This window comes from Lycorma delicatula, chromosome 4, assembly GCF_047948215.1.
Source record: "Lycorma delicatula isolate Av1 chromosome 4, ASM4794821v1, whole genome shotgun sequence".
NCBI lineage: Eukaryota > Metazoa > Arthropoda > Insecta > Hemiptera > Fulgoridae > Lycorma > Lycorma delicatula.
In genome coordinates this window covers 38,078,553-38,195,545 of record NC_134458.1, presented here as the reverse complement: position 1 = coordinate 38,195,545, position 116,993 = coordinate 38,078,553, and the positions used below count along the sequence as shown (strand labels likewise).

At 30.9% G+C, this 116,993-nt stretch overlaps 2 protein-coding genes across 2 annotated transcripts; both read right to left on the bottom strand.

The window, feature by feature from the left end:
- Positions 1-1,820: 1,820 nt before the first annotated feature.
- LOC142323286 (uncharacterized) lies at positions 1,821-5,768 on the bottom strand. The gene is made up of 5 exons (XM_075362733.1): positions 5,718-5,768; positions 4,989-5,441; positions 4,795-4,899; positions 3,055-3,392; positions 1,821-2,950 (listed from the first exon to the last, which is right to left on the bottom strand). The coding sequence occupies exons 2-4, from the start codon at positions 5,439-5,441 to the stop codon at positions 3,057-3,059; spliced, it is 894 nt and encodes a 297-aa protein (XP_075218848.1). The 5' UTR covers positions 5,718-5,768; the 3' UTR covers positions 1,821-2,950; positions 3,055-3,056.
- A 5,784-nt stretch (positions 5,769-11,552) lies between these two features.
- On the bottom strand, positions 11,553-76,595 carry LOC142322832 (alpha-tocopherol transfer protein-like). The gene is made up of 8 exons (XM_075361905.1): positions 76,454-76,595; positions 55,695-55,842; positions 35,516-35,675; positions 25,756-25,913; positions 20,522-20,616; positions 15,899-16,009; positions 13,019-13,121; positions 11,553-11,845 (listed from the first exon to the last, which is right to left on the bottom strand). Exons 2-8 carry the CDS (start codon positions 55,834-55,836, stop codon positions 11,682-11,684), a joined length of 933 nt encoding a protein of 310 aa, XP_075218020.1. The 5' UTR covers positions 55,837-55,842; positions 76,454-76,595; the 3' UTR covers positions 11,553-11,681.
- Between the last annotated feature and the right edge of the window lie 40,398 nt (positions 76,596-116,993).

Genomic DNA, 116,993 nt, shown 5'->3' with positions numbered 1-116,993 from the left:
ATAAATTATGTTCAGTGAAAAAGATAATTCATTAATCTTATTATTAATTGGGTCATATTTTTGTTAGTGTTCAGATGTTTATTGATTAATTCCTCATGGTGAACACTTTTGAACAAAATATGTATTTAAATGTAAAATTAATTTTAACAGGTTGATGTGTATATTCTTCACTAAGTGAAAATTTATTGTACTCAGCTATGAATAACTTTTGTTATTTTCATTTAAAAAAAAAAATTATATTTATATCTTGTTACACTTGTGTTGTTAAGATCTTTCTATACATACCTACAAGAGTTTGTTAATATATATGTTAATAATTTTAACAGAAGTATTGAAATTCATAAGTTATAATCATGACTGAATATGATTATAAAAAGAATTGTAAAATAAATTATTTTCTTTATAATGTTTATAATAATTTACTTTTGCTTGTATAATTCTGTATTCTCTTTCTTGCAATACCTTCGCTTGTAAGTGATTTGTATGCATCCTTCTGTGTTGAAAATGCTACTGTAGATGTGTTTTCCTATATGGATGAAATCGTCAGAATTTTTTAAATTAAAAATGCCAGCATGAGAGTACATTTTTTTGTCATGTTATTCCCTCAGGTACAAATTTTCTCTTTAAAAAAATAAGTAATAATTTTGTATATCTCCTCTCACATGAATGTTGTTTCATTATTTTGTGATTTTTCTTTAAATCCCTGCACAACTAGCTTTTTTCTTTTCTGCTCACTAAAAAATTTATTCTTAATAGATATATTTTTCAATAGTGATCTTAAAAGCATTTTATGTAAAATGGAATGTACAACATATACATTCGTATGAGTGTGTTTATTAAGATTGTACTGTATCTAAAAGTTATGTTGCATCATGATCCATCTTTTGCAGTTTATATGCCTCATTATATTCATGGCGAGTCTGTCTTTCTAATATTTGGATAAGCATAGTATTTAATACTGTACTTAATTTTATTCACTAGTTGTTAGCGTGTAATTATTCTGTGCACAACATTTTATGATGGAAACATGAAGATATAGATGCCATTTAAATATAGTAATTTTGTTTGAACAGATTGAAAGTCATGCTGTTGATAAACAGTGTTAAGTAAAGCAAATCTGTGCCGAAGGCATAGTATGAAAAATTATTTATTCTTGCAATAAGGCTATAAAATAGCCTTGTTCTGGACCTAGAAAGAAAGACACGAAGAAACCGATACTGTTTAACTTGCAGAACTATCTGTGATGAGAAAAGGATTTATATAAGGCAAGAGAGATCACAAAGGACAGTGGTATTTTATTCAAGGTCAACAATGGATTTACCATATTAAATTATCAATTTACCGTATTATTGACCATCATTACCTGTACTGTTAGCTAAGATCATAGAATGGATTTTAAGAGAATAAATAATTATCAACGTACATCATCTAGAATAACATTTGCAGTGATTTTTAACAAATATGGATGTGAAAGATGATTCTGATGATGATATTCTTTAAATTGATAGTGACTATATCTGAAGGTAAAAGTGACAGAAAACTATTTGTAGTTTGTTTTTCACCTTATTTATTATGTTGAATACTAAATTTATTCGACCTTAAAAGATGTAAATATTTTACATTTTTAACTTGAAATTTTTAATGCAGATTATTCTTTTCCCCAAAAAAAATTTAAAATACAGGTGTGTAAGTTCAGTATAAATAAGGACACTAAAAATGTATTAAGTAATAAAAATTAAAAAACATGGCTGCCAAATAAATAAATAAAATAGAACTAAAAAAAGGAAAACAAGGTGTAGAAATAAAGGAAACATTGTTATTCAGTATTTAATTAAATAAAATAATGGTGACCAATGAACTTTCAGACAGTTTTAATTTGTTAAAATATATTTTTCATGTCTTAGAAAAAATGTATTTAAGGTTGCCTAATGATTAACTTCTCACCAGGTCTTACATCGATAAGAAAATTTTCTCCAACAAAAATATTTAAATGCATTCAGGGGAAGGGGCTCTAAATAGTAATTGTTCTATATTAAAGAGCTCTGAATAGTAATTATCCTATATTAAAGAACCTACAACTGCGATTAAAAATTTTCTTATTGATGTAAGACGTGGTGAAAAATTAATCATTAGACAGCCTTAAATATCTACTATTTCTACAATAAGAAAATTATTAAATGTTATTTTATTTAACGTAAATTTAATTCTTTTTTTTTGTCTTCAGTCACTTGACTGGTTTGATGCAGATCTCCAAGATTCCCTATTAGCGATTTGCTTATATATCAAACGAGACTTAGTTCGCGGTGCCTGAATATAACAAACATCAACTCACCTCTTCGGTCTTTGATGAAGCGTTGACCAGTACGCAGTTTGGAGACGCACGTTTTTGTTCCTCAAATGGAACATCATCATCCGCCCACTCGAATAATTCAACGCCGCACTCTATACATGCCACAGTATCTAACACGCCAGTAAACTAGAACCCCGTCTTTAAATATCATCAATTTTAAATGATTTTATCGGCTAGTACCTGAACGTGTTGCGTAATAATATATCAAATACATCGCTCACTTTAAAGAATTTGTAATACTCATAAGCTTCTTTGGCGGTATTACAATCAGGATTGAGTTCGTAGTGCCGTAAACAACTGTGAAAAAATATAGTTTTTGATTCGAACACAAAACCGCACTCTACACATAAATATTGTTCCGCGGTTTGATAAGTACAACATTTCTTCAAATCAGATTTCGACATGGTTTGGTTCCTTCGACTCAGTACCGCAAACGGAAGAAACATTTCTCAATTTAATTCTTTTGATGCGATTATTAATTTTATAGATTTCTAATTCGTTTTCCAATTCCTCTAACCTTTTTTTAAACGACGCCAATCTCTTACAATATTCATTAACTAAATCATCGTTTTCAGTTTGCGACAACGACGACGATTGCAACTGAAACAAAACAACCACGTTAGTAAATGCGTATGTGCGGTTATTATTTAAAATATAAAATCACATACAGTAATATATATATATATATATATATATATGTTTACCTTTATTGACAAAGTCTGTTTGTTAAAACAACAATCTTTCTACAGAATGGACAACGATTTTCCTCCGCTTTCTTTGGTTCAAAGCCATATAACTTTATTAGACATTTTCTACATGCATTATGACCGCATGGCATAAATACTATGCCAATTTCATCTTCAAAACAAATTTTACATAATATTCTTTCCTTAGCTTCTTGTTCTGTAAGATTTACAAAACTTTCATCATCATCATCAACATCGTCGTTTTCTATTTCATTCTTAAAGAAAAAAATAATCTGTTCATCCCTTTTTATTACAGGATACATATTATATATTCCATTACTTACTCCACAATCATGCTGAAAAGAAACAGAGAAGAACAATGGTATATACACATGTATTTTGTTTTTTTTTAAAACATTTACTAAAAAATAAAATTGTGCTGTCACCGCATAATCACTGCATAATCTGTCACCGTACATTTGGTTGGCGGTTTTATTTTGTTCTTCCACAACTTGCAAATTGGATGACCACAAGTACATGTTATGTACTGTTAATAATCTGTTCATCCCTTTCTATTACAGGATACATATTATATATTCCATTACTTACTCCACAATCACGCTGAAAAGAAACAGAGAAGAACAATGGTATATACACATGTATTTTATGTATTTTGTTTTTTTTTTTTTAAAACATTTACTAAAAAATAAAATTGTGCTGTCACTGCATAACGAACATTTGGTTGGCGGTTTTATTTTGTTCTTGCACGACTTGCAAATTGGATGACCACAAGTACATGTTATAATAATCTGTTCATCCCTTTCTATTACAGGATACATATTATATATTCCATTACTTACTCCACAATCACGCTGAAAAGAAACAGAGAAGAACAATGGTATATACACATGTATTTTATGTATTTTGTTTTTTTTTTTTAAAAACATTTACTAAAAAATAAAATTGTGCTGTCACCGCATAACGAACATTTGGTTGGCGGTTTTATTTTGTTCTTGCACGACTTGCAAATTGGATGACCACAAGTACATGTTATAATAATCTGTTCATCCCTTTCTATTACAGGATACACATTATATATTCCATTACTTACTCCACAATCACGCTGAAAAGAAACAGAGAAGAACAATGGTATATACACATGTATTTTGTTTTTGTTTTTAAAACATTTACTAAAAAATAAAATTGTGCTGTCACCGCATAACGAACATTTGGTTGGCGGTTTTATTTTGTTCTTGCACGACTTGCAAATTGGATGACCACAAGTACATGTTATAATATAATCTGTTCATCCCTTTTTATTACAGGATACATATTATATATTCCATTACTTACTCCACAATCATGCTGAAAAGAAACAGAGAAGAACAATGGTATATAAACATGTATTTTATGTATTTTGTTTTTTTTTTTTAAAAAAACATTACTAAAAAATAAAATTGTGCTGTCACCGCATAACGAACATTTGGTTGGCGGTTTTATTTTGTTCTTGGACGACTTACAAATTGGATGTCCACAAGTACATGTTATAAATTTTGCGCAGTTAATCCTGCAAAATAAACACCTCATCAAATCTATCACTTTTAATACCGGTCTTTGTTTAATATCGCTTTTGTAACCGTTACTTATCAGACGATTTATAAACGATGATTTTTTCATCGTAAAAGGATAATATTCAATAAACGATGTAGCAACATTTCCTTGTACATTTCCAAAAAATATTTTTGTTATTTTTTTTACCTCTACAGGAAAACGGTTCAACTCCATCGATACATTCCTAATATTGCTCACTTTCTTATTTAGCCCATGTGCGACAGACACAAACGTATTATACTCATCACCATTCTGAAAAAAAGAATAGAAAAAAATAAAACTTCATAAACGTTTTTACTTTACTAGTGAAAATAAAAACTGTATTAAAAAAATGTAGTTACCAAATTATCAACGTTGCTCTCAACCCTAAATTCGGTTGTAATAGTGCTCCTTTGTGAGGAAGACTGGGAGGGTGAAATTTCATTAAGTAGAAGCGGTGCAGTTTCCTCTTCTTCTAAAGTTGCAAATGATAGCTCACGTTCAGTTACTTGTGACGCAACATACAACAACCTTTCCCATTCCCCGGCTACCCGGCGGTCTTCTTCAGCGTTAGCATCATTGACGCTACTAACTGATCTGTTAACAGGCTCACTGTATTGTGGCGAGCGTGGTCGGTAAGTATTCGTATTTGTTTGACTTGTTGTTGGTAAAGATGAGTGACTACTCGTTGTTTGACTCGTTGGTAAAGATGAGTGACTATTAGTATCAAGGCTCGGAGCAGGCGTCAGACTGGCAGCCTCGTCGACTGCATCATTTAATTGTTGTTCATCTGAAGAAAATATATCTTGCGACATCTGTTATAAATTAAATTGATCAAAATAGTAATATTGATGCAAATTATTATTATTTAAAATTCTAATTATTAAGAAAGTATTTTTTTTTATGCAAATAATTATTTATAAAATATTATTTAAATCTTAAAATCTAATTATCATCATTATTATTAAGAAAAATTATTAAATCTTTACATTTAAAAATTATAAGATATTATTTTAAACTTAAAATCTCGAAATCTAATTATTATTATTTAAAATTCTAATTATTAAGAAAGTATTTTTTTTTGCTCTCACCTTTATAATTGTTTTAACGTCGTCGTCGTCGTCGTACAGCAGGTTAGTACACTGAGAACACACTATAAATCTATGAAAAAATCTGTCTGCTTTTATATAAAACTGGTGGACTTAAAAACAGATAAACAGGAAAACCGCACACAAAAATAAAATTGTTATTTTATATGCAACAAAAGATAAGAAATATGATTAAAACATATTGTTTTAAAATTAAAAATATTATTATTATTATTATAATTTAATAGTAATATTTTTTTTTTCTCTTGGTAAACAGGAAAACCGCGCTCGGCGCGAAAATACATTTGCTACAAAAGATAAGAGATATTGTTTTAAAATTAAAAATATTATTATTATTATAATTTAATAGTAATATTTTTTCTCTTGGTAAACAGGAAAACTGCGCGAAAAGGGGAATTACAGAAATTATTATTGTTATCAACTGACGCGGAGGACTTTATAACATATATGATTAAACTATTATTATTAATTATAATTTAATAGTAATATTTTTTTCTCTTGGTAAACAGGAAAACCGCGCGCGGCGCGAAAAGATTTGATATTATTGTTATCTTTTTCCTGCTATACAGGAAAAAAAATGACGACAGACTTAAACCCGCACAATTATTATTTTAAAGATAACATATATGATTAAACTATTATTATTATTATTTAATAGTAATATTTTTTCTCTCTTGGTAATCAGGAAAACCGCGCGCGCTAATTACACACACACAAAAGAAAAATTAAAACTATTATTATTATTATGTTGTGGTGTTGCCAAATCTATTGTGTGCACGCGACGTTGCCAAATCAACCTGCACTATTATTATGCGCGTGACTATTATTATTATGATGAGGTGTTGCCAAATCTATTGCGTGCGCGCAAAATTAAAAAAATCCCAAAAAATTACCCCCCAAAAAAATTCTTCGCCAGGTCAAATCCTTCTGTTTAAAACCGTTTTTCGCCATTTCTGACCTTTGAACCTAAATAATCTGTGAACAAATAAAACAAACGCCTAGAAACACCAAGTTTTTGGCGGAGGAAATTTTTTGGGGGGGGCGGAATTTTTAGGATTTGGGGTCAAAAGATAGCGGTGGCCCGGATCGGTTGAGATCCTGAGTGGTTTTGGTCTAGGATGAACAGGAAGTCAGAAAAATGAAAAAAGTGATCCTCCTTATAATTGTCTCTGTGAGAACTTTGGAATATATTTCGTGTTCTTGACATCGTCGATACGCCGGCTCGCCGCATAACCCTTTAGCTCGCGTATCATGCATGTTTCAGTGGCTGGGAATTCAACCTGTGCCCACAAGCCTCCCTCGACCAGCAGGAGACCACCAGCAGCCTGGTTGTTGTGTTCCATGCGAGTTCTGAACTATTTAAGGCGTCTAATCCGAAAGCAGTTTGTTTACTGATTTCTCTTCGTGTAAGGCCAAAAAATAATAGTATATGTTCATCGTTTGTGCAAATGCCGCCAGTTTGGACACACAGCTGAAAGGTGTAAACATCTGTGGTAGTGTGCTTCCACTTTGTGGATGAGAGTCATAAATGAGAGGAGTATGCTAAGACGTCCGAGGCACGACTTGTGTTAACATCAGACTTCTTGGGAAGGACCATAAGCACTCTGTAAATAAATAGTGTGCGCGTTACAATCGGGCATTCATAATGTAATACAATTTAAAATCGTTAGATGGTTAAAGTTCAGTAAATAATTGCGTAGGGGTCTTATATTGCACAGATAGAACTTGGCTAGATCGCTATGCGTAGGGGGTTGGATGTTGTCTTGTTGCAACATCATATGTTGTGTCCGGTGAACTGCCAGGTTTTTCTCTTTGGAAAAGTTTTTATTTTGTTTCTTTTAGCATGTCTGCTGCAATGTGAAGAAACGAAATCATTCTACAGTACGCAAACGATCATCACTTTGTTGTCCGTGCGGATGATCAGAACTTGCAACTGTATTCTTCAAGTTCATATTTTCATTATAGAGATACTGCTGATTTTATTTTGAAGTCTGCTATAAAATCCTACGTTTCTCAGGTGGCAGTCGATTCTTTGTTTGTGCGGATGTGAACCCTAAGTCTCTTTTGTGGGATAGCGGCTTCAATGATGATGGCTGTGAATTAATAGGTTGGTTTTTTTCGCACAACATAAGTTGCAGGTACGTAATGTACTTGGCGAGTTGCTCACCTTAGAAGGTATGGAGACGAGCGTAGTGATTTTTTACTTTGAACAAATACATGGACAACCATGAGTTTGGGAAGATACTGTAAAGTGGTTGTCGCAGGGCTATGTGTTGGTCAGTTATTGTGAGTGGTGGAGTTTGATTCACTTCTGATGACTACGTTGCTCAGCGGGTGTCGCACCATTGCTTATGCTGTCGATGGTTTCCTGCTGGGCAAGGGATGATCATGGAAGCAGCTTGAATTCCAAGACACTCAAGCATGCAGCAAAAATTGGGGTTGGGTTGGTGTGAGTATAACACGCATTGTGGATCCAACCTTTTTTGAAAATATTATAAATAGTTATCATTATTATGCTGTTTTAACAAAATTCATTAGTCAGTTAACAGAAGTTGAAATCAATCATGGTTGAGTTCCAACAAGATGCCACCACTGTGCACACAGCTAAGTCAATGACTTTTTCACAAAATATCTTTGATGAATGAATCATTTTGAGGCATTTGTGGCTTGCACGATTCCTCGATCTGACTCCTCCAGATTACCTTCTATGGTTTCAGTGAAACAAGCAATGTATCACAACAGACCATGAATGATTGAAAAACTAAAAACCGTAATAACGGCATACATATGAGACATTCCAGTACATCAGCTGGTTAAAGTATTTGAAAACAAATTGAATTGTGTGCAGTGTTGTATGAGGTCATTTTACACACCTTTTATAAACGTTTCCAGTTGTTGTAACATCTGTTTTCATAAAATAAAAATACAAAGTAATAATTAAGGAAGTTTTGTCATTACATTTCCATAATTCCATTGCACAGCAACTTTCCGAACACTGTAGTTTACATAATTTTGTAATTCATTTTTTATAATGATTACTAAATTATGAAAGAAATATATTTTTCACTAATATTAACTTATTTAACTGGACTTACTTCAAACTTGTTTGAAAGCACTGTAATTGTCTCGCTGAAAAATTATAAAATTTTCTATTTGTTTGCTTACAGGTCTGGTACAACCGAAACGACTGAGAATTCAGATGACACAAATACTTTGTATCGTTCTACTAAATTTTAAATAATTTTTATGAATAAAATATGCGGCTCAATATTGTGATTTAATATTTATCTATTTATAAGTTAGTTACAAGTTTTTACAATATATTTAGAAATAGAATAAGCAATAAAATTCTTTACATAAATAAATTTTTAAGATTTTTCCTCTTAAGTATGGCAGTAGTTATAATCTGATTAATCAAGTATGAAATAATGACCCTTAATAAAGCGTAGTTGACAAAGGAAATGAAACTATTTTATACCTCAATATAGGATGATTTTTGTGCAGTATCTTCCCTGTAAGATACTCATTCATCTGAAACATACCATACCTAAACTCGTATATTTCTTTATAAGAAATACCACTTAAAAATGTCAGTAATGAATTCCACTTAAAAATTTCAATGAAGAATTCATCTCTCTAAAGAATTTCAATATGGTGCATTCAAAACAGTAGACTATAATTTTTACTCTAGATTCATATTTAGAAAATTACTCAGCACTAAAAATTTTTAAGTACAACAAAATTGATCTACTTTTAAACAACTAATACAGCAATAATAATACTAATACTGTAATATACTATAATAATATAGAGATTATCAATCTTCCTCAAAACCTTCAATGTTAAGTAAAATATTTTTCAAGCTATCTTTAAGGTAATTGATTGATGAAGTTGGTGTATTGTGATGGAGAGATAACTCTTCTCTGTAGGATAGTTAAAATTAAGTTTGTGATTATTAAACTATTTGTTTGGTGTAAAAGTAAACTGAAGTCAGATTTTGGTTTTATCAATTTTAAAATTGTATCATACTTATATAACTTTTTTTTTAATTCTTGATGAGTCGGAGAAATACTATTTATATACTCCTCATAAATGGGGTATACCTTTATATCGTCTCACCAGTTGGTCCGCTCTTAACTGTATTGGGGTAATGCCCACTATGACTTCAGCAGCCTCCCCCCCCCTCCAACACAGTACGGTATGAAAATGCTTCCGAATGCATTCCTGATGTCAAGGAGAATAATTAGCAATATCCTTATTTTAATGTTTTGTTTATGGGTCATGTGTGAAGTGTAGTTATACATCCATTATATTTAGTATATAGGAAAAAAAAGGACACATAATAATGTACAATACTGTATTTAGAGTTGATAAACATATAAATGGGTAGAATATCAACAATGCCGCTCTTGTTTGATGTCCAACTGCATGAACAGATTTTTTCTAACAGGTTTTGTTTGGATTATTTATATAATGTTTTAATAATTATATTTTATCATAATTTAGAAAATTATAAGTAATCTCCTTGAGTAAAACCAGAAACTTTTAAATTATCCTGGTTTACTAACTAAATATAAATACAGGAACTGTCTCACAGCTTCTAATTACAGCCTTATTTTATCTTTTAAAAGAATTTTTTATAAATTATTTTAATTTTTAATAAACTCACTTATAAGATAAAAAATATATTCAGTAGGCCAACATCATTTTTAGAAACGACTATGATCTGATGGTTTTGTTATGCCAAAAATCTCAATAATGTTTGACTGTATGATTTACATTTGCCTTTACATATATTTATGAATAGGCATTTCCTGTGGAGGACAAAATCATGTATTCCTAATGTAATCAAAGCACAACTATTTAAATATGTAAGGGGGGTCATAGAAGTTTTATAACAAGACAATTAATATGATAAATGAGAATATCCAGATAAAAAAAATTGTTTATAAAAAATATACAATAACTATATTTATTAAAAAATAGTAATTAGTAAAACAGTGAAATTAAAAAAATCCCTTTTGGCATGCCAGAAGGTGGAGGTAGATTTCACCAGTGCTAAGTAGGGGATAAAAAGGAGTTCCACCTTAAAGTTAAGAAAAGCTTCAAATTTACTTAATATGACAATGGTTACATATGAAAAAAGTTTCACATGTTTAGCATATGACAAGCCAGCCCCATCTTCTTACAATTCTAGCAACATTTTGGCCATCCCTTGCCGTAAGTGTTTGTCATATCAAAAATTGTTTCAGACAAAAGTCTTAGGTAATGTTTAGAGGACTAATGACCACTTTAAGCTGATTTGATGCTATGCCTAAGGGAGGTATGATTTGTTTTGTCTTCGAAACCCCATTTTTTCCACTCCCTGGGTCAATGGTTGGATATCAAAAACTTTACTTAGATAAGTTTTAGGCCCTTATCCAAAGGATAGTAAAAACTTTAAATGAATTCGATATTTTACTTAATAAGAAAGATATAGCGGTATTTTGTTTTTAAAAGTTATTGGCGCAAAATTATGGCAGTTATCGTGTCCACAAGAAAGTGAAATATATATATAGATATATAAAAACGTTTGAACTGACAGTGGGGTCTGGGGGATGTGAAATGCGAAGATATGTCAAAATTTTCTGGAAGTTGAACATGGTACCTGTTACAATAGGTAGCTTTCTTATGAAATCTGTCTAAAAGGTAAGTGTATACTGAATAAGAAAGATTACAGGATCAGTAAAACAGCTTTGGAAGTAAAATTTAATTTTTTGAATAAATAAGACAAAATAGAATATAGTAAAAAGACTAAGACTATAAAAAAACAATAAATAGAGAAACAACACATAAAATAATTTATTTAAAAAAGTATACTAAATACAAAAAGAATAATGATTCAGCAACCATATCTATAAAAAAAATACATGAAAAACCTACTGTACATTTAATAATAATACTATTTTAATCAATTTCCAACTTTCTGAATGCACCTTCAGTTCCAAAGTCAAAGAATTTATCAGCACTACTTGGACTTGATCTTGGCGGTCTCAAATTATTATCAGTTTTGACATTTTCTTGCATTTTAAACCACCCAGCATAGCTTTCTAATTTTTTACTCCACTGATCTGAAAAATAAAAAAAACAATTACAAAAAAATACAAAAAGGTTGTTAAGAGAAGATCTGCTATAATGAGATGCTTAAAAGAATTTTATAGATGATCTTGAGTAAGAGGTAAGTAACTATATAGTAAATATAGAAAAAACATTGTAAATATTAACTAATTTCTTTTACTCCCGTAAAAAATACTCAACATTTTTCAGTGTTAAAGGCATATAGGTGGTTGATGTTGAACTTAAAAATGTGCCACTCTTAGTTTACAAAATTCTCATGGTAAACTTCAAAGTTTTGCAATTTAAACAACAAAAACAGGGAATCCTACTATTCTAAGAACCATCATCATTATGAATCTTTTAAAATATCTTAAATAAATTTTATCATTTATTTAAAATGACATAAAAACATTATTACTATCGATGAATTTTAGAATAATATTTAAAAAGACCCAGAATTTTCTGCAACTCTGTTTAACATGTATACAAATATGTGGTCAAATAATTTTCATTAATGCCTTCTGAATTTCAATTTATTTTTTAGGTATTTTATACATTTCATACCTTAACCTATATTTACTTTAATATTATTTCATGTTCTGACATGATCTATGTAATGTATTATTATCAGAATACACATTATTTTTTCTGATGTTACATGTTCAGAATGTATTACCATCATAATATATGTAATAACAATCAGAATAAAAGACTGATTATTTTACTGAAAGGTTATTTTACTGCTAGTAGTAAGTATAAAGAATGTATATGAAGGACAGATAAAGTAATAGTGGGCTGGCATTTTGTATAATTTAACAAAATTTGCTCTTGTTCAAAAAGTTAGTGTTTCTTCATTCTAATATTTATTAATTAACAAATGAATAGGTGGATTTTTCTTTTTTTATAAATGTATACACAAAAGTGAATATAGTAAAAGCTTTTAATGAATTAACCTTAGTAGTATTACATACATCATGGATGCTGCCTCATTGACATTAGTAACTCGCACATGCAGCAGGTGCACTTACCAACTTGAAGTACACATTGAACTTATGATGACCTGACCGTTTTCATTACTTGCACACCCTTTAAAAATACTGTTTCCCACACAATTTAAATAATGACATATAACAAATATTAGTTAAAAAATTATCAAAAGATTAATATTTTAATTTATTACTTATTACCTTGAAGTTGATGAATAGATTTTGCATCACCTCCATATTCTTCCGGCAAAATTGACTGTGGCATATAATTATATAATGTTTGGTATGAAGTATGAATGTGGAACTGAAAATTGACAATCATGCATATTACAGTCATAAATCAATATTTGTAAATTAATTGTAAATAGTTTTAATGAATATACTGTATTAAAAAAATTAGCATTTGAAGCTTCAAAATAACTCTTAGTGTACGAGGTGTGGCTATTAAATAACAAGACTAATGCTGCTACAGAAGAACTGCGCATGTGCCAAATTTGTACGACCGACAGCTGTGTAGCATGAAGCCTTCTCTTCCGATTGTTGCCACTCCAGTATCTGTAGACATATTAGTCTGGCTGTGGCCTTCGTTTGGATAACGTCTGTTTTTTCGATGTGCCGAAAAAATAAGTGTTTTATTAGAGCAAAGAATTGTCGTGAAATTTCATATGAAACTTGGAAAAACCGCTACTGAATCTCATCTTTTATTAAAAAAAAGTACATGACAATGAATGCTTATCACGTGTGAGGTTTTTTAATTTATTTAAGCATTTCCAAGATGGCTGAGAAGATGATCAAAATTCAAAGCGATGATTATCGTTTTTTTTTATATTCATGGGATTGTATACCTTCACTGGGTTCCTGAAGGTCAACTATTAATTAATTAACATTACTACCTACAGGTCCTTGCTCAAAAAGTTGAGTTGAGCAAAAAGAACCATTGAGAAAAATAAGAAAAGAACCCAAATTGTGGAAGAACAAGTCATGGGTTCTTTATCAGGACAATGCACTGGCTCACACTGTACGGTCTGTCAAGATGTTTCTAACCAAGTATAACATCCCAGTGTTAGACCACCTACCTTATTCGCCTGACCTGGCACAATGTGACTTTTATGTTCCCCAAGGTCAAATATGCATTAAAAGGAACAAGATTTCAGTTGAAGCTGTGAAAGATAAAGCAGCATGCATCATGAAAGAGCTCACAGAAGACAGAAGACTTCCAGCACCGTTTCAAACAATGGAAAATTCGCATGGAGTGTTGTTGGGATAGAGGAGGGATGTATATTGAAGAAGATAATAAGTAAATATGTATAAATTTAAAATAAAATATTTTACAGCATTAATCTCGTTCTTCAATACCCACACCTTATACAATATAAAAAAAAACAATAATGAAATTTTGTTTTTGTATTCTTTTTATTATTTTCAGTGTGGTTAATAAGAAAAAAATTATGAAATTTTTCCTGAAACTTATAACTTTCTAATTTACGTTTTTGGTAATTCAATTTTATTCAAATTGTTTCACTTTATAGATACTTTGGACCCTCGTAAAGTATGTAGAATAAAATATTTTTTTAACTATTCCTAAAATAAGAATATATATCTAAACAATGAAAATTAAAAATCTCAAATACACCCAAAAAACATAACACAAACAAAAAAAAATGAAAGAATAACCAAGGATGTTCTCTAGTTGATTAATACCCTTACTCTTTCTTATTCTTAATACCCTTCTGTTGTAATTGTTTTATCATTAACAGCATTCAAATCATTTAAAATTTATAATTATAAACTGAATAACAATAAATTTATACAGTAAAACAGTTTAAGATCCTACAAAATCTTATAAATATTTGATTCACACTGCTGATACAGTAAAGAGGGTTCAGGCAGGGTTTAAACCTCTCCCAGAAAAAAACAAAATAAATTGTTAGACAAAACCAAAATATCATAGCATACATTTCCCTTTACAAACAATGAGTTAAAATTTCGTTTTAAATTCAATGAATTAATTTTACGTGAATTTTTTCCACTTTCTTCTGATTTTTAAGTAGTACAATAGACTATTGGCTTTCACTGACAATGAAATCTGACTAGTTTGCAGTTAACCATCCACAGAAAATCGCATCAAGCAGTATCTAACTTGATAATTTATAGAAATTAGATTATCAAATATGATTTTGATCATCATTACCTACAATTAGTTCACAAGTCCATTACAGCCAAAACACTACTGCTTAAAACTATACTGATGTTATAAAACCATCATGTTGCAAGAGATGTATAATGTTGTGCATAAGGAAGTTTACAAATGTTTCTTTACAAAGATGTAACCCTACATGCCAGAAGGTCCTAACAAATATTTTTATATATTATTTGTGTTTCTGGGTGTAAACTCTTGTTTCTTAGAAGAAAAGGTACTACTATTTTTTGCTAGAAACAGTAGTGATAATACGAGCTGATAAATATTATCATAAGAATTGAAAGCATATGATAAGCAATTCAAGTAAGAGCTTGGAATTCTTATACTGAATTAACATAATTTAAAATGTGAAATCAGATTAACAAAACTATATTATTTACATCTTATATGGCTTCTAGGCTTTAGTGCCTGGTTACTTTGGATTCCTTGGAAACTCAAGGGTATGAAATACAGCCATTATTTAATAAACTGGTAAAGAAAAATCATCAATGTTATACAATGTTCAGTATATTTTATAACAAACAGTATCATTACAAAATATTTGATAACAAACAGTATCACTAAAAGTTATTATCACTTATTAGTGGCCAGTGACCACAACATTTGATTATACTAAAAGAAATTCCTGTTTTAGTTAAATATAACTAAACTTTATGCTTGTAGTTATAAACAGTGATGTTAGATATTATATGTGGTGGTTAATTTAATATTTATTTGTTAAATACTTTCTTCGCTGTTCAACTAATTGTCATTAAGTTTTTACTGAGATAGTACACATTGTCCGATGTTGAAAAATAATAATTAAAAATAGAAAAATACCAATAAATTTACAAATGGAAAAATTATATAACAATAAAAAATAAATGTATGGTAATACCTACCCTATTTCGCATTTTTTCCTTCATGAACATTTTGAACATATTAACTATTTTATCAACATACGTTGGGCAATTTATCATGTGAATTTCTTTTAATCGCTGGGGATAACCTTCCTGAAGAAAAAAAGGCACTTGAAAGAATATTATGGTGAAATAAGTATCATAGTTTATACATATATGTACATCAATCAGAAACAACATATTTACAGCTAAAATATTTGTGTGTGTGTGCATGTGCACACACATGCATGCATGCATATACAATACATAACCTTCTTTTTATATTTCAATAATATAACCTTTGTTTGTCAACTGGGTATCATGTAAATTTTTATAGAACTAATCTTAGAAACTAATGAACTAATCTAACTTTTCTGTGATGATATGCTGTATAACACAGCTCATAAAATTAACGAATGTCATCAGTCTTTCAGGTATCTCCTTGATACCCAAAAGGAGAAACTACCACTAATGTGGTTTGTGTAACTTGGTCAACCACAACATAAAAGTGTAAAACAAAGTCATAGAAATTAAAAAAAAAAAAAAACTAGTAAAATTATGGCTACTAACAGTTTTAACACAAACTTCTTAAGGTTTTTTTTTTGTCTTCAGTCATTTGACTGGTTTGATGCAGCTCTCCAAGATTCCCTATCTAGTGCTAGTCGTTTCATTTCAGTATACCCTCTACATCCTACATCCCTAACAATTTGTTTTACATATTCCAAACGTGGCCTGCCTACACAATTTTTCCCTTCTACCTGTCCTTCCAAAATTAAAGCGACTATTCCAGGATGCCTTAGTATGTGGCCTATAAGTCTGTCTCTTCTTTTAACTATATTTTTCCAAATGCTTCTTTCTTCATCTATTTGTCGCAATACCTCTTCATTTGTCACTTATCCACCCATCTGATATTTTCCTGACATTTAAATTAATTTTTGATGTAAACAAATTATATTTCTTACTGAAGGCTTGTTTCGCTTGTGCTATATCGCTCCTGCTTAGTCCATCTTTAGCAATTCTACTTCCCAAATAACAAAATTCTTCTACCTCCATAATCTTTTCTCCTCCTATTTTCACATTCAGTGGTCCATCTTTGTTATTTCTACTGCATTTCATTACTTTTGTTTTGTTCTTGTTTATTTTCATGCGATAGTTCTTGCATAGGACTTCATCTATGCCGTTCATTGTTTCTTCTAAATCCTTTTTACTCTCGGCTAGAATTACTATATCATCAGCAAATCGTAACATCTTTATCTTTTCACCTTGTACTGTTACTCCGAATCTAAATTGTTCTTTAACATCAGTAACTGCTAGTTCCATGTAAAGATTAAAAAGTAACGGAGATAGGGAACATCCTTGTCGGACTCCCTTTCTTATTACGGCTTCTTTCTTATGTTCTTCAATTATTACTGTTGCTGTTTGGTTCCTGTACATGTTAGCAACTGTTCTTCTATCTCTGTATTTGAACCCTAATTTTTTTAAAATGCTGAACATTTTATTCCAGTCTACGTTATCGAATGCCTTTTCTAGGTCTATAAACGCCAAGTATGTCGGTTTGTTTTTCTTTAATTTTCCTTCTACTATTAATCTGAGGCCTAAAATTGCTTCCCTTGTCCCTATACTTTTCCTGAAACCAAATTGGTCTTCTCCTAACACTTCTTCCACTCTCCTCTCAATTCTTCTGTATAGAATTCTAGTTAAGATTTTTGATGCATGACTAGTTAAACTAATTGTTCTGTATTCTTCACATTTATCTGCCCCTGCTTTCTTTGGTATCATGACTATAACACTTTTTTTGAAGTCTGACGGAAATTCCCCTTTTTCATAAATATTACACACCAGTTTGTATAATCTATCAATCGCTTCCTTACCTGCACTGCGCAGTAATTCTACAGGTATTCCGTCTATTCCAGGAGCCTTTCTGTCATTTAAATCTTTTAATGCTCTCTTAAATTCAGATCTCAGTATTGTTTCTCCCATTTCATCCTCCTCACCTTCCTCTTCTTTCTCTATAACATTTTTTTTTTTCTAATTCATTTCCTCCGTATAACTCTTCAATATATTCCACCCATCTATCGACTTTACCTTTCGTATTATATATTGGTGTACCATCTTTGTTTAACACATTATTAGATTTTAATTTATGTACCCCAAAATTTTCCTTAACTTTCCTGTATGCCCCGTCTATTTTACCAATGTTCATTTCTCTTTCCACTTCTGAACACTTTTCTTTAATCCACTCTTCTTTCGCCAGTTTGCACTTCCTGTTTATAGCATTTCTTAATTGCCGATAGTTCCTTTTACTTTCTTCATCACTAGCATTCTTATATTTTCTACGCTCATCCATCAGCCGCAATATATCTTCTGAAACCCAAGGTTTTCTACCAGTTCTCTTTATTCTGCCTAAGTTTGCTTCTGCTGATTTAAGAATTTCGTTTTTAACATTCTCCCATTCTTCTTCTACATTTTCTACCTTATCTCTTTTACTCAGACCTCTTGTGATGTCCTCCTCAAAAATCTTCTTTACCTCCTCTTCCTCAAGCTTCTCTAAATTCTACCGATTCATCTGACACCTTTTCTTCAGGTTTATAAACCCCAATCTACATTTCATTATCACCAAATTATGGTCGCTATCAATGTCTGCTCCAGGGTAAGTTTTGCAGTCAACGAGTTGATTTCTAAATCTTTGCTTAACCATGATATAATCTATCTGATACCTTGCAGTATCGCCTGGCTTTTTCCAAGTGTATATTCTTCTATTATGATTTTTAAATTGGGTGTTGGTAATTACTAAATTATACTTCGTGCAGAACTCTATAAGTCGGTCCCCTCTTTCATTCCTTTTGTCCAGCCCGTATTCACCCACTATATTTCCTTCCTTGCCTTTTCCAATGCTTGCATTCCAATCTCCAACTATTATTAAATTTTCATTTCCTTTTACGTGTTTAATTGCTTCATCAATCTCTTCGTATACACACTCTACCTCATCATCATCATGGGCGTTTGTAGGCATATAGACGTTAACAATCGTTGTCGGTTTAGGTTTTGATTTTATCCTTATTACAATGATTCTATCGCTATGCGTTTTGAAATACTCTACTCTCTTCCCTATCTTCTTGTTCATTATGAAACCTACTCCTGCCTGCCCATTATTTGAAGCTGAGTTAATTATTCTAAAACCACCTGACCAAAAGTCGCCTTCCTCTTCCCACCGAACCTCACTAATTCCTACTACATCCACATTTATCCTATCCATTTCCCTTTTTAAATTTTCTAGCCTACCAACCTTTTTTAAACTTCTAACATTCTACGCTCTGACTCGTAGAATGTTACTTTTCAATTTTCTGGTGACCCCTTCCTTAGTAGTCCCCACCCAGAGATCCGAACGGGGAACTATTTTACCTCCGAAATATTTTACCAAGGAAGGCGCCTCCGTTATTGTTGTGTGAAAATGCAGAGAGCCACATTTTCTTGGAAAAAAAAAACAGCTGTAGTTTTCCATTGCTTTCAGCTGCGCAGTACTCAGAGGACTGAGTGATGTTGATATGGCCGTTTAAGTCATTGTGACTCACGCCCCTAACAACTACTGAAAGAGCTGCTGCCCTCTTTCAGGAATCATTCCTTAGTCTGGCTCTCAACAGATACCTCTCCGATATGGTTGCACCTTAGGTCCAGCTACTCTGTATCCCTGAGCACTCAAGCCCCCTCACCAACGGCAAGGTCTCATGATTCATAGAGGAGGCTCCTTAAAGTATAGATCCTAAAGTATTAACACTAAAACACCACCATGTAACAAAAAAATATATTTTAAAATAATCTAATAATTTTTTTTTTAACATTATTAATCATAATTTCAAATAAAAATGATGATAAATACTGTGAAATTAAAATGGAAAAAAACAATATAAATTCATCTTATAATGTTAATAATATGAAAAAAATTTAAATAAAATGAAAGATAGTTTTAATAAATTTCTCTGGAGTCATCAGTCGGTAAGATGTTTGTCATTAATCTTTATCATGTGCTGATATTTTAACCTCAACATACTGGCTATATTTTACATCCTCAGTCATTTTTTTCATTCATTCGCGTCTACAGTTTTTACTTTCTACTGTGTATTAACAAATTAACCAAACCTTAATGAATGTCTTAATATAAGGCCCATCAACCGACTTCATCTATTTGGAAGATTCTGCTGTAAAGTTTTCTCTCCACTCCTTGTTCTAAGACCTTTTAATTTCAAATTTTATCAACCCACCTAATTTTCAGTTATTTTAAAATGCTTAACTTAATAAAAAAATTTTAATATAGCACTAAAATCAGGGGAGTGAAATTAAAACTTCACAAAACAAAAATATACCGGTTCACAGCAAATCCATAAAAATTAGGTTGTACAGAATCTATAACTAGAATAATTTAGAATTATGTATAATTTTTTTTTTTAATTTTATATACATTATTCTGTTGGTGATGATGACCTTTCATGGTTTTCTTGTAGTTTTCTTTAAATTTACATTAAGTATTTCTAAAGGATACTGTAACTGGTTTCATTCTTTATTAGAGGATATGCCATGGGTAATTCCATGTTAGAAATTAAATTTAAATAAAAATAATTATAAAATTACCTCTGTACAGTGAATAATTTTTTTCAATGATGGATTTGCAAGTTTTGCCACATGTTGTAATGTCAAATTGGCAACATCAAATACGAACACATCTCCTGCAACATAATGTTTAATTTCAATTAGCTTATATTTTTAAATAAAGCAACATAAAATGAATACTAGTACCAGCAGTTTAGTTATAATAGATATGTTTGAAATGTACTACTTAAAATTATTATTTCATTTCTTCCTTCAAGAGAAAATATTTAAACGATTTCAGTTCTCATTAAATTCACCACACCAGTTCATTTCAATTCACTGCAAATATTTCAACCCTTTTTAAGATAAACGTTTGCTGTACATAATACAGAGTTATCATAAAAGAATGGTGCGGTTTTGAACATAGTTTAAATTAAAACAGAATTACTTAAAGTTTATGTTTTTTATTTTTCAAATTTGTCGTCTCAAACTTTTTTTACATAATTAATAAATTTCAATATGTGCGCTCTTAGTCGCTCGACAAAAGTCTAAACGATACTACACTTCTCTTCAAACATTGGTTAACATTTCTTCGTTAATGGTTGTCATTGCTTCATTAATCCTGTTCTTTAAGTGGTTTAGTTCGCGAATTTTTTGTGTAGAAACAACGCTTTTGATGTATCCCCACAAGAAAAAGTCGCAAGGTGTCAGGTCTCGACTCCTTGGAGGCGAAAGTATGGGTCCTTGCCGGCCTATCCATCGATGTCCAAATTTTTCGTTCAAAGCGTCTGTGACCAATGCATTGAAGTGCGGGGGAGCACTTCTTGTTGGAAATGAAGTTGATGAATGTTTTCGAGTTCATCCAGCTGAGGAAAGCAATAATTGGTTAACATGTCAAGATACACAACTCCATTAATTGTTTTTTCAGCGAAGAAGAAAGGCCCTATTACACGATTTTTCATCACACCACACCAAACTTTAACTTTAGGCGAATCGCGTTGTTTCTCAATAATTGCGTGTGGGTTTTAGGGCCCCATATTCGTGAATTGTGTCTGTTAACACATCCATTCACATAGAATGTAGCTTCGTCTGTAAAAATTATTTCATCTAAAAATGATTCGTTTTCACTTATTCACTCCAACATTTCAACAGCGAAATTGTAACGTTTTACACAATCATCGGGTTTCAATTCCTGCAGCATCTGGATTTTATAAGTGTAATTTCAGTTTTTTATGTAAAACTTTGTGAACTGTTGATTTTGGAATACCTAATTCGACGTTCAACAGGAGATGGACTTGCCAGGATTTCTAATTGCCGATTGTATAATTAGTTCAACCGTTTCGTCTGGTACACTTGGTCTGCCGGTTGATTTCTGTTGTTAACCGATCCAGTTTCTTCGAATTGTTTGAACCAACGTGTTATGTTATTTTTGTGTGGTGGATCTCTTCCGAATTCACGTCGGAACGCACGTTGAACTAAAATTACAGATTTTAATTCAGATATCAATAAAGCACACTTTGCTTTGTCTTTATCCGAGAACATAGTAACTCACTAAACTCACCGCAACAACAATACAAGAACTGACCTTGTGGTTACAGCTGCTGATAAACAAACTTTTAGGTTGGAGGCTTTCAGGGAGACCAATATAACATCTAGAAATTTCCCTACAATCTTCCTATGAATTACTGAAACCGCACCGTTCTTTTATGATAACTTTGTATTTTGGAGTGGTATTTTCAGTACTCCACATATTTTTTTTACATATTCTCCTGAATGCAGTTAATGGATAAATAACAAATTTTTTTTATTAAACAGTTTCCGCGATAACAATAACTTGCCAGTTCAACCTAGTTTAATTACTTTAATTTTTAGAAAGATATAAAATAATTATTTAATTTTTCTTTAATATAATACTGAAAAAATAAAACAAGTTTACTAATATGTATGTATGTTAAGTGGCAACTGTGATGGCAGTAAGCAACCTGAAGAATAACAACCACCCATGTCGTGCTTACTAAGAAATATGAAACATAAGATGATTTCCTGTTGTTTTCTTCAACGTGACAAGAATATAAATGCACATTAGCATGCCAAATTGAGTGACATGGAAGGGATTTTCAGCCCTAAAAGTGACATCATTCTGTTCATCCAAGGGAGTGACTGTATCAAGTATAATGAATGAATATCATTACTCTCAGAGAAAGCAATTCTGACTGAATTTTTTTGCACCTCAGATGCTTTGCATGCAACAAAAAAATTAGAAAGACTGGCTGTAAAGTAACAAATTCACATATCACTTTCTGTTTTGAAACCAGAGTATTATATACACTGCTTCAATTCAGTAAGGAGAATCATCACACATACATATGTATACATATATATTTTTAAGTAAATATACAAAAAATCAAGTAAAATAAACTAATAATTCAATACAAACTTTTTTTAATTTTTTATCATGTCTAGCAGAAATCTGTTTTTAATTATTTTTTAAATGTGAAAGTTTAACTCTAGCATCAGTTTAAACAAAGCTATCTTAAAACACATAAAAATCTTATGACCTACTGGTTATATTCCAATTATTTAAATGATTTGCAGTGCTTGATATTTGATGTGTAACCAACAGGTTGAACAATTTTAAAGAATTTTTAATTTATTTTAAAATAAAAACAATAAATTTGTTTAAACTGATGATTATACAGAAATTAATATTTTATATAATTAATGATAAGAAATGGATTTTTACAAGGTTCCAAATAAAAAATCTTCTCAAGAAAAAAAGTCCATATTAATACAAGGAAATAAAATTCACAGTTTGGTCTTCTTGGACTATAACTTGATGACTACTGTCTACTTCATAATGGGTAATGTAATACTCATTGAGCTAATATGTGTGTATTCAGTCAACATTAGTGTGTATGCCATTAACTTTTACAAAGTAAAACTCATGCACAAATATTTATAAATCTGGAATATTAATTAATATGTTAATGATATAATAAATGAGAAAAAGATTGTCCCTTTAATAAATGAAAAAAATTAAATTTTGATTTAAAATTGTTTAATATTTAAGAAATTATTTTAATGTTATTTATTTAGAATAATACTTTGTTAAATTTTAAATGAAACGAATAAAAAATAAATATTGAATTTATGTTGCTTTCGATATAAATAAAATGATTTATTATAACAGATTTTTGTGTATTTTATCTGACCTTCATTCCTTCAAATTCTAATTGTCTGGGTAACAGCACATAATCTTCAGTATCACCCACTGCTTCATCATTAGATTCAGCATTCATCAGTCAGTCAATTTCAATACCCATGGCACATTCTTTACTCCAAAAATCACTTTCAATTTATACAAACAATTCTCTTTTTTTGCAATCAAGTATTTTCAGTTTAGTAAGGAAGGAACAAGATGTGTAATAAAACGTAATTTAGACTTAAAAATGGATTTTTTTTAAAGGAAATATTAATTTTTTTTAGCTGCTTGTGAATTTCCGGCTGTCATAGTTGGAATTTTTTCCACTTCAACACAATGGGCATTAACAAACATTAGTATGCCCACTGGTGGTAAATTTTGCTGTAACCCATTTTTCAAAGTTCTGATGATTTATATTTTCATGATAGTCATCTATTTTTGGTTTGGTGGTCAAGCAAGGCATATGAAACAAAATTATTTTTTCCGCCTGCATGAGTTATTCTCGCCTTTAGAAATTATGGGTTCCCTCACTGCTTCTGTTTTCCAATGACTTTTTGGTTGAATGTGAAGTTAAAATGGTACTTTCAATTTTCTGTTACTGATAATCATTACAAACTTAAATTCTAGATTTTTTAATACAGTCTTGTTATATAACTTGCTTCTTTTTGCCAAACTAGATCAAGTTTAAGTTTATTTCATAATTTTTTTAAAGTTGACTGTGTTTTCTCAAAAGTGAAAATTCTGTATAATTCTACTAAGAACTAATGTTTTTCTCTTTTGCAACTTTTAACTGGAGTACTGAAACTTGACTGCCCTGTTATCTGAAAATTTGTCTTCAGTTTCCTTCTTTATGGATGTTAATGTACTGATGGATACATCGCTATCTTTATTACAATAAAGCTGGACTTGCTGCAAAAAAAATGGAAATTGTCATTTAATTTTTATTTTTATTGCTCATTCCTTCTTTGCCCATCAATTTTAGCTCACTCCTGATAATTTCTTTGCTTTTTCCACCAAGTTTTTATTTTTACTTTACTTTTAATCACACTGCATTCATAGTAGACAAAAAATGAATAGCAAACTTACGATCTGCTATCAATTAACAGAATTGTGGGTCAACTGGTATCTAGTTTGTTGTAAATAGTAAAAAATTAAATTGTTTATTTATTAGTGATTCTATTCATATAGGTGTGTTTTAAAAAGTTGGTAAATGTCTAATGTATAGAACAGTATAAGTGATTAATATAAAAATGGTAAGGCTATGAAAAATATGCAGGTATCATTATAACAATTACTTTGTAAACAATGTTTCTAAAAATCATCATGCAAATTTTAACACAATCTATTTCATGCATACTTATTATTATCATAATAAGTATATATATTATTATTATCACATGCTATTCATCATTTACTTAAAAAATATAAGTAAACAATCATTAATATGAGATCTTGACTTTTTTACTTAAAACTAAACTGGAGAAAGAGATATTACATCATGATAACAAAAACATAATTCTTTTTCTTTTTTCAACTTTATGTTTTCATTTGTTCCCCCCTCCAGTAGTTTGTTTGATTTACAGCTAATGCATATCTTATTTCTATTATCATTTAAAAGTCAGAGAAAATATGATGGTTAGTAAATGTTACTTACATAAATTATGGCAATTATATATCAGGATAAATGAACTGGTTAGCTCATACGCGAATAAATTAATCCTATGATAATCTGGAAATTTCATGGTTATCCGGTGCAACATTATTTTGTAAAATCTATCATTCTGTAAAAATCACTTAATTATGTTCGTTGAAATAAAATGTATTAAATGAAATAAAAACTTTGCTATAATACTGGCTTAACACTGAAAAATACATATTTTTATTTTTTTTTAAATTTGATATGTAATTACTTTGAGGATCTGAAAAAGTAATCTATAATACTAAAAGATGTGGAACAAGGATGTGCTACAAGGTAGTTTATTACCTCTGGTTTTTTAAAAATATAAATGTATAGAAAACTTATTAAATAAGACACTATAACAATACAAACATAATTACTAAAAATAAAATATACCTGAAATAGTAACTTCTTCTAAGAGACGAATATCTCCAATCATGCAAAGATATTTATAAACATCGCAAGGTTCAAAGTCACTGACCGGTGATTCTGAGAATTTATGCACTGTCACACGATAGCCATCAGGAGTCAGTCGAGGCAAAGGAAATGCATTACTGTAAATCATTAAATACAGTTTAATTCATAAAAATGCTAAAAATATTAACTGATAATATGTAAAAACTAATTGTAACACCTTAACAGCAATTAAATAATATAATAATTTATTTAAAGTGAAATGGTGTAAAATATGATTTAAAAAAAAACTGGCTGCAAATATTTATTTTAAAAATATAATTAGAAAATTAAAATAAAGTTAGTATTTCTTAAGTCAGCACAAAAGAATAACCATTTTTTTAAAATTTAATTCATCTGAAGTAGGCTCTATTTATTTTTACACAACTGCCCAAAAAAGAGTGTAATGTTTTTAGGGTGTATGTATGTATGTATGTATGTATGTATGTATGTTTGTTCCACTGCAGTAGCTCAATGGCCGAACCGATTTTGATGTATGACCCTGCGTTGGAATCCTTATGTTACATAGGCTATATAAATATGTATGTTTAATTGTTACTACAAGGCCAAAATAAATACATATATATATATATATATATATATATATATATATATATATATATATATATATATATAATTCTAAATAGATTCTAATAGTATATTCAGTATCAATTTATTTGTATTGAAAATAGATGTGTTTTAAGATCTGCTATAATACTGAATGAATGAATTACGGTAGTAAAATCTATTAATTTATTTTATAATTATTATTACTGTTATTTATTTTTTATAAACATTTAAGAAAAAAATTTTACGATTTTTTGATGAGCAATATGTTCAATCATGTAAGCATGATTTTCTTCTTGCTCTTATTTGTTGGTGTTGCTTCTTCTTACTTATTGTTTATAAACATTTAAGAAAAAAAAATCATATGATTTTTTTGACAGGCAGTATGTTCGATCATGTAAGCATGTTTTTTATTGCTAAATATTTACTAATAATTCCATTATTTTATTTTATTAATAAAACTAATTAAATAAATAATAATAAGTAAACAAAAATACAAATAATATAATCTATGCTTAGAAATTAAATTAAATTAAATAATCTGTAAATTAATTGACATCGGACTGCTTCTAGTGGGAGAGTCGTGGAGGGAGCCGTGTGCAGCTGCCTGGCGCACCACCATTGGTCCTCTCAGCACCAAACTTTATTCCTTAAGATTAACTAATAATCTCTTTCTTTTATTAATAAGATTAATAAATAATAATAAATAAATAAAAATATAAAAAAAACAATTGTTTCATGATAATAAAGTGAAATACATATGTAAGGTATATTGGGAATAAACTGGATTATCAGCTTACATATATTTTATTCTAATCAAAAGAAAACAACTTCAGTTAAACAACAGGTTTAAATATTTTATACCTTTTTTTCAATAAAATTTATAAAGCTTAATGATTATGTGGAATCATCTAGCTGTTAACTTCTTGGACAATGGTGAAGATGTTAGACGGTTAAAGTGACAACATGTGTTAGACATACAAACTGTATAGCGATAATCAGCTTCTATTTTTGAGTTGTGCATAATCAATTTATGTACAACCAATCAAAAGAGACTATAAATGAACTGGTTAGCACACACAATGAATAAATTAGTCCTATGATAATCTGGAAATTTCATGGTTATCTGGTCAACTTTATTTAGTAAAATTTATCATCTTGTAAAAATCACAACTAAAACCCAGTAAATAATAATCATTTTCTGGTTGTTATAGAAAAAGCTGAATACAGTATTTACAACATACTAAAAATAGGATGTTTTTTTAAGATTATTTCATTTTATTTCTATACATTATATTATGGTTGATAAATACTTTATTAAAACTTTATCAGGAACATACTAATTACATAATTACTAGTTTTTTTTTTATAAAGCATAAAACTTACAAATGGTAAATTCATAAAAACAAGTGCTTTTTCATTAAACTTCAATTTTAAATTAAAATGACGTTTTAAACATAATTTAAAAAAATGTTCAGCGTATAAAGGTATATTTAAAATTTTTACCAAATTGTATTGTCAGTAAACAAGTAATTCTGAGTAAAAGAATTAACTATTTTATGTAGATTTCATATATGAAATCATATGTTCTTATGTTATGTTGTATGGGTTTTTGTTTTGAAATCCAATAGATACTGGATTTCAAAATGAATGTCATATTGGTACATACATGCATTCAAACATAGTGAATAAAAAATCTGCTATTCAAAACAACTCAAGAATAGTAGGTTTTACCCCTTCCAACTGATTAGATTTGTGGAATGCTGCTGCAAACTGGAAGAATTTAATGTTTGATATATGTATAAATATATGTTACTACATTTCTTAATAAATAGATAAATATATATTTATTTATAACAGCTAACCAAATTGTTTTTATACAGTTATACAGAAAATTCAGCCAGCTAAAGTACCCATAAACAATTCTCTGTCTAGAAGACTTGAGTTTGTATCAGAAATATAGCTTATAGTCAAAAAATTATTTTGAAAATAACAAAAATGAAACAATCACCAAATTACAAAAGTCAACATTTTTAACTAACAAGCAACTAAAGAAAATATGTTAAGAAATGAATTGAACAGTTACTAACAAATGAATTGGTGATTTGAGAAAAGGCAAGAGTAAAATATATGCACATTTTTCAGAAGAGAAAAAAGTCTTAAAAAATGTTCAGTTGTGCAAATTTATGGTAAATGGATATATATTTGGGTTCATAAGTCTAGGAGTAACTTAGTACGTACACCAAATGGTGAAAAATTAAAATACAGTACCGAAAATCTTATAATTTTCTGATTTTAGAAAAAATGTCTTTCTGACAACAGAAAAATAGATTCCCTTTCTCAAATAGTGATTATTGTGGAGGCATTCACAAAGGAAAATTAATGTAAACCCAATTTTATCAGATGAATATTAATGTATTTTAACCAGTAAGCTTACATAAAATATATTTTACTTTTTTTTAAATTGACATTCATTGCACTTCTCAAACTTCTATATCTTCATCAAATTCAGCTGTTTTCTTTTCACTTTTCTTGTGAGTAGGTCATTGCAAGAGTATTTCATAGAATGGCATGTGTTCAGAAGGAATGTATGGAATTAACTTCCTTTTATCTAAATAATTTTTCTTGCATAATTAACAGTTTTCTGGAATAATAAGTGAGTCCAGGTAGTGGAGTTTTCCAGATACATTTTTGTTAAATTAAATGTATCAATACCATCGATGTAGTTTTGTGTCAGTATTCTTGGAGAGGTAATTGAATAGGAAAACATTAAATAACAACCAGGAGCAAAATAGATTTTATTTTCACTTCCGTAGAAAATTATCTAAGATTTCATTTGAAATACATATTTTTTCCTATAATAGTTTGGCCACTAACCCTTCAAATCTAAAGTATCTTTATTTTCATCTTTTTTAAGAACAAAATTTAATCTGCATTACAAACAATGGATGTTATTTCTCTTGGAAAATATATTCTGTAACATAATTTAAATTTATTTTTGATTACCCCAAAATCCCAGTTCATGGCAGATAAGAACACTCATGAAATGGGAAATAGTGAAATATTTTCTTAAACCTCTCATTTTGTGTCAGATCTAGAAACATTTTTATGGTAGCATGATTATGTTTTTGACTACCACAGCTGGTGCTAAAAACACGAAGTTCAATGATCTGTATGGATGTCTCTGCAGAAATGTAATCATACACAAATGAGCACACTTCATTAGGTAATTTATATGCTATGCCTTCATAGTACAAGTAAAATTTTGACATATTCATTTAAAAATTTTTATACCAAAAATGTTCATACTCAATGGGTGGAAATAGAAAATATTTTGAATTGGGATATTAGGTAAAAATATTACCCGCATGAAATCAAAAGCTACAACTGCTACATGTTTATTTTCTTTATTGCTGAATTGTTACATCTTGTAACTCTTTGTAAAATCTTTTACTTCATGATTTGTGTACAAAAGTTCTACGGCTGCTGCCCATTTGACATTCTTGACCAAGTGTAGGCTTTTGATTTTGACATTAAGTGTCTTTACATACTACACTTATCAATTTGACGTCCCCAAAATGTAATGAATTTTGCTTAAAAATCCTATTGTAAAATTCATACTTAACACCTATATCAGGATACTTAATTTTGAACAACCTGTACATACTCTTCATATTTAATTCTGCATCTAAGTTTTGAGTATTTTTTCCATAATAATGCACTTATGTTTTTGGAAAAGAATTTACCTGATTCCTTATATTTGCATGAACCTCAGCAGCTATAGCATTGCATTTTACGTTATGGCCATGTCTGTCAATAGGTGTTTGGTTTTTTTAATGACAATGATGAAAGACGTCTAATGAGCTTTTGAAAAACACAATATAAACTCAGAAAAGCGTTTTTTACAAATACTTTGCGTTTTTCCATTTCCATTTATAAAATACGGGAAATTTACTGACCTGGAATTTGGATTTTCATTTCATGACAGCCTCTGTTTTATGCGTGAAATTTCTAACAAAACTTGCAAGTAAATTATCCTGTCCATCTTTACTTGGAATAGACAAAAGTATGTTGATATACTCTGCTTTTCCTCTTGCGATAAAGTCTCCACACACTGCTGGAAACATGTACAACATTCTCCTAATTCAAGGCCAGAAATGTGTTTTCCTTGACTATTGTACACAGAGTTTCTTGTAATTATTTTTTCTATTAAATACATAATTTTGTTCATTTTTCTCACCTTTTTTCCTTTTAACAGGACTGTTATTGCTTCCATATCCACAGATTACAAGAAAAAGTTAAATATTCACTTCTTATGTTAATATAATTGAATGTTGCAGAGTTACTAAACTGCACACACAGTAATATAGATGAACTAGTTTGAATAATTAAAATTACTAATTATTAAAATAAAATGTAGTAAAACGCAGCGAAACTTACAATCTCACTTCAGTAAAACATAACCTTTATAACTGTTTATTCTTAGTGCAAAATAGGAGGAAAAGTGATATCCATCAGCTGATACAGTGATAACTTACTTTAGTTTTTTACTTAACTTATTTTAGTTGAGAATAGAAAAAAGGCATGAGTGGTACGACTGATGCCTTTTCACAAACAAAATTGCATTATTGTCATATCTTAGAAACAATCGCATTGGCTCATGTCTCTCTCTCTCTTTTTTTTCCTATTTAGCCTCCGGTAACTACCGTTTAGATAATTCTTCAGAGGATGAATGAGGATGATACGTATGAGTGTAAATGAAGTGTAGTCTTGTACATTCTCAGTTCGACCATTCCCGAGATGTGTGGTTAATTGAAACCCAACCACCAAAGAACACCGGTATCCACGATCTAGTATTCAAATCCGTGTAAAAATAACTGGCTTTACTAGGACTTGAACGCACCCCAGTTCTTAAAGCAATGTTAATTACCAAAGTAAATTGTAAGAAATCCTGCCAAGAATTTCATTCTTAATTGACATCAATACCAAATATACTTAAGCAAATTTGTTGTTCAAAAAAATATAAGACTACATAAATTCTTTATTTTCACGTGTTCATATCTTCTTTTTTTTTCATTACTAGGTACAAACTACAATGAAATGTATGTTTTTTTGAATACACATACTATTACCTAAAAATTAGTAAATGTCCTGTTTTGAGGAAAAAATAAATGGTCACGTTACTCATGCCATTTCTTACACAACATGTACATACTTATATAATGTCGATCAGCAACAGAACCTTATTTTTCGAATGTTACTGACTGATGCCATTTCTCAAATCACCAATTCAAATATGAAAAATTACTAATAGTAAATAATATGAACTAAACAATATTTTGTAAAACCAGTTGAAATTTTAAAAATAATGGACAGAAACTATTGACATTCAACAATAATGTAACCCTGTGAAGATATAAGCACTTTGTTGAACGATGTAGAAGCTTAACTTAAGTGGTTTACCAATTTTATGAATAATACTTAATTTATTATTATTAAAAAAATCTACTTAGTTCTATGAACAGCAAATTTTTATTTTTAGATGAATTTTGTAGATAAAAAAACAGCCAAAAAAGAAATACCAAAATAAATACTTGACCAGTTATTAAAAAAAGGAAACAACAAGAAAAATAATTGAACAGCTTGTGAAGTTTTGTGAAAATGAGGCCCTGTCAAAACATAAATTTGTGAGCAGTTGTTACAACTATCTAGCTTTAAATTTTGCAATAAATTACATAAATATTTAACAATTATAACAAAATAACAATAATAACCAAAACCTAACTAAATATACTGGCAGTTAACAAGTTTTAAATCTTAAATCATCTCAAAAAAAGATAAGATAATAAAGTAACTCTGAAAACAAATCCTTTTAATAAACCTTATTCTTTATAACAAGAAAACATTAAATTTTAAGATTAAAATAGTACTAAAAATTTGAAGTAGAGTAATATACTAAAAAAAAAAAAAATTGAAACAATTTTTACAAAATAATAAAGAATTATTAATTAATAAAAAATGCTTTAATAATTAAGTTTTTTAACAAATGAATATCTGAATTTCCATGTATCCTTGTAATAAAGATTCTGATTTTTCCAGTTTTCTGCATTTGAGAATTTTTTAAATTCAAGTAAGGATAAGTCTTTTATTCAATATGTTTACAAGTAAATTCAGACAGAACCAGATATCTAACCCAAAATGCACACATCTTCAACTCTAACAGTAAGAAATGAATGTTGTATTGTGCTACTTGAGAATATATATTTATTTGAGTACGTTAATTCTGTTCTTACCTTTAAAAATTAGTTTGTGAGGGTAAAATCCTGATCACTATAAATGCAGTCTTCAAACTTGATCAATTTGGGGTAGTGTCAATTTTTGGCCACATAATAATTGGATCTTCCATTTCTGCTATAGTTTATTATCAATTTGTAGCTAAAATTTTAGCAAGATCTAGGTTTTTCATGTCTCTTAATTGAGCAAGTTTATCATAAAGTCTTTCAACGTTTTTCCACTTCATAAATAAATAAATAATTTTTTTTAGTTAATTCATTTGCAAGTAATTTTGGATACCAGTTTGAAGGTACATCTTATTTGGTGTTTTACAGTGTATATAAAAATTAGTGATAAGCTAGTTTTGAGGCGCGTAGAAACCTGCAGCAGAAATCTATCGCAGATGATCCCTAAGAACCAATAAAGTTGTACTTGTCTTAAATATCTTCTGCCATCTGACCGTTCAACAAAATTAGATAGTCATAAAAAAAAAGGAAAAAATGTTTTCACGTTAGTATTTAACTTTAGAATTTCTATTGAGTATTTCGGAGTGATAAATATTAAAATTAATATCCTCTAGGGTAACCTGTTTATCACTGACTCTTCCATTAAAATCATCCAATATCAAGAAATTTGGCAAATCACACTTTTAATACTAGATCTTACAATATTTTTAAATTTTGACCCCAGTAGTTACAGATATATATACTGGAGAGAATCCAAATTCAATTCTTTGATATCGTTATCGGTAATTCTAAAAAATCTAAATATTCTATCATATTTTTTCTTTTTTGATTCCATAAGTACTGCCCCTCCACTTACCCGTCCGAACAAAAAGGACTTGGAGCAAGATACAAAATTATTTAATTCCAGTTTTGAAATGTATTTTTTAATTAAAACACCTTCTTCACCGTTTCTTCTATGAAAATTTCAAACAATAAAAACCTTTCGTCTTAAACTGAGCAGTATATAAACACTACAGTTTAAAATATAATCACTAAAAATAAAAGAAAATATTCACTAAAATTAAAAGAGATTGTAATAATGCATCTTTTGTTTTATCATCAATTCTTTTACTTTTCCGAACATCTTTTTCTTTCTCTGATTGAATTTTCTGTGCAAGTTCATCGAAGAGATTATCACGGAAATTATAGTAATGGCAGAATATTCCATCTAATTACGACTCCGTTTTTTCTGAGATTTACAATATGGCTTGATTTCTGTAAATAAATTATTTTTTCAAACAAGGCTTTTCAGTTGACGTTCGTTCGTTTGTGATAATCTGTGTAGACTTTTACTGCCCTTAACTTTTACATAATTTCTCAAAATTCTCTTTAAATTAGATACAAGAAAAAAATTAAGACAGGTCGAATCTCATTCAATTCATCAAATTATTTTTTAATAAAACTAATTTCAATAATATTTAAGACGACTCCCATAACCTTAAAAAATAAATAATTATTTTCTTTAACTTCCCACTACCTTCGTTCCCATTCGCAGTAACAACATAACATACTAAATAGTCCTCCCTCTTCATTGAATCAATTTTATTTTGTTTTGATAAACTGAAAGTTTTTCATTTTTCCTACCCTTTTTTCATTTATCCTTTTGTTTTCTTCCTAGAGTAAAGACGAAATATAATGCAGCGATGTCCTGCTTAATTATTTGTAGCGTATTCGCATTGATTTCCTCTTTTAATTTTTTCAATAATATTGATAACTGTTTGAGAATCATCGACTTTTTGCACACGATAATGAAAGTTTAATCGGGATTTAAAGTAAATTAGATAATTTAGTGACAAAAATAGTTGTTAAATATTAGCATGATTAGAGAGTGAAATCTCGAAAATAATAAATAGATTATATATTTTATAATGTTATAAATACGTTAAATAATTAGTTTATCACGAAAAAGCAGTTGCGTGGTTGAAGTAAAATCCACAAACGCTAAAAGTAAAAATTCCAATTTCTTGGACACCAAGGTAATAGGTACAACCACACTATTATGCCCACACACACACACACACACACACACACACACACACACACACACACACACACACACACACACACACACACACACACACACATACACACACACACACACACACACACACACACACACACACACACACACACACACACACACACACACACACACACACACACACACACACACACACACACACACACACACACACACACACACACACACACACACACACACACACACACACACAATCAATTTCAGTATTAAACCTCTCTAAAAAGTGAAAATATGCAATTCTCAATATTGATTTTTGCTTTCGCTTTTAAAAAGCGAAAACTTTCGGGAATAAAAACTTCTTAAAAAAAAAAAAAAACAGCAACTGATAGTGTAAAGTTAAAAAACTACTTTATTGAGTGGACGACAGATGTTAACTGAGGAGCCAATTATTCAAAGTTCTGTAAAAATATTGTGAAATATAATTTGTTCTGGAAGTCTAAATTAGTTTAAAATTTAGGCCATCAGAATTACACCATTACTAGTCATCTGTGTTAGCAACCAGTTTCACTTCATTATAATAAAACATAACATAACATCATATCTTATCTACTTTATCAAAATAAAAATCTTTTGAATTTGACCGCTTTTTAAAAGGTTATATGAGAGAAAGTAGTAAAAAACAAACAAAAATCGTTTAACTTAAAAAAGAAAAATTTGAATTTATTTTAGTTGAATAATATTAATTGAAAAAGGGGGGAAATTGACTCTTTGTATATAAAATTTTTTATCATCCATTTCATTATTATAAAATATATTTTGCTGTGATCAGCACGTATGTTGTGATAAAAAAAATAAAAAATAAAAAGCGTGTACGTACAAAGCTTTCATGGTAGTCCGTATCTCATCACTAAAGGGATTTCGTTGACTGAAGAATTCTGGCAGTGTTGCTCTAAGAGTAAAATATGTGTCCAACTTTCTCTTGGTTCTTTCTAAGTCGTGCTTACAACCTCGTAAGAACGAACGTACAGTTCTTTCATCTAAGGAAAATAAACATAATTTCATGAATCCATTTTGTACTTAAGACATTAAATATCTTAAAATAAATAACAACAACAATAATAATAATAAAAATAATAATAATAATAATAATAATAATAATAATAATAATAATAATAATAATAATAATAATAATAATAATAATAATAATAATAATAATAATAATAATAATAATAATAATAATAATAATAATGCCCTGAGGTAGGTAATCCCCACGTCCGGGGCGGCAACAGCTGTACTTATGTACAACACATATAGCTGGCTAATGGGGCTCCGAGTAAATTCCTCGGATAAGTTACTCTTTTTGACCTGTTTCCATCTTCAGGTCACCAGAGGGATTGGATTTTTCGGCCACCTGCAGGATATGAACAATTAAACGATTAGGAAGTGGACACATACTATATTTAGAGCTGGCGATGTGGCGGCCAGGGTCAGTGTTATTGTAGGTGTAACGGAGACCCTTCTGTTGTCCACATGCCCCCTGCGATGGCCCCCTGTGCTGGTGGTCCTGTCAAGGAAATTCGGAAGACTTTTAACAGATTGCACGTCGAAACTATCAACGACAGTCAAAGCCAAAAAGTCCAGGCATTGAAGAAGATCGGTGAATTTGCGATATCTGTGCAACCGCATAGCACCCTTAACACATCCAGAGGAGTTGTTTGCCGCGATCTTCTAAATTGTACAGAGGAAGAAATAGTATAGGAAATGTCTAATCAGGGAGTGATTCAGTGTCATAGGCTAACTATGAGAAGAAATGGTGAAGTTCTTCCTTCGGCCTCGCATGTATTGACTTTCAATAGGCCTAACCTTCCTGAAAAGGTACGAGCTGGCCTCGGCTTGATGTACGTGCTTTCATTCCACAGCCTATGAGATGTTTTAAGTGGCAACGATTCGGACTCACTGGAGCTAGATGTGAAGCGCAGGAAATTTGCATATGTGGAATGAAGATACTTGAGGGGGATCCATATAAAGACCCTCCAATCTGTATTAATTCTAAAGAGCACCAAAATTGCCTATTAAGGAACTGCCCAGTATATAAAACGGAAACGGCCATTCAGGAAGTTAAAACGCTTCAAAAAGTTAGTTATCCTGAAATGAAGAAAATTGTTAGTCAACGAACACCTCGACCATCGACCACTTATGCAGAAGCAGCTGCTGCCCCTTCCTCATCAAAAATTAACGTGGAGCAGTTGCTTAATAAGATGGCACCAAGTCTTGCAGCAATGGTAGAAAAAATCATTGATGCAAAGATTGAGTCGACTCATCGATCAGAACCAATTAAACATGCGAAGACTCATTCCCAGACTGACGTCGTTGATATAAGAAACGTACCGACCCAGCATAAAAAACTGGCTATCATAACGCCACCAACTGACGTAATAGTTAAAAATCTTGATTTATCTGGCAAAGATAAAAAGATTACTCCGTCGTCTAGTCATAAGGCTAAAGAAATTGTGCCAAGAGTACAGGAAAAGTCTGGGTATAACGAAATGGATGTGCAAGTCATTATTGAGAAATCACCAGACACAGACAATAATAAAACTGTATACATAGAGCCTCCAAAAGCTCAGAGAACAGCTTTGGTGAGAGCGTCTATATCAGCTGGGCCGGCTGATATGTGCTAGGGCCTAGCACAGCCTTAGAGATTGAATCCAGTTCATCAGCAGCCGAAAATGCATCGCTTGCGAGTTTAGATTCAATAGCAACGATGCTAACTGTTTAATTATGATGATAAAAAACAATCAATTAATTAAATGGTTCAAAAAAGATAGTAAACTGCATTCCTTACAATCTGATGGTTCTTTAGTGCCTGAAACACCACAGACAATTAGGCTTACCATATTTTTTTGGGTCCAACCAAGGAAATATTTGTGAAATTATAAAAGTTTTAACAGTTTACTGAAATATTAAACTTTATTTATTCAGTTGTAACTTCTTTCAGAAATGGTTTGTTTGTTATAATTACATCATAAAATTCACAACAAGAAAGCTCTGAAATAATTTTAACATTTAGCAGATGTTTAACAGCAGATACTGAAAGTCTACCCCTTTCTGCAGACCAAATGTTCCCTGTAATTGAAAAAACTCTCTCAACTGGAGCAGATGTCTCAGGCAAAGACATCGCAAACTCAACCATATTAGAAATATTGCAACATGAAGTATCAGTCTTTTGAAACACCTTAAAAACTGCTTTCCACTTCTCTTCAATAGTATCTGGTACTTTTTCAGAACTTGAACCACAACCTACTCTTTGGTTTTGAATTACCTGGTTCAACAATGTATGTTCATCAAATAGGTCATCAATATTTAGAATCTTTTATAACTTCATTAACAACTTGTGCATTCTCTTCTAAATCAGACCAGGCAATTTCGGTTTGTTAATTTATCCACTGAAACTTGAGATACTTGAAAAGAATAATTTGTTTGTGAACATCATTATTTCTTTTAGAGTGCATACCAGTTCTTTGGCAAAAGATATAAATTTATGGTATAAATTTTTAGTATATGTCTGAAATGCTTTTGTTGCTGTGAAAGAATTAGCTTCCAATTTCAGAACTACATTATTAAATAACTGTAAATTACCATATAAAAATTTCAAAAACAGTTCACTTTCTAGATTTCCAAAAATCAAATAATAATTTCGGGCATTTGTCACAAGATAAGAAGTTTGATTTTAGACCATCAAAAGTGAAAAGAATTCTTTCTATTACAGGTAACAAACTAAGGAAACTTGTGCTGCTACGAGATAATAATTTTTTGTAATCTGTTTCCACAAATTCACAGAACTCTTTAAGTTTTGTTACTCAGTATATATGTGAAAATATTTATACATTTTTATAAGAATAAATTCTATGTCCAGGGGTAGAGAATCACATGCTGTTTGTACTGAATTGTGTACAATGTGGGCTGAACAACCAATTCCTAAAATAGGTCTATCTAAATCACTTTGAACTTTTCTGAACACATTTTCATTTTCCTTTCTCTTCACACCACCAAAATTACTGTTAGTGTTATCAGTAGTATAACAAACCAACTTTTCTTCAAGTTTGTATTTTTTCATACACTGCAAAAGATACAGAATCAAAATTTGTGCAGTTTCACCTGGAACTTCATCAAATTTTAAAAGTTGCACTTGAATTCCCACCTTTAGACTGAAATATCTTACAACAATCGGAACAAGTCTTACTTCACTTCTGTTTGAGCTATCCATCGTTACTGTTACATAATTAGTTTTCCAAAGGACACAACACATTATCAAATATAAATGGCGAAATAACGTTAACAATAATTGCCTCGGTTTTAGTTCTAGCAGATGAAAATTTTGGGTCATATAGCTTTTTAACTAATTTAGATGTGCAGTCTGATGTCGTACATATAGGTCTAATATTAAAAAAAAATCCTCGCCAGTCATAAAATTCTCAAACCCGACATTTTTTCAACCCTAGACAGCACTAAAAAACCAGGACTGTCCGTGTTAATCTCTCTCGGTAAGCCTACAGAGAGAATCTTCATAAAAAAAAAAAAAAAAAAACCAGAAGTGAAGAAGATATTTATTCCCTAAATTTTAAGTTATGTTTAATATACTGGTTTTTGGGAGATTATTGAAGTTACTGGATTCAGTTTCCATTTTGCTATATAACTGCATAGTGTTATAATTTTTTTTGGCTAATGACCTTAGCGATCCTTGCCTTTATAAAGGTTGAACAAAATGTTAAGTTTTTCTTTGACTTCATTTCTTGGGATATTGCAGACATCAAGGGTCCATTGACCATCAGATCAAAGCGATTATTCGTAATTAACGATATTAGTGACTAACTAAAAATGATAAAAAAGGAAATAAATAAGAACAAAGACATAAGTTAGCTAACCAGGATGAGTTAAATATGTTGTGCTTTTAAATATTATTCTTAAATCTAGTTTAATGTTTTAATTCTTGTCCATGCCAACGAAAATTAACATTTAGGCCATCAAAAGAAATCTGTGATTGTACGGAAATAATATCGCATTGTATTGAGGAAAGGAATTAGACGCTCAGCTTTGCTATATAATCACTTTTCTTTGTTCAGCCATCAGGCTTTGTATATAGTCACATTAGATAGATCATTAGGTAGCCTGTCCCCACTCGACCGCACTGTGAGTGCACTGGCTCTTTGGATCTCGGGATCCTTGACATGAACCCGGAAGAATCTAACCTAGACCCAAAAATTAATAAAAATGGGAAAGAAGAGATCAGGGATGTAGAAAAGAGCAAAATGGTGACGGGTATGATCAATTGATGGAGTCGGTGCAATTTGAGACAAATAATCTGTACAGAGAGAAGCTCAAGATCCCTCCAGGCAGCATGAACCCATCCTTCCAACAATTCCTAAGAATATACGGGAATTTTTATCCAGTATGATTGTATTACATTACTTATCAAGGATTTTGGTCCATCAGTTTAAAAAACTTTATCGCAATAAAAAATATTTTCGCTTAGGTCTCAAGCTTTCTAAAAGAACTTCCCCACCCACTCCTAGAATTGATTCGTAATTCTTGGTGAAATTTTGACGTGAGCTCATCTTTTTCTTCATAAGAAATGGATGCTTTGACATTTTGTTAACGTTTAATTTCAGAACGTTTTTTAAGTTTAATTTATAGGGATGAACAGACACGGTGTTAAAAATTTAACTCTTTCTCAGTTAAATTTAACATTTTATTATAGAATATATTTTTCGTAGAAATAATATTTCTTAAAATTATAAGAAGGGTACGCAATATTTAGAAATCAAGGTTATGGCGATGTATCTTATAATTTTAATTAAAATTCTACTGTAAACGCAGAATTAGAATTAATTTTTTATTTTCAGATGTTTTCATTAACTTTACTATCATCAGATAATGAAACAAACAACCTTACTCATTTATATCACTACTTACTCTTCTAAATATTCAACAAGTCAGAATAACCTTACCTAATCTAATGTGGAGAAAACGTTTTTTGTAATTGTATGATAGAAAAGAACCCATCATGCGTATGTGAGCGGGATGTCGGTAGTCAAGTCGAGTAATTTTCTTTGACAAGTAATTTTTCTTGTAGTAAATAAGAAAAGAAACGCAGCGTTCGGAAGATGTAACAACAGTAAAAACTCTCCAAAATTTATTGCGTCTAACCTCTATAAAATTTTTACTGTTAAATAAAATTACCCGAAAAAATCGAATATAACTTCAGGTTTATTATAAATAGTTTAACGGATAAATTTAGATGTCCGGCTCATTTGGGGAGCTTTAGGAAGAAAATTTTCCTGTTCTTAGTCTGATCCTTCTAAATCTGTTTTTAGAACCAGGAAGACGATTCAAGATGAAAAATGGATATACTTGAAAAGATATTAAAGAAGTGTGATATCAAAATTTCAACGCAAAACTACTTTTTGGCAGCAACGCGTGAAAAAGCAAACATCGTCTGGAATTTGTGCCTCTGAGTCCCTCTCTGGATTCGTCCTTAGTTATGACAGTCTCATTTTTATCAATTAGTTCTAGGTCATTTGATTTGTTAAGCTGGGGTACGATCCGCCAGTTCTCTTATTCTATGATGCGATCGATCAAGCTACAATAAAAAAAAAACTGCGTCGGTAAAATTTCAAACTATACAATATAGTAGTAGGGTACAATATAGTAGTACAATATAGTATAGGGATAATTTTCATTTTATAATTATTGATATTGATAAATAAGCATGTTTGCACACAACAGAAAAATCATAAATATTTAATTAAGATGCTAGGTTTCAAAAAGGATATAAAAAAAAAAACGGTTCCTTTGTTTAATTTTATCCTCAGCGAAACAAAAATATGTTTAACAACATAGACGTTATCCTCAGGGAAAGTTTTTTAAAAGTATATCCCAGTTTTGTATAAATTCTCTTCTTAGAGTTCTTTTAGGTTTTTTTATTCCAGTAACCCGTTTCATTACAAATCATTCTTTGAAAAGAATTCGAGTTAAAAAGAGATTGAAACTTTTTTTATAATTTCTCCAGTCGTTTTATAGTCAACTACTTGGAATAAAATTAATCGCAGACACAGATTGTTAAAATGAATGAAGTGTAATTCATCTAAAATTTATTAAATATTTTTATGTTTCAAGAAATTATAAAAGTAGAAACCTATGAAAAAAATCAAAGTAAAGTAAATAAAAAATGTATTAAAATACAGTTTTATGGATCTTAGAGTAGATAAATTAGATCTTTTAGACAATTTTAAACCGTGCATACAAAAAAGAACCAAGTCACGATTAAACTATTTTTCCAACTATCTAGTATGATAATTCTCATTTGAAATTTATTATATAAAATGATACTATTTTAACAGTAAAATCAAATTTTATATAAAATGAAGGTTTTATTAAATGATGTAAAAATGTTTTTATCTACGTCCTTGCAAAACTCAAGCTAGAATAACCAAAGCTGTAGTGGTTATTGGTAGAATTATGACTTATTTCCATCGGCAGTACATCAGTATCATGTAACAAACAAGTGTGTTATCGTATGTGTAATACTGTTACTTTATGTGAAGTATGTTAAGATGTGGTTCTTTATTGTGCATATAAAAAAAGAAATTAGTATAAACAAATATATAACATCAGTAAATTAAGTGGAGAGGCATTTCAAATTTTAAATAATTTTTGAACGCATCTTAAATTCTTTATTTACTTCTTATTTAGAAAAAAAAACTGACAGAAAAAACTTCAGCATGTAATAACATAAACAGGAACTTACATCACCGATTAAATTTACTCAAGGATAGAGCTGAAAGCGTTTTGACATGAATAAAATACTTCTTTCACGTTTTAACTCTGGTTTAGTCCGTTCTAAAAAAAAAATGTATCATGCAAGGTTAATCAGTGACCGTCAAACTTTTCGAGTAGTCAAAAAATGATAACTTTTAAAATAACACACCTTCAAAAGTTCGAAGTAGAATTCTTCTGTGCAACTGAAGTTAAGGAACCCTGTCGGTCTACCCATTGGTTAACACAAGCAGTTCTTTTTAATATTAAAAGGAATAAAATATTTTCGCAATGCTGTTGAGGATACAACACAAGTTATTTATTTGGAAAAAATACAGTAGTAGCACTCATTTTATGTACATAATGAAATTAGTCGCATAATGGTAATAATAATAATAAAACAAGATATAAAAAGGAAGAAAGAGTGACCTGCTTGTTGGAGTTAGGCCAGTAGCGTCTGTTGCAAGTATACCTGACGAGCAAAAGAATGTCCTTATTAAGTTTCTTAACTCCAGAAAGTGATCTGTATATAACACAGTTTGGAAGTACATAACCGTTAATAATTTTTTTTCTAGGCAGTCTTGAGTTTTTATCTTTAATTTTTTCATAATCTAACTCTTATACAATTCAAATATAAGAAGAGAAAAAAGAACTTTAACCTAACTTAGACGGTTGTATTCTGATTCCGGACAGACCAGATTGTGAGCGTACCAAAATTACGGCCATCTATGAATTTGATGTCCAGGTAAATGACAAACAGGTAAATGGGGACAACGTCGGAATACATTAGCTGAGTCAATAGAGATTTTAACCTCGAAAAACTTTATCAAATAAATTATTTGAATGGGTTCGGAAAAATATGTAGAATAAAATTCTGCCCTAGCGGACATGGGCAATTAACTATTTAATTTGTTAATTAAAGAAAATCTTTTAGTTTTTTGCCAATAACGGCTTTATTTTTTTATTGCATGTAAAAATAAAAAGCACTAACAGATAGCTGAGAAAATTTCACATAAAAAACTCCCCGTGTACATTTTTCTACGAGCAAAACTAAGGGCGCTAGCAAATTTTACAATCATATATATCCATCATCCATATATCCATCATAGATAGGTAGCGTAACTCGGGGCCGCGCAATAAATGAACTTCCATAACTCTGTTCCTATTAGAGATAATTCAAAAAGGTACGGATTCATAAGATCCAAGGCTATAAATTAGTTCAATTTTCGAAGTATTTTTAATTTCTGATCGCCCTATTAATCCGGAGAATTTGTAAGTTGTTGATAAAACGCCTGTAACAATAAACAAATTGCAAAAAATGAAAAAGTCAATGTAGCATTTGTTCTTGAGTTTACTACTTCTCATTCCATCTGGGATATCTCTATATCTCATTTAATTGTTTATTTATCAGCATTTGAAAATGCAGTTTTTAGAGAAAGCGTGTTTTGGTACCTTTGCTAACGCTCAAAAACGATCATTATTAATTCTGTTTTTTCAAATATAAATGTATTTTAATTGTTATTTATAACGCAAAACATCTACTTTAAGATGGCAGAGATGGTTTTTCAAAAACTTTAATTTTTCATTGAGTTTTAGTCTAAATTTTAGTATACTTTATGAACACATGAAAATTAGGTTAGAAATAAACTGTTATAAAAAATGAATGAAAACAGATGTAATGCAGATTCGTAGATTTATGTAAAAATAAAAAATTGTAAAATTGTAAAAATAAATTAAAAATGCAGAAAGTTATAAATTATTAAAATTTATAAATAAATCTGTAAAATTTTGCAAATTTTATGCTGTTTGTAGAAAAAGCGTGTTTTTTTTGGAAAAAATATCTAGTATTTCGTCAATATTTTTTTTATTATTAATTTTATGAAAAAATAAATATCTTCAATATAAAACTTAAACAAGTTTACATAAAAAAAACTCCCGAACACTTTTTTTTATGAGCATAAATTAAGAAATTATGGATAAATTATTAATTTATCAATTTAGTTTACTGTATACGAGAAGGTACCCGGTTTCCAAGCTACTCTACCTTAGCGCGATTTTGGTGCTTATTGTAAAATTCGCTAACGCCCTTAGTTTTGCTCGTAGAAAAAATTACCCGTGGTGTTTTTATGCGAAATTTTCTCAGCTATCTATGTGATTTTTATTTTTTATATGAAATTAAAAATAAAGCCGTTATTGGTGAACAACTAAATATTTTTCATTAATTTGTTAATTAACAAATTAAATAGTTATTTGCTCATGTCCGCTAGGGCACACTTTTTACTCTCTATAAAAAATAATGGTGCGTGGGTTTGTTTGCAGGTGCTCAGATTTTTATTTTAGCTGGTACTGGCGCAAAGCGAATCAATGGTGGTACACCGGGCGGCTGCACACGGCTCCTTCCACGACTCTTTCCCGCTAGAAGCAGTCCGTTATCAATTAATTTACAGATTATATTTTATTTAATTTCTAACCCTAGATTATTTTTATTTATTTTTTATAATTATTATTTATTTATTTTATTTATTTAATTTCATTAATAAAAGAAAGGGATTTAGTTAAAATTTAGCGGTAAAAAAAGAATTTTTCATTTATTGGGAAAAAGTTGTTTATGCGCAGCTACCAGGTGCATCACGCGGTCTGCTCTGCACCAATCACCGCTCTGAGCCGCAGCAGTTGCACTGGCACACGAACACATATAAGATTAAAGGAAAGACGGCGTCCCTAAGCCAATTCCTTGTTATCAATATGACTAGCGTTAAACATTATATTTCTATTAAAAACTATTAAATTCTATATCAACTCACTCCTTAAGCCTATTTTAAATATAAAAACACCAGAATGTTCAGAAAAATATTCTCTACACAGTAATATTTAAAAAAAAAAATATTTCTGTAAAATCCTTAGTATTGTCACAAACATGAGGATACGAATGCGTCGAGGGTCCAGGGAATAGAGCCTGACCGGCTAGTATTCTACATACTTTTCCAAACCCATTCCAGTAATTTATTTGGTGTAGTGAGTTTTTTCGTAGTTAAGGCCTTTTTGAGACTCTTTTGACTGAGCTACATTACATAATTGGCGAAGCCGTTTTTCACCGGACAAAGATAAATTATCTGAATATATAAGCTATGTAGTGAACAAAAGCAATTAATAATAGAAAACTATTTAAAAATATTAAAGAAAAATAAATGGATATTGACAATGTATAAAAAATCCCACACACATCAACAAATCATTACACATAACGGTTATGTGAGTGTAGATGGTCTGCCGTAAGTTTATCTTGTAAAAATTGTGCAGAGCTATACATTAGGCCCATCTCAAAAGTAATCATGTCGCTGTTAAAGGAACTCTCATTTCTGGAGTTAATTACGACTATTTTTTGTTTATTTTTCCTTATGACAGAATTTTCTCCAGGTGCTTCCTTGTTCACGACTAGTATTACTCACAATTACGGGAAACAAGATGAACAGTATACTAACCTACACCCCGTACTTTCCATATTAGACTGCAATTAATTATTTAAACAACTTGTGATACAAGAGTTTTTAATCAACGTAGCACAACACTGGAGGATAATGGAGGCAGTCTTTCTAACCTTAACGCACAAACCTTAAAACTATCCCGATCAAAACTATGCATTGTTTTTAGCTAGTACCCAAAAGTTATGTCAGATAAAACAGTGATCAAAATAAAGCCAGATAAACCATTAATTACATAGGTGACTTTAAATTGTGATACAGTAAGAAAATTTTAAGTCTATTTAAAAAATAAAACTTATGTTTCATTTAAAAAATCTGATCGAGCATCTAGGCTCCTTTAAATGACAAGGCAAGTTTTTTAACTTCTGTGCTATATATATTGAATTTAAAATAAAAACTAGGGACTCTTTCTCGACCTCTGTAAGTTATTTAGTGGTTTTAAAATAAACAGAGAATTGTTTAAATGTTAAAATTTGTTAAAATGTCAACATTTTTTTAATGATTATTTATGACAATCATTTGTAATTTATTGACGTTTTAAAACTAAAAAATGTCAAAAACCGTCTTCTCATTAAGAGAAAGTCGAAGCCAGATGTTCCTTTTTTAAATATATTTTATAAACTTGAATCTTTGCAAAAGTTAAAACTTCATTTTATGCTTAAGTTAAAAAATGTAATTTTCATTAAAATTCTTCCTACAATTAAGAACTAATAAATAAATAAAATAAAATAAACACAAGAGTGTCTGAATATTTAAAAATAGTTATAAACAGAAATATTTTTGCTGTAATTTTATATTTTTAAAACTGTTGATAATATATACCCCACATTTCTGATGGTCAATATCATTAAGATTTATTATATTTGTAGAAATAAATAAATACTATGAAGCTGGAAGTTCATGAGTCATAACTGTGAACTTCATTGTTAAATAGGTTTTTTTCATAAATAAATATTGTTAATTATTTTACTATAAATAAACCAGAGTATGTGGGATCTAAGGAAAACGTTCTAGACTTAAGTTATGTTTCCTTACAAGGTCTGTTAAAGGTCAAGATTTAGCATTAAATAAAAATAAAATGTTTAGTAATTTAAAAAAGAGTCAATAACATTTAGACATTAAAAAATATTGTGAATTTTACCTATAGATGTTAACATCACCAGAATTGATCCAAAAAAGACCACAAAGGGAGTTCTTTTTCAAGGACATATACTTGACCAGTTTTTCTGTTTACAAAAAAAAAAAAAAACTGAAGGAAAGGAATGAAGTTTTTTCATTATGGTCGTTACAGCTTGTTCTTGTACGATACATGGTCCGTGCGCAAGAGTGTCGTGTTGCTTTTATTTTATTTTTTTTATTAAACTAGACTTCTCTTTCACGTTAATAAATTATGCTGGAAGATCGCTAAAAAAACCCGCACAACTCTTGGTTGCAATTTTTTAGCCAGCTCTATTTTAGATTTATGCCAGGATGATTTTAACATATTTATCAAATTAAAACTACTAATTGTGCAAAGTTTTTACGTTATTTATTATTTTAATACTGCAGGTTAATTTTATTACTCTAGTTACTAGTTATTAAGAAGCTCGTCCCTATTTTAAGTACGAATACAGTTTTTTTTTTTTTGAAGGATATTAAGAAAAATACTAATAGCTTTACAAGAATTAATTTAAATTTTACATTTTTAAAAATTAAACATATAAAATATTTTTCGAAGTTAAGGATTACGCCAAATCAGATTGAATGATCTGGGGGAGACTGATCCTCGATTTTTAATTGCTAAATCGGTTTATTTTGTGACTAAAACAAATAAACAAACTAACCAGGAGGAGCCGTAAATTTTTCATAAATAAATAGGAATTGAGAGAACTTTCAACAAAATGCTGTAGCCTTTACAAAAAGATTAAAAAAGAGGTTGTAAAATATTAAGATTAGACTGTAAAAACAGATTGTAAAAAAATAAAAAAGAGCAGGTTGCAAAAGTCAATGCTATTCACTAAAATTCTTAAGGTAGTTTAATTCGAAGGGTCATTAGTTTTTTAAGTTGACTTTTTGTACTCAGATTGAATCTTTCGTGTCTCATGTAAGTTTAGATGGTCTGTCTTCGAAGCAAGTAACACGGAAGAGTTAGTTTTTTAATGGACGAGTATATCCAAAATTTGTTGTAAAAACTTCCGTCTATGACAACTCTTAAAATGACGACCATTTTCATATTTTTGCACAACTAGTTTCAAAAGTGGCCAACAATATACTCGTAATAACGGCCACGTATCTCAAAGTAGGTCGTTTTGAAGTACGAACATTTGCTAAATTTTACTGTTTTTTCACTGTTGAATAGCTATTTAAGAGATACTCCAAAACACTTTAGAGACTAGATTAAATGACTGTAATTTTAATTAGGATTATCGTAGCCCGACGTTTTCTTCGTTAAAAGTTTTTGTTTTACGTTTTTTAAAATGACTAGTCGCATTACCATTTAAAGAAAAAGAAATGACGTCTACAAACATCATCGCCATCATAGATACAAATAAATACCTCACGGAAACACTTGTGTAACACATCAATTTCTAATTTTCACTGCTATTTCACCGTATACTTTTTGAGAAATGTTAATATTTTAGTTTTTGGAGCAAAACGTAAAATTTAACATTTGTATGCCGTTCTACTCATATGACAGTCATTTTGAATTGCACAATTAAATTTTTTTTGTAAAGCACAAACAATTATTACTATTGTTCAAGTGGAAACAAGGATGGGATAAAAGCCACATTATGATGTTACGAACGCTACCAAGTTGCTTACTTAGAAATAATAATTGATTTATTACGACTGGTATTTAAAATTGATGGCGCTAATTGTAGGAAACCTTTTTAAGCTATGTAATAAATATACAAATAATTTATATATTTATTACATAGCTTAAAAAGCCCACCAAATATTTTACGGACACACTGTGTCCATAAAATATTGGTGGGATTTCAAACAGTTACAAGTTTTGGAACGAAGCATGACAGAAAAATGAAGTATATTCATACATATGTAAAAATGAAGAGAAACTGTCCAAGCTTTCGATGCATAAACAAGTTCTGGTGCCATCGAATGCGCACTGCTATAAGGTCAATGGCCGCATGAAGCTCGTTAGCCACCATGATTACAGTGCACTGGAAGATTCAAACTGTTTTATGGTTTGCTAAGTTCGAGTCAGTTACACTTGTTAGATGTAAATACCGTCGTGTGTTCAGTGAAGAACCGCACACAAAAATAACATTCACCGATGAATAAACAACTCAGGGAGACGAGTGATCTACTGAAGCAGTCATGCCCAGGACGACTATCTTTGGGCAACAAAACCGTTAAGTCTAAGCGAACAAGTTATTTACGTAGCCAAAAAAAAATCAGCGAAGAAATTCTTTAGACATTAAAAAAAAAAACTGTTCATAATTAAAAAAAAAGAAAAAAGTCTACGCTATACTGGATATCAAAGTTATATGTTATATACAATTTATCCAGCAAGGAAAAATTAAACGATTTGAATTAGGTATAGACATTTTGGATAAGTTGATAACAAAAGGGAATTTTTAAACAAGTTTGTTATCAGTAATGAAGCTCGTTACGTGTTTTGGTAAGAGTAAATCGGTATAATGTTCGAATATGTGGTATTGAACCTCCACATATCGTTATGGAACATCAACATGAGATCCCAAAAGTTAATTGTGGAGCACAATTAGACAAAACAGAGTTATTGGCCCCTTGTGTTTTGTTGAATAAAAAACTATAACGGGAAATAAATTCCTGAATATGCTAAATGGGTATGCAGTCCTCAAAAAAATGGGGTATGCACACCCCAAAAAATATCGGAGTATTCCATTCTCAAATTATACGGAGCTCCTCCACATTTTGTCACATTCATGTGGGACTACCTAAACGAAACATTTCTTCAGAGATGGGTTGGATGAGAAAGGTGGATAACATGATATCTTGCCCTTATGGATTTCTTCTTGCGGGTTTATGTAAAGACACAAGTGTCTTTTCAAGTAGAAATATGAACCATTTAAAAAAACAGATCACTAAACCTCTGTCGTGTACGGGATAAGAGGTTGGAAACCATCTTGATGTTTGAAGTGCAAATAAAAGAGAGCAAATCAAATACGACTGAACAGGTAAAATTTTTGGAGAGTTTCTCTTCATTTTAACATATACTTCATGTTTTTTTCATGCTTTACTGTTATAACTGAACACTTGTATGTCATGTACAAGTGTCACATACTCTGTTAGACTATATTCTGCCATGACATGACATGAACAGAGTAACGATTAAAAAATATTCTCCAGAATTACAGTTCTAGTTACTGTCCTATATATACTCCAAGCATCTTTATTAGATGCTTGCCAAAAAATATTTTTTTGTTTTTCAGGGAGATTAGGGAAATACTCTATGATTCAGAACGAACTAATTCAATAAAATTAATTTTGATAATTTTAATACGTATTTATAATATAAACTTAGATTTCTATTTTTATATTAGAAATAAAATATTCCTTGTTAATCAAATTTATAAAGAAATAAAACACCTACCTTTCTTAAAAAAATAATGAACTGATCACTAAGTTGTTTTAATTCTAACAAAGATATTTTTTTTTTTTTCACTGAAACGTAATTAATAAAGTAATTCATTATTTTAGGCCAATAAAAATCTAAATCATTTTTCAAAGTAAACCGCTTTGATTTAAAGGACAACGATATTTATAATTGATTTACATTCAATTTTTTAATTTTGGATACAATTTATCGTATTTACAACAAACGAACACCGAAGTGTTCGTTTAAAAAAATTGCAAAAAAAATTAATAAAATTAATTAAAAATCAAAAACAAGGTACTAAAAGGTATTTTTCATATTGGTTTTTTTTTCATATTGATTTTCAATAACGAATTATTGAATTCAATATGAATGTGTGTGGACACTCTTTGTCTCGGATTTTGAGTTTGATTTCGGATTCAGATTAAGCATCGTTAGAGGATTACAAAAGTACACTAATGGGTTCAATCGGTTATCAGGTTCACCTCAAAATGGCTGCAAAAGTTAAAATGTTGTAATAATTATTACGCAACAACGGTGTAAGCTATCAAGTTGGTTCAAACACACTAATGTAAGTTTTACTGAAATGCATAAATTATGTAAATATCAATTTTTTAAATCAAATGTAAGACGCCAAGATGATGAAAAACTAACTTTTTAATAACTGAAAAATAAAAAGGTCAAAAATTCCGCCGAAATAAATTTTATTTACTTAGCGTAAGTAGAAGTTAGAGATAATAACTTTGTTAGAAATGAATTAATAATTGAGAGAACAGTAATAATAATTATAAGAATGCTCGTTCGGGAAAATCTTACTAGACTTTTCATTAATAACTAGTTTAAAATAATTTTTCAAATGAGTTCTCTTTAAGAATATTAAATGAAAGGCTTTTTATTTCAATGTCAAAGTTTTTATTGGTCAAATATTAAATTATAATTGAAATACATATACTAAATTTTTTATAAATAAATATTTTTTTACTCAATATAAGTAAACCTTTTATAAATCCTATGTAACTGCATTATAACATTAAAAAAAAGTCGATATCACACATTAGAAATTTAAAAAAAAAATCATATATTGAATTTTTTTAATAAATTTTAGTTATACATTACGTTTTACTGAAAAGAAATAAAAAAATTAAAAAAAACCTTTATAACAAGAGATAAATGTAAAACGTAACTGATTTTTTTTTTATAGTGACTGGAATATGTATAAAGTAACGATACTCTAAAGGTAAGACAGTAATTAACGTAACCCAAGCAAATTACCATGGCGCTTAGAAAGTCCAGTACTTTTGTGTTGTTATAGAAATGGTCTAGATCTCTTTGGAAACATTTCAGAATTGGATTAGTTTTAGAACGGTTTCTAAAAATAAATAATTTATCTGAAAAAAATTAATGAAACTGGTACGTAAAAATAAAGTTATGCGGATTATATTATCTCAATTTTTGCCTTTATGTTAAAACATTACCTAACAGCGACAGAAACGATATTAATAAGATTTAGATGAATTTATTAATCATAACTATAAAAAAAGAAGATACCAAAAAGGGTTTTAATTTACGTTTTAAAAAAAACTAGGCCATATATTAAATGAAAATATTCAGAGGAGATTTAATTCCTCGTACTGGAAAGAAGTTATTTTGAAATACACTTGCATATATATTATAAACATAAAAAAACAACTTTTGTTAAAACTTTTTATGAAATTTTTAATGGTGTTTTCTCCTCTCACTTAAAAAACGTTTTTTTACCTTTTACAGTATTTTTTCTATATTTTTTTGTGAAATTAAGCAAGACTGATTTGGCAACATATTTACGAACGAACACATTTCCTGACTTCAATCTATTAGACCGAATAAGATACAGAAATTGATAGTGTGAAAAAAGTGCCATGCCTGTTTTGTATTCGAACTCGGAGCGTTTCGGATGAATTACGGAGAAGATACTGTTCTACCACGGAGGTCGGGAGTTAAAGAGATAATTTTGGTGCTAAAGTAAAATGCTGAAAAGTGTACAAAAGAAATTAACAAAACTATTTTTACTGTTCTACACTGCGATAAAATTCCTTTTGAATTACCTTACTCAGGATCAAGACATTTCAAATGAAAAAATTAAAGTAAAAAAAATTTCAACAGCCTTGGTATGCAATATTTTTTCGGAATTTTGACAAAGGATTATTCCCGTTCGAAAATAAATCTTGTAAAATTTATTAACACATTTTTCAAGGAAAATTGTTTAATAAAATAAAATTTGGAGCCGATTTAGCATTGAGAACAGTCCAAATCGATTCTAAGTTTAATTTTATAACACGATTATATAGTAATCACTGACGTAGCACCGGTATTTTGTTTTATACATAGTCTGTTTTACAGCTTGTTTTCTTTTCTAAATCTATTCATTTACAAAACGATTTATAAAAATTCTGTTTTTGGAAAATTTGAAAGAAAACTAAAGGAAACTGAAGATCGTATAACTGTGCGTGGAAAGCTGAAAAAAAAGAATAATTTTATATTGTTTTTCATGAAAGGGGCGGGGACACAACCTTCCAGCTGGATATATTACTCTTTGTACATACAGAGAAAACAAAATTAATTATTTTCGTTCAGATATATTTAATTATAGATATTTAATATGTATCCGAGTGGCACAAATGTTAAGCTTTTACCTTCCGTGAGGGAGACAAATAGTTCGAGGCCAGGCCGGACCAGTTATACTTATCGCTAACGTTTCCTCAATACTGTCTTCCGGCTATCCTTTTGTTATTGATTTCATATTAGTAACGCTAGTGATCCGGTCGGGTGACGTAGTGTTATCTACACTCTCATCTGAATCAAATTTGAAGCACATTATTTTATAATCTTCCAAGCAAAAATTTCATCAAACAGCTTTATTAAGCTCTAAACGGTAAGGGAATTATCATCCCTTGTGATAGAAAGATCGAGATGTGATAAGGATATGGTACAGATTCCAGTGTAGATGTATATTACTTAACAAGCTACAGGTAAAATCATTATATGAACAAGAGATGCAATTCCTACGGGCCGTAGATCAATAAAAGTGCATTAGATATTTGGAAACTTCTAGAATATTAAACGAATCAAACGTCGATCAGTAGGGATTTACTCGGATTATTGTATCGTCCACAATTTCACAGAAAGACAATCAACAGAATCGTTTTCATTATTAAAAAATTAATGATTAAGAAAACATTCAATAAGCATTTATTAGTGCTTACAATATTATAATAATGCATCAAACCGAATGCAATTTTGTAATAAAAAGTCTTTTAAAAACTTACTTCAAAACGTTTTGCGTCGTCTTTGCGAATATCTTCAGTGGCTTCTGTTCTTACACTGGCGTCAACTAATGTTACAAATGACGGTTTGTTTGAATTATGTAGACACGTATTTACTCGTAAAATTCGGGTAGGAAGGCGTGCTGGATTGGAATTGTGTCTGTTAGTTTAATACATCGATATTTTATGTTTTAGTTTAATACATCGATATTTTATGTTTTATTATGTTTATATATTTAAAAATGTTTAAGTTTGTTAAGATGTGATCTTTCTTTGGTCTATGTATCGCTATTACTTAAGTAGGGAAGTATTCACTTAAGTGTAACTATCTTAAAGTACTTGAACATTATAAAATATACAAATATAAGAAAACGTGTAGAGTAACAATACATTAAACGAACTCACAATTAAAATCATACGCAGTTTTCGAATATATTTATTAACACTTGTTCGTCTAATTCAAACAAATCGCCAGCAGTAACATCAGTTGACACCTGCACCAGTCACTGAAGAAGGTAGCAAAGACGACAAAAAAATCCATTGAAGTAAATTTTTAAAATATTTTTAATTATAGAATTTAGTTTTATTTGTCAGTGCAGAAGTTTATATTTTAAAATCAACATCATTCCGACTGTCGACAAAATATTGCAAAACAATATTCAATTTTAATTTAAAGACAATTTATATGAAAAATCCATATTCGGGTAATTTTTTTCTTTAATATCCGTAACAGTTTTCAAATAGATTCTAAAAAGCTACAAATGAATTTAAAGAAAATTTAAAACAATACGTGCATCCAATCCGATACATATCTTCTTTCACTGTAAAATTAATAGCATATCATTTATTTTAATGATCAGTTTCATTAAAGTGACTGAAACAACTGATGTTTGGGAACATATAGTTTCAGTACGTTATTAATCTTTACATATAATTAATTGTTTCAAAAATGACATATTCAGTAATCGAATTCTAACTTTAATAATACCATTAAATGTTTTGTTCGGCGTAGCAAAAAATTTAAAAGATAACATAACTTCCAAAATCATAATTTGCAACACATTTAGGATTAGGGAGCTTATTCGGAGTATTATATTATTTTTAAACCTATTGTTAAGTTTGATAATAAAAAAATAAACATTATAAAGTTAAAATAGTAATGAAAATAATAATCAAAATATATTAATCTTTATTTATTAAAATACTTATTTCATTTTAAAAGCATCAGTTCATAGATTATGCAATAGAAATCAATTATAGTAATAGTAATTTAAGTGTGTAAGAACTTCGTCACCGTACAATACGTACAACAAAAATTAATATTACATTCATACATCGAAAGTTATGACATAGCCGATATAAAACGTGATATTTTTTTAATAAAGAAATTGATAAATATATCAATAGTAGAAATGAAACTGTAAAAGTAAATGCTTTGCTCTACAAATATATAAATTCAAATTAAGAATTATTACTTTTTTCGGCCAAAGTTTTTTGTTTAGTATTTTATGAAATTATATTTTTATGCACTCAATTATAAGTAGTAAATAAAATCGACAAATCGTGATCAGATGCCGAGATTCTATAAACATACTAAGAAAAGTATTTACGATAACTTCCAGTTTATTAATAACAACTATTGACAAAGAGAAAATGTTCAAATTAAGGAAGGTATTCTCAAGAAAAAAAATAATTTATGTAATATCATTAACAATACAAACTTTTAACTAATTTTATTTATTTTTGCTAACAAGACACTCTCTATACCCATCACTATCATTCTTTTCAATAAAAAACTAGTGAAAAAAATGCGTGATGCTAATAAAAGAGAGAGAGAGAGTGAGAGAAAAGAGTTATCTAATAAACATATTCACTTACCAATATCCCGAGGTAGATGAGGCTGACAATTAAGCCATTGTTTAATTAACTGTCTATTCTCTTCCAATTTTTTTAAGCTTGTCTCATTAGTATCTTTTTGGATTAATTTCATTTGTTCTTCGTCTGGCCCTATTAATGACATAGTTGCCTGTAAAAAATAAAAATGGAAATAAGATTAAAAATCGTACATTTTATAAGTTTTAATGTGAAGGAGAATTAAAAAAACAAGAGAATTTAACCAAAAATAAAATTAACATTTTTATACGAAAATGAAAAGAAATGAACAATAGAAAACTTTAAATCAAGAAAAATATAAATATAAAAGTTTGTCTTAAAAATTAACGATGAAAAGGAATTTTTACAAGATTTTCACAAAAAAAAAACATGCAATTATCTAAAATTGCTGTAATTATTATTATTAATAGTACACAATTTTATATCTCAGCAAAGGATAAAATTAAAGAAAGTAATTAAGAGAACTGGGTGCTATACACAAAAAAAGATGTAGTTGAATCCAATCTAAAAAAAGTTATAAATATTCCTTACCACGGCGTCAAAGGAACTGACACCTTTAAAAAACAATCTAATACTATTCAAAGAAACAAAATGGAAAAGAAATTAAAATGATCTTAAAAGGCCGAGTTAAAACAGGACTTTTCTTTGCTCGGTTCAAAATAAATAACGTCCGTACTTTAACGTATTGTTTAAAGATTTAGAAAACGTTCCTCAAAAATAAAAAAATCTTATCCTTTTCAACTTCAAAAACCTTATTTTGGTAATACAAAAAAATGAGATATTAAGTGCAATAAAATGGAAACATATTTAACACGATATTTATAAAAATGGTGCGTAAATCATTGTTTTATTTATTTTTATTTTTTTAAGAAACACTCCTCTAAACCCAAAAATAATTATTCGTAATACACTCTTAATAAAAAAAATAATAAATAAAAAATCGTAAATGCAACTACAAAATCTATTTTTACTTTTATAAAAAACTTGCTTAATCAGAAAATATTTTTAAAGAAACTATAATTTAATAGAAACTATTTTTTAACGACAGCTGAATTATAAAAGAAAAACGGAGGACTTCTGTAAAAGTAAAAAAATAAACATTTAATAAAAGGAATTCTTTTGTACTTTCAAACACTTCAAGGTACATTTCACATTAACAAATAATCTGATTTTAAATTTGAATACTTTAAACCTTTTTAAAAAGTCGTTTATTGGGGGTACAGCAGGGATTGCAAAAATTCTTACTCACAGGTTCTTCAAGTTTTGATAAAATACGGGACTATAAAACTTAATTAAAACCATACAAGTTTTACTCAAATACATTAATTGAAAGTTCAGATAAAACCGAAATTCTTCTATGTAAAACTATCGTTTTAAATCGATAAAATTAAACATAAAATCATATTTAACGAGTTTATGTGTAGTTGGTTTACGATTGATTTTATCAATATAAGATTTAATACTTTTAATAATAATTTTTCAACAAATTCTTTTCACCTTGAAGTAAATAAATATCTTATTCTGGATATTACGTAATTATAAAATACATAAATCACGTTACGAATGGTGAGGTCTGCTACTCCACGAAAAAGAATAAAAAAATGAAATTGCTCCGGCATTCATCTTGAAGAATCAAGGTAAACCGTGGTAAAACTATCAGAACACTATCACAGGATAAAGCTTTTGAAAATTAAAACATTGTGAACATAGTATGGATTTTACTAAAATCCATACAAAAAAATAACTGAAAACTCGTTAATTGGAGAAAAAATAAGTGAAATTTAAAAACATTCCGAAGATTCAAGTCCGTTTAATTACAAATCATTTCATCCTTTTATCTTGTCATCGCCTGCATTAGAACTCATAACGGCCGAATAGAATTCTTCCCAGCCCAAGAAATTATTCCCTTGTCAGATGAGTTTTTCCTTTTATAAACTTATGAGTCGTTTTTAGTGTAAATATTTTATGCCTTTTTTATAATAATTATATAAATTTTAATCGTTTCGTTCCAAACGACATTATTTTTCGACTTCTTGACTACCACAATAATATTAATGATTTTTATAATCACTAGTGATTACATCATTATCTCTATTAAATTTTGTAGATTTTTAGATGTTACTGAATCGTTTGTTATTTACAGATTATGTAACATTTAGTGTGACTGTCAAGTTGGGAGAAAGAAACAAATTATCCAGCATAGTCCCAAATTTGTTACAGTTTATGGTAGTAGTAAAACATTTTCATAAATAATATTTGTTCCAAGCTAAGAAAAACCAATGCTGATTACAATGATCTAACCCAATGTTTCCCATATTTACATTATGAACGCATCTTGGTAAATTATATAGCTTGATTATTTTATAATATATTCATAAAGATTAATTTAAAAAAAAAACAGTTTGGTAAAATAGTTATTAAAATTATTTATATTAATATAAATAGTTGTAACAGTTTTAACGGAACCCAAGAATGGCGGGAGTTTCAATATTTCTCCTACAGATTGTACAGCCTGAACCATATACCTTGCTGCTGTATCTAATAGTTTTAAAATAGTTAAGAATGTTAAAATATATGTATATATATTTAGTCTCGATAATCATAATAATCTTTTCAAGATGTTGAATTTTCGTTAATTAAATATGTAATGTACTGTATTTACGAAATACGTCGGCTGTTGCTGTTGGATGTAACGTATTATTGTGCTAACATGTGTCCTAGCCGGAAGAGCGAATTAACGATCACCTCCAAATAAGCAAATGAAAACCGCCACTGAGCAATTCGGTAAGTTCACGTAACTGAACGTTTCTACGCTACATTTGACGCATTGTCCATATGACTAGTGCTTTTTTCTAAGCTTTACACACAGGGTAATATTATTTAATTCATCTACACAATAATGTTACGGCGATATCAAGATTTTACCCGATGTATGTAGAATTCTAAAATGTACTTTTTTGACTGCAGCTGTGGAGCAAATACCTAGTTTAACTTGATGTCATATACTAAGTTCATAAAATGGTAAAAAAAAATAACCGCAGTAGATTAGAATTAGAAAGGCAGCCGGCAACAAATAAAAATTAGATCAAGTCCTCAAATCTACGCTCACGAAAAATTGCCGGGAACGGGCATAAAACTTAATGCGGTAACCAGACCGACCTAAATTTTCCTATTAGAAGAGTATTTTTCATTTCAGCCCAAAACGAATGATCCCGTAGTTTAGTGCGTATCGTTTCAAATTACTGAAATAATAAAGCAATTTAGGTTACGTATTAAGTAAGGAGATTAAATCCTTACTATTAAATCGTTTTCAATCGATTTAAATAACATGTAATTTGTATCGTTGTGTCAAAACAAATAATATCCGCACTTATGTGATTCATATGTTACATTTACTGAATACATAATTTTTTTCGTAATTATATATAAAAGTGGGTTCAGTTTTTTTCTTTTATATTTCGTATAATGTAATCTCTTTGAATGCTTAATAACATATCAAAATCTATTAAATATTGAAAATAATATTCAATAGAAAAATTAAAACTAAAAATAAAATAAATTAACAAAATCTAGACTTGTAGTAGCTTACAGCATATACCGCAATCGCTATTACGTAATAACTAATTTATCAAAACTGTAGAATTGTTAATAGATATCCATTTCAATCCGAAAACATGTCGAGAGAATGTACAAAAAGATTGCATCACGGTATAGCTATTTTCTATATATTATTACACAAACACTAAACAAAAACGTAGCTTATTTTTACTCAGTGCAAAGCTAGTGACGGCCTGCTCCCTTCGACAGATTTAACAAATTAAACGATAATATTCCTCAGTTAGCATTTAATAAGAAAGTATCCCGATTTAAGGTCACATACGACTCATTTTTCGAACTGGATGTCACATTATTCCATACATTTTATTTTCCGAAACGATGGATACTTAAAAACAGATATATATTTATACGTAAATTTCATTCCACCTACGTTTAGAACTGATATAAATACTCTTACTCGTTTATTGGCAGGCTGTGTCTGTCAAATTACTGAAAGAATTTAGCACGGCACATCCCAACATTATTAAATTTATTCATATCATGTTAAATTATTTATTTTTAATTTGATCATCTTTATTTTTTTATCGCTGCTGACGGGATAGGTAGACGATAAATACATAGTAGACCACAGTAAGAACGGTTTTAGTAACCGTTCACAAGTTACATTTATTCCAAACATAAGCGAAATGGAGTCCGTTCTTTTTTACAAACCAACTATCGTATGCAAATTATTAACGCGCCCGAAATACTGATAAAACAATATGCGTTTTATCGTTTTCTTGTTTGTAAAGATAAAAATTTTCGTTGAAAAACCAAATCCGACTTCAAACATGATTGATATTCTTTATTTAGAGTATAGATTATTTATCCTATACAGTAAGAACGATAAAAATTTAAGTCGCATTTAATTGTATTAATTACTGTAATTTTTAACAAACTCTAATTTTCAACAATTAAACCAATTAAAAAAGATAGATGCTGATACAATATGGCGGCAAAGGAATTTTTATACCTACGAGTATATGTATAGCCCAACAGAAGTAGGGGTAGAGTTAATGCCTCTAGTGACGCTTTGGGAGAAAATATCAATAATCAACAGAAAATCATTAACTACATCCGTAAATAGCGTATATAAAGTGATTTAGAAACGCATTTTTAGAAACTTATCATCTATGCAGGAAAATATTAATGTTAAATACCAGAATAAGAATGGTTTATTTTAGTTAAGTATAATTAAAATAAATTTTGTTTTTAAATGTACTAGTTTAAATCAAAGACTTGTATTTTAAATGCTGTTATTAACGGATCAAAAAAATAGATATATTAAGTGTTAAATACTTCAAGGAAAAGTGAAATAATAATAATAATAATGATGTGATTTACCGGAAGGTACAAATCCGAGCTTTTCCGTGAATAAAAATATTGATAAATGATTAAGGAATGTTGCTGAACAGACATTTATCTCTTGTCATTGTCATGAATAGTTATATAACAGCTGTTAAATAAGTAGGCTAAACTATGATGAAATCAAAAGGTTTATTCGATCTACGTGCATTATAAACAATAAATTTTATTTTAAAATAAAATAAAATTAGAATTAAATTAAAGATTTTTAGGCCAGTAGAGTAATGTCAGCAAAATAGTTATACGGAAAATGATTTCATTTTATTTGCCGTAACAGATTATTATTATTTGTATGTTATCTTACTAATAATATTAAAAAAAAATTATTTTTTCTCCATATGTCTGATCATCAAATTTACTTTTATTACTTGCCGTCATTTTAACAGTATAAATAAAAAATATTATGAATAATTATTTTGGCTCATTTGTATTATCAAAACAAATTGAATTATATAGTTAACATGCTCTGAACAAACAAAAATCTAAAAAAGAATACACGTAAGAAAAATCAAAAAAATATTAACGATAGTAATTCCGGTATCATTCACGCGGAACACTATTGAATAATGAACAATTAAAAAAACAAAATGTGTGTGTGTGTGTGTGTGTTAGCGTGTATATATCATTAGCTTTTATTTAACAACAAATCCTATGTTCACGCACGTACTCGCGCGCGCGCGCAAACACACACACATAGGCTTCTCTTGTTTCGTGTTTTACTTACAAACATAATCTAATCTTTCCATGTAAATCATAGAAGATAGAATCTCATGCAGAAGCCTCACACAGAATCATGGGAACATGATTCACGTTGTGTGTATCCGCTTATCGAACAATCTCATAGCGCTCGTAAAATATACTGCCTGCAGCAACGCTTGAAAGGTGCCCTTTTACTAAACGCACATACTTTAACAGTGTTAAGTGTTCGTACTAGTTAAAAATTATACGTTAAATTCTTTTTTTCAACAAAAGCATCCCTTGCAGAAAGTAATGTTATGACAGTATGAATCCGGTTGAACAAATCTTAACTTAAGTCTGCTTCAGTCCTAAACGTTACTGAATGGTGTATTATTACTTGACTTCACGTAGAAAATTCGTACGTGTTAAATTATGTGAAAATAATCCGATTATGGACCAACTGATATTACGGTCCTATTATGCTTTTTGAGTTCTAACGGTGAATTATAAGCGTTATCTAAATATTACATTGTTAAGTAAAATAATTATATGAGAATTTGCTTACCGATTGCACATTATAAAGTTTTTGTCGTTCAAAATTTAGTCATTTTTAATTCGCGACTGCAGCAGAGCAAATGAGGTTAAAGGTTTTAACAGACTCATACGTAGGCAATATTTCCAAACAATCATTACTATCTTGTTGAGGGTCACATCGTTTGATTTCCTAGCCTGCTAACTTCAAATCGATGGACACAGTCCAAAAAATTAAAAAAAAAACTTTGATCGCTTGTCAAACTTCAAATACGATCGTATTGTTCTAACTGAGTAAAGAACTCGGATATTAGAAAATTGCTAATTAATAGAATAGATTTTGATGAAAATAATAGCAGCGATTTCTTTAAAGCAAAATGATACAATATACAAATATCATCCGAATAATTCATACAAATCTCATCCCGAATTAACATATTGTTTAAATTTATTCTATTCCGCCCCTGTAGAATATTTATAAAAAAAAATTAAATAATTATTTAGCGAAAGAGGGTTGGAAAGCTAGAAAAATTTAACGTTGTTTAATATTGAACAAGGCCGACGAGAAAGTATTCATTAAAATTTATTTAAAACTGGTCGAATTCTTCAAAAAATCCGTAGACTGATCTAATTTTTTAATCAAAAAATGCTTTATAGACGAGTAATTTATAAAGAGAACAGAATTTTCCTTTTATATGGAAAAATATAAAAATAAAAGTACAATGACCAGTAATAAAAAAAGATTCATATTACGAATAATTCGCATGATAAAAATCCCCTTCAGTTTTAAAAGAGTTTATTATTTGTTCAATGTTTTTGGGTTCACTTCTTTTTATATTTACCTAATATAGAGACAAAGTGGAGATTTTGCAGGCAAACTCTCATGGGTTTCCTTGAGCCGCCGATGAAATATTAGATCACAAAAAACCATTCCGTGGACAATCACTCAGGAACAATTTTGCAGGAACGAGCTGATGGAATATATATCTGCCAAGATCGTAACGCCTAGAGTTCTATGAGAAATTTTTTATAAATTGTTAATTCGTTTGAAAGTATAGCTTTCTTTTTCGCTCGGCAAGTAGGTAGTTCGAGTCCCAGTCAGATTTGTTATATTGAAACGCTAACGGGTCCTAGTTATTTTCTTCCAGCCGTTGTTCTTTTGTCAAATTCTAAATATCTTCGCTTAGCGATCAAAAGGTGTAACAGCTGTTTATATCTCACTACATGATTCAGGGACTCAGATGCCAAATGACCTGAATCAAGAAACATGTACTAAATACTGCAATAACATGAACTGTTAAACTTAACTCGCGTTAACCTGTTGTTGATATTTTAAATTGAACTGCTTTTTCAACGCCGCCAGGTCAAACGATTTTCTTACAGAAAAATATTTTTCCAGGCCGTGAATTCCTAAGTTAAACCAGTACATGGCAATCGATAGTAAAAAAAAAATATATAAGGAAACCTAAATTTCGTCCAGTTTTTTCAATCATTATTAGCAACTGAAATACTATAGAACCATCTTACTGAAATCTAATAAACCTTATCGGCATTATGACAGAGAATACAAGTGAAAGCCAGTTGAATCTGTATGTAACTAGTACGAAATTTTTATTTAAAACAAATCTTACAAATCAATTATACTAATACAATCTTCTTTTTTTAAAAGAACGTGAGTTATTTTGTTGATAAACTAGATTTAATTTGTAATTTTATGAAATAATTTTTATTCTTGATGGATATTAAGTAAAATAATGCGGATAACATTTAAATGGTTAACATAATAGCCTTGGTTTTACAATTAATAAGTGTTATAGCAAATCAACTAAATATTATTCTAAATGTGGGTATAATTAAGCAAATAGTGACAAACAAATTTATTACTGATTAGTTATCAAGATTGGAATTTTCTAGCACTTTTTCTTGAAAATGTCATTTCCAATTGTATAAATAAGCATGTACGTACATTTTTGCACACATAAATTCAGCTGAGTTATTAAGAAATAAATTATTACAGAGGAAATATTTTTGTTAACTATTATATACGAATTACATTATTTATAATTATTGTTAAGAATAAAGTTTAATTGAAATTAAAAAAAAACTACTTTTAATAGTTAATAAATAATTTATGACTCACAATAGTTGTAATTCATCAATTATAATATTTAATTAATTATATTATATGTGTGTGTACTTTGTTCTAAAATATCTAATCGCTAATTCTAAATTTTTCCTCAATAGATCGCTTTCAAATTAATTAAAACCAGTAAGAAATCTATATCATTATAGAATTCATGGACAATCTTGGTAGAATCTAAGTAATACTGCGAAAACATAAATTTATAAATAAAAGAATTTCAATTTAGGTGTTTTGGAACTCTCGAAAAAAAATTATGAACGTGCAAGGTTCTGTAAAAAAAAAAAAAAAAAAATAGTTCTTTTATCATGCAAAGTACGAGTATATAGTACAGTGATCGGATGTAAGTGAAAATTCAAAATATCGCTCTTCTAATAATAACTTAACTTTACGAGTAATGTGTATTTAATTTATTTTACAAATATATGAACTCATCTGCAAAAGATTCCTGCATCATTTCCTCAACTTCACATTTTCTCATATCCTTATGATTCTTTCGTTCGATCCTTTCATTCAATTTTGCCTACAATTTTTAATAATTTTGATTATATCTACGTTAATCTTCATACTCATTACTTTCTGATTTGATGTCTCCACTTCCGACTTTAAACATTTGTTCACACCGGGTCACCGACCTCATTCAAGTACTAAGCTGTTGTTTTTTTTACTTGTAAGCAAACTGGACTGTTGCATTCAGACTATAATCTAGTAGATTGGGGGTAATTTAGAGGTATCCGGCAAAGGCAGCCTTAATTATAATAGGTCCTCTAAGCGTAATTCCTGGCGCTCATTTGTTCAGCAACAAGGAAATAAGGACTATTGGGGTGTTGTGTCAGAGTCCTTGGAAATAAGCGTAGGAAGGAAGTCCTTTTATCAGCCCTTTCGACTTGGGATAGTGTTCTGATGGACAAAGCTCGTGTCCTTCACATTTTGTTAAATGATTTGCTTCCTGATGACACAGGCTGGTGAAACTTTGTATCACTAACCTGTCCTGCGAGAAATCGCCGAGTTCCATACTGAGGTGCAGTCTCTTGAGATTACCGAGGCAGAGGTTCGTCAGGTGGTCTGTAGTATGGCACGACATAAAGCCCCCGGATATGATTGTATCACGGTGGAACTCCTTGTTCCTCATTGCCCGTGATTCCCAATCCCCTGACTAGGGATTTAATTGGATGCTTTCTGCTGGATATTTTCCAGTATGTTGGAAGCATGGCAAATTGATATTGCTTTTTAAAGCATGCGACAAGGACCCTACTGTTAGTTCTTCTTATCGGCCTTTGACACTATTGCCTGTAATTTGAAAGGTTTTTGAGAAAGTTTTTATCTCCGTATTATTACTGAGCACTTATTGATGGACAGCAAATATGGCTTTCGGCCCGGAAAAAGCACGAAGGACGCTATATTGAATGTGATGAATATTGCTTCCTCCAGTGTATAGGTGTGTTAGGTGTTTTTCTGGATATATCCGGGCTTTTAATAACTTATGGTGGCCCTCTGCCTTGTTTCAAATACAGAAACTAGTTGTACGTGGAATGAAATAAAGATTCTCTCAAGTTATTTCAGTCATCGAACCGTCGCCCTTAGTGATGGCAGCTCGGAAGTAGGGAAGATCTTTAGGGATCTTAGGGAAGATTCACGATCTTTAGGTGTTATAGGGACATTCTTTTGAGAGCCCAGCATCTCTTTCTGTTAGCTGTTGTCAGCTGTTACAGGGTGTAAGTGAGGCTATTATGTTATACGCTGCTCCTGTCTGGGCTCATCGCATGATCTTTAGGTGTTACAGAGATATTCTTTTGAGAGCCCAGCATCTCCTTCTGTTGGCTGTTGTCAGCGGTTACAGGACTATGTTGCGGGAGACAATCTATGTTATTGCTGGCATTAATCTGATAGATATTCTTGCCATAGAACGTAAGGAACGTTATATTTACAAACAGGATGGGGTTCTTACTTCGGAACGTATGCGGGAAATTGAAGACGAGGGTTCTACATCTTGGCAGGCCAGCTGGGATAACTCCCCTGTTGGTCGTTACACACATGGCATATTTCCAATTGTGTCTGATTTGGGCGTGGTTAGGCGGATTTCCCCCAATCGGTATATTACGCAATTCCTTTCCGGACATGGTGCTTTACGGGAGAGATCGGCTAGGTTTCGTTTATTAGATTCGGTCTATGCCCGGATTGCGGGGTTGATGACACGGTGGACCATATCCTCCATGTCTGTCCCCGGTACGAGGCTGTACGTACCAGAGTAGTTAGAGAACTTGAGAGAGTGAACTCATTTTTGGATCTCCGAGTCAATTGGAAGGTTCGTGGGGAATGGTCGGTAGTGGCAGGTTTCCTCCGTTTCCTTGCATTACGTAGATCGGCTGAAGGTGTTTAAACGTAGTAGGATCCCGGGTGGCTAGGGTTTCAGCCGAGACATTTCATTGACCGGGGGTAGGCATTTTGGCAACGAGCCTCGGTTAATTCAAAAGCAGTGATTGTCGAATGGCGAATGAATGGCAGTGATTGTGAAGTCGAATGGTGGAGCCGCTGTCGGTGGAGGGGGTGACTGCGCTACCGAAGGCATGGTAGTCCATGCAGCCGTAAGGTGTGGCACTGTCTTACCAAAGGCGGTCTTCAGGTATGACGTTTATAGTGGGTGATGGGATGTAGGTCTGAATTTCGTTGTCACGTATAACACATTTTGAACGGTATGAGTTTAGCATTGTATTTACTCGTTATTTAGTCGATAGTTGAGGCATTTTTAGTCACAAGCGTTAGTATTAAAACTGAACTATGCGCGGGGTTCGCGCTTCTGCGGACTCGGTTAGCTAGTTCAGAGGGTGATATTGTAGGAAAAGAAGAGTGTAGATCTCCGAAAGAAACCAAAAGCGAAGGCGTTGGCTGAAATAATAATTTTTACTGATGTAAATGTCTGCCGAAGCATTTGCATCGATGGCATCCCGACTGAGGCCTATGGCTGATGACTGTGAGATGTAATCAGTTAAGAAGGTCTAAAGACGGGCTCCGGTAAAGCCCCTCAGAGCTCGGAACGGATGGGATGGTGTGGCGATCGGAATCGCCACAAGGTGGGTGTCTTTTCCTACGGGGTTGGGATGAGAGGCAGTCTTATTTATTTTATTTAATTATTAATTTTAATTATTTTAAGTAAGAATCTTGCTGTAAATTTCGTTGTTATCTGAGATCGGTCTATTTCCTTTTGATCGAGCGTTATACAGTATATGTAGCTGTAAACGTTTGTAGGACTACTACATAACAACACCTAGATGCCGAAAATTTATTGGCATAAAATTTTTATATTAATGGATTTAATCATTTTTATTCATATTTGCGTGATAAATGAAATTCACATAAATATTAGTTCCTGGACCGGTTTTTTAAAAGTGAATTTTTTAATAGATATCTGCAGCGTATTTTTTACTGCACAACCTTAGACACGCCGTCATTTTAATGAGGAAGATTAAAATTCACATAATTATTTGTTTACATTAAAAAAATTATTCACTAGACAATCGAACACAGGGGACGATATATTTGTGAATAATACTTCCAACCATACCCGATATTTCCAGATATTTCTTTTATTATTTATTCTCCCGATATTTCATTTTGCTTTATTAATTTACTGTGTTTTTGTCTTAACATGATTTAAATGTAAATTTCCAGGAAAATCTAATTACTGATCTAAAAAACCCTCCCACCAGATCACATAAAAAGGATGCACTTGATCTACTTGTCCCGATATTTTCAGAATGGATCTAACGGGTCTTAAGTTCTACACCCATAATCCAAAATGGAAAAGAAAGCTTCATGGATAATGAAACGACATGAATGAAAGACGATTTACCCAAAGAAGAACGTAGAACCAGTCAAACAAACCCACCTGAAGGATAGCTTTAAGCAAAGGTATACGGGAGCTTGGATCTATCTAGTCCGTAACCTAAAGATTTAAAAAATTACTAGAGGATGAAAAATGCTGTTTTTTATTATTCATAAAATTTAATAAAGGATTGTTTTAATTTCTTAAATTATTTTCGAAAACTATTGCTTGTCGCCTGAACCTTTTTCACAGTCAAATTTTTATCTGTGTATTATACTTTCTCTTTTTTTACATAACTTCACCAATTCTATGACGTCATTTTAAAATTACGGTACGGGTAATCTTTACTGCCCACTTTCCATAATCACGGTTGGGATCTGTAAAGTTTTACATAATATAAAGAATGTATAACAAATTCAATATTTTATAACAGTACTGAGTATCCATAATTGTAATTATGCGTAATTAAATGTGTTATAACGTAATAAAAATTGTATAAACATAAGCATAAAAAAGAAAAAATAAGAAATAAAGCGCGTGCCGTACTAAAAGCATGAAACTTATACTGTTGAACTGACACACTCAAAGTCCGCGTTCCAAGTATCTCAGAAATAGCAACGCTCCAAGTATATGAATAACATAAACACACGTTCTTGTACACATGCTTTATTCGTTTCATTCCATACTTGAACACAAAAATCTGTGTTAGTGGCGTGCTAAAGGGTCAGACTTTCTAAAATAATACCCTCTTCTATCCATGGAGTTTTGCGCAATGTAAAAATATCCAACTGAAATATAAACCATTCATGGATATCCCGCTACTGGAAGTAACTGTTTATATAAAATACATTATCCTAAATAATCCAATTTAATTACTGAAAATAATTTTTAAACATTTAAAAATATTAATTAAATAAATAACTTTTCTCTAAGGTAAAGTATCCCTTCTTAAGTTTACCTATTTTACTTTTTATTGTTACAGTCTTGTTAACAAAGAGCTGTTTAATTTAAAGTTTATAAATACTAAATTAAAGTTTACATGAATTAGTATCACCGCTTTAAGAGAAAAGAATACGAAGTATTTTAATTAATATATGATTCATTTTTATTTGTAAACCAGAAATAATGCAAGTTAATTACACAGGAAACAATATTGACTGATAATAACATTTTTTAAAAATACTTTAGACTTATTAAAAAATATCATTAAATTGAGGTAAGTTGATCATAAAAAAGTTATTTCTAATTATTTCAGTAAAATTAAATACGTACAGACACATATGTATAATACAAGTTTACAAGGACATAGAATGTTGTTATGAATATTTGTTGGTGTACTAGTGTACAGAGATGATGGTCACACTTAACAATTAACACAAAAACATGAATGTTAAAAAAAAATACTCTAACATAAGTACTCGTTGCATTATTATCACGTTATCATTTAAATTACATTTAATTCTATACTATATAATTTACTAAAGAAATATTTAATATGTAGAAAATCTGGTTTAATACCGTTATTATTTCCCATCAAATCTACTAATGGAATAGTTTATTAATGGAATTGCATGTAGTAAATTGTTCTTCAAACGTACTTAAATGGAATAACCTGCATAATACAATAATATCACACCTCAAATACTCAAGTAAATTTCGTTAATTAAGTTTAGTGTTTATACACTAAACGATCAATATTTTTTGTAAAAAGTGGATAGTGGATAAGGTGTTTAAATTAAATTTAGTTTTATTTTTTATAAATAAACGACATACTCTGTTAATGAGTCTGTCAACCAGATAAACCGGATTTTTTTTCCAAACTCGTTTACCGCATGCTTAATAAGTATTTAAATATTTATCGATCAGTTTATGTACTGTAGTTGCATCACTTTTGTTTCATAAAATCATTACATATGGATTATGACCTTTTCTTTGTTTTAGCTATTACTTATACGTTTTGTGATGCACTTACGATCAAGGGGTTTTTCAAGGTTTCTCTTGAGAGAAAAGCTGGAGCGGTTCTTTTATGTAATTAATTAATATCATCCGTGTAATAGCGTACCTAAAGTTTTTTGTTACGATTTATATGCTGATAACATCTGAATAAAATTATTTATTTATCTATTTTATTTCCTATTTCTATTAGGATTATTATATAAATGATCGAGTTTAATTTTTAATGGTGAATAATTGCGTGAGAAACGTACTTTTAAGTTATGTACTTAGAAGTACTTTTTTTAATTAAAAGACAAAAGTAGTAAAAAAAATAAATAAATAAAACGAAAATTACTAGTATATTTATTTTAATAAGGTTACTGAAAAATATAAGCACTAATTAAAAGTAATCATTTTTACGATCGGAATGAAATGATATTTGAAAAAAATTTAATAACTACTGTTGAGATGAATACGTTCGGTAAATATTGCACTATATTGACTACATTGTAGTGATCGCATAGATTGTAATATTCCAGCTGTGAGAATAATTATACATGCAAAATAATAATAATTACATGTGAATAATAATTCATGCACACTGGCGCGAAATATTTAATTATGTTTGATTTGATTATATTTAATTATATTATATTTAATTATAATAACATTTGATTATATTTTGATTTTCTACATTTATTATCATTGTCCATTGCCTATAAAAGGCAGAAAACAATACTTACATCAATTACGATAATCCTACAGAAAATATAAATAAAATATTGTGAAAAAAAATTAATCATATCGTTATTTAAAAATTGAATTTCATCTGCGATGTAATAATTATTGATTTTTTATTATTATACGAATTTTCTTATTCATTAAAACAAATATAGTAGTTTTTAGTGTTAAAAATTAATCAACAATTACTGGTTGAAATATTTATTACTTCGAAAATGGCCGATAACTTAAAAACCGGTCCAAAAACGGAAAAAAATGCCAATCAGAAAAGATTAGTTAAGAAGTATTTAATAAGCCATATGTTTAGAATTATTTTCTGAGATTTATACATAAATAAAATCGTGTAAATTTAAAGATATCGAAAAGTGTACTTTTTTTAATTTTCCTTCAGTTTTTCGAAAAGCAAAGATTAACAAAAATTTAAATGGGGGATAAAATGACCATCTTAATTTTTTACGGTTATTATGAAACAAATTATCAAACTTCAAACTCAATGGAAAAAACATACCGCGCCTCGTTTGGTTTCTTCACCTTGTTATTTCGTGATTATTTTTATAATCATTTCTGTGTTTAACATAAACAATTTTAAAGTTTCGGCTTTCGGTTTAACGTAAAAAAAATGTAAAGTATTACCACTTTTTAAAATTATTGTAAGCTATTAATATTAATACTTTTTAATAGATATTAATTTTATTATTTTTAATTCGGCGATGACGATCAGCACCTAATATTGTACATTTTAATTACAAGTCAAATTCAGATTTTATGGAAGATTTTTATTTTCGCCAAAACATTTTGAACTACGTTTCTATACTCTTCATGTTTGGTTTAATGTAAAAATTAATCTTGTTTTATAAATTAATTATTTTTAATTGTTAACTACCTGTTATATTAAATAATTTTCCTTAATATTATTGGCAGAAATTTAAATCAGATACGCATACAGCACTGTAAATAATAATTTGGCGAGAGCCATCTCAAAATACGACCGACGAATAATTTTTTCTGTCAAGTATCCAAGTTTTTCATTGTATAAATATGAGAGTTTTCCTTGTGATATATTGCTGCGTACATTTACGCGGAACTAGCAGGTTAATAAGATTTTAAAATAATCTCTTAAAAAAGGAATCATGAAACTGCGATACAAAATTTAATACCGCTAAACTGTTAATACTTTAATCATACCGCTAAACTGTTTTCCATAATAAAAAAAAATATATTTTTCTAAAGATTTTTATAACCAAATTTCACTGAAGGTTTTACAGTTGGTATTTTGTTCACCTATTTATTCTTTGTTTTAATAACTATAGCAAACCAAGACAAATTTAATTGAAAATTAGTAACAAAAGGAGTTACCAGTGACTTTTTTTACTTGTGGAGTAGCGCACCAATTCATTATTGATCTGATCTGTTTAATATACGTGCATTGATATCAACAAAATTATTAATCGATTAACTGAGAATGAATTTTTTTAGCTAATGGAAAAATTCCAAGCCTGACGGAGATTCGCACCCAGAACCTTCCGGATGAAATGCTATGGAGGATTAATATGAAAAAAAAAGTGGACACTAGCAAAACAATCACGCATTTAAGACAAAATCGTGGGTAAAATTATATTTTTTAAATTACTCAGAAACCAAACATGTAAATCTATTGAAAAGATTGTAAAAAGCGTGATATATTTTTTCTTCATATATTATACAGAATGAAAATAAATTACAAGTCCATTTCTACCATGATATTTATCACAAGCAGCACATTTTGAATTGAAACAGCCAGTACCCAATATGGGGGAGCTCTATAAAAAGTAATTACAAAATAAAATAAGTTTAAATTACTGTTTTCCTTACTTATTTAATCTACAGAGTACGTTCAACGAAGTATCGTTTAAAAATGTTTTTAAAAATCGCTATGCCCGATAGGATTTATACTAAGATGTACAGGCATAGTTTATTAACCGTATTTATTTAACCTTCCATAATAGGAAACTAGTCTAAGCTAAGTGCAAAAAACCTACTTCTCTTGCGCGGTAGCCACAACGTCCACAGCTGTCTAAAAGAATAGCCGTACCAAAAGAATAACTCGCACAGTAATAGATGCAAAATCTTTAAAAAGAGATCTATAATAGTTTATATAATACTGAAACAGTACTTTTCGTAAAATTTAACATTTTAAAGAATTACAGTTTATTTTTAATCTCATAATCTAACTATATTAAATAACATATCGTGAGTCATTTGTAATCAACGCCCAATTAAATTTACTGAAGATAAATTGATGAAAATCTATGTTCACGTTCTCCTTACGGTGTAAGTGCACATTAAGAAAGGATGTTTTGAAACTTCGAGTTTAAAGGTTTAAAATGGGGTAAAATTAGATTTTACTATTTTTTAATTATTTTTTTTTAATTCGTCGGTAAAAAATAAAAATATCAACTTGATTTTTGGTATGTGTAATCTTAATGTTAATATATAAAAACTAATTTCTAAATTTTTTGAAATTTGACCTTAAAAGAGGTGGAAAAAGGTAAACAAATTTCGAACCATAATTGCAAATATTTCCCAATTCCGATTAAACTAAACGAGATATTCAGTAAATTTGGGCTTGCAAATACTCTTCAGATAAATATCTACTATTTTCAGGTTTTTTGAATTTCGATTTTTTAAGGGAGCCGGTGTACAGCGCGATGGCTCAACCTACACAGCCACTGCCACTTTTACTGTATGTGGGATGCGACTGGGTGCACCTGCCTCCAATTAATTCACTAAAAAATAAAAAATAAAAAAAAATGATCCCGATATGAAACGCAAGTAATCATATATAGCAGACGACGCCGAGACGGGGATGCTAGGTATAATATATGTGCATTATTTCCTTTGGCTTGTAAAATACAATTGTTTATATATAATTATTATATATTTACATATGTATACATTATATATATATATATATATATATATATAATGTAATATGTATATAAAATATATAATATTATATATATTATATATATATATATACATTATATATGTATAATTATTACATATTGGACAATTTCCAAGTTCAATTTCTGGTTTATTTTTTTATGAAATGTTAATGTGTTTGTTGTAAATGTTTTTCTGTCTTACACTTACTTCTTAGCACTTCACATTATAACACCTTATATTACAACTTAAGTAACACTAAAATAAATGAGAAATTAAAACAATTTTTATAAAATTATATTTTTTATGTGAAATATAATTTTTTTCATATATTTTTAATTTCTGAAAAAAATTTGAAGTCACAGAAAATCAAATTAAAAAACTAAATCGGTCATAATAAAATTCTAATGAGTATATACACATCCGATGTAAAATTCCTTTTTTTGTTGAAAATTCCCTTTTTTGTTGATCCCAAAAGTTATGAATCACTTACAGTATCTTATCTAAAATTTTAGATTTCAAATTTAATTCTTTTCATACAACAGCTATAATTTCAAAATTATTTTAACTACCTTATTCAACAATTAGGAGAATATCTTACAATATTTTTATTAAGCGAAGATAGTTTATTTCAATGGAATAACATAATTTTTTATGATAAAAAGTAGGTTGTAATTTAAATAAATAAATAATAAAAGATTTTATTTAAAAAAATTATGAAATATTTTATAAGTACATATTTTTTATTAGTGCTGTTATTTTATAACAATAAAAGATGTTTTTAGGTTGAGGATAATAAAAGATAATAATAAAGAAAAAAAATTAAATACATTCCGTTTAAAATTAAAAATCTGGTTTTTAATTGAAAGAAAAAATCGCAAAATATTTTTACTATGTTAATGTATAAGTAATGTACCTTTTTAAAAAATAAATATTTTCCCCCAAATCTGTATCAGTTAAAAGCATAAATAGTTTGAATATTAATCTTAGAAAAACATGAACAAGTAAATTAATTAATTTTTTCCGTCAAAATCCGAAGAGTTAATTCCTTGGATGACAATACAAAAAATACTTACAATGTAGCAAATGGTTTTTTGATTATATTTATTTTTAATCTATAACAAATAAATAAACTAATCATTTGATTAAAAAAAACTCATACTCATCCATTAATAATAGTCAGTTGAAAAATATATTTTTGTGTATTTAACAAATATTTTATTTGAGGTAATAGAAAGTTGTTTATTTCATTTACAGTTATTTTAAATTCAACTGATTATGCTTGTTTACTCATTTAAGTCCTTGTTGCTAAGTAATATCTTCTACTGAACTTAAAAAAAATCATCTTCAATCATAGCATTAATGGAGTTTTCCTGTAAATTTGCCTTGTTAGTTATAACGTTATATATATATCTCTATTATGAAATAAATTTCTTAATCACAAAATATATAAACAAAACGAGAAAGGTAGTTTTATGTTGTTTTTTTTTTTTAAATCTACTAATCACCATTAGAATAATATTAATCAATTAAATCGGCAAACAATGGCACAAAAACAAATTAGGCAATACCCAAGCACAACAAAATTTTATTTTAAAAGCTAACGAAGATGACATATTGAAAAATATCAGGTGTTCTGACAATTAACTTTTTTATTTAAATTTTTACCTTTACTAACATACAGTTTTGCCACATATTATCTGGATGAATATGGTTTTTTTAGTCTCACGTTTCTACCATTTTTGTTTTTATTCATATTTTTTTTAAAATATACCATAAAATACTACACAAAATTAATATTTTTTAGTCTCATACTACTACTGAATTTTTTTTATATTCATTTACATTTCTTTAAAAGAACAATTATTCAGTAAAATTACTTTACTTTCTTATATATATATATATATAATGTTTACTTAGTATTGAAGCGTAGAAAATACTAATTTAAACAAAAAACCGATGTAAATCTTATTAAATAATATTGACGACACTCAATAAAAGAAAGATCACTGAAAGTTTAGGGTGTGAAATTAAAAAAATGTTTTTAAAGGAAAGTAACCAATGTACTAGGATAATTTAAAACTACACTGGTACTTCAATAAAAAAAGTAAACATTAAGAAGGTATGTTAATTTATATTATTGTATAAAATACCAAAATCGGAAATAATTCTCAAGGAATACGTTTGTTAGGTCAATGTGACATAAATTTATACATTTTTCTTTTAACAGATAACAATAGTCAAAAATAATTACTTTAATTTTAAATCTGATCTATTATTTTATTAAGATAAAAAAAATCTAACAAATATTTCACCCGAAAAATCATAATTAAAACATTCTTTTAATTTCTTTCATATAATCTTTACGAAATTAAACAGTGAATTGATGTCCTTCATATTTACTGTCTGAAATATGTTTTTGCTACATTTTAAAAGCTAAAGTATTTGATCTTATCTTGGAACAGAGTGGTTCTCAAATGTTTCTGTAGCAAACTGACTTAATTCACAACATTAAACCGGGTTGTTAGTTTAACAGTATTTTAGTAACGAAATTTGCACAAAAATAATATTTTGTTATAGACGTATAATATATCACTTTTAAAATTTTGCCTATACTAATTTTATACTTAAATTTATTACACACATTCATCAGTATTATTTTGTAACAGATATATTTTTCTTACAGGAGAAACCCAATTTAAAGGATACATTAATACATTTATTTATTAAACAAATAACAAAACATATGAACAAGCGCACTTAAGTATTTATGTTTATCACACGTTCTCAAATACATTTTTTTATAATTCCGAATAATTTAACTAGTTCTTTACGAACTAAATATCAGACCTTAAGAAACTCATAATATTTTCGAACACGTCATTAATCAGTTTTAAAGTAAATATTTTATTTAAAACCCTTTTAAACTTTCTTTCGAACTATACCAGATAAATTTATATTTATTGTTTTGTAAACATAAATAAAATATATTTATTTAATAGCATAGCTTACCTGTAAAATTTAACGTACTACAAAAGTAACAAAAGTTAACAGCTAGTCGTGGCACAGAATAATTGTTAGTCGTCCAACTGACCAACAGTTACTAACTAAACAATTTATTATTTTCGCTTCTGAGATAAAACACCACCTACCACACGCTAGAACTACATGTGCTTCCCACCTATGCGTCATACACCCCACTACCCCGACGTAACAAGAACAACAAAACAGTATTATAACAACATTATTATTACTATTATTATATATATATGTTTTGTTTGTCTGTAACTTCATGATCTTAAATTTTTTTCTTTTTGATTTTTGCATTTTTCCTGAATATAATTATATTAAAAAAAATCAACTAGTTTTATTAATTCATTCAATTATTTTATCACATTTGTCACAGTTAAAAGAAAAAAAATCTTTCTAAATTTATTAAGATTATAATCATACAATTTTACAATATTGATATTTGTTTATTAAACATTCTGATTTGAGATGAAAAACTTGCTATACAACTCTTCAAGGTAATCAAGATGAAAGGAAATTTAAATTTTCGAAACAAAATTAAGAAGGTAACATAAAATTATTTACGTTTAATTATTATTATTTTTTTTTTTTTTTTTTTTTTTTTTTAATTTTATCGTAATAATACAAGAATTGATATATGCTATTAAAAAAAGGTAGATAAAAAATAATAATAATAATAATAATGCTCTTGCCCTGAGGAAGGTAATCCCCACGTCCGGAACACAACATCTACGTTCCACGTCCAGGGCGGTAACAGCCGTACTTATGTACAATACATATAGCTGGCTAACGGGGCTCCGAGTAAATTCCTCGGATATGCTTTTCTTTTAACCTGTTTCCACCTTCAGGTCCCCTCATGTATTGGATTTTTCGGCTACCTGCAGGATATGAACAATTTATTGATTAGGAAGTGGACATATACCAAACTTAGAGCTGGCGATGTGGCGGCCACGGTCAAAGTTATTTGCAGGTGTAACGGAGACCTTTCGTCGTCCACATGCCCCCCGCGATGGCAAGCATGTAGCTAAGGTGCCCATGTTCGGAGCATGGGAGTCCTGAAAGCTTCGGTGTGTAGGGGCCTGGAGTCAGTGCAGAGACTGCGCATCCGCTCTCTGCCAGGACATATGCCGGTTCCACCGGAGTACCGAAACGGACCTCCAGGGTTGGTAGCTCTGGAGTGGGGGTGTACCCCGGCGGCTAGCCTTACTACAGAAGGGATTATTTGTTCATGGAAACTGAACAACTAAACGTGGCAGAGGGTTCACGCAAACACCCTCGTTTAGAACCGGCCGTTTCGCCTGAAGCAAAACGGAGAAAAAGTGCGGAAACCAAAAGGATTGAGATTGAGGCTAGAAAAAGCTTACAAAAAGCTTTTTTTAAAAGTACTAATGTACCGAAACCCAAATATTTGGTCATTACAAAGGAGGATGGAAATTTCTCGAGGGTGAGTCCTTTTCTCATCGCTCGGGAGATAACCAAATGCGCTGGTGGCCCTGTAAAAGAAATAAGGAAGACCTTCATGGGACTTCATGTTGAGACTGTAAATGATGTCCAGTCTCAAAAGATTTTGGGGCTTAAAAAGATTGGAGAACTGGCTGTACATGTCGATCCCCACATAACGCTCAACACCTCAAGAGGTGTGGTCGTCTGTCGGGATCTTCTAAATTGCACGGAGCAAGAAATTGTTGAGGAGTTGTCATCACAGGGAGTAATTGAGTGTCGCCGATTGAACATGAGAAGGAATGGCGAAGTCCTACCTTCAGCCTCTCATGTTCTCACATTTAACCGGCCTACCTTGCCGGAGAAGATTAGAGCGGGGATACATCGATTGGTTGTGCGGGCATTTATCCCGCAACCAATGCGATGCTTCAAGTGCCAACGTTTTGGACACACCGCTATCAAATGTGAGAGAACGCAAATATGGGTGTGCGGCGAAGAGGTGCATGAGGGAGAGCCGTGTAAAGAGCCCCTTACATGCATCAATTGCAAGGGACAGCATTCATGTAGATCCAGGAATTGTCCTGTCTACAAAGAAGAAGTAGCTGTGCAGGAAGTTAAAACCCTGCAGAAAGTCAGCTTCATCGAAGCCAAAAAGATTGTTAACGCCCGCAAACCTAGAGCAACAACATCTTATGCTCAGGCTGCGGCTACTGTTCCTGCTCCTGCTCCGATTGCTGTAGATGAGGCTCAAATTATAAATAAACTTGCGCCTACTTTGGCTAACATGATTGAGAGGATCATTGAAAACAAGATGAAACCTTTTGGCAATAAAGAATTTGTTAAGCCAAAGATAGTGGTACAGCCTGCTGAAGATAAATCGATAAAAGTGAAAGTTGCTCCTCCAGAAAAAAAAAACGGACACCAAACCAGAATGTCAAGTCCGTCTCAGCGAGATTCTTGATGAAAAGAAAAAGGTGATACCTACAGAGACTGTTATGGAGGCTCCCAAGCCTCCTGTAACTGAAGTGGCCTCTAAGCCTCAGAGGCCACAAAAAATCACACAGGGGGGCGAGTGTCCCCCCTCCCACAGGCGGTGACCAGTGCGACCCCCGTGTTGGGAAGCGGCCAGGTTGCCGCCTCTCAATCGGCGCCTGAAACCGGCGCCGATCCATGCCCGTCGTCGTCGGCGGCTTCGGTGGTCTCCGATACGGAGACCGGAAGCCTTACAGGCGACGACCTTCTCCGCGAACACGATGCTGTTCGTAGGATGGAGAAGAAAAGGAAAAAAGGATGGCCGAAAGGAAAACCCAGACAATAATTTAATTAAAAATTAGCGAGTCGATTGTACAATGGAATATCAATGGATGGTTTTCAAACATCCATGAGCTCCAACGCTTGGTACATGACGTAGACCCGATTTGTATATGTCTGCAAGAAACGCATTTCCGCCGAAATGAAAATTTTAAATTAAAAGGATTCGATATATTTCGGCGAGATCAACCGCCAAATGTAAGAGTTAGAGGTGGAGTAGCTATATTAACATCGACTAGAGCTACCACCGAAGCGGTTGTTCTAAACACAAACCTACAAGCGGTCGCCGTTAGAATGAAGCGTCCGCTCCAGGCCACTGTCTGCAGCATATACTTGCCGTATTTTGATTGGAATAAGGATGACATAGCAAGACTAATTTCCGAGCTTCCCCCACCTGTTTTACTGGTGGGTGACTTTAATGCTCATAATTCTCTTTGGGGATCAGATCGAGTAGATCCCCGTGGAAGAGAACTGGAAGGGTTCCTGATGAATTCAGAACTTATTATTTTAAACGACGGATCAGGAACCTTTTTCAATGCCAGAGATGGATCGACGTCCTGTATAGATCTTGCACTTATAAACGGATCGTTAGCACCGAGGTACAGCTTCCATGTCATAGACGATCTGCATGGAAGCGATCATTTCCCGGTGCAAATTGTAACTGATGTTACAAGAACAATATATCCCATCCCTAAAAGATGGTTATTTGAAAAGGCAGACTGGATGAGCTTCACAGCTAGAACAATACTCCCGGAAACAACTGGAGTTATCGGAGACGATGTCGACGCCATAAAAAATGCAATAATTGAGTCGGCATCGAGATATATTCCCAAAACATCTGGGAAACTTACGAAAAACCCCGTTCCATGGTGGAACGATGAAATAAGTGAAGCTATAAAAAGAAAGAAAAGGGCGTATAACGCCTTTAAGAAGCGTCCTAGCATAGAAAATCTTGTTGCCTTTAAGAAATACAGGGCGTATGCAAAACATCTTATGATAGACTCGAAAAAACGATCCTGGCAGCAATACGTGTCATCCATCGACAAAACTACTACTGCATCAGATGTTTGGAGGAAAGTGAAGGCGATTTGTCGGCGTAATGATTTTGCTTCCATAACTAGCCTTCAAGATAAAGATGAAATAAAAGACACTCCATATGAAATTGCAGAGCTGTTATCCAATCACTTCGAAAAGGCCAGCAGAACGGCCAACTACGAGGAAGGTTTTCGAACCAAAAAAGAAGAACTCGAAGGTCTACTAAATTTTAGAACTGAGTATAATTACTCATATAATGTACCATTTAAAATGGAAGAATTCGCGAAAGCGTTGGAAAAAGCAGGTAACACAGCTGCTGGTCCGGATGAAATCAATTATAATATGATCAGGCAGCTGAATACCACTGCAAAACGCAGATTATTAGAACTTTATAATAAAATATGGCGGGATGGAACATACCCGCAGCAGTGGAAAAAAGCTCATGTTCCAGTACCAAAGAAAAATAAAAATTTAACAGACCCCAGTAGCTATCGTCCTATTTCTTTGACGTGTGCTATGGGAAAAATACTGGAAAAAATGATTAATAATCGACTCGTCTGGGTTTTGGAAAAAGAAAACCTGATATCACCGTATCAAGCAGGTTTTCGGCAATACCATTCTACCACTGATCAAATGATCAGCTTAGAGGACATTATATATAACAGCTTTATTAAAAGGAAACATTGTGTCGGAGTCTTCTTTGATCTTCAAAAGGCTTTCGATATGACCTGGCGTCGTGGTATAATGCTCCAGATACATGAATGGGGCATTCGTGGCAATCTGCCTATACTGCTCAGCAACTACATGAATGACCGTACCTTCCAAGTACGCGTCAACAATGAATATTCATGTGAAAGAATCTTGGAAAATGGCATACCGCAGGGTTCGCCGTTGAGTGGTACCTTGTTTACCATTGCCATTAATAAATTGATACTAGCCATTCCAGTAGAAATCAGCAAAAGCGTCTATGTTGATGATCTGGCAATTGTGTATGCCAGCAACAAGACTGCTATGGTGAGATACAAATTGCAACGAGCGATCAATGCTCTAAATGAAGTTGCAAGGAATATCGGATTCCAATTCTCACCAGAGAAAACGTGCTGTGTACACTTTTGTAGGAAGAGAATTCCTCATCAAAGTCCTGCGTTGACAATTGACGATAATCCAATACAATATAAAGATAGCGTAAGATATTTAGGACTAGTATTGGATAAATCCCTTACATGGGGATTACATATACAGGACTTGAGTGATAGATGCAAAAGAGCCCTAAACATTATAAAATGTTTATCGAATTTAAATTGGGGCTCAGACAAAGAGACATTATTGAGATTGTATAAAGCATTGGTTCAATCTAAACTAGACTACGGATGTATCGTATATTAATCCGCTAGAAAGTCGCACTTAAGAAAGTTAGACGTAGTTCATAATAGCGGAATAAGATATGCAGCAGGCGCTTTCCGCACAAGTCCGGCGGCTAGTCTGATGTCTGAAGCCGGAATAATGCCAATACATTATAGAAGAGAGATCCTTTTGTTAAGATATGCAGCAAATGTATGGGCTTTCCGTGCTCATATAAATAATAAATTGTTTACGAATCATCCTATGGCTGCAGTATATGAACATCGTGCTACCTATTCCAGACCAACCGGAATTAGGTACCACGAATTAAGAAGAAAATATGAAATTGCTATACCAGAGACACTAGCAATTTCTACTAGAGAAATACCGCCATGGCTCTTGCCAGCGGTAAATACAAGTTTGGATCTCTCTCAAGGAGAAATAAAAAAGAAACCAGCAGTGATCATCCAGCAGGACTTTTTAGCAACCGTCAGTAGTTACGAAGAACATATTAGAATGTATACTGACGGTTCTAAAACCGAACATGGTGTTGGATGCTCGATATATGTAAATGAAGAAGCCCACTTTTGGAGACTGCCAGATGTGGCCAGTGTCTACACGGCAGAACTCACTGCAATTCAGCAAGCTCTTCGCTACACTGAACACTATTGCGAAGAGAGAGTGCTAATATGTTCCGATTCATTAAGTGCACTCGTCGCAATTCGGAACAAGAACATTAAGGATGTCCTAATTGCAAACATCCTGTCCATTTTATACGTACTAAAACAACGAGGACAGCGATGCGTATTTGTATGGACTCCAGGGCATGTTGGTATTACAGGTAATGAAATCGCAGACGAAGCTGCCAGAAAGGCAACAGTCTGCGATGACTTGGATGCATTTCCTGTAAGAGTGGCAGATGTTAAAAACCGTCTAACAAACATAGTGAGAAACAAGTGGAACGCTGAATGGAGGAGTTTAAATACAAAATTAAACTCAGTTAAAACTTCTCCTTATAAATGGAAAAGCGACTTTAAGTTGACTCGCCGTGAACAAGTAGCGGTGACCAGACTTAGATTAACTCACGCGATTAACAAATTTATATTTGTTAGCCGGCGAAGTGAGACCAATGTGCGGTGTTTGTAATAAAACACTGACAATCAAGCATCTAATAGAAGAGTGTACCATATATGAGGACCTCAGAAAGAGGTTCCGTCTTACAAATAATATTAGTGCTGATCTGGATAATGGAAATGAAGAAAATATAGTTGCATTTTTACACGCCAGTGGACTTCTTAAAAGTCTATAAAATGGAAGTTTAAAGCTGTGGTAAAAGATACTCTAAGCGGTAGTTTTATATATACATATAAGGGAGTCTCGAAGCGTGGCACGTATAGTGACGGGAGGTAGCCCTCTTGCCTAGGCCATTTTGGCTCACCTGCATTCAAGAGCAGTGAGTCGGGGTGTGTCCGATGATGGCATGGGGGACCCTCAAGGGTGGATTGAGGGCGCGAGGCTATGGGTGTAAGCCGTGCATGCCTATGGCCTGATATAAGAAGGATTCAACTGCCACGGCACCCTGGCACGACTGATATACTGCTCAACGGCGGTTCTGGTCGCCCCGAGGGTGCTTAAACAAACTATAAATGAGACTTCGTAGAAGAAAGAAAGAAAGATATGGTATTGATAAGTTTAATTTTAATTTTAATTTCATGGTCTTTTGAGAACCTATCTCAAATTTTAATATTGGGGCCCTTTACACCCCGTAAGTGTTTGTGATTGTCCTTGTCTTTTATGTTTTAATGTTTATTGTGAAGTTTGTGTTTTTAAATAAAATGTAAGGGCCCTTTACACCCTTACATATGACGATCTTGATGGAGATAATAATTTCTTTTAAAGAATGTGACGAGGGCTAATGACCTTAGCAGTCGATGCCCGTAAAAATTCAGTTAAAAAAAATAATAAAAAAAAAATAATGCTCTTAGCTAGATAATCCCCACGTCCGGAACATACCATTTACGTTACACGTCCAGGGCGGTAACAGCTGTATCATAAGTACAATACATATAGTTGGCTAACGGGCTCCGAGTAATTTCCTCGGAAATGTGATCTTTCTTTCGATCTGACTTCCACCTTCAGGTTACTATTCGGACTGGATTTTTCGGCCAACTGCAGATCATGTATATTTTTTAAAACATTTGGAAACGGACTTATACCTGACGATGTGGCGGCCAGAATCGATGTGATTGCAGGTGAAACAGAGACCACATGCCACCTGCGATGGCAAGCATGTAGTAAGGTGCCCATGTATGTCGGTGCATGGGAACCCTGAAAGCTTCGGTGAGTAGGGGCCTGGAGTCCCTGCAGAGATTGCGCTTCCGTTCTCTGCCTGATATATGCCAGTTCCACCGGAGTACAGGACTGGATCTCCAGGGTTGGTAGCTCTGGAGTGAGGGTGAACCCCAGCAGCTAGCCTTGTTACGGAAGGAATAAACCTTAAATGCAGAGTCTTGAACAACCAAACGTGACAGATGGTTCACGTGAACACCCTCGTCTAGAAACAGCCGATTCTCCAGAGGAAACGGCATAACTTCGCGAACAATCCGTTCGCGAGGTTACCGCATGTGTTGGTGAACCAATAAAAAGAATTCGTAAGACTTTTATTGGACTATACTTAAAGACTGTAAATGACGGAAAAACGCAGAAAATTCCTGCGTTGAAGAAAATTGGTGAATTATCCGTGCTTGTACAACCACACAGGACCTTTAATTCATCCAAAGGGTAGTTGTTTGTTGAGATCTGCTGCATTGCAAGATATTGCAAGATCTGCTTGATAGCCCAAGAACTATCAAGTCAAGGTGTAACTGAGCGCCGAAGATTGACCATGAGAAGGAATGGTAAGGTTCTTCCTTTCGCTTCTCATGTGCTGATATTTGATAGACCTAACTTGCCTGAGAAGGTGCGTACTAGCTACTAGTTTGGACTTGCAAGCTTTTACACCGTAGCAAAGCTACGGTGTAAAAGCCAGCTGTGCTAGCTGTGCCAGCTAGCTTTGCTGTGTTTCAAATTCCAGTGCTTTGGACACACTCGAAACTACGATTCAGGAGGTGAGAACACTACAAAAAGTCAGCTAACCAGAAGCAAGAAACATTGTTAGCAACGGAACACTTCGGCCTAGATCGACATATGCACAAGCAACTGCTAACCCTTCATCGTCAAAGATCAACGCAGAACAACTACTTTCTACTCTTGTACCAAGTCTTGCCGCTACGATTGAAAGAATTATAAATAGTAGAATGAAAGCTTCTCTCCCTGAAGAATTAACAAGACCTACCAAGACACAGAAACAAGTGGACGTTGTATTAAAGGATTTGGACGAGACATCTGAATGTACTCCTTCGAGCAGTCTTAAGGTGAGGGAAGTTGTGGCAAGAATATAGGAGAAGTTTGAGGCTGGTGGGATGCAGGTCCAACTCAATACAGAGAAAGTTCTAGATAGAGAGACTGACGAAAAGAAAGTTATGGAGCCTCCGAAAACAGAGGACTCCAGAAGAGATGGCGAGAGTTTTAGCCTCCGGAAAGTTTCAGCGGGGGAAAGTTCATCTAGTCTAGAATTGGATGCAATATTCTCCGCTCTACTTGAGCCAGGGTCATCTGGTACCGGCATTAGAATATCCTCTTCACCACCCTCAGTGACATCGGAAGAAGATTCCATTTCTGAGATCTCAGATTCATCTGCCCTCAGAGGTGGAAGCCGTAAGGAGGATAGAAAAAGTAAAAAAGGATGGCCTAAGCGGAAACCTAGGCGATAAATAAAAGAGAAGTTATAAATCAAGACTGTTTTTTTGTGTTTTTGTTTGTAATTTTTAAGTTTTATAATGTATTTGTTTAACAAAAAAATTAGTTAGTTTTTATCAGCGTGGGAAAGCTTTTGTGTCCTTTTCTTTTTTTTTTCTTTTGTTTGGAAAAACGACTAATGACCATAGTAGTCGATGACCCGAAACCCCGAAGAATAAATAATATAATGAAATATTATTCCATTATATTTTCGTCATTATTATTTACTTTTCTTAATAAGAATAAAATAATATTATAATTATTAATAAATAATAGCGAAAATAGTGTTTTTATTTGTTTGGCTGCCCGGGTACAGGAAAGTAGAGGCACAAATACGAAAAATATCAAAATTTTCAGTAAAATAATTTGATTCCGATTTAATCTTATGACTTTTTATCTTAAAGATCTTATAATATTAAAAGTTTAATTTTTAAAAAAATCAAAATTGTAGGTAAAAAAATTTTGGGTTTCAGTTGACCTTGACGAAATGACTTTTTTATCATCAAAATTATATGTATTTATAGTATAATTGCTAAAAAAAAGTAATAAATAAAATATTTAGTAAAAACGTTTTGGTCGCGTTTGACTCCTTCGATCAACCAAGAGTTGGTATACGTCATATAAGATTTAAAAAAAATATTAAAACAGATCAAAGTATCAAGTATCAAAAATTATTAACAAATTTAAAAAAATGTTAAATTCTTATGTTGGGTCTCATGGGAGTTATTTTTTTTAAAAGAAAGTTCCCATCTTATCTACATTAATTAATACTGGATTCAAACCGAATTTTGTATTTTGAAAATTAAAGTTTAAAAAAAATGATATTATAAGTACTGGTTCCGTTCATCCACCTTGTTTTTCTTTTTAGCGCTTAAACGTTTTTTTTTTTTTTGGAGTAATTATTTACTTCAATAAGTTGACTCCCGATTTGGTGCAATGTTATTCAACAAGGCTAAAAAAAACAACCGATGGGGTCGAAAATCAGACCGATGAGGGGATATATATATATATATATGTGTGTATACACAGTATATTCTAAGTGCTCACAGAAACAATTATAAAGGGGATCACTTTTTCTAATTTTTCTGACTTCCTGTTCGTCCCAGACCAAAACGCTTCCGATTCTCCATCGATCCCGACCTCCGCTATCTCCTGCCCCAAAATAAAAAAAAACCCAAAAAATTATCCCTCCAAAAAAATCTTCGCCAGGTCAAATCCTTCTGTTTAAAACCGTTTTTCGCCATTTCTGACCTTTGACCCAAAATACTTTATCAAAAAAAAAACAATTAAACGCCTAGAAACGGCAAGATTTTGGCGGCGAAAATTTTTTGGGGGGTCCTAATTTTTGGGGTTTTTAGGATTTTGGGTCAAGAGATAGCGGTGGCCCGGGTCGGTGGAGATCCTGAGTGGTTTTGGTCTAGGATGAACAGGAAGTCAGAAAAATGAAAAAAAGTGATCCTCCTTATAATTGTCTCTGTGAGAACTTAGAATATATTTCGTGTTGTAGACATCGTCGATACGCCGGCTCGCCGCATAACCCTTTAGCTCGCGTATCCTGCATGTTTCAGTGGCTGGGAATTCAACCTGTGCCCACGAGCCTCCCTCGACCAGCAGGAGACCATCAGCAGCCTGGTTGTTGTGTTCCATGCGAGTTCTGAACTATTTTAAGGCGTCTAATCCGAAAGCAGTTTGTTTACTGATTTCTCTTCGTGTAAGGCCAAAGAATAATAGTATATGTTCATCGTTTGTGCAAATGCCGCCAGTTTGGACACACACCTGAAAGGTGTAAACATCTGGAGGTAGTGTGCTTCCACTTTGTGGATGAGATTTATAAACGAGAGGAGTATGCTAAGACGTCGGAGGCACGACTTGTGTTAACAGCAGACGTCTTGGGAAGGACCATAAGCACTCTGTAAATAAGTAGTGTGCGCGTTATAATCGGGCTTTCATAATTTAATACAATTTAAAATCGTTAGATCGTTAAAATTCAGTAAATAATTGCGTAGGGGTCTTATATTGTACAGATTGAACTTGGCGAGATCGCCACACGTAGGGGGTTGGATGTTGTCTTGTTGCAGTATCCTGTGAACTGCCAGGTTTTTCTCTTTGGAAAAGTTTTTATTTTGTTTCTTTTAGCATGTCTGCTGCAATGTGAAGAAACGAAATCATTCTACAGTACGCAACCCTAAGTTTCTTTTGTGGGATAGCGGCTTCAACGATGATGGCGGTGAATTAATAGGTTGGTTTTTTCCCACAACATACGTTGCAGGTACGTAATGTACTTGGTGAGTTGCCCACCTTAGAAGGTACGGAGACGAGCGTCGGGTTTTTTTACTTTGAACAAATACACGGACAACCATGAGTTTGGGAAGATACTGTAAAGTGGTTGTCGCAGGGCAATGTGTTGGTCTGATACTGTGGAGTTTGATTCACTTCTGAGGACTACGTTGCTCAGTGGGTGTCGCACCGTTGCTTATGCTGTCGATGGTTTCCTGCTGAGCAAGGGATACTTGTGGAAGCAGGTTGAATTCCAAGACACTCAAGCATACAGGATACACGAGCAAAAGCGTCATCAACATAAATCGTCCATTAGCTCGGAGAAGTCCACGATGATGCTCCTCAAAGACGTCAAAGGCTGTGAGGCGGCCAGTCGGCGTATCGATGTTTCGAACACGAAATACAACACGTATAATTCATATCAGTTGTCACTCGGTTATAACCGGTTGTCTGATTCTATTATTATTTATCGAAAGTCTAAGTTTTATACCGAAATTTTTATCAGATATTTTCCCCTCTATGTTTTTTTTTTACATATTTTATTAGGAATATGTCGCAAAAAAATATAAAGGTGTTAATCCTATTTTAATCGACAATTTGTGTGGTACATGCAAACGCATTGGCTTTCATTGATCCTAAAATTATTTACTTCACATTATAATAATATATTATTTTTTTAAATATTTATATATTTTTAAGAATAAACATAATATTCAACTGATGAAGCTTCGAAACCGGTTACGAAAAAATCTAAGGGTAAATGATTTTAATGGGTTATTGAAATCAAATGTTCGATACTTTTCTTTTATCAAAATAATTTAGGTAGGCAAATATGATAGATCGACCAAACAATTCTCGATTTTTTCTGCAACAATAAGGATGAATTACACAAAACTGCGTAGAGCAAATATTAAAATTAACAAAAAAAATAACAGTGAAAAGCTAATAAACTTACGTAAGTTTATTAATTACTTTTTTCAGAGTTTAATTGTTTTGCAAAACACCGTTAAAGGCATTTTTAAAATAACTTTTTAATAATAAAGAATATATATGTACTAATATTTACCAGAAAATATTTTTTCTTTCTTTCCCTTATGATTAATCTAAAATGTTACACTATACTTCCTATAATTTCATCTGTGTTATGTTGTAATGCTATATGTTTGTTATAATTTATGCTGAGCAAAGTGAAATTTTACTTCCACGTTGTCGTTTGCTAGGTGTAGTTTTACTGTTTTTGTTCATATTGAAGCGTTAAAAAACGTCAGATTTTAATTCTGGTAAAATTTGTAATTTGTATCAGAAAAAGGAATGTGTAATCTAAGGAATGTGTAAAATTTGGGAGTATTTTATTTCTATTTCGAGTAAAGATAAATTAAAACTGACCGTTTGTTGCCTTTTTAAAACACACTGGTAGTGATATGGCAACGATATCTCAATTTTCATATTCGGCTAAAAATACGATTTCAGTCTCAGTGATAAAATATATCTTATCACTGATAAAATATATTTTATCACTGGTTTATAAAAATATAAAAATGAGTTATTCACAGAAAAGTAGTAAAAAATTAAAAAGTTCTAGATCGATTTATTAGCCTAAATAAAAATATTTAAAAATTCACAGACGCTTAATCCATTTCCCAGTTTTTCTTACCATACGATCTATTTTATAATAATTTAAATTACGATATTTTGGGCTTTTGAAGAAAAAAGTATTTTTCTTTTCATCGTTAAGGCACATTAGTGCTTGAGTGAGATCGCTAAAGTTTATTCAACTCCTTTTTGGTCGTTTATTTATCTCTTTTCTCTTCTGTCTTAAATTTTAGTAGCCTATTTATTTAGGTGACCTGTAGAATATTTAATTATTAGTTAAACGTTTAAGATTTTAAAAAATACGGTATAATAAAAATAGGGGGTATTATACAGAATCGGCGCTCAACGCGTATATTACTAGATTGTATCATTATTATTATTATGTTTCCAGTATCAGTAATTAATTAGACGTTAAATAATCGGTGAATGTTACAGTTAACATAAATAGCTGATATTTACAAAATACACTGGATTGGAAAGACAGTAAGAATCAAATTAAAAATAAAAATGAAGCATAAATAAAAATAAAATGAAAAATAATAGGAGATTAAAAATTAAATTAATAAAAAAGAAGTAAAATATTCACATTTTTAGGAATAATACAGAAACATTAAAATTACTGCATTTAAGAAATACGAGCGTATTCTAAAAAAAGAACCAGAATTGGGTAGAAAAATAGAGAAAGAAAATTATTTATATTTTATAAAAATATCATGTAGCTATAATAAGAGTAAATTTGAAACAACGTTACAGATTGGAGTGAGGGTGGATTTTGCATACATCTCTATTGGTTTTTTAGTTAAACATGAATTATCTAAGCAATGAAATCATTTACTGAGAATTTTAAAGCCAGATTTACAGTAAATATGATGTATTTTTAGCTTGAGGAATTATTTAACCATAGAAGCTTGTACATGGGCATATTAAAATAGAAATTTTTTTAGGATATGAAAAATGTCATGCCTAACCGGAATTCAAACCTCCGGATGAAATTTCGAGACCACTCCGCCACGGAGATGGGTAATTTATCTTCAAACTGACCAGATTTAGTTTCAAACTGAAAGTAAACAATACTAAACCAAAGGAAATTAATTAATAATTAATCCGTTTGCATGATTAAGATGCACTTACATTTGCACGTATTTTCAAATTTTTATAAACTTTTTGTTGTAAGGTACTTGTTACTGTTAGGTTTTGCACCTCTAAAAAGATGGTTCCATTAACAGTTTATTTGTTCAAAAGTTGTATATCTTCTAAAGCGATTAAAACGAGTAGACTGAAACAGACACACTGTATAACTTTTTTTATTTTTATTTTTATTTACTCAGGTACCCGTTTAAATTTGTCAAAGGTAAAGGTGAAGATTTTTCAAATTAATGAATTGTAATTCTTTAAAGATTACAATACTTTCTTTTATAAAATGTTAATGATAAGCAAAGCATACGGGTCATTCCTCTTAATCCAAGATACAACGCCTTGGTAAAAAACTGTAGAAAACGTAATTTATTCCGTTTGTATAACGTTTTTTTTTTATTTCATGCAAAAGATTTTAGATAAGAATTTTTCTAAGTTCTAAGTTTGTAGTGAGAAAAATCATAAAAATTTTCGCAGAGAACGACGAGAGCCCAACAGATTACTGTTAATAATATTACTACTTATATTACTAATAATAATTAATTACTATTAATAATATGATATTAGAGCTTTCCAGATCTTGCTAACACAAAAAGTACTACCTAAAATATTGACTATCCTTTTCAACCCAGTTTCTCATTTGCGTAGCCGATACCTTAATATGAACCACGTTTTTTTTTTATCGCTTTTAAATAATATACTGATTCAAATAGGTTGTTCTGAACGTCATAAAAATCGATCTAAATCTATAGCAGAAAAATATCGATGTTTCTAATAAACTAAATTAACCAAAATTAGTAGAGGCGTTTTCCAGGGTAACAATTTGAATTACGAAAAAATGTATCGTGTAAAAAGTGTTTCAAATATTATTTTAATTTTTTCAACCTGAAGTTGTTAGCTAAAATTAATAAATGACAAAAAATAGAAACTTTTTCAACAGCACGGATCGGAGCAATCGTTTGAAATTAAAAAAAAAAATTGTTTAAAATTTGTTTGACTTATCTATTTTTTCTTTGATAAAAAAAAAACAACGTCGAGTAAATCGTAAAATTTTTCCCAAGGGGGAGCCTACTTTTAAAATACTAAAAGATTTTTATAAGATAGTTTATTTTTAATTATTCTGATTTGGTGACATTTTTTCAAAACGTACAGTGAATATGTAAATCACAAAATATAAAACATTTTCATCAATAAAAAAAGGGTCATTCCCCTTTTCAGAAAGAAAAAATATATGAAAAATTTTATAAAAATTATGGCTTTTATTAAACATATGGCTTTAATTTTTATCTTTTTGGATAATTTTCATCAAGTATATCTGGCGGCCGGCCTCTGTGGCGCGAGTGGTAGCGTCTCGGCCTTTCACCCAGAGGTCCCGGGTTCGAATCCCGGTCAGGCATGGCATTTTCACACACGCTACAAATCATTCATCTCATCCTCTGAAGTAATGCTTAACTGTGGACTCGGAGGTTAAAAAAAAAAAAAAAAAAAAAAAGTATATCTGGCGATTAAAAAAAAGAAATTTTTGTCATACAATAGAGAAAAGCGTGAATAAAATAGGCGTAAATACGACAAATTTTAACGTTACAAATTTCCTTCAAATCGGTACAACAGATTTTTTGATATCAAAAATAAATGAAGAGATCTGTTTCTGGCTGTTTCGGCTTTGTGTGGAATACTTTTGACAAAGGGTATTTGAACAATTCACAGAGTAAATTTCCGTAAAAAAAACAAAAGAAAAGAAATAGATTATGCAGCAAGATTTTTGAATTCACGTAACTAGTACCAAAATTTGAATCGCGTGTGATTGTGCAACAGATAAACATGATTATGTAATCTACTGATAGCAGTAGGTTTAACATTTATAAACATTTATAAAAACTTATTTTAAATCAACAGTGAAAAAATCGATTATAACGATATTTTGTGACAGATAAAATGAATAAAAATAAAATAAAAATTTTAATTTGTGGGCCTCGATTATTCAAATCGGTTTCAAGTCGAAAACCTGTTTTATAAGTTACATGTTATCAATTATAAATTAAAACCTGTTATATGTTACAATCTCGTGACACGTTCTGAATGCTGAAGTAATTACTCTTGAAATTGTGTCTAATATCAACAAAATATTAATACAGTAACAAGATATTATTCCAAGGTTGAGAATGTTAAATCACAGTTTTTCTGCTTCCCCAGTTAAAAATGTTTCTGTTCCTAAGTATATACTAATGTACAAAGCTCAGGACATAAATTTAAAAAAAATAATTTTCTATTAATTGCGATTTACTTGTTATTTTGACATTTTTAAATAGATTCATGAGTTACGTAACATTAACTAATTTTGATATTATTAGACATAAATGAGGAGCGCTAAGTAAATCTATAACGATACACTACGAGTACGCTCAGTGTGAAACCGGTCATACTTCATTTCTACTTCGATATCCGTATATCTACTTTTTTCGTACTATTCTTGAGGTTAAGTAAAAACAAATACGTGCCGTATTTCTAAAGGATTAATTTCATTCTATTATTTTATAGTTAATAGAATCCGTATTCGTTATCTTCTGTTTACAAAACCTTTTAATTTCCTGTATTAATAATTACATGATTATTTTTGTTCATTTAATTTCGTTAGTATTTCATTGCGATTATACACAAACGTTTGCTTAGCATATTCAAAATTAGGTTGTGAAATTTATTAAATACTGGCAGGGTATTTCTACAGGAACCGATTTTTTTACTGAAAACTGAGAAATGATTCAAATATTCACGAAATAAAACTATATTTCAACGAAGGAATCACGTGGAAGTGTAACAGTGGCCGTATGTGAGAAATTTAATCAAATAAAATTGGTAATTGTAATAGGATATTATTATTACTACATATTATTATTATTTTATATGTTCCTTAAATCGCATTCAATAACCCCTTTAATCAATTTATGGGCAAAGACAAGCTCTTGTACAGTGCGCCTGACCTTGAGTGGCTGCATTTTCCAAAACCATCACTCTTCCTAATATCTTTCAAAGGAAGAGATATTACAACGAAGACGCAGCATATAGAATAGTCGCTTCTGAAACTGCTTGTATGCTATTACACGTATAGTCAGTCCCTAACACAATTCCAGATGACAACACAATATTCAAGAATGGATCTAACCATAGTTTTATATAGGTGAAGGATGGTATTTGCGTACTGGAAATGCCGACTACTCAAAGAAGCAAACCAAGATTCCTTGGTTTGCTTCCCTAACTTGGAGAACTTGGAGACTACCCTACTTACATGCTCACTGAAAACTAATTTTGAATCAAAATAAACCCAGGATAAGAAATACCTTCAACACGCTGTATAGAGTGCTAACCAATCCTGTAAGTATATTTCTTCACGAGGGATTTTCTAGAATAAGTTGCAAGAACTGTTTTTTTCAAATTAAGCGGCATTCTGTTATCAACTGATCATTTATGAATTTTATTAATATCAGATGCAGTACCTCACGATCAAAATAGCTGTTAACCCTAGCCATAATTTTAAGGTCGCCAGCATATAATAATGCATTAGAAGAAATATCCAGTCCAATATAATTTATAAATAGAACAAATAACAATGGGCCAAGGTTGGATTGAGGTACCCCAGAAACGGCCTTGAACTCACCAGATCCCCTACCGAACATTCACGCAATGAGGTCTGTCAGCAATATCGCTCCGCAACCATTTCAACATTGCTGCACTAACATCGAGGCAGCTAAGCTTCAACAGAAGTAGATCACGAGGCACGGAGTCGAACGCCTTACGAAAGTCAAAATAAACAACATCAACCTGTTTTACGAGATTCAACTTCTGGAGCAGTGAACAATAGCCCGTTAAGATTGGTCATAGTGAATTTACGTTCGCGGAAACCGTGCTGATACGAGCGGACCATATTCCTCAGCGATGTGTAAAGATGCCGGTAAACTATTCTTTCAAACACTTTCGCAACAACATTAATGACCAATCGGACGATAGTTATCGATGCAGTGAAGATCACGTTTCTTTGGCACAGGTTAAACAATTGCACACTTCCAACTGGACGGGAACATTCCGGACTGCAGACTAATATTATAAATCCAGGATAAAACTGGAGCAACCAGATTAGAGATGCCTTTAATGATAAAAGGTGGCACTCCGTCGATAGCAGCCGCAGAATTTGATGCACAACACGACCTCCTCAACAATCAAAACTGGAACGTCGATAATAACGTCATCAAGGATCCCAAAATCAATCTTCCAAACGTCCTGTTCACAAGATTAGTAGACAGACTGAAAATGCCTACCGAATTCTCCACATAATTAAAAGATAAAATATTAAAAGCTACGTCAAAAGCTAAAAACTTCTTGTGCCGTCAGTTGGCGTATCTGTTCAAAATAAAGAAAAAGAAGAAAACTCAACCTTTGGCCGAAGATGTGATAAGGGTATCGCTTTCCTGACCTGCCACAGGATCTACAAAGAGTTTGACCTCACGACCTACCTATTGGAGAAGATAAATGGTAAAAAATGACCAACGATAAAAGATGGAATTTTAGAAAAAGTAACTGGACGAAAAGGTCGAACCCACAAAACCGTTGGTCCTTTTAGCCGGACTAGGCAAAAGGCTGATCAGCTAGTGCAACCAGAAAAAATTCCAGACCGTTGCCCGGCCACGACCGGCTGAGTCAGCAGACCGGAAAATCCCAGTCTACAGCACAGCTCACCATGACGATAGGATACACCAACAGCAAATGGAAATTGTCCTAAGAAAACCTAGAGGAAACACCTGAAAAAAGCAAAAATAACTGCAAGAGTAGAATAATATCAAGCGCTTCGTGGAAAATCACTGTAAGTGTACGGGACCAGAGACCGAATAGCAATTTTTTTTTATAATAATAATAATAACTTATACTAAATATCTGTGTAAAACCTGCTGTACTTAATTCATTCAAAATATTCATTGATAGTTGAAGTATTTTTTGACAAAAATTACGCCAAATTTGTGTATTGTTGATTACCATCTTGCGTATGTGAAGAAAGTGCTGCAGAAACAGAAAATGATGCTTGCCTTGTACACGAATTCTTTGAACATCTGGAGGAGTACATCATTTTCTGTGTTGCTGACCGTGTATAAGAAAGATGTTTCTTTTTTATCCTTAACATAAGAGATCTGCAGAATGTATCATAGCCTGTATATTTAATTTTCTTCAGATAATTCATTGCAAGCTTAATAACATTTTCCGTGACTCACCTTTTTTTGTGTTCTCTTTTTTTCTGTAAAGTATTTCATAAAGGCTTTATCTAATTCGTCAACATTTCTCTTAAATATTGTCAATTTATTCATATCCGTGTTTAAAAACGTTATAAAATGAACAATAATGATATTAATACTATAAAAACAACATATAATAGTATTAAAAACTTATAAACAATATTACAAAAACCTACATTATATACTCAGTCTACAGACCTGCTCGGGAAAATACCTATAACATTATGTCTAGCGGAAAAACTGGCAATACGGCCGGCATCATGCAGGTTTTAATTAATGACGATTACGTCATGCTGCAGTCTCACTGAAAACATTTCATGACTTTCATATAAAAATATTGTGAACTGCAACCATACTGTATTAGATATCTTAGAGAAGATGAATAATCTTTGATGATTGGCAAGTACTTTCCATGTAAAAACGACATAAAGTTTTGTTTACGAGATGCAAAAGTAATACGGGAAGAATACGTCTATAGGAATAGACTTTCGATGATTTATGCAAGGAACTCAAAGGAAGATCCATTGTTGAAGTTTCCGACCGATCGTGAAAGACGCTCATCGAAATTATAAAATATAGACGAAGTCTCTACAATGTCTAATTTTTTAAAGACAAATCGAGCACTTCAGGCGGCTGTAATCACGCATTTGACGCTGTAATTTGTAGTTCTACGTACGAGTACAACACGAAATATATCGAAAAGATATGGAGTTCTATCCGGTGGCGGAATAAAAAGTACTACAGGACAGCTCGTCGTCATTTAAAGACATACTTAATTGAATTTATGCTTAGCCAACGGTATTCTAAGGACATGTTTTACAAGGTCTTGCTTTATATATATTATTTTTTATTTTGACCTCCAGAAACAAATACAAGAATATAGATACAAAGTTATATTTACTTAAACAATAAGTAACCGGTGAACAATATGATTGACTATAATTCAGTTTCAGATCACAAAGTTGACTTCCCGTTAAGTAAATTAAAAATTAGATTTTTTTTTTTCTACCAAGAGTTAAAATTAAATTTCAGTTTCCGTTTTTTTTTTTTTTAAACGTAATGCAGATAAAGTGACTATGCACTTATATATGAAAAAAATGTGTAGGATGTTAATTATGTATTTTTAAAAACTGTCTTGTTGAAATTACAGAGTTAAAAAATTACTAATATAAAAAAATCGGCGTAAAAACCGAACTTTTGTGTTTTTTTTATTTTTTTTTTTATTTAAAAGATGTGTTTCTTGTTGTTTAGACGAGTTCTTATTGTGTAATATAATTTAAACTAGAGAAACCTTTAATTATAAATTATAAATACTAAATTGTTAATTATGTATATATGTTTATAAATAATTTGCCTTATTCTTGAAGAAAAATAATACACAAATATTTCAAACTTCATTGATAAAAAAATTGTTTCGTCTATTTCAAGTAATTTCCACTTGTGCACATTGTAAATTATTTTATTCTTACATTTTATCTTTTTCTTTTTTTAAGCACATTATTAGAAGTATGAATTATGAAGATGAAAATTTAATTTCACTGGATTTTCTTCTATTTTTCATGAATAACTTATTTATACTTTTGTCGAAATTTAAAAAAATTATCTTTACTTTGAAATGTTACAAGGAGGAAGGGTAAGTAAAACAAATTAAGACGATTAGTAAATTTTTAAATTTAGGTGTTTTAATATGGAATGGAAAATAAAAATGTTTTTGATAGGATCTTTTAAAAAGAAGTAGGTTTATAGGCCAAACCTAAAGGCATTTTTGGTTTGTTAATTTAGAATTACAAAAAACTTTGAAGGAGGACAAAGATTTGTATATATATATATATTAACAAATATGATATTTAGGATACAACAAATATTTGTGAAGAAAAGGGAATGGAAAAGTGTGTCAAAAACCAATCAAATGATAAGTAATAAAATAGAAAAAACATTTCGTTTTTAAATCACATTTATGTATAAAAAATTTATTTTCCGTCAGTATTTTATGAGAGAGAGAAAAGTGAAAAATTTTTTAAATACCTGTTCTTATTTATAAAAATAACAATTTATAAAAATTTCATTTAAATCGTATAAGAAGTAAACACTTTTCGACATATTAGATATATTTTTTGTTAAAATTTTAAATTCATCTTTCTAGTTCTACAAGATTTTTTTACTTTACTAATGTTAAGTGTCAAGGATAAGATAAAACTGGAACACTAAACCACCTGGAATTAACAAGAAAAAGTATCGTGCTAGAAGTACGAATTAAACCGGTTTCAATACTGGTAACACATTTAGATATGTATAAGCTCGGAACAGAGAACAAAGATTCTTCCGTATCCTTACGCTGTAAAATACTGTAATTACTTTATAAATTAAATATGAAACTCGTAGCACCTAGACGATATTGTAAAAAGTTGAATTTACGAGTAAACATGTAGCCTATTCCATAGCTGTTTCTGCGTAAGTAAACTGCCTAAATTATTTACTAGTTTTTTTTTGTCTAGGCCAACTTTAGTGTAACCTCCTGACATTCTTTATTTATTAATTAAATACTTAGTACTGTATTTAAGCGAATATCTTTATTTGTCATTTAGTTCTTCAGTATTATTCTCGATCTATTTCGGGTGTCTCAAAAGTCTTGGAAAAAGCTTACTTTGTTCAGATGTATGTTAAGGATTCAAACTCGAGATAATTTTATTATAATTAGAAAAATAATTCTTAGGAGATAAATTTTTTTTGTCATAAAATGTAAAGATATCTGTTAAAAAGTTAAAAATATTTTCTGTTAAATATATCACAACCGTCTTTCTCTTTGAATGTAAATTAATATTGTGTAATCCCATTTTTTAATTTATTGGGAATTCTTTGGCATTGCGATGCAGAATAACCACCGATTCCAATTTGTTTAACTGTAACTTTTTTTTACGATTTTCCCCGGAACACCTGGTTTAGCATATTTTAGAAATCTATAACATATACGTTCTCAATATCTGCAAACGAAATCTTTTGGTCTTTCACTTTCAACATTTTGGTTAGTATGATAAAATTTGATCGAAGGCTATCAATTATGCATCGTACATGCACCCCATAATTTTGAGGAAGACTGCATTTGTGATTGTCTTTTTTACATTACATTAAAATGTATTTTATTGTGCGCTACCCATGTCGTTATAATAGCTCTTAAACGACTTACAGAGCAGATTTCTAGCTAAACTCGCGTTTGATAAATTGATTTTTGTAGATCACCGAAGTCAAACGACATTTTGTGCAGTATTATTGCGTCATGTTATTTATTTATTGTTAATGCTAATAACCACCAACACCAATTTTAGTTACTATATTTTTTCAGTTGTAATTCATTTTTTTTCTTGCCCTCCTCTGATCAGCAGATTACATAACGCAGATTGAAAATTTTCAGTAAAGAAGTTTACCAGTATTAGGTATAACAATTAAAAAGATTTTCTTTAAAATATTTGTTGGTCGTGGCACTTTACTGGATTGAAATGTGGAGAATAGGAAATGACGAAAGAAAACGTTTAGTGTTTCGAAATGTGGTGTTACAAGAAGGGTAACAGATTGATAAAGTTGGAAATGAAGGTCTTAAGAAGAATAGGAGAGGAAAGAAGCTATTAAAAAGAAATTATTAAATTATTAAAGATATGCACTCGATTGGTGGTTCACATATTGGAAAATTGGAGTTTGATTAACTTGGTAATAAAGGGATGATTGAGGGTAAAAATTGTATATAAAATTGGAACATATAAAACACCTGAGGACGTAGGATGTAATTATATTGATGTTAAAAGATTGGCACAGTATAGAAAGGAACAGAGAATAGGTCAAACCAGTCAGCGCATTGATGAATAAAAAAAAAAACAAAATTAATGTGTTAGATTTATTAACCAAATTTTTCGAAACATGAATTCACATGAAAAGAATTAATAACCGAAAAATCCTTAAAACTAATTACAATAAATAAATGTGTGTGTGTGTGTGTGTGTGTGTGTGTGTGTGTGTGTGTGTGTGTGTGTGCGCGCGCGCGCGCGCGTATGTATGTGTTAGTATTCTTCTGCCATTTTTTGGATACAAATAAAATCCTTTCAATATCAAAGAATTCTTTTTATACCTCATTTTTGAATAAAATTTATCGTGAAATTCAGAAATGAAAGCTGATTTTGTAATCCAAAAATGTTTAAAATTGGAAAGTAGATCATAAAATTAGTATTTCTAACAGTGACAATTTATGAAAAATTATAAATGATCATTTTAATTACTAAAAAAGTGAATCTCAGAACCTAATTAAAACTATTAAACTTCGATAAACTACAACGGTACAAGTATTTGATTTTTTTTTTAAGAACTCAACAGATTGTCGTTTCAGGATATAACGAGATTTTTGAAATCAGTTTTAAACATAGAGTTTGTTAAATTTAATCAGAAAATCAATGCAAGTGAATTACTAATATCAGAGGTTTCTTACAATTTTAAAAAACCTCTACATACTGTAATTTTCCAAAGGAAGTAAAAATTTAAAACACCAAATTTCACTATTAAATTTCTCATAAAATTTGAATAAAAATTAGATACCACAAGAGAACCGCTGCCATCTGATAAAAAATTAAGTTATATTTAAGATGGCTGACAAAAATTTATATAATATTTTTTTAAAGTGTTTATTTATTAATAAAGAATTGCATTTTCTTATAATAGTTATGTACGTATTTTAACATTCTTGAGATATTCTAGTATATTTTCTTTCGTCGTTTAACATTATTTTTCCAAATATTTTGTCTTGTTTTAAAGGGTACTTTAGGTATAACAAGATGCATATTTCTTATGGATTTTATTGGGCTTAGACTTATAAAAACTGTGCTTTCGGTTTGAATAAATGTATTTGTAAATTCAAACCGCAAACAACTTTATGAATTTACGATTTCGTAAATTCATTTTTAGAAAACGTCAATTTTCTTTAAATTAAAAACTTTATTTTGTTTTGTTTTACATTCTTTAAACCAACGCTTACGCAAGGAAGTTTTAGGGAAAGCAACAGAAGGAAAAATGACTGGTCCTATTATATTTTACTTTGAACAATGTAAATTAAATTTTTTATTTGTTTAAATCCCAGTAAATCCAAGAAACTTGAACTCTTGGGGAAAGATTTCAGCAACCTTCAAGAAGCTAAACTGTTAAAATCATAGGTTTTACGTTAGTCATTACTTTAATATTTTTCTTTAGAATGAGAGATTATTACTGGTATCCAAATACTTACGTATTTTCCTTGAAGTATTTAAATTTATTTTTAAGCGGCTATATAAGCAGGTTTTTTTATATTATGATTGTAGGTTTCTTTTTTAATGATAGTATAGATTAAAAATAAATCATTGATGATTATTTACTGAATGAGGGGATTTTTTTTAGAATTCTCCCGGGTTTTCCACATATTCTGCTAACTCATCACAAATACAACCCGTGAATGGCGTGTAACTAACTGCAAATTAAAATAATATAAGTTTGTAGACGACGTAACATAAGGATATTGAACTGCGTATAAAACTTTTTATTTTAACACACGGTATAAATCCATACAGAAAACATCGGCTAAAACTAACATAGACTGAAGAAATGAGCGAGTGATGTCATCTCTTACGGTTCGATATTTATCGTTTTTTTTACATGTGACACCAGAGCTGAAGATAGATTGTAATACACAACCAGCTGATCTGTATTATTGCTCCTGAAAAAGACGATAAACTTATTTGATCAATAACAGTCCGTCTGTGGTTTGATCGTCTTCTTTCTCTTATCGCCACTTTCCTTTCTCTCTACTCCCTTTATCTTGAGCAAGTATCACACGAATCGAACGAAGCGGCTCCATCTGCGGGGTCATACTGATACCTTCTGGTACCCAACAAGGTAGCCGCTTCTTTACTGGATTTAACTGGGTTGGCGTGTTGAAACCGTCTAAGGAATCTATTTCCAATGCTTGAGATGTCTTCTGAGTAACGTCAGCCCTTCTACTTCTGCATCTAATCAATTGATCGATCAAGTCTTTATTATTATGAACTACATAAACTCATCTATTGCATATTTCATGTATATAGAACTGAATATTAAGAAAAATGTTTCTTTGTTAGCGTTTAGTTAAAATTGCTGCTTTTCAAACCGAGAAAACGTGTTTATAGATATATACATGCCCGGAATCAGTAAAACATCGTTTGCGAATCTAACGTCGTTAGTGAATTTTAAATCCTTATGAAGAAGGGAGCTGCTCAATGATTGATACAAATCATTTTAAAGATCATTGCATGTAAGGAAATCGGAACATTCGTGGCCTCGAGAAATTTTTTGGTGGACGCTCGGCGGTTGTATTTTTACCCCACCGCGACGTTACGGGGTGATATGTTTGTATCTCCCCTTTCTCATGTAAGGATATGCTTCTTTATTTTTGTTTTAGATCTGTTACAGATGATGCAGATCGATAACAGCGATAAAGCCTAGATGGACACCTTTTTCGGCATCGCGGTCCTCCCAAACTCTTCTTAGTGTATGTCTAGATGATTTTAAAATTAAATTTTTTTCAAAAAAAGTACAGAGGCTTCTTACTACATGGAATAAATAAAATAAGGCGACCGCCGCACCCATTTGCCAACGCGAATTTTGCTTAAATCAGTGGTAAGATACAAACATCATTTCCCACCTCAAGAAGGCGAAGAAGATCGCAAACGGACGCTGACGAATGAGAGAGAAAATCCCAGCAGTCACTCGACGGAAGAGAGAAGAGGCCTGCACTTTCCCTTGTGTTTCCCTTTTCACGGCCACGGCACAATTTAAGGTTTACGGTTTGTAAATTTTTTAAAGCCGGTTTACGGAAAGACAGGCTGAAGAAGAAAATAAGGAAGAAGAATGAAGATCGGCCCGCTACCTCTGACTGGAATCCGATCCGACATGAATCCAGCCGAGATGCAGGTTCGAAGACAGCCCGAGTGAAGAAAGTTTCCTAACTCTGTCTCACCAACCACCCATCTTCCTTCCTAAATCTTACAATTACGTCACCGCCAGCACATACGACTGGCTCCGGAAAGGGGAACGCATTGCATCCTCCGCATACTAAGACTCTGAAAAGGCGCATTCTTGCTAGGCCGGAGGGCTCTAGCACCGAAAGGACTTTAGGGGACGTACTGAAGGGAAATCACGCGGGGGGGGGGGACGAAGCTCATACGCGGCTAGTCTCCCAAGGTCAGCCCTAGTCAAATAATTCTTCCGGTCTAAAGGATCGGAACGCAGCAAATAATTCCGTCCATAAATAAAACAAAATAAATATAGTCGCCATTAAATAAATAATTACCCGCCCGATTAAAGAAAGATACAGCAGCAAGGGACTTTTATCCAGGTTCGTGATTAGCAGGGAAATATATATAAATCTCTCGCTATCGTTCCGCTCCATTCCGTTTCGAAAACGGTAACATACAGATTATTATGATTATTCTATGAAAAATAATTTTGTCAGTAATTGAAAAATAGAATTTAATATGCTTAGTATTGTATAAGCATATATGAGCTAGTTTCTTGTAGCTCCCATGCTTTTTATTCTAAATAGGAACATATCATTAAAACTTTTGCTTTCAGAGTATTTTGATTGAAATAGTTTACTAACTTTTAAAGGAGAAAATACCTAAGCAGAATGCAAAGGCTTTTAACGTGACACGTCTGGCCAATGTTTCGTACAATTTTTCGAAGCTTTGTACATTTCAAAAAGAGATTGCATAATGTTGATAAAAGTTTAATATATTTAACTGTTGCACCTTAAATGGTTAGTGTATTATTAGCACCTTCAAAGATTATCACAAAATTATTGAAAAATAGTTATTTTTGTATACATGTTATTAAATATTAAATTTAAAATTAGAATTTCTATGAATTCCGATTGCCTACGGTTTAATTTATTTCCTGTTTACCAACGTGTTAATTTATTTTTTTTAGTTTTCTCACGCTTTAACAATATACTTCAAACGTGTTTATTTTTTTGTATAAATTTTTTTATTCAAATCCATTTATCCACTTTTAAGGACAAATGATTAATAAATTGAAAGGACTTTTAGGTTATTTAAAGTTCATTTTATATATATTATTTTAAATTCAATGAAAATGTATGTATTAATAAAAATAAACTTGAAAATCCTTCAAGCAAGTCTAGTTCTATTGTATTGTCGTTTAGTGAGATACTTCGCATTGAATAATAGTAAAATATAATTTTTAATCTAGAAAACCTAAGAGTTGAGATAATAATTGAAAACACATTACAAAAATTAAAATTTTTAGAGGAAAATTATATAACATGCAATAATAATTCATATTATCAATTAAATTTGCTCCAAATGTAGGGACAAATTTCATGGAGAAATTACTATAACGTATTTATAACTGTGATGGTGGAATAATTTTTATAAAATAGCTAAATTTAAAATCAGAAATGATTTACTCCATTGAATAATTCTTTTTCTTTCCCAATAATGATTAATAAATAATTTGAAAATTTCAGTTTAAGTTTTATTGTATTAAATGCACTACTGTGACATTAGGAGATGGTATTTAAAAAAAAATTATTAATTGTTATTGAAATTAAAAATAAGGTTGTTAGAAGTTTAAATTTTAGAAATTTTAAAATTTCTAGGAATTATGAGATTAAAATTTCATAATTTCAAAGTAGAATTTCTCAAAAAAATGTCTTTACCAATCAGATAAGATTTCAATAAATCTGTTACAACTTAAGATAAAGTATTTTTAGCAATAATTCCAGCAAATTATTCGTAGAATTACTTAGTAAATATTTTTTTTTAAATTTAACAATTATATCTTCAGCAGTCAATATTCATAAAATTATTGAAAAATAATTTTTTAATATCCCTAAAAAATTCCTATAATTGTTTCTTATTTTTCCTGAATTTAAAAATTGAATTTTTGAAAAAAAAAAACGGTTCGTATCGTTAATTAAATTCAAAAATGTTTATTACTATGAAGAGTACTACACTTCTATATATATATTTTTAACAGCTACAAAGAATTTTTGCAAAATTATTATAAGAAAATTTTTTCAAGCTGTATGTGTTATCATCGGCTGACATGCTAGAAATATTAGAAGTAGACTTTATACTGGTTTAATGGTGTTTTACCACATTCCATAAAAAATTAAATAAATAATAAAAGAAAGATCGGTATTAATCAAAAAAGAGCTGTCACATAGTTGGATACACACACTGACTGCACAAAACACACAAGAAATTGTCAGAATCGCCGGAAATAAATAAAATCGACTAATTTCAGGAAGTTATATCTTTGTATGATTTCAATATTTATAAGTCTCTCTTCTTACCTACAAAGAGAAATGGAATTTAAAAAATAGATTACTGAAAACAGTCCCAAACATTAAGTTATGAAAAACTATAATTAATATTGCACTCTTTGAATTTCAAACACTACGTTGAAAATAAAATTTTCAACAGACTCATAAAGAAATTCATTAAAAATCTAGACATTTTTCTATCAGGTCGGATTTTTATATTATGAACGGTAAGAGAACTAATTATTCTTTATTTTGATATCGCAGCCCATATGCCGGTTTTTTACTGTTTACGGGACTTATAGACTATTACTTGATATCGATATATCAAGTAGATATTTGAGTAAATTGTATTCAAAATGTATGTTATATACTCTCATTCTCGTTAAAACATATAAATAAAGCCCATTTCCTCATGAATTGTTTCTTCTAGAAAATAGTTTACGTCTTTCACTCCGGCAGATAAAAGATGAAAAATGTATATAGAATTCAAAATACGGATACAATTACTTTAATAAAAAAAAAAAAGAAAAGATGTTCAATTGTATTAAATAGGGAAATAGAAACTGCATAATAGTTTTGACTATTTAATAATTTTTAATTGATTTATTATACGAACGGCGATATTTTATGAAATAACAGAATTTAACAATAACATATGCATAGACAATAATGTAATGAATCATTTTTATGGTCTAGATGTCATTGAATGAATGAATGAATGGATTCATTATTTCCGATTTAACACTTACCTAAATATTATACATAAACCTGTATAAAATATAATACCTACAAAGAAGTGTTCTGTGCAGAGGTATGAGTTACTGTACATTTAATTATTCGTAAATATTGTACATAAATATTAGTATAATTAAATTCTGTAGAATAATATTAATAATTTCAATGAATCTTCCAATATTTTGAATAAATTACATATAGTTTTACAATTATTTTCCCTCAATTATAAGCAAAATAATAGATAAATTAAGTATATTGGTAATGTCGGTATAAAAATAATCCGCATTTTTCCATATATTTGAAAGAGATTTAAATTTGTTTTGGGTAATTCAAAATCAACATTCAATGGCCGCAGATTATATATTTTTTCACGAAGGTTAAATAAAGTCTTATTTTTATTAATATATAATAATAAACTTTTAATGTAGAGTTGTCTAAGAAAACTTTAAATTCCTTTAGTAGATCTTTACTTGCTAAAGTCTAGGTCTATCTAGTACTGTATTAGATTTTTCGAATTACATAAATTTTATTCTAATGTGTTTTTATGGCACCTCCCCAGACACGAATCCCGTACTGAAGAGGTGCGCATAAGCAAAATAAACAAGTCTTGTTATATTTTAATTCTTTAATTTATTTATATTATAATATTTGAAAATTATTTATTTTATGTCATTATAAAGAATTTTTTATCTTTGAACCTGAAGTTAAATGTAATAATTATACAATCCACAAGGAAGTACAATATATTTAAATTGTATTACATTGCAATATAAAATAACATTAAAAGAAACATGGGAAAGGCCAATAAATCGTTAAATAAATAATTTTTCAATCAATATCTTTATCTTGAATTTTATTTATGGACGATTTTTTCGCGTAATTAATGTTCGTTGGAATTTCAGTAGTATTAAACACTTTGGTAAAACCTTCATGTCTTCTTAAATTATAGTAACAAAAGCTCTATTTACGGTTCCCTTGATAGAGGCAATTTAAACATTTAACATTTATTAAAAGGCTATTTTTAATTCGATTATTCTTAATAAAAAATATTAATAATTAAAAACTCATTAGTCGGTCAATTTTGTGAAAGTAATAACATACTCGTATTTAACGTATTTTTAACTCGTGCAATAACCTTCATTCATGCATTTCTACACGTACAAACTCTTATGTAGGCTATTAACCTTAAAACACCTTAAAACAAATATATAAATTTGGAAATATGTTGTTTCTTAAAAGAAAAATCTTACATTTCATTTATTTTAATTATTGTTCCCTAGAATGTTTAAGTGAAATATATCCCCCATCGGATACTTAGGGATGAATCAGAAGCCCGGATTTACCTGATGAATACTTCAACAATTAGGTTTTTTGTGCAGCCATGGGACAGAAAATTCAATCCTAAATTCGGTCCACTAATAGCTCTTTACTAGATAATATCAAGATGAACTGCCTCTGCAGATTAAGAAATCCTCGGTATGAAAAACTAAGTTTGGTTAGACTTACCACAGAATGAATAAGATGAAGTCAAGGATAAAGAACGGTTGGTGGGAAAGAAAGATCTATCCTGGATGGAATTACCGTATGAAACAAACTACCATAAGAGGTTTTCCAGAGGAAAATTGTTTATTACCCTCCGTATAGCAACAAGGTAAAAAGTATTTTTAAACATCACTACTTTAACTTTACTGTGGCTACGTCTAGGAAATTGTCCTCTGTTCTCAGTAACTCTAAAGACAAGACTAAACCCGTTGAAAAAGCGAGCATTTATAAACTGATGTGTAAAGATAATAATTGCAATTTAGATCACGTAGGACATTTAGATCTCGGTCAGGCATAACATCTTTCACACGCTATAAAAATTGTCATTCATCTCATGCTCTGAAGCAATACTTGAGCGGTGGTCTCGGAGGTTAAAAAACAAGCACATAGGACAAATCAAAAGAAATAATGAAACTCAAATAAGGGAACATTGGGCTCATTAAAAATATATAATATAATAGATACAAAAAAGATATATAAAAAATATATAATAGAAGATAAGAAAATCAGCTGTAGCCCAGCATTGCCTGAAACTGGTCACAGCATTGCCCAAAATCAGTTTTTCAGACCCACAACTGCCTGAAAATTAGTTTAATAAAACACAATGGTTTTTTTTTAATGTACGTAATATTTTAGGAATTAAATAGTTGTGAAACTTAAATTTTCAACAGAAACGTTATTTATGAATAATTTTAGGGAATGGATATCCATTAGTCTGAATGAAGTTTAAATTTATTATAAATCACTTGTAATGTTTTCAACCGTAAGAAAATTAAACTGCTACCCCTACCCTTATTGTTCACGGGCAGGGATTATTTAGTTTAATGGGCTTTTTGATCAGTTTTAAGTTCACGCTTGTCTTTATCTTTCTGAAAATCATAGTCTCGATTGAGGTTGTATGGTTTAGATATTATTAAACTAAATTTACGCTTTCTTTTAGGATTGCTTTCAACGAAAACAGTTGTTTTTAATCTTTTTTCCTTTTATTTATTATTATTATTATTATTATTTTTTGAGGTTTTAGGAGCATGGACTACTTTGGTCATTAGCCCATTTCTGATAAGAGTTTAAACGGTCCTTGCTATTTAATATCACACAGATCACTTATAATGAAAGGTTTTCAAAAAAAAAACATCAAAAACATATGTTAAAACTACCATGTTATTCAAAAATTAAAAGTACATCTTTTATCAAAATATTCTTCACAGCAACACAAAATCAATTACTTCTTAAACTCTATCGCCTTGGTTTCCTTTTAGGTCATCTTTTATTGCTTCTTTTTTCCATCTTTCTAAAGACCTCGATGTCGAATTCCAAGGTATCTGGTGTTGGAGATGGAATTTTCAATTCCTCCGTCGTAAGTCACGGAGGATCTTCTGCTGCCGGCTTCAGATGAAACCGACTCCGTTGGCGCGGTCAGAAGTACCTCGCAGTCGAGACTTTATGCACTTACTGCTAGAACATGTTGGGCGGCCGAAATTCTCGCTCTCTCAACTAAAGTCCTCCGTGCATTTGAAGGCTCTATTCTTTGGAAATCTTCCTTGTCTAATATCTTTACTTCTGGTTTCGCTGGTCCTTGAATGGGGATTTTTTCTAGCTGGAATTTTAATTTAGATGTACTTGGCTCAGACTTTCTCTCGGTTTTTACTTCTTTTGGCTTCACTTGTGTACTAATTGTAGGATCATTTTTGGGCTTTACGGAGTTCTTTTCTTCAGAAAGTTCTGCTTTCTGAAGTTCAACTTTCTGGGTTGGTTTTGGACTATCTCCTCTTGATGGTCGTTCTTTTCGATTTTTGATGGATGATATGTTCGACCATGTTTGCTACGACCGATGCTATTTCGAATATTATGTCCTTTGAAGCTACAAGGGTTGCAGCGATCTGCGGATATGACACAATCTTTGGCGTTCTGCTGAATACAGTTTACCTGGCTTCCAAGTGGCTAACCTTTTGTATCGTCTTGACTTCCTGAATAGCTACTTCTTGCTTGTAAATAGGACAATTTACAAATAAATAGGACAAATGGGATCTCGCAAAGTGGTATCTATGACAATTGACACATACCTGCATGGATCATCAGAATGTAATGGCTCACCACAAACGCAGATTTTTCTCCTGTTGCATCTCGTCGCTGTATGTCCAAATCGTTGAAATCCAAAGCACCGCAGTGGAATCGATATAAAAGGACGTACTTACAATCCATGAAATCCTGCTTCATTGTTCCCCGGACACTTTGATTTATTGAAGATCAGGATTTGCGTCTCAGAGGGAACAACTTCCCCGTTTCGTCGTGAATTCAATCGTTGACACGCAGCAACTTCTTGGGCGAGTAACTCTTCGACGATTTCCTCTTCGGTGCAATTCAATAAGTCTCTACAAACAATAACACCCTTTGAAGTATTTAGTGCACCGTGCGGCGTGACCTAACGTCTAGTACTCCAATTCTGTTAGCTTGGAATAACCGTGATTATTGTACGTCGTTCACAATTTCTACAAATAGTCCAACTGCGGTCTTCCTAACATCCTTTACTGAACCTCCGGCGGCTTCCGTGATGCCTTGAACTATCATGAAAGGGCTAATAATCGAAAAAATTGCCTTCCTTTTTTTTGATTGCAAGATATTTTGGAATCAGTCGGTCACTCTTTGGTCAAAACTTCGTTCGATCCTTCTATTCCAAAACTATGAATTCTTCTTTGTCGCTAAACTGGACACATTTCCTTCTCTTCGCATAAGAAGAAAGAGGTTCCTCAAGACGAGGGGTTTTACGTAGACCCTCCGACAGAGATGATGTGGATGTTGAAATACCCACAGCCTATATTTTCGCCAGTCAATATGCCGTTAGGTGCAGACAGAGAGACGGTTGGGGATCAATGATCAATGATCATAACGCAAGATCAATGATCTTGCCTGGATCCCTTCAGTCAGCTGCCTCTCACAAATTTAACCCGGGCCTGAGAGTCAGGTACTGCCTGATCCACGATACTGACATCCCAGGGCTCGAGCACTGAGGGCTCCGATACACTTACCGATAGGACAATTCCTGCCAAGGGCTGAAGAGACTGACTGGATGGCGCAAGAATTCGGCAGAGCAAGCTCACAGCAGCCCACTCTCAACCCGGCTCCACAACCGGGAAGAGGGATGAGCATTCTTTGTCTGCACTCTTCCCAGCGTCGTCAAAACAGATCACGGTTACAGACGAACAACCGCAGCCAGCTCGGACAGCTCGGGACCGCCAATCCCGTACTCCACAAGGGAGCTCCTGAGCAAGACCATTTACTCGTTGGCCGACATAAATGAAGCTACCGAACTACCATGTCATTGCCCGCCCCAGACGTGTGCGTAGATGTTATTGCACGGATGTGAGGATGGATTTGTCCAGGGCATTATTATTTTTTTTTATTTATGTGAGCATCGAGTTCTACGATCATTAGCCCTCGTTATATTCTGTAAAGTAGGGATTAAATTAACAACAGATTCATCATATATAATGGTGTAAAGAGCTCTTACATTTTATTTAAAAACACAAACTAACAATACACGAAACATTAAATTACTCTTTTAATAGGACACTGATAACTGTAATGGGCCTTGATACCAAGATAAAATAAATAATAAACACATTAAAAACATAATGAAAAGCGAAAGTCTTGAGAATACCAACATTATTAAAAAACATCCATGTTCATATAAAGAACTACTTCTTACAGAGAATTTTTCAGCAACAACTTCTACTGAATTAGTCTTGTTAATAGTTCACTGGTGTGCAGATGCACAACTATCTTTTCTTCTTTTCACTTTCCAGATCAGCAGCAATATTATTTGTTAAATCGTACTTCTTTCTGAGGTCCTCATACAGTAGACATGGAAGAGTGACCTCTTTCTGAGGTCACTCAAAAACACAAAAAAACACCGCTCATTGGTCTTTCTTCGCCGGTTAATAAATATGAATTCGTTATTCGCATGTGACCAATTCTGAATCTGACCAACGCCACTTGTTCTCAGCGAGTCAGTTTTGCTTTTCCATTTATATGGAGAAGATTTAATTTCGTATTTAACCTTCTCCATTCAGTACTCCGTGTATTTCTGACAATGGTAGTTGGATAATTTTTAACATCTGCCACTCGAACAGGAATTGTATCCATATTATCGCGTAATGTTGCCATTCTGACAGCTTCGTCTGCGCTTTCGTTTCCTTTACCGTTTACGTTTGTATTTATTGTACGAATTTACATTTGTTGCCGTTCTGAACGTGAAACGTAGGTGATGTGTTCCGGACGTGGGGATTTTCTACTTCAGGACATTATCACTATCTTTATTATTGTAAAATCCCGACTTAAAAAAATGTTTTATCACGTTTCATGAGTATTCTTTATTCCTCAATAAATATTTTTTATTATTTCTTTCCTTTTAATTTTAGTATTTTATTTACATTTTGGCATATTTTTTCATATATAAATTTTCCGTAGTGTTTACTGATGATTATTTAACAATCGAAATTCTCATCTAAGTTTTGATTAAGTAAAAATATTGTTTTTTTTTTTATTTCAATAATCGCCTAACATACTTCTTTATCTTAATATAGATAAATTTATGTTTAAAACGTTGTTTGGCGAAAATCAGTGCGAATAAAATGGCATTCTGCTTTAGTTATTGTGACGATATACTGGGAACAATTTTTATCATTACAACGGGTTGGATATAAGCAAAATATTTTTCGATGCATTATTATAATGTTAATATTCAACACCTACCGTGTGAAAAATACATTTTCCAAAAATCTGTTATGCCCATCTTTTGAGTTCCAAATACCCCAATCTCTATTAATATAAATAGAATTGAGCTGGATAAATACCAAGTACCAGAAGAAGTATTGTAAAAAAAAAACATACTTCAAGGAGAGAGGGACAAGTTCGATCTGGTTTTCGATGAAATCTCGGTCAAATTCTCTGCTGGGATTACCTTCATCCTGGAACAAACTCTCTCTTGTTCTTTCTTGTTCTGTGGACTCCACTTTCACACAAAAAATAAGCCTAAATATAACATTAAGACATACTTAAACAGCACGGTAAACGCTTTAAAAAGCTACAAATTCTAAAATAATTTGAAAAGTAAAAACATTGGTGGTGAAGAAAAACCAAAGGCCCTGATGAAATTATTTAATAAAAACAATGTAAAATTTTAGCATCTGATAAATTTTCTGTATTACTTCATAATTATGTAAGTACAATTTCATCTCAAAAAAAAATAATACTTTGACTGAAATTAGTGAATTGTATTGACTACTTAACGCAAGATCAAACACTGTCGTACCTTATTATCATTAATGAGATAAAGCGGATCGATAAGTTGTTTTCAGTTTTTTTCTATACTTAATACCAGTTTCATAGCATATGTTAATCTGTTAACTGATGAATTATTCTAGGTTAAAATATTTTTCCTGAATCTAAAGAAATCAATAACGGCTGTTGTTGTTTATGTTATTTTACAGGTAAATTAGCCTTCACTTTGACCTTACAACATTATTAATACTCAGTTTGATCTCAATTTTTATTTTTGTTATTTTTTTGTTTTATTATTAAGGCCTCGGTGATAATATTTAATTTATTTTAATGAGGAAGATAAGCTGGATAAAATGTTAGAAAAAAATGTCATACTTCATGAGAATCGAACCCAAAACCAACTGATCTAGAAGTCAACATTCTATCCACTACACCGAGTGACCAATAATTTCATTTTATCATTTATATTTGTAATGAATATATTTAAAAATTTATTTTCAAAAAGAAAGACTATTAGAATTTTTGCAGTCTACCAGTACGATCTACCAGTATGCGGCAATGATAAAAAATTAAATTAACTTTTTCTAATATAAACGATGATAAGATTCAAAATAAACAATAAAGATTCGAGGTCAGATTAATTTTGTATCCTGACTTGAAGGTACATGAATTCCGCTTAATTATTACATTTATTTCAGTTCTGCTATTTTTATCCACGACTTAGAAGATATTTAAAAAAAAGTCCCATAGTAAAGAATCTCGAAAAAAAATTAAGAAATTGACGACCTTCGAAAAATGCGCTATAAGGTACACTATAAACAAATTTCATGAGGAGCGAGGTCAACCTCCTATTATAAAAAGCTTACCTTGTGTTTTAATACACAATATTCAATTTTTTGTGGAAAATGGTTATATATAAGATACATATAAAGATGAAAAAGTTGTATATAAAGATGATTCATATGATATTTATTTATATTTGATACATTTCTCTCGTTTTCTTTTTTTTTACATCTGTATATTTAATAGCCTAAGTACAGTTGATATTAATATATATATATATATATATATATATATATATATATATATATTAGTTTAATAGTATTGTATTGTTCACTCGCACGTTGAAAACTACATGTGTTCATCTCATCTCATTAATTAAAAACACGACACAACAATGTAAAAATATATAAAATATAATATAATTAAATATGCAAAAAACTAAAAAAGATACATTAAATAATAATTTTAAGAAGCGAATCAATGCGTTTTATTTAACATAAAGTTTATATGGATTACGGTATTGAGAATAACGGCATAACCGTGAAAGCTATTTGGTTTATGCATTGTGAAGAGATGATGCCAGTTATATGAGTATATAAAGATGAAACTTACGTGCATTCAATGCGTACTACAAAAAAGTTCTTGGACAAACCTTTCACAATAAACGACCGGGTTACTTGCTCCAATTTCTGAGGTTCAAAGAGCAACTATTATTCTTGCTGGTAGAGAAAATATGTTCATTAACAACTAGTAATTGATTGTTAACTCCTGATAAATCTCTGACGACATTCTATGTGATTTGCAGAAATTACGAAGACGATTAAAAAGCAACCCAATTCCTTTTATGCCGATAAATTCGGTTTTAATAATTGACAGGTGCCGCATTGTATATTCAGCTGAACCCTGCACCAAAATCAACGTCAAAAAGTGAAACGATTTGTAGGGCTTACTGAAAAGAATATAACTTTAAACGAAAACAGATTAAAACCAGAAACAAATTAATTTCCGTCACAATAATGTATAAAAATAAACATCTAACTTTCCGAACATGGTCATAGTGCATTACGGTTTCCACTTTATACGCTAACTTGAACCTTATTGAGATGATTTGGATAAACAAAAAAGATCAAGTCGTTAACAAAAATTTGATTTTAGATTACAGCTTTTAGACAAAGATTTGATTTTTTTAACAAAAATTTGTTTACTACAAGTTTGACATTAAATACAAAGTGACTGGTATTTTAAATGCAGGCGTATTCAAGAGTTAAAAGAACAGTATTAACGGAAGCCGCACTAGATGGATTACTGAAAATGAATACAGGAAGTGACTCTAGTAATGATGATTTTGACAATAGCGATGGTAAAGAAAGTTGTATTGAAAATTTAACGTAGATATCTGGTAAGTGAAAACGCTTTCCATTAGAGTAATATACTGATGTCCGTTAAGAAATAGTCGACTTTCCTTCACGCGCTAGGTTCCTACTGCTGTGACTAGGTACTACTATACCGTAAGCGTAGGTCTCGGTTTCCGAATTAAACATGAAGATTCTTGAAAGTAATCGACTGCTATTTCGCTAAGAATTCTTATTTCGTATAAAATATGACATCACGACAATCGATTTCACCTGTTTATAATTGATGACGGTTCCAGCACAAGATCGGTTTACTAAAATCATTCAACCTTGGTCAATATATTTTTGTATGTATTTTTTGTCTCTCGATAAAACCAGTTCCATAAGTGAAGTAGAATTTATTTACGCTTCCCTCGTCACTGTCCCGTTTAATTTGAACCCACATTTATTGCGTATTAGACTAATTTCACCGTTTTTTTTTTAGCCAGCCACAGTTTTCGGTTCCTTTATTTATATTAAATGTAGAGTTAAGTTTAGAAAACGGTTTTATTATATACTTGTAGTGAAATTAAAAATTAATCAACAATACAAACGACCTACATAGATTGCTTTTACACAACATTAAAGCCACTTACCTCTGCTATCTAATGAAAGTGTCCCATTAACCGAGTTTCAATTATGAGTGTAATGCTGAAGACCGATGCACGAACTTGTTCTCGGATCTCATTTTCAAAAGATTTCACAAACGACTTAAATCCTGATTCTCCCTATAAAATAGGATACTTTTATTAAAAATCGATAAGAAAACTCAGAAACTTAATTAATAATAAAAATTATTATTAATAATAATTAAATGTAAATTGAATCAGTTTATGTAGACTGGAATTCCTTTGGTTAAATTACTCGTTTCATATTTCTGTTCTTTGTTGACTTTGTTCTCTATTTTACACAACACTACTACTATATTGCGTTTATCAAAGAAAAAAAACACTAAATTTGATTTATGAGATAGGTTTTAAAATAATAATTTATTTTTATTTCATTTGAATTTTTCATATCGAGAACAATTAATCCATTAAGAAGTAAACTTCCCCAAAATCCTTTTCTAAGCGCAGGCTAATTCCTTATTCATGAAAGTAGGTCGTATAAATTTTTAATTTGGTAATATATATGTAAATAAATTTTATCTCATTTCTTAGATATCATCCTACTTGCATTACACGCGTATAAATTTTTACAACTATAAATGAATAAAAAAACCTGGCAACGTAGTTGAAATTCTTTCTCAGCACTGAAAAACTAAAACTGTAATTCTGAAACTGGTCTCTCGAATGAATGACATCAAGATTTTCTCTTACAGCGTTTTCATTTAAACTATTATTTAAAGAAATCACATTTAATATATTCTACCTAAGCACTAATGTTTTCTAAGAATGTTATTACCTAAACCATCTAAGTAAAACATCAAGAATGAAAAATTCATAAATTTTCTCTATCCCCTTAGAAAATTTCTACAAAACTTTAACACGATAAATGCACCATATAACTAACTTGCCCTGATACCTACTGACCAGGTCTGAATAAAATAATTTCATCCAGCTTGAAGATATTTAGCAAAAAGCAATGCGACATACATACCTGCATATGTTCGAACGTACAGACATACATCCATCAGAAAAAGAGTTTGTGATTTTTTTTCTTAATGGACTCGTCAGATTATGAAACGTCGGGTTCTATCCAAAAACCGTAACTGATTTTTTGACTGATCACTACACTTTCCTTTATATATAGCTGAGAAATTATAAATATATAATCGTAATTGTTGTAGGCGATCTTATGAGTCACAATAACAGTTATTTTAAGGAATAATAAGACATCCTGAACCAGAGATTTCTACTAATATGATTGATGTGGTTTCCCGTTGCCTTCTTCATCGAGCCAAATACATGGTCGCATAAAAACATGTAAAACCCAAGGAAATGAACTTAACATTCAACTTAAACAAAAAAACAACTTCAATCTTTCCAGAAAGGGAATATTTTTATAATGAATATGACTACTCTTGAAAAAAAAACATTCTGCTTTATGTTTCTTGTACTTTAGGTGCTTTATGTGTCATAACTAGAAGAAAGGCTGAGGAAGACAGGATAAAGTAACTAAACAATCATTGATCCAATTTCTGCTATGAAACAATAAAAATGTATAAATTGTTCACACTGCTTTAACTTTACTGGGAAATATTTGTGAATAGTGTG

Coding starts and splice junctions, on each gene's coding strand:
- LOC142322832 (XM_075361905.1), bottom strand. CDS start 55,836: ATGTCATTAATAGGGCCAGACGAAGAACAAATGAAATTAATCCAAAAA. Junction 16,010..20,521: donor AAATTATTCACTGTACAGAG/GTAATTTTATAA, acceptor TTTTTTCTTCAG/GAAGGTTATCCCCAGCGATT. Junction 13,122..15,898: donor AGGAAAAAATGCGAAATAGG/GTAGGTATTACC, acceptor GTCAATTTTCAG/TTCCACATTCATACTTCATA.
- LOC142323286 (XM_075362733.1), bottom strand. CDS start 5,441: ATGTCGCAAGATATATTTTCTTCAGATGAACAACAATTAAATGATGCA. Junction 4,900..4,988: donor AGAGCAACGTTGATAATTTG/GTAACTACATTT, acceptor TCTTTTTTTCAG/AATGGTGATGAGTATAATAC. Junction 3,393..4,794: donor TGAACCGTTTTCCTGTAGAG/GTAAAAAAAATA, acceptor GTTTCTTTTCAG/CATGATTGTGGAGTAAGTAA.